Raw genomic sequence first — 131259 nt, forward strand, 5'->3', positions numbered from 1 at the left:
CAATTATAGCTCTAGTGAAAAAGCTAAAACCGTCAGCAGGAAAGTCAGACGCTATGACTATTGATTGGACCTGAAAACGAGCGGCTAGGATTGCGAGATGGTTGATTTTCTAGAAAAGTTAGCCAAAGTTTCGAACTCAAAAAATTCTAGGTTTCTCCAGGGTATGGTAGTCGAAGACCAACATTTTTGGGGGGCATCTGTTGGCCCAAAAATATTTGGCCCAAAGCCACATGGGCCCGTCGAAGAAATGAGTCCAGGAAAATCAGGAAAGATGCTAAGTTAAACAGATGGCACAATTCGACGAAGCTGACGATGGAGGCAGTTGCTATTTGAACGGGCAAAATTGGCAGGTGCACAATAAACACGTTGCAACAGAAACGGTTAGAGGAGCGTGCTTCCATCCACGATGGCCACCCACGATGCAGGCGAACGGTTGAGGTACACCTCTCCCCCACGATGTAAGAAGCTTCTAAAGCAAGTAGGAGATCGTGGATCACTAAGCCCACTAATTCATCCAGCGAGAAGGAAAATCGCCAAGGACATGTGAAGCAATGAAGCACTATAAATAGGAGAAGATCATTCAGAAAAAGGGTTCCCAACTCAACTCCCAAAAATTCACTAAAAAGCTCACATGTCCGCATCAAAGAGACTCAACGAGCCTAACGTGACCATGAAGGAGTATGTTGCAGAACCAGCCATTTAAGATTCCTGCTTTTTATGCTTTCAAGCTTTGTGTTGTGTTTATTTGGTTTCCTGTCGATATTTTCTCACTTGATGTAATTTCCAGCTTTTCGGTTTATTTCGTGTAACTTTCTTTTTAATTAATGAAATTCGACTTTCAGCCCTTTTGATTGTTTGTTTTGATTATTCCAAGTTACTGAACTCACTCTTTGACACTTGGTTGTCGAAAACTCATATTTCACACACAGCACTTTGGCAAGACGTTTTCCCAAAAGAACCCTTAATTCCCACAACTCCTAAACTTTGTCCAATCAAATTCGGAGAATGTTTACCAAATATCACCGTAAACAATGTGCTTAAGCAACTCTCAAGCAATTTTGCTCAACCATGAGTTATTAGTTCTTAGTTCTTACCACTATTCATTTTGTCTCACCAACCACATTATTTATACTTTTTATTTTCATAAAGTAAAAAATAAAACTTATAAAGTAATAAAGTAATTTGGATGAAAGAGAAATAATTAATATTTTATGCTAAGAACTCAAAAAGTAAAACTCCTTATATAAGAACTGAGTTCTTATTTTTAAGAACTAAGAGCTCCATGTTAGCACCTCCAATGGTAAAGTTCTTAGTTCTTAGTTCTTAACTCAAAAATAAGAACCAAGAACCTTGCATTGGAGATGTTCTAAGAGCATCTCTATTAGAGCATCTCCAATGCAGGTTGCTTAACTCAGTTGGAGCATTTAAACAACGTTGCTTATTTTGAACAATTATTAAATTAAAATGACATGACAATTCTTATTGCTTAGCAACGTTGCAAAAATAAGTGATGGTTGCTTATTCTATTTTCACTTGCTTTTGCATTTAAAAAACATACTTTCTCTATCCTTCATCAAAATTCATACAAAAATGGTAATAAAAAATATAAATCTATATGAAGTATAGTGGGACCCAACCAAAAATAAAATAAACATCTGTGGTAGGAGCAAAAACTTCATGGGTATGTGTCAGTTTGGACCCATAAGAATAGTGTTTAAGCAATCCAACTAGCAACTCATGGTTGGAGATGCTCTAAGGTAAATAAGATGAGAAGAGAAGAAAAGATAGGTAAATCAGTGATATGATTTGTGATATAGTAGGAAATGCAGAGAGAGATAAGAAGAAAAAATATGTAGAAATGAGATGGGAGAGAAAGTGAACTGTGTATGTATCATTACTCCAATTTTTATGAGTAGTACTAAATAAACAATGGAAATGAATTATATTATTTCAAAAACCCATAAGTTCAAGGTATTTACATATCACGATATAATTTACTTAATTATTTCGTAATTCTATATAGGCTTAAAATTGTATTGTCACAATTTTCGGGGGTTATGGTAGTGACATTTCTCAAATAAATATGCAACAACTTTTATAAGTAGTTCACAAATGCAGAGATTATATATATATATATATATGTGTGTGTGTGTGTGTGTGTGTGTGGGGTGTGTGTGTGTGTGTGTATTTTTTTCTTTTCAAAGCATTTCCAAATCATTCTATCCATACCCCAACCATAAATGAATATACATCGAGCCTTAACCAAGGCACCCGGAGGTAACAACAGATGAACATAATATATACAACATATCATATGCGGAATACAAAGATCAATGCTAATTTTCAGAGCAGCGTATTCATAAGAGAACATAGATTCAAAGATAAGATGTATGATAACTTGTGGGACCTCGTGTCAAGGAAAGCACTCCAATTGATCGCAAAGGAAAAAGTGAGAATCGATGAATGAAACTGTTCTATCAGAAGAACACACGACCTTCCTTGTGCACAGTGGTGGAGCTTGACCAAAATATATAGGAGGGCCAATGTGACTATTAATTCATAAGTTATATATGTGAATATTATATCATAAATTCAAAATTTAAGTGCAATGTAAACAATATATTGAGCATACTATTAAAGAAATTAACTAAGAGTCACCTTCAATTAAAGTGCTGCTCAGCGCTCCTTCAATGACTTAAATTCATCAATAATTGAATCAGAACTGAAACTTGTTGCAATCTCTCTTTCAATGTGAACTATCATACTATCAGCTAGGAAATCAGCTTCCATCTTGTTTCTCAGCTTAGTCTTGATTATTTTCATTGCTGGAAAAGATCTTTCAGTTGTAGCAGTAGAAACTGGAAGAGTCATGACAAGACGAAGTAATCGGTCAATCAAGTAGTACACTTCTGATTTTTTTGTTGATGCCAAACATGTACACAATTCTTGTATAGTTGATAAATTCTGCAAACTTGATTCCTGACGAGCATCAACAATGAAATGTTGAAGTTGAAATGGCAAAATAATCTTCTTCTGCTCATTGAAATTCATGGGGTAATATTTGTCTACAAGAGTGCAAATGTCATCAATATTAAAAGCTTTGTAAGCATCCTTAGGAACCAAAGCATAGCTTAGAGTTAATAACTCCATTGCTTGCTCATTAAACCTGTTATTCAACTCTTGTAACTGCTTATCAATTGTAACAAAAAATACTTCAACTCTAAAGTAATGCTCAATTGTAATGTCCTCTTTGTGACGAGAGTGTCCATGTCTTGCTACATAAGAAGCATTGAATTGAAGAACCTCAATATCATGTTTTTCACAAAAAGATCTCACACTTTTGAATAAATTATCCCATCCATCTTCTCTCAAGTTATGAATAAGTGCTTTTGTGGAGCGGACTATATGCATAGCATTGAGTATATCTAGAGTTTTTGCTGCAAAGCTCGACAAAGAGCATCTGTTATCCCCATAAGCTCTCTTATCAAATGCAAGATCAATACAAAATCAAATGAGGTCATGCTTTTGTATGCACTATCAGCATCCCCACGTTGAGAATAAGTGGACCCTTCAACAACAATTTTTTTTAGAACAGAACAAGTTGCACCATATAGACTGATCAAACTACAAACAAAATTGAAATGTGAGCTCCAACGAGTATCCCCAGCTCGTTTCAAAGTACCAATTTGATTTGCTCCTCTACCAGTTTCAAGTTCATCAATCTCTAACAAAAGTGCAATTTCTTCTAACTTGACAACTTGTAACTCATCATATCTCTTACAAGAAGAGCAAACAATATTGATAATAAAAGTCAGCTTTGAAAAGAATTGATGAATTGGAATCATTTCCCTTGATGCAGCAACCAAGGCAAGTTGTAATCTATGAGCAAAACAATGAACATAATATGCATAAGGACAATCATTCAAAACTAATGCTTGTAATACATTTCACTCTCCTCTCATGTTGCTAGCACCATCATACCCTTGACCTCGAATGTTGGAAACATCAAGATCATGCCGAGAAATAATAGCACATAGTTCTTGCTTGAGAGTTGCAGCCATAGTGTCTTTAACATGAACAATATGAAAAAATCGTTCTTGTATGAAATCATTTTTATCAACAAATATTAAGACAAGAGCCATTTGTTTCTTTTTTGACTCATCACGAGCTTCATCAACAACAACACAATACTTAGAGTTCCCAATTTCTTCACGGATATGGTTTTTCACCTTACTAGAGAAAATATGCAAGAGCTCTTTTTGAATTTGATGTGAGGTATATTTGGAATTATATGGAGCATTTTTCAACACAACTTTTGCAACTTCATCATTGTATGATGCTAGTAGTTTTACCAACTCAAGAAAATTACCTTTGTTTTTGGATCCACTAGTTTCATCATGGCCCCTAAAAGCACAAGCTTGAAGTGTTAAAAAACGAACTATGTCAATTGAAGTCTTGAGAAGCAATCGATTCTGCATAATTTGATTTGAGCTTTGCACATGAATAACATTCCTAATATGTCCATCCTGATTCAACAAGTCTTGACAAGCACTCATTGCATTGTTGTGTGGTGAGCAAGGATCGGTCCCTATGTGTTTAAGAAAAGCACATCTCTTTCCATCATTAACTTTCTTCCAACTTCTAAAACCTGTGGCAATGAAGACATCTGACCAAGGTCGTCCACTTGTTTTTTTGCTAAAAAGATAGCAAGGTAAGGAATATGCAGCATCTGCCGAAGGTGAATACTCTAACCATGAAGGAAATATGCTAAACCAAGAATATTGAAACCTTCTCTGACGACCAACTTTACCAGAAAAAGGATAGTGTTCAAGATGCATTTGATATGGACCCCATTTCAAATAGACCCTCCGTACTTCATCCATTTGATCTGGTGGATATTGCCAAATTTGAGAGCGCTTTCCTGGATCACGTTCTAAAGAATTTTCAAATTGATCATATGTAACTCTAGGAAACTTGGAAAGTTGCTTCTCTTTTTCTTCAAATGTTGGAGTTTGAGAACTCTCTCCTTGTTCAACAGGCACAGAAGTTGCATTTTGTTCATCTTCCTCACAAACTTTTCTCTTAAAAAAAGAATCAATTCTTCTAGTTTTACTCATTATTTTGTAGAGAATCACCTACATATTAAAATAAAAATATTAAGTTAATAAGCTAATAGAGGAAAATGCTAAACAAATGAAGCATCAAATTTCAAAACATCCAATTAGAAAAAAAATTAAGTAATAGAAGCAGCAGTAATGTCAATTTAGAATGAATGTTACCATTAAACATTACAAAATTTATGACCTCAAAACAAGTTTACATTAAAGATTCAATTTGGGAAAATTAACTTATACAGAGCAAATTAATATCAAGATACTAGGAAGATCTAAGTCATAAGACATGTAGGTAAGTCGTAAGTGGTAAGCTGTAAGCACAAATGAAAATCACAATGATTTAATGATGCAATTAAAAAAGCTTTACAAAAATAGAAAACATTCTTAGAAATTAACTTCTTAACCTTTTGATCAGAATCTTTGATTATAACTTCAGACAAGAAAAAAATGAGGAAGCTTTAGACTTAGAGCTGCATCTGCACATTAAAAATGTGGTTAGAGCAAGAAAATGGAAGTAAAACAACTTTAGTTTAGAGTTAAGAGTTGTTGTATAATTTTTACTAACAAAAGTTGGGAACAAATACTCTTCATCCTTCACCTTCTGTTTTTTTTAACTGAACTGATAATAGTAAAGGAGGGGACACAAATAGGTGCCCCAATCCAAGAACTGATACATCAAAGAAAAATAGAAAAGAACATGACAAAATAACCAAAGAAAAGAAATTAAAGGGGACGCATGACTTACTGGATCGAAACGCATCAATAAGCTTGGGCGGCAATAGAATCACCTTCTGATCTGTTTTTGTTTCCGTAGTGCAGGGCAAAAGTTTTGGAAAGAAAGATAACAAGTGTGTCTAATAAGCTTTGGAAATAAAACTAAAATTTCACTTTACTAGTTTATTATTAATATATATTTCTCTATCTATATAGCCATATATAATAATATGTTTGGTACACTAACACACACGATCACTGAATCGCCTACTAGCTATATGTACTTTTTCATGATTTTTTATAGCAGTACTGGTAATTTTTTTTTTAAAACAATAGGGTGGTTGGGCCCTTCCCTAGTCCCTTATAACATCCGCCACTGCTTGTGCATGTGAGATGAGAAGGTGTTCTTCCATTCCACTTCTATCAGTAGATCTACATTGGAGGAGGCTTACAACAACAACTGCACAGGATGAATTCGTACCTGTTTTGGGTTTGAGCATTATGATTGAGATGGAGGTGATATCAAAAAGTTTGAAGAAGCAAATGTTCCAAGAAGGTAGATTATAAAAGAGAAGCTTTGAGAGATTGCTTACCCATCTCAAACCTCCATGTGCCATCCTCCTAATAAACTTAAAACAAAGGAGCAGAACAAAAAAGAACCTAAAGGCTCGACCAAACGTGATCCTTTACATTGGGAGCATGTTGATGCGCTTGTGGAGTCACTACAAGCAAGAAACTCCACCCTTTATCTTAAGTGGCCAAGGGTAAGATCTCTACAGCAGGACAGGGAAAAAGGAAGAGACTGACCCTAACCCCCATTGGATTCGCAACCAAGAAGAAGGGCAAGGTCCCTCTCGGCTGGTTCATGAAGTGCCCAAATTCTACTAGGCCCTTTCCTTCATAAAGTGCCCAAAGTATTCCATGATTATGTGGTTAACATTAGGGATGTTGATGATGATGAGAATTGTGGATATAGGAGTGTTGTTGCCTTGATGGGCATGGGGCAAGAAAACTGGCCTAAAGTGAGGCGAGCAATGATAAATGAGTTCACCACACAAAATTCTACTTATCTAAAAATGTATGACACCAAAAAATTGTACCAACACGTCCTAGAAGCCCTACATGTTGCTCCAAAGGAGATTGCGACAGAGGAGAAGTGGTTAAGCATTCCATATATGGGCCACCTTGTTGCTTCGGCGTATCAGGTTGTGTTGGTGACACTGTCGCGTAAGGGCTTCTCTACATTTTTTCCTCTTACTGGTCCAATGCCACATATCCTAGACCACAAACTTATATGTATACTACATGTCAACAAAAATCATTGGGTACAGGTATAACTTAAGTAATATACACTTTAAAGTATGTTAATTAGTGTGTTATTAACGAAGATTGTATAGTCTTGTAGGTGCACTTAAGGAATGGATTTCCTATGTCAGCTCCTAATCCTCAGTGGAATCATCATTGTACTGAGGACGCTCTACATTGGGAGTTATCATACATAGATCGCATCACTGCATATCAAAAAATCCTCACACAACAAAACTCACTCAAGAGCGAAGAAATAGTAAATCTAACCAATGATTGAGTTTATGCTAGTATAATGTTGTAATATAATGTGTTAAACAACGATAGTGACCTTGTAATGTGTTGTAATATGATATGTTAAACAATTATGATTATGTTCATGTAGTTGTTCTGTTGTATATTTTTTTGTTTCTGTTTCCATTTCTACTTCTTTTTCTGTTTCTTTTTTCGCACTTTAAAGTGTCTCACGCACTTTAAAGTGCGTAGATGACACACTATAAAGTTTCCAAATGTGTTGTCTACGCAGTTTAAAGTACGAGCGAAATTATTTTCAGAAATGTTTTCGAATTTTACATGTTTAACATAGGTGGAACTAGATGTGAGGAGGATGGGAATAACAACTACCCTTTGCTAAAAGGGAACGCGACAATGAATTTCTTAGTTAAGTTGGAAAGTTTTGGTATGACTTTGTTCAGTATGCGTATCATCCTTTGGGTTTGTAAAAATTATCAAAGTGTATTTACTTTTATATAGTAATTTTTAATTTCTTTCCTTTACGGAGTTAACAAAAAGAATATAATTTTGATTAATTCTTTTTTTATGGTAATTAACTAATTATGATTTATTCATGAATTCAAGTAAACAACTTTTTCAAAAAATAAATCCTTTGAAAAATAAATCCAATTTAGTCACAGTTATTATTTTGGATATGCATTTGAATATTTTTTAATTAAATCTAATAATACTTTATATTTATTTGTTAAAGTACAAATTTCATTTTGGTTAAATATGTTTTGAATCTCTGACTTACATATCGGATCTTAAATGGTTCCCGAAATATAAATTTCACTTTTTTCGTCCTTGAAATTTTTTGTTTAATTGAAAATAGTTCTTATGACATCATAAAGTTGACAAGACAATTTTTTTACCCAATCAGCAGTCCACACAGGCTTCCACGTGTATTTTTCACATCTACTTTATTCCCTCAAAACTTTCTTTCGTCAAATTTATTCTTTCACCTTAACTAATATTCAAGTGTTCTTGATCTTTTGATTTTCATCTTCTTCAAGCACTTCAATCCAACCCATAACCTAGACACCATAAAATGAAGAAAACATTAGAGGTAATATAACATAAAAAAAAAATCATTTTCAGTGATGTTTGAAAGAAAAGTCAACACACATATAGCACATAATACAAGAAGGAAATTGAAGTAGAAAACTCACAGTAAAGGAGGAAACTCATGTTCGAGTTGTTGCAAAGGAAGGAGGATACCCAACACAATACAAAAGCTTTAAAAATTTTCACAACCCCACCTGGCCACCTCCAAACAGATTGAAGGAGGAAACAAAGTAGAACAAGTTAATTGACGAAATAAATTACTGAGGGATTAAAATAGATGGTGAAATTTACACGTGGAAGTCCATGTAGACGGTTGAGTGGATAAAAGTTATGCCCCGTAAGTTTTTTTTTTGAAAGCAAAAGGAATATATATATACTAGAATTTTCTGCCCGTGCGTTGCACGGAGAACTTTATTACTGTGTTGATTATATAAGCCAAAAAATTACTTATAATCAAAACAAAAAATTAGAAAAAATCTTAGTCATAATGAAGACTTTAAAAAAACTTCGATTTACACCATTGAAGCAAATATTGAAGGTTTAAGATAGATAACTCAATCTTAAAGAGACTAAAAATAAATCAACATTAACATGCCTAAAAACAACTGATTTTTTTCTAGACAATCGAGCAATGCAAATATTGAGAACTAATTCGATAGTACCTACAAATTAAAATACAATGTATTCATTAAAGTAAAAAAAAATTTAATAACAATGAATATTTGAAATAAATTACATAAAATGCAAAACAAAACCTATTAAAAAATTAGATAAAAAAGATCAACATTTAATAAATGAAAATAGCAAAGAAGAGTCCAATATTCCCCGTAAAAGCTTTTTAGTTTTATCCAGTAATTTATGATTATTTTTATTTAGTTTTATCATAATTTGATTTTAAAAATATAATTATATTTCCATTTAAATGTGGTGATTTTCTGAAGAATAAATGATGTAGTCAATTTTAATTATATATTTTTTCAACCAAAACCCACTTTTGTGAGAATTAAGAGGGAATTTAGAGCAAACGTAATGTGGGGATTTAGTGCTAACGTGCACATGGCAACTGTATTGTTAAAATTTATTTTTTTCTAACTCTTATATATTAGTATTTGTTACTTTCAAAAAAAAAAGTATTTGTTGGATATGACTTAGTCCACATAATTTATCTAGACAGTATTTATGTAACTACTCATTCATAGAAGAAAAAGAACACAACAAATTTTTCTTTTTTTTTTTAAGAAATTCACCTACACCATATATTACAATTATAAATAAATACTTTATTTTATGTATCTTTATTATTAAAACATATATTAAAGATTAGGGAAAATAAAAAAGTTAATATATTAACTGATACGACTAAAAAGGAATTTAAGGACTTCAATAAAAAGCAGTTCAGATTAATATTTGATAAAATTACATTAAAATGCATCATTGATGTCTTTTACATCAAATAACCGCAAGCTAGAAGTTCCATCAAGGCCAAGTAATCACCTAATATCTCCAGATGGATTGAAGAGACGTTTGACCATGAATCTTCTTATCCATAGCCAATGAAACAAACTTGAGAGCGTGCCATAATTTATATCACATGGCGATTCCATATACCCATGCTTCTTCTTCACCTTCCCCATGTTATGAGTTGAATTGTCTTCCTAGTAAACTCCCTTAAGCATTAACTCTTAACCTTCCATTGAAAGTTTTCAATTCCAACTTAAGGGAATCACTGTAAAAGATTCAGTAGAAAGAAAATCACTGTAAGGGAATCACTGTAAAAGATCCAATATTCTAGAGACCATTGCCATAGCCATAGATACAGTAGAAAGAAAATATACTTCATTATATTGGGGTACAAAAATTCTATTAATCAATAATCTAAGCAAACGGCATCAAAAAACTTTAACAAAGATTTTGAAGAAGCTCAAATTGAGAAAAAACATTTTTCCATAACTTATGTACCAAGAAACTTAATCAATACAACTTGTTGAAAATGCTTAAACAAAAACCTAGCCCATACTTGCAACAATACATATTAAGCCCATATACATAGACACAAAGGAATCCATAACATAATAACTGATAAAAAAAATGACTAAAAAATCCATGAATATCTCCAATCTATTTCATAGAGCTTCAATTTCATTGCAACTAAAAAAACAAAAATCCCAAAGGAAACATAATATTGAAATCAAAGAATCCAGCTTAAATAAACTGAGCAATGTTCCATCGTTACCATCAGAAAACACTTCCATTAATTTTAGTTAATTGCTTCTCCTTCTTAGCACCAAACAGAACTATCAATGTAAAATATAAGTGTTGTAACAACAGAAATTACAAAAAGAAAAAGCAAAACAAACAGGAATCAGCCTGAAGCTCAACTGAAGTCATCATTCTATTTTAATATTAGTCATACACAATCTCATAGAACTCATAGAAGAGGAAATAAAATTAAGATGAGTATAAATGAAATACTAATCGTTTCACTCTCTGCTTAACCATATATACACCGGGAAATATAGGCCATCAAGAAAATTTCAGCAGAAGATAGCAGAAGATCCATCTTGTACCCATAGTAAAATCCAGATAGCAGATGATCCAGCTTGTACTTGCCAATTGAGAGCCTCCATCTGTAATCTCTTCCTGAATCAAACAAACAGAGAGTCAAATTTATGACTGCTAATCATAAATAAATAAATAAGAGAAAAAAGAGTAACAGCTTGAAATAGATAACCTCTTTCACAAAAAGAGTTAGATATTCCAATTACTAACTTAGAAATGTAAGAATGTATTCTTGTGAATATGTAGAATAGGGAACCTGTAACAAAAATCTGGGGGATTAACAAAATCTCTTTCTTATTAAACTTAAGAGACACAATTTATGAAATGCGTTTATCTATCTGCAAGGAAATTCATAATTCAAGAGTTTAAGTTGTTACAGGAAACTACCTTAATCATTGTTACAGGAAACTACCTTAATCAAACATTATTTCACTCGCCATGTCAACAGGAAACCGATTCGGCAGCAACAACACCACACCGGCACTTAGAAGGAAAACACCATCCACAACGACATTAAGGAATGGAATCTGTAACAGTAGAATTCTTGTCAAACTGTACAAAAAACCTAAACAGATCAGAAGAGAAAGGAGAAATTAAAATAGAAATCTCTAAATCGTTGGAGCTTTAAAATGAAATAGCGATTATTCATGGATCAACATAGTACAGATTCATATATAATTGCTGCCAGGAAAGTATACATCCATCTTCATACCTGATGGACCTTAACTAGGAGAAGAGGGGTGGGGTGGGGTGGGGGATGGCGCCATCTGTAATTCGAATAAAGGAGCTATCCACATTAATGGTGGTTTATGTTTCCGAAACCTCATCTCTGGTAGAGAGATAGAGGCATGGCTGCAAGGAGTTAAAACGGCAAAATTATAGGGTTTGATTGGGCTGCTGCAGAGGGAAAGAATGGGGAAAATCTACATATATTCGACGGAATTAAATGTGAATGGAATTTTAAGTTCCGTATTCAATAGGGTAGATGGAGAATTATTTTCCGTATTGATACGGAACTTTAAATTCCGTATTTAATAAAGTGGGGTGCAAAGCCTAAGGGGTGGGGCACCAAACTCAATTCCCACTTATCAAATAGGGTAGATGGAGAATTAAGGGGAAAAAGTTAAGGAGATTTTTTTCATAAGGAGTAAAAGAAGGAGATGAAACAGCATAGTGTGGGTAGAGATAAAGGAAAACTCTGGAACATAATAATTATTGTTGTGTGGAAAGTTGGTGTATTAAATTAATTAATTAAAATCTTGAAAATTCAAAATGAGTAATTAAAGGGATTATCGGTTGGAGTAAAAATAGTGGAGTTCAAGGATTGAATTTCAGAAAGGAGATAAGGAAATTTAATGAAACGTATTAGTGGGAGAGAGAGAATGGAAGGGGAAGAGTAATTAAAAAATGGGAAAAAAGGCTGGTAAAGACACGTGTACAGAAATAAGAATAGAGAATTGTGGAATAGACATGTGGAATTCCACTAATTCTAAGAATGCATGAGAGCGTAGAATGCATGAGGAGATGACATCTCAGCATTTGGTCTTTTGAACCTTTGCTCTTTTAATAGTATTATTGATATATATATATATATATATATATATATATATATATATTTTGAATTTTCCTTACTTGTTTGTAAAATGGTTCTATGATCTTGGACCACTCACTACCATATTTCCTCAAGAGATCCAAAATGTGTATCAATGTTTTAGAGAAAAACTAAATTTCCAGAAGGACATCGTTTGATGGCTTTAACAGCAATCCAAGGTATCACATGGATAATGTCTTGGGATTATTATCCCGCACAAGTATTTGAGAATTCAGATCTCTCATACTTGTCAAGATCAATTAATTCTAAGAGGAGTAGTTTATGGTGAGAGATAAGAGGAATTAATTCTAACCATTAGATCTACATATACGATGAGGATAAAATCTCATAAATAACTGCACGTCACTCTCATTTACAACAACTTTCTAATACCACACGCGACTTTAGTCACTCTCCCCACACGCCTCTCTCTTCCTCCCCTTTCTTCGGGAGTTGGGTTTGGGGCCCCCCCTATGGGGCTCCCCGCCCCACTTAAAGTGGGGAAATTACTGGAACGCCCCCCTTTAATAGAATACGGAAGCAACATTTCCGTATTCAATACGGAAGTCTTATATCCGTATTATATTAGTATGTAAACCGGCAAGGGTTTATTCAAACCCATTTCAAACTTCATTCCGTATTTTGCCAAGCTCTTCTCCCCTCTTCAACCTTCGATCTCTGTCGCTCCCCTTGCTTGAACCGTGTACTTGAAAGGTTCCATCATCTCCATCAAAGCTCTTCACAACCCCATTCTCAGAATTGAAACCTAGAGGTAAGGATTTTTGGATTTTCCCCATTTAACTTGAAATTATGTTAATCATTGAACCCTATGGTAGTCGATTGTTGCTTGTGTAGAGGTATTGTTGGCTGAAATGTCTTGAATGTGGTTTGGGTTTAGGGCCGATAGCTCATTGTCGTTAATGGCGTTTCTGGGTAAATACGGATCACAGGTTTCCGTATTGAATATGGAAAATGGTTTTCCGTATTCAGTATGGAACATGGTTTTCCGTATTGAATACGGAAAAACGTTTTCCGTATTCATCTCAGAACCAAACCCAACACTTATAATTGATTCTGGGTTCATAATCAATTATAGAAGGTTTCCAAAGCATTTGTGAGTAGTTTCTAGATGCCATAATTGATTATTAGGAAAATAAAAGTTGATCCAAGCATGCATAATCCACAGAAGATCCGATTATCATCTATGTACTTATAAAATTCTAGGAATTTTCCATTTGCTTGCATCATGTTTCTGTCTATGGCTGAAATGGTATATATAGTGAATGTTTGCTCTGAATATATAGTGAGAATGAAGAACAGAAAGAGGTCTCATGCTTCTAGTGAGGATATCGGGGCTACTGAGGATAGACACCGGCGGTTACATGCTTCTAGCCGGCGTGGCGATCATGCTGCAACCTCTCAGGCGGTGGAGGCTTCAGCTCCAGTTGTTTCTCCGCCGTCTCCCATGATTGAGGTTCCTCTGGTTGATTATCCGCCGTCTCCCACGGTTGAGATACCTACAGTTGTTTCTCCGCCCTCTCCCATGGTTGAGTCATCAGGCGAGGAGTCCTCAGGCGAGGAGTCTTCCGGCGAGGAGTCATCAGGCGAGGCCTCATCCGGCATGGGAGGATCTGACGAGGATAGTATTCCTCCGCCTACTGTTGATGCTGATGTCCTGCCGCCAGAGCAGGGGGAGCAGGGGGCACAGGGTGGCGAGGAGGACCTGATCCAGAGGTTGCCGTCGTTTCCGGGGGGGCCTGTTGAGCTATTGCTCCTCACCCATTATGCTGATCACAAGGCTCCCTGGGCGTGGCATGCACTCCTACGCACAGACGAGCGGTATGTGGACCGTCGACAGTTGAAGGTGGCCACAGCTGGGGAAGGTTTGGAACCTTGCTTGTGATGGTGATTCAGACAGTCACAGGCGGGTTCGAGAGTTGATTGAGCAGACGGGTCTTCATCAGCTACCATATTGCAGCTACCCGGTGACAGATGCAGGCCTTATTTTGGCCCTTGTGGAGCGATGGCATGAGGAGACTAGTAGCTTCCACATGTCGTTCGGGGAGATGACTATCACCTTGGACGACGTGTCGGCTCTTCTCCATCTCCCCATGGGGTCGAGGTTCTATACGCCTGGGAGGGGGGAGAGGGACGAGTGTGCAGCGCTCTGTGCTCAGTTGATGGGAGGATCTGTTGGTATTTATGAGGCTGAGTTTGATACGAATAGGTCCCAGACTATTCGCTTTGGGGTCTTGCAGACCCGGTATGAGGCTGCGTTGGCGGGTATGTCTTAATTATTATTGTATTGTCTTTGTATCTATTATTATTGTATTGTTATAAACTATTAACTTAATTCACTTCATTGTAGAGCACCGATATGAGGACGCTGCACGGATTTGGCTGGTGAACCAGCTAGGCGCCACGCTCTTTGCTAGCAAGAGCGGAGGCTACCATACGACCGTCTACTGGATAGGGATGTTGCAGGATCTTGGTCGAGTGTGCGAGTACGCGTGGGGCGCGATTGCGCTCGCTACGCTATACGACCAGCTTAGTCGAGCGTCCAGGAGGGGGACGGCCCAGATGGGAGGTTTTAGCTCGCTCCTGCTAGGATGGGTCTACGAGTACCTTTCTGACCGCGTCATTATCCGTAGGGCGGATCCGGAGTACTCGTAGGACCAGCCTAGGGCGCGGCGGTGGGCTATGTCCCGGGTCGGGCATGCAGGCCTTGATGAGAGGCGAGTCATGCTCGATGAGCTGACGGTGGATGACGTTATATGGACCCCATTTGAGGACCATCGGGCTCATCGACCACGGGATCCGAGGGCCATGTATTCTGGCTACATCCGGTCGCCATTTGGCCGTGTTGTTCGACGGCATCTACCAGAGAGGGTTCTGCGCCAGTTTGGCTTCATATAGGATGTCCCTCGACACCCCTCTGAGATCCAGACGTCTGGGTCCCTTGCTGAGACCGCAGATGCTGCCTTTGCTGAGTTTGCGCCGCACCTCCGCCCTCAGGGGATCCCCGCTACATATCCGGGAGAGGCTGTGGAGGATTACATGAGGTGGTACAGCGCTGTGTCCCATCGGTTCATCATCCCTGATGATAGGAGGGAGGAGTTCAGTGCAGTGGTAAGTTTGAATTTTATTTTCCATTCAATTGTGATTTTTTGTTCATGATATTTTATTTGTATCTAATGTATCTACATTATTTTTGCAGACTGTTATGCGTCGGGCCGTGGACTTGTTGGAGCAGTCACTCGAGGTGCCAGATGCTCCTGCAGAGGGCACGCATTCCCGATCCCTCACTGAGAGGGCGCTGGATCTTATTAGATCCAATGCCTTCATTGGTACCCAGGGGGTAGCCTTTGCTGCTGTCCGAGGAGCTAGAGCTGCAGGAGGCAGAGGTCGTGGAGACAGAGCGCGTGGAGGCAGAGGCCGTGGAGGCAGAGCCCGTGGAGAGGGTGCTCCTGCAGAGGGTGCTCCTGCAGAGGGTGCGCGTGGAGGCAGAGGCCGTGGAGGCAGAGCCCGTGGACCTAGAGGTCGTAGAGGGGCCGGTAGGGGTCGGGGCGAGTGATTGACTGTATATTTGTATATTTTTTTTGTATTTTTATATTATGACATGTGACTCTTTGTATTAGGACTCTCTTTATATTAATCATGCTTTCTATTTTCACTCATTATATGCCGACTCTTGTATTGAAAAAAACCCGTATAACTACACCGTAAATAATCAAAGGCAGGATAAGTAACATAAATAATTCATGACAAACAGTTTAAAGGGTACACGAAATTATTCAGAAGCAACACGAAAACAAAATTAATCCTCAGTGATATCGATGAAGTCGTGGGGTCCGCTATCCTGTGGAAATACTTTGACTATGTTGGGCAACGTTATATTCAGATAACGAACAGATTTACTCGGTGCAAACACAGCAACCTGCAAGTAAATTGCAAATTTAAAAGATTAATGCGTACTTGTTCAAAGGAAGCAAGATTAATGTTTAGGGTAATAGACCTTTTGGAGAACAAGAACAGATCCAACAGTTATGACATTCCTAAATTCCCCGTCAGTGAAGGCCTTGCGATGGACGCTAGCGTCAACGGTGCCCGTAGGGTCCTAAATCAATGCAATCGTGAGAGAAAATGAGACAACAAATTGACGGTTAAAGAAGCTGGACAAAAGCGAGCAAATACCTTGAGGGTAACTTTGGCATCTCCGAAACCATTGGGAGTGCATGATTTAATAACAGCAACAACACTCTCTACTCTCTCAACATTCGTTGTGATTGTGCCCAGCGGAGTGGCAGATTCCACCAATTGCAGGGCTGTAAGCCAAGCATTTGAATTGAAATCAGGATCGGTTTCGGTTGATCTGTCTTCGAGCGCACGCCTCACAAATTCTTGGGTCGGAATGAGTAGTGTGTTAGGGTTGGATCTACGCCCATACATGGCAGCCTGGACGGCGCCAGCTGGCCCATGAATGAGAGGACGAGAGCTGCTAGAAGTGCTGCCTTGACGTTTGCAACGGCGGACTAATGCATCCCAGTCTTGTTCCATTGTTTTTTTTATCTTCGAAAGCAAGACATGAAGAAAAGGATGAAGAAGAATAAAGAACCCAGAGAGATTTATAGCAGAATGGTCAAAAGATTTATGGTGTTTGGTGGATAATACAAGTGTGGTTGGGGTTGGTTGGTGGTAGATAGTAATGTCAGGTTTCAAGTTCGTCATTTAGTGGATGAAAATGACAAGACTCTGATGATGGGGTGGTTGGAAATGACAGGACTCTGATGATGGGGTGGTTGGAAATGACAGGACTCTGATGATGGGGTGGATGAAAATGACAGGACTCTGATGACAGAGTGGTTGTCTATGTTAATTATCCCTGATGCTGATTCAAAATAATAAGGCCCATCAATATAACAATGACCATCAAATTAATATTATTAAAAGCAACAAATGAACATCATAAAGGCAAGGCCCATCAGATTAATATTACAGAGCGTTTACAAATGAATATCACACAAAAGTGTGGTGTCAATCTGAGGTGATGTCTACATAGCTTTGGTGAATAAGAGGAACACCAAAAGTAACAAGCCAAGCTTCGTATTCTGATGTGAATCTTCCTAAACGTGTACCATATGGGGCGCACCAGCTTACTGATGTAGGATCAACATACCGTTCCCACTGGAGAGCAATTGGCGGCATAGAATGTCCAGGAGTTAGATGGAGCTACATTATAGAGAATAACAATAAAATTAGATAACTTGCAAATACAACAAATCAATTCACCAATTGGATATTAGTGTACTCAATCAAAAAATACCTGTACAAAGTGATTAATCACATGACCAACAGCTATAACAGGATGTACATCCGGTGGACCTTCTCCTCTTAGTGGAAGGTATGACCAACAACCCGTAGAGGAGATGGATATGAAAACCACTTGGAACCTGGTTGCTACAAGGTATCCCATCTCTGGCAGTTGCATCCATTTATCCTCGGTAGCCGGATCACCAGGAGGAAGAGTGAGTCGGGAATGTAAGGCATTAACCACATGTCTGGACCACATTTCATCATACAACCCTCTGTGTCGTTCAAGTTCTTCTATCAACGCTGCCCTAACCCATGACCAACTTTCCTCACCTGATGGTAGTCCGAGTAATGCAGCAACGGCTCTATAGCCACAGTTACCATCATCCTCAACATTCTGAACTGTTTGTATATATGGGTGGAAAAAGGCTGGAAAATGACCCATGAAATAGCTTGTATCAGACTTCTTCACACGCTTCTTCTTCTTTGGTGGTTGTGAAACCTTCTTTGCCTCTCTGATCTCCCTATCAACATGTTCAAAACCTGAAAGATCACGAGTCAAGGATCCTATTGCTTTATTCTTAGGTGGTATTTTCTCATTCGCCTTAAGAGTGCGCTTGGACCTTATCTTAACCGCAGGAGTACAAAGTGAACTGCTTTCAGGACAATAGATCGCTTGAAGCTTCCTCCTTACCATACTCTGCCCTCCAGTATCCAAAGAACTGAAATAATGTGTCAATGCCTCAACTTCTGGTTGCATATCTCCATGGTTCATGCCGCAAATATGGTTGCTGGTAGTATCTGCAACAGGTTCAGGTACATGCTCCCAACTCAGTCTCTTCCAGAATGGATGAATTGACTCATATGGAATTCTTTCATAACCTGCAAGTTCACAAAAGTGTCACTTTCAATAACAAATAGAATTAATTGACAAGAGAGTGGTTGACCGGTGACCTGCAAGTTCACAACCGCAAGGTAGTCCATGAGTCTCTCTCAACAAGCAATCGCATCCGCCGTAGGACTTCATTCTTATATGTTCATCGTCGATGAGCTGTAGGCATTTGTTTGACACAAATCCTCTAATATTTGTGTAAAATGGGAACATGAAAATGTGATCAATTCTGTGAATACTGCGCTCAAACGATGCTAATATTTCAGTATGTCGATTACATGTCAAACTATGCGACGCATCCCATGAAGTGGCCAGGTCACCCTTGCAATCCCGTAACATCTTCTTCAAACTGGCATGTGCACCCTCAGCCCTGCAAACAACAAATAGATATCTTATTAACAACAATCTATCAAATGAACAAACAACGCATAAATTAAGCTCATGTAATTTTTTTACCTGTTACTTGTTGTTGTTCCAAAGTGCATCACATGATTTGTCCATGCCTTGGCGAATTTCTCCTTGTGAACCAACCATGTAGTAGAACAATAGGAGGTAAAGTTGCTGTATTTTGCCTTGCACATATTAAACAATTGCATCCATTTCACTTCAAATTCTTCAACTGTTGCAGCATCCACCACCTCTGCCCACTTCATCATAACCAACTCAGCAAAATCATCTGTGCCAACATAGAGTTTGCACTTTGCCAAAACACACTTGTTGATGTGCCACAAGCATAATAAATGTGTAGTATTAGGAAGGCTTTGCTTAGCAGCACTCAATAAGGCAAGATCCCTGTCAGTAACAATCACCTTAGGCAACATGGCTTGATCAGCTAATAGAGACTTCATACACTCCAGTGCCCAAACGTAGTCATCTGTGCCCTCATTAACAATGTAGCAAAAGGCTATGGAGTATGTCTTATCTGTGGAAGTCAGTCCAACAATCTCAAGCAAGGGAATTGCATATTTGTTTGTCTTGTATGTGCAATCCATAATCACTACATATGGAAATGTGTTGAACAGTTTGATAGCATTTGGATGAGCCCAAAATACATCCCTAATGACTTCCGATCCAAGCTCATGTCTTTCAAAGTGGACATACTTGTCACCTTCCAACTTCTTCAACAAGTGTTGCATTTCTGTCAATCCCCCGCGGAGGGATTTTCTTAACCTCTTGCAAACACCATAAATCTGAGATATGGTAGTCAAGTTTGAAGGATTGTTTTCCTTCAAAGTCAACAACATCTTTCTCGGTGGAACCCAACTCCTTGTCATTTTTCCCACTTGCTCCTTCTCTCCGGGTTTTAGACGACCAACAAAATTGTGCCCAAGTAGTGACCTAGCTGGTTCATGGTTGTGTATACCTTCCATCACCTTTAGCCGCCAATCTCTATCTATGCCATTTTTCCTAGGTCGTCCTTTTAGTCTAAAAGGACAACCTGTCTTTTGTGATCTCGTCCCTTCAACAAGGTCAGGGTCTCTATAAGGAACATATTTACCATGCTTCTCGCACCCCAACATGACATAAGCTTTTCTGCTTCCATTCCCACCATAATCTGACTTTGTGATCAACGTAACATATCCATTTTCAATCGCAATTCCATGAACCCAATTGATAAGATCATCACGGGTAGGGAAAATCTGTTATAATAATAAGAATTGATTACAAGGGTGATCAAGACATAATAAGAATTGATATATTACACTCTCAAAACAATGCAAAAATATGTTCAAAGAATACCTGATCAGTTGCAAATAAATGCGAGACATCTATACTTATACACGGGGGCACAAATGCTGGTGGTGGCACCTCTGTAGTGGCCTCTTCAGGTTGACCATTGTGAAATCCAGCTTCAATCAATTGTGACTCACCAAAGAAAAATGAATCTGTCATCCCTGGAAGAGAATACGGAAAGTTACATTCCATACTCAATACGGAAATATACTTTCCATACCGAATACGGATTGTTACTTTCCATACTGAATACGGAAAGTACCTTTCCATATTCAATACGGAAGATAACAATCCGTATTATATCACGACTCAGAATTCAAAAACCCATCCTTCTAACTACTTAAACTACTTAATCTAACTACTTAAACTACTTAATCTAACTACTTCCACTACTTAATCCTACAAAATAACAACAAATAAACACATAGACTTACCTCTACTACAACACTTGTTGTAGTGGTGGAGAGCTTGGGAAATGAAGGAGTGGATGGTGGTGGAGAGCTTGGGAATGAAAGTGAGGTAGGAGAGGGTGAGAGAGAGGGTGGTCTGGAGGCATTGAGGAGGTTCAGGGGGGCTGGTGAGGGGTTGGTGAAGGTTGGTGAGGGAGGAGTAATGGTGGAAAAAGGGGGAATCCTGTCAGAGTTAAATACGGAAAATACCTTTCCGTAGTCATCAAAATATAATACGGAAAGTACCTTTCCGTATTCAGTTAAATTGAATACGGAAAGTACCTTTCCGTAGGGCACTTTTGGGTTTAAAAAAAAAGGGTGGGGCGCGCAGCCCCATAGGGGAGGCCCCAAACCCAACTCCCCCTTTCTTCCCTCATCCCTGTACGTTCTAATTTTCCTTCAAACCCCCTGCTCCTGATATTTAGTTTTGCTTATTCTAGAATAATTTCAGCTTTATTAATTCATCAATCTCTTCATAGAATGTCATTTTATATGAACTTTCCAAGCTATTCAATTCACTTAACAAAAAATCTCGTTAAATCTTTAAAATTGGATCAGGTGTTTGAAGAAGTCAGAACAAAGAGACACAATCAGCCATGGAGTCCCAAATCCCATAAATCCCCAATTCATATAAGCCATGGACTCCCAAATCCCAGAAATCCCCAATTACGATTACAGAACTTTCGCAACGCAAGGATTAATCATCGCTCGAAAGGAGGGTGGAGAGAAATAGAGCTTTGGTCCACTGGAACGCTGCGAGGATGAAGTGGGCAGAAACGTCGTCGGGGACGCTGGTAGACAGTGAGAAGATTGATTAGAGAAAAAACGACAGAGAAGAGGCAGAGTACGAGAGAGAGGAGAAACAGAGGGAATAGGTCACGTGAGTTGTTAAAAGGGAAGTTTAATCTCAACCATATATTTTAATCCAACAGTTATTAATTATTCCTCTCATCTCTCACCATAAACCATAAACCACTCTTCTTACCTGATATGCCCCCCCCCCCACACACACACATATACTTGGAGAACCAAGCTCAAAAGAGTACATCAGGGGAAAGGATGATTAGAGCGACAAAAAATTAGCACTATAAGCAGCCCCAAATAATAAGAGAACCCAAGGAAAGCCAACAATCGGCACTCAGGCAAAAACAAAAACCAGAAGCAAATGGCCCAAAAACAAACCAAAAGGGACTAACCACTCAACTAAGTCTAAAGCCATGAGACCTAATATTGTCAGCAATGCCTTGTAAGACCTCTTCGCCAGAGCAATCATAAACCAACCCACACCACTTCCCAATGATCAAAGCCACCCTCACCCTCATCAAAAGACCTAGGGGACCCTTAGAAGCTAGAGGCTCAAAAGGCACCAACTGATTACACAAGGGGTCTGAAACATCCTTCCCAAAGCCAGAACAAGACTCCATCTCCATCTCAACAACCTTATTCATCACCTTCTTAGGTCGCCCACGAGGACTGGAAGACATCGCTATAGGACACCGACCTTTAATAATCCCTTCCCCTTCTTTAACAGTAGAACTACAATGACTTCCAACATACTTTTTAGGACGTCCTCGCCGTTAGGAAGACTGGCAGCCCCTTTACCACCAACACTGAGAACCCGATCATTCCCTCCACAAGACAAACCATCAGAAGCATACCCACCTTCAACCACAGAAAAGTCACTTATTCCAAGTGAAGAAGAGGAGAAAGGAAGAGATCCAGCCACCAAGGTCTCTGCAACCTCACGCACTTTATCCCACGAGGACGAGACCTTCAAATTCCAAGAAAAACCAGGGTCAACACGAAAGCTGACGACCCTCATCAGGGGACTCTTATCATATAACCATAAAAAGGAGACCAAGTTCGACTGATCCACCCATCTCAAGGAAGAAGAGAGAATACGAGGCTCCAGAGGGGGAGGCCGCACTGCACGTCCCAGAGAAACCTCTAAATCAGTCTTCCCAACCACAAGCTCAGGGAACATGGTATCATCTTGTAGCCTACTGGTCTCCTTCGTAGTATCCTAGACCTCCAAACCACGCCCTGCATCCACAACTTCAGGGAACAAAGCATCCACCGAAACCCTGTTGGCCGCCTCGACACCTCTCCATAATCTTGTAAAAAGACAATCTTCCGACAACAGCATAAGAAGATCACGCCTTACTCTTGAATTGCCCACCACGATGTCTCGCCACGAGAGAGAACAAGAAGAAGGACCAGCTCCCTTTGCATCCTTCTTCTGAGATACAGAGGTTACCCCTCTTTGAGAAGAAACCCAATCATCCGAATTAGATCTCTGAAGATGTCATAATGATTATTTTAGATTAAATAAAAAAAATTAGGGACGAAAAAAGAAGAAATTATTTTTCAGGGATCATTTTAGATTCTGATAGATAATCCAGTGACTCAAAACATATTTAGCCATTTATTTATGTCATTGGATATTTATAACATAAAATCAAAATTTACTTTTTGGTGTATTAAATTGCTCTCACAAGTTCAACCTAGGTATAAAGGTCAAATGCCTCTCCATTAAATTATAATCTACTTTAAACATCTATTTTAGTTTTAAATTTTGTTTTGGGATGTATAAGCCCAAATACTAGTTATAGATAACTAGTGGAACTCGTGCATATACAAGAGTGACTCTGGGTTTGTTTGGAGAAGAGTTTAATTTTCTGGATGGAACTGTTCTGTTCTTGATGTAGGCAAGATTACAAGCTGATCTCGGATTCTTGTTACGCTTCACGACTGGTTACAGGGAAAGTTTTGTTGTTGGCTCTTCTCTTGGCTCTCTGCTGGCTATCCCCTTCTAGTTTTTCCTCCGTTTTTTTCTTTTGATCCCCCTTTATCCTTTTATGCCTCTGATTGTCTTTCTAGTTGTAGTCTTTATTTTGGTTTTTTTTTTATTTCTTGCATTTACGTTGAGCCTTGCGTGGTTCCAGTTTTCTTTTTTATTTCTGTTTTACTCAATTATGTACTTCAGTTATGTACTGTTTGACTTTTTTCCTTTTTTATATATATTTGGTATTTTCAAAAAAAAAATTAATGCAATGAGAGAGATAGATACATGAAAGTTAGAGGATCCAAAGAAAAAAACTTAGGCTCTCTCTCTTCCTTAACATTATAGGGTAGTAGGGTAGGGGAAAGGGACACGAGGGAAGGACAAAGGGTTTGGGTTCAATTGAAGTTTCAAGGAACATTATACATTAGGGTATATAACCAGTGACTAAAAACATATTTAACCATCTATCTATTTCATTGGATATTTTAATGTAAAATTATATATGAAAATCGTAGTTTACTTTTTCAGTGTATTAAATTGCTTTCACAATTTCAACCGAGTTCTACAAAAGGCTAAAGGTCTGTCCACTAAATTATAATTTACTTTAAACTTCTATTTTAGTTTTAATATTTTAAATTTTTTTTTGTAGATGTATAAGCCCAAATACTAGTTATAGATAATATGATTGAATATATAAAAAATAAATGTGTAAATTCATATGGAAAGAAAAGAAATATAATTTTAGTATGATTTTTTGGGGTAAGACACTACAATTTTAGCTTTACCATAAATGTTATAAATTTTAATTTTTTTACTAAGCGTATCCTCCGCAATGAATTGACATTCAATTGAAACTTTGTGTTTATCCTTCTTACCATAAATATTCAAATAATTCACCTATTTAACAAAATATGATTTTTTTATAAGCAATTTAACAAAATATGATAAAAGAGATAAACGCATAAGAAAACTTTACAAAACACAAAACACAAAACACAAAGCACACAATTGAAAGGAAGAAAATAGTCTTTCTCTATAATGTAATTCTTGTGTACCTGCGAATAATTAGCAAACAAGTTAATAAAAAACCTCTGTGCCTCCACCTTCAAGGTCTCCGCATTCGAGCACCACACGTTCTCGCTAGTAAACATCCCATGAATTTTATTGTGTTTCCTCCTTATAATGGTTTGTGTATGGAAGAATTTGGTGTTCCTGTCTCCAAGCTTCGCCCACTTCTCCTGTGACTTCTAGTACCACATCATGTCCTCTTGCAGAAGTATCTGCTCATACTCCTGACTTTCTCAAGTCGGATGGTTGATTCATGTGCCCACCCTTGAAGCCGTCTCTCCACCCTTTCTTTCTTAGATTAATACTACCAAAAGTCTCCTTGTTAAAGACCAAGGATGCCTCCATGATTCTATGGAGCTTCCCCGCTAGGGAGCTCGGGGGTTGGCCTCACAGTTCCCGAACCAAGGGTTCATAGACCATGCTGCATGAAAGCGGAATGGACGAGGCCCACGATCTCCCAAGTTAGTGGGAAACCTAAGGAGAATCGGACAATGGTCGAAGTAGACATCCAACGCCCTGTCTACTCTCTTTGCCATCACTTGCCTACCGTCCAAGGTTCACTGCCATGTGAATCTTGGCCTTGTGAACCCCAAGTTAATGAACTCACAAGCTTCTAACATGTTTAACATCCTCATGGCTTGCATATCCGAGAATTCGCCTCCCACCACCTCTATTGGCGAACACACTTAATTGAAATCACCTACTGCTACCCAAGGCTCTACAAAGGCAAGACGGAGAGACCTGAGATGAGACTAAAGATCCTCCCTTCGTGTTGAATTAGGACTTGCATACACAATGGGACACAACCATTTCTGGAGACCCTCCTGAATAGACACAGTCACCGCCTGAGTATTGATATCGATGGCTTGAATGACATGAGGTCTAGTAATAGGCACCAAAACCCAAATCCTGTCGTTGTGACCAAACGCCTCAGAAGCACAAATAAGCTCATATCCCACTCCCCTCCAGAAAGCTTCCACCTTCTCAAATTGGCAATGGGTTTCAAAGATTGCAAAAATTGAAGGATGAAAAGACTTGATCAAGTCCTTTACCCTACGCTTTCCACGAGCTCCAACTGCTCCTCTAATGTTCCAAGCTATTACACTCAGGTTTTTGCTATCCATGAAAACAATGGATGCTGTGGTCGAAAGCACAAACTATGTCCTTGGTGCTTCCGGAGGGATGCCACTGTGTTGTCTTGGGTCAAAGGTGGACCCATACTCAATTTCATTCTCCATAAGCAACATATATCTGTTTCCAATATGATACTGCATAGGTACTACACATTGGGTCCCATCCTCTAGATTATATACCTTATGCGACCCTATCATTCGAAATTTGGGTGTTATTGCCAACCCATTAAATCTAGGGCTAGCCACCTCCATTATATTATCAGGTGTTGTTAATTCACGCTCATCATGGGCAGTTGGATCCCGTCTGCTACGTTTTTTTCCCATTTTTAGCGGTTACCTCTTTAATTCCTTGACCAACATTTGTTCTAGCAACAAATACCATTGAAGTCGTCGTCGGTTTTGGAATAAAAGCAGCCTTCACAGGATCCTTTCCATTCTTGACGGGTCCTCGCATTGAATGGGCATTATTGCTGTTACATGTAATTGAATTGGTTTGATTGCTGCTCCCTGAATTCCGCCCCCATCAACGTTCATGTCCCCTTGCGCATTAACTCCCTCTTTACTCGTTGTCTGCCATGTTCCTTCGAACCTTCCTGTGGCCGATTCTATGTAACGCTCGCCGAAGCAGTGACAGCCACCGGCGACGCCTCGGGAGCCACATTCTGCAGAGGGTTCGAGTATTGGCGTGCTAGATGTCCATAACAGCCGCAATGAGAGCAAAGAAGGTGAAGACCCTCATACTCGACGTTATACCATGCACCACGACGACCCACCATGCCAATGACCAGTTGATCAAAGTCAATTTCTACGTAAATCTGAGCGTACTTCCCCTGCTGCATATCCATTGTGTTAGTGTCGACTCTGATTGGTTTGCCCAAGCCTGAAGCTAGCGTCATGAGTTTACTCTCGTCATAAAACTAAAACCCTAGCCTCGAGATACGAATCCATAACATGGTGGTGTTAATCTTTGAATTTGCTGCAACGAAGTCCAAAGTCCATGGCTTAACAGACAGATAGTGGTCAAAGATCATCCATGGCGCTCCTGCCATAGCCTTTGCTCCATATTCATCCATATCAAACTTGACCATAAAATATCCTTGGTGAATATCCTTAACTTCAAATCCCCCCCGCAGGCTTCCACATCGCCAAAAGCTTCTCACACAAAATTCCATAACCAATGCGCTTTCGTAGCAGCTTGATCACCAGGCATTGCTCCCACGGCTTGCATATCTTCATGTACACCGCCTCATATATGAAATTAAAGTTGGGAAAAAGTCTGCTCCCCCCTTACTTGTTCCCGCTTCATGATACCATCCTCGACAAGATTTCGTACTTCCTTAGGTCCCTCAAACGGAGCACCAAGGACTTTCTCTTTAAACGTAGCCTTCCTCGAAGTCTCTTCCGGCGGTTTCCCAGTTGGACAATAACCAGCCACCACCCCTTCCTTACCTTCGCTCTCAACCTCCATGAGTCTCTTTCAAGAGTCAACTCTTAGTTATAGGGCTCATTTGGTACGCCGTATTAGGCATGATGATATAAGCTTATACAATACATTATGGACTTATCCATTGTTTGGTGCTCACATTGTATTGTATAAGCTTATACATCAATCTGCTCTTATACATTAATATGATGAATTATTTAATACACCTTATAGATGATGGATAAGGCATGATAAGAATGTGATGTATAAACTATTTGAATATATTTAATCAACCGCTACCACAACCACCCTCTACCACCACCGGCTACCACCACTGTCGCCACTACCACTGCCATCGCCACCACTTTCGCTGCAATCACCACCACGCTCCACCACTGCCACCGTCGTTGATACCGTCACTATTATTACCACTACTACCACTACCTCCACTACCACCACTGTCACCACAGCCACGCTCCACCACTGCCACCATCGCCGCTACCGCCACTACTACCACCACCACTGCCGTCACCAAATTATATAGTGTATGACCAAACATTGTACAATATTAAATTTTCATTAGGTCTTATCCTATCAGGCTTAATACAATCCGATCTTATACTATCAAGTCTTATACTATACAACGTATTAAACGGGACCATAGATAATATGATTGAATAGATAAAAAATAAATGTGTAAATTATTACGAAAAGAAAAGAAATATAATTTTTTGACTTTTGGGGATAAGACACTACCATTTTAATTTTACCATAAATGTCATAAATTTTAATTTTTTTACTAAGCGGATCCTCCGGAATTAATTGACATTCAATTGAAACTTTGTGCTTATCCTTCTTACCATAAATATTCAAATAATTCACCAATTTAACCAAATATGATAAATGAGATAGACACAAAAACTTTACAAAATACAAAGAATAAAAAACACTAGTCTCTCTCTCACTCTCACTGCCTTTACGTTACAGGGGAGGGGAAAGGGACACGAGGGGTTTTGGGTTCAATTGAATTTTGATTCGATTCGATTTGAGGCATGGCGGAGAGTGACGGTGGCGCTTCGCTACCGTCGGTGGGTAGCGACGCCGTGAAGCGGAGTGTGACCTATTTCTACGAACCCCAAATCGGCGACTACTACTACGGCCAAGGCCACCCAATGAAACCGCACAGAATCCGCATGGCGCACGAGCTCATCATCAACTACTCCCTCTTCCGCCGCATGCAGATCAACCGTCCATACCCCGCCGCCGTCGAGGACATCTGCCGCTTTCACTCCGACGACTACGTCGACTTCCTCGCCTCCGTCTCGCCGGAAATCCTCTCCGAGCCCACCCACTCTCACTACCGCCAGCTCAAGCGCTACAACGTCGGTGAGGACTGTCCTGTTTTCGACGGACTCTTCGATTTCTGCCAGGCTTCCGCCGGTGGATCCATCGGCGCCGCCGTCACGCTCAACCACTCCCTCGCCGACATCGCGATCAACTGGGCCGGTGGCTTGCACCATGCGAAGAAGGCTGAGGCCTCTGGGTTTTGCTACGTCAATGACATCGTCCTGGGAATTCTCGAGCTTCTCAAGGTTCACAGGGTATGCTATTTTATTTTCCCTTCTTTTTGAATTATCTCTCATTTTTTTTATTGTTTTAATTTATAAACATTCGATATCCGGTCCCTTTGAACGTCGTTAGATTCGGGATTTGAATGCCGTCTGATTCGGGATTCCAGAATAAGTTTTATTTTATTTTATTTTCTCGTAAAAGGCTAGTCTTGTTATTTTCCCTTCTTTTTGAATTATCTCTCATATTTTTATATTGTTTTAATTTATAAACATTTGATATCCGGTCCCTTTGAACGCCGTTAGATTCGGGATTTGAATGCCGTCTTATTTGGGATTCCAGAATAAGTTTTATTTTATTTTATTTTCTCGTAAAAGGCTAGTCTTGTTATTTTCCCTTCTTTTTGAATTGTCTCTCATGTTTTTATATTGTTTTAATTTATAAACATTCGATATCCGGTCACCCTTTGAACGCCGTTAGATTCGGGATTTGAATGCTGTATGATTCGAGATTTTAGAATAAGTTTTATTTTATTTTATTTTCTCGTAAAAGGCTAGTCTTGTTTTTTTCTTTTAATCAAATTCTTTTATTCTACTTTAATTTTTTTCGAGTGGAAATGTTAGCGTACGAGGAAGAATAAGTAAATGTAAAACGGAAAAAAAGAAATAGAAAAAAATTAGGGAAAAAGATGTAAAATTACGGAAATTTGGAAATGCTAAATAGTATGAAGACTAGTAACACGAAATTCGTTTATTCGTCAATTTTATAATTCGAGCTATCAATCATTTTCCTATACCCTAATGTATTGTTTCCCTCACGTGTTCCCAAAATTCATGGATACTAGATGACATGGACACTATAATAAGATTATAGGCATGATATGGATAGAATTATAACATATAAAATTAATATAATAGCACAAAATCTTTAATTGAAGGAGAGAATCAAAGTTTTAAAAATTAACATGAGGCATCATGGATAGAGTAAAATCCAATCACTTGGTATTTCCCATTTCCATTGTAAAACGGAATGTAAAGTGTTTGTGAATTTTCTGATACGAATGTAAAGTGTTTGTGAATTTTCATAGTTGTAATCTCAGTGCTTGGTTTGTTATTTAATTATTTATCACATGCCTGTTCACACTATATGTTTATGTTACTGGCCAGCGTGTGCTGTATGTTGATATTGATGTTCACCATGGAGATGGCGTTGAGGAGGCATTCTACACTACTGATAGAGTGATGACAGTGTCATTTCACAAGTTCGGGAATTTTTTCCCAGGAACTGGGCACATCAAGGACACTGGGCTGGGTCCTGGAAAAAACTATGCTATAAACGTCCCGCTAGATGATGGAATGGATGATGTGAATTTCCGTGATCTGTTCCGCCCCATCATTCGAAAAGTCATGGAGGTTTACCAACCTGATGCTGTTGTTCTTCAATGTGGAGCTGATTCATTGTCCGGCGACAGGTTGGGCTGCTTCAACTTGTCTGTGAAGGGTCATGCAGATTGCCTTCGCTTCCTTAGATCTTACAATGTCCCTCTAATGCTCTTGGGTGGGGGAGGATACACGGTCCGGAGCGTTGCTCGATGCTGGTGTTATGAGGTCCCTGGCTTTCTCTGCTTAGGCAGGATTATGATTAGTGCATTTTGGTGATGGTCTGATGTTACTTATTGCTTACAATTTTGCTTTTCTTTGTTTTAGACTGCGGTGGCAGTAGGAGTGGAGCTGAGTAATAAGTTGCCATTCAATCAATATTATGAATTTTTTGGCCCTGAGTATACACTTCATGTCAGCCCTAGAAGCATGGCGAACCTAAACACACCCCAGGATTTGGAACTGATTAGGTGATTTTACATCATTACTTTTTTGTTGAATTACAATTTATGATTCTGAGTTCAATTTTTTAATCATAAACATGGAAAATATTCTGGCCTTGAATCACTATGACTCTGGTTACTCATGTACTATATTTTTTTGCTGCCAGGTTACATTTTGAATTGTCATAAGCTATATAGTATACACTGGGAATTTCCCTTTCCACTATTTGAATTGTGCTGGTTGATAATACATATTGCATTTTTCTAGACATCAAATATCTGAAGCCACCATGGCATGTTAAGTCTGCGAGTTTGTGTGTGTATATTGGGGGATGGGCTACACCGGGAAGTGGGTGCAACTTGCAACCACTTTAGATTGTGAATTGTGATCTATATTCACATTTCCTTTCACCTTAGCCAAAAGAATAATATGGAGCTTTCCAATTTCAGATCACAGTTACATGTAGAGTGTGATCTTATCATTGCCACTGAGCGATAACTCTTGTGGTAACTTGGGTCCACATCAAAGGTGGGGGACTGGATTACCAGCTTCATATCTGCGTTCACCTTGCTAGTAATTGTTATCTCTCTACAGACTAGAAGGATTGCTTTTCTGTTACTTTGAGGTTGAGCCTTTTATGTGTGGTGACAACATGATTTGTTTTAATGACGGAATTTCTATTCTTTCTGATGCTGTAATGTGTTATGCGTATGCTTCTGCTGATAATTGCTCAGATTTTCTTGGAGAAAACATTGGTTTAAAACTTCAAATGGATTCTTTTAATTGATTTCCAGGAATCTGTTGCTTGAGCAAATTTCCAGACTCCCCCATGCTCCCAGCATACCTTTTCAGACAACACCGTCAACCATAGAAGTTCCAGAAGAGGTTTGTACTTCCTAAACTAGTTGCATTTATTGTTCCTCAGCTAAAACATAAGACAAACTTATGTTATTGTCTAGTTGTTCCTCTGCCATTTTCTTTGTTTGATTTTATTTAGTAAATGGATGCAGGAAGAGGAGGACATGGATACAAGACCAAAACGTCGCATATGGAGCAGTGGAGAAGTTGATTCTGACTATGAAGATGAGGCACCTAGTCCACCGAACTCACATTCAACATCCAATATAAGGTGAGGGTTATATATTATTAGAAAGCTGAATAGTAAATTCACTTGGTTTCTCACTCTTTACAGTGTAGGAGTAGGTGTATAATTTTGGGTTTGTCCTTTGACTGTTACCTTAGTGCTCTATGTAGCCTGGAGCCGAGACTCGAGTCTCATTGTTAATGGAAGTATTGTCTTGATATATGATAATGCATGAAAGGTTCTAGATGAGACGAATGAAACAGACTAACATAAACTCATTAGATTCTTTTATTGCAAAGAGCTTTGTGTTGTATGAAAAAGGAGGATACAAGTTAGGAGAAGGGTACTTCTGACATTCTTATGTTTATGATCAATAATTTGATATTAAAAAAGATAGTATTGCTATGGAAAAGTTTATATGAGGGTGTGATATGCTTAAGCTTTATTATGTATATCAGATTGGAAAGTGCAACATGCCTAATATTTTAGGGTGGCAAAGTGGATTTTTGATCTTTAATTAAGATTATTGTTTAATTAGAATTCATGTTAGGAGAACATGCTGATTAGATCTTATGAAATTTGCAAATGAATTTTACTACTATTTGGTTTCTTTGGTTAAAGGCTAAGAAACTCACACTTCATGTCAGCAGGCATCTGGCAGATGAGATGGAAGATGATGACTCGGATGCGACTCCATCACCTTAATACTTCATAGAAGATAGCAAGTTTAGATTAACATGTTTTCGTCAGTGGGAAGCTCTTTGCTGTTTGGACCAATCATACATACATATTTTCGACCTATATGTGTACATTTTTAGGTTTAAAAGTATAGTATGAAGCAGTGTTGCCTGAGTATGGGGCCATTGTGGTGGTGGGTTTTCACCTTTCAGAACATCAATCTGAAAATGTCATAGCCTTGCATGTTTTGCTCTGGTGGAGCATAGGATTTGCATCTATGGCTTCCAACCTAAGTGAACTTGGTGGAGGCAGATGAGAATTTCCAGATCCACCTTCACTTTGTAGGTTCCAAATTTTGGAGGTTATTTGCTGTTTCTACCGTGTAAAATGGCACATACCTAAAAAAGAAATATTACAAACTCATAGTAGTCTGACATTTAATATTACAAACATGGATAAATATATTCCTTTCATTTGATATTAAATAATGTTTAGTTGACATATTAATTTCACTTCCACCTTATGAGATTAGGTAGAAATGAGAGAGAAATGAATGATATGATTTGTGATGTGACAGGAAATGCAGAAAGAGATAAGAAGAAAAATAGGTAGAAATGAGATGGAAGAAAAAGTGAGATGTGTATATATCATTACTCATTTGATTCATTCACACTCTTACTATTTTCCACTTTATTTTCACTTCCTATCTATCTCTTTTTTTTATAGTCATATCACCCGTCACATTTTTTTCTTTCTTTCTTTTCTTCCTATATTTTTCTCTCTCCACTTCTTTTACACTTAAAATAAAGTGTGATCAAAACTTTTTCCAAGTATAATATAAGGTGATGTACATGTAGGAAGACTATTACTATTAGTGGTGTATGTGTTGAAAGCAAACAGGTTTTTGTATAATATTTTGTATGTAGTTAATTTGGAAGTAGTTGATGAGTTTAGGGTGAGAAAACTGGAAACTAGGGGCATGTTTGATAGCTGTTTTAGTTTTCAGTTTTTAAAATAGTTTTCAGAAACAATTCTTAAAAACAGTTTTCAGAAAAAGAAAACAGTTTGAATGACATGTTTTCGAATATTTAGAAAACTGATATCTGAAAACTAAAAACTGAAACTGAAAACATCTTTTACCTGTTTTGGTTTTTTAGTTTTAAAAACTGAAAATGAGAACTGTTTTCAAAAACTGTTTTTGAAAACAGGTCTTACCAAACAAGTTTTCAGTTTTTAAAAACTGAAAACTGTTTTGGAAACAGTTATCAAACAGGCCCTAGAGCTTCACAGTTTGCACACAAGTTTGTCCTCCTAGCTAGTTGTTGATTTCTTTATCTTACTTGTCGTTAGTTCGTCTAGCGCATTTCTTTCGGTTGGGATCCAGCTACAGAAGAATTAGGAACAAATAGTTTTCCCCTCTACTGAACCCGACTCTTTTGTCTTAAGAGTGTTGTTTTTAAGAATGAGTGATTGCCAGCCCTTCTTTCTCTTAATATTAATTGAAAACTTTTTACTTATGTTCACTCTGAGTAAACTTCCACAGCTTCAACATCATCTTGTTATTGATATCAAACTATATCCTTCTTCGATTTTCCACATACTTGGATATCTCACTTATGGTGAGGTTCTTTGATTTGAAAGATAAGTCTAACAGAAAAAAGTTGAAAAGTTATAGTCAAAAGAGAAAATATTGAAGTTGTAAAAAAGGAACATTAACATAAACAAACTTGAGGTCAAGATCTTGCAATGGTCTTCCCTTTCTTCTAAGTCTTGTGTTTTCGATACGTACGTTTTTGTCTTCCTTCCAGTTTTCCTTATCATCGAGTTTTTCAAAAGGCTGTTTACTAATTTCATAGAACATTATATAATTATGAAAGAAAAAAATCAACCATAAAAGGTGAAATGTCCCCTTCCCGAAATTTAGTGAGAATTGAAACAGAAGACTCATGTATTGTAGTTGATAAGGAAATTTGTAAAGGGATAGTTTTATTGAAGTTACTCATTTTCGAGGGGTGGTTATGAAAGAGATTTTCCTTCACTATTAAATACTATCAAATCATTTCAAGACTCAATTGTAGTTTTTTTTTTGATAGGCAAGACTCAAATGTAGTATAATACTGAGTTTTGACGTATCCACAAAAAATTACTAGCAAAAATGTCATTTTGTAGTCAAATAACTCAAGCAAGGTTTCAAATGATTGATTGTTTGTTTAGTAACCAAGTAAACATGTAACATAAACAAAAGCGAGTTAAAAAGATTGAATATCAAGATGAAAAAAACAGTTGGAATTGATTTTCACCGTTCAACTACTTAGCATCTTATGATTCTATATGCAAATTCATTCATATGCATGATTCATCAACACTAGTTCAACCCTACATCATCGATCTCTTGCATGAGTGGATAATTGTAACTCTCTAATCCTAAACATTGATATTTCAAATGAATAGTAAGGCTAAGTTATTTTGAAACTTAGGTGTTTAAGTGACTAGCAAGCCTAATTTCGTCTCTAGACATTAGGTTTATTATATGTTAACCCTATGTCAAAATCAAAATGTTGTAGTTGTCACTCTTACGTCGAATCAAGTAATACGTTCCAGGCGCGCAAACTATAACATATCATTAAGAATAGTAAAAAACCATTGAATCATATGATAGAAACAATATTTTCACATAGTTAAAGGCTACATCAATTCTAACAACGAAAACTTAGTCACCCATAGTCATGGCTTGCAAAGAATGCTTACTAGAGAAAACTAAGATAAAAGTGGCGATCTGTGAGGTCTTAGAACCATCTCCAGCTCTTCGGATGATCGAGATCCGTTTAACTTGAGTTTTCCCTGAGTTCTCTGTGTATTTCTCTCCCTAAATGTGTCAAGAAGATGCTTGCAGCATATGAAATTGGGCTTATAAATGAAACGAGGGAAACATCCTAGGCGCTAAGCACCCTTATAATTTTCCTATAACCACCTTTGTGGCGCTAAGCGCCAGGCTTTCTTCTTCAATGGGTTTTCACTCTGCCAAATTGGCGCTAAGCGCCTAACTCTCATCAAAACTTCATTTTCTTGTTGTAAGCTTCGATCTTCTCCAACTCCTTTCCTATAGTCAAAAATAAAGTTTAACTGTGATTAAAACTATATTTAAGACAAATTACTACTGAAACCAAATTATCTATAAACTTATGCAAATGAGGTATAGTTTGAATCTTAATTTACATATTTAGAAAAAATAAGTGTCAATGATAACAGGTAAATTTAGGATGAATGTGGAAAACATCCATAAGCTCCGATATGAGGAGGAAAAGCTCTGATCTGAAGGGAAAAGTTATAATATGAAGGAGAAAAGCTCTATTCTTGTATGTGGGGAAAAGCTCCGATCTTGCACGAATATGGACTTAATATAAGAGATTCACACAGAAAAAAGGGATTTGTGGGTGAAAGGGGAGGACTTTGTGAGTGAAGAATAATAGAAGTGAGGATGAAGGGGTTCCTAGCCAAAAAAGGAGCGACCGCTGTTGTATTGTGCCACTGCAGGAGAAACGTCGTCGTACCGCTGACGTTGTACACCATTATCACTAGAAAACACTGTTTGGACCATTTTAAAACATTGATCCATTTGAAGCATTTTTTATTCTCTGAATAAATATTTTTAGACGTTGGCAACAATTTAACATATATATATATATATAAATCAATAAAGTATATGCATAAAGTATTGTGAGACCGACAAAAAGTAAAGTAAGATGCTACCATTAGAGTAAACTGTGCATCGATACCTTATATCATGTGTCATTTCAGGCTCACAAAAGGAGTGATAAGATTCTAAGTACATTAGTTGGTATCTTATCACTTTTTATGGGCTCGAAATGCTTGTATTAGAGCAGTAGTTGTATAATTTAGTATCCATTCAGATGTTGCGACGGGTCAGAACGCCTCGTGTAATCTTACTTACATCAGCTCATTCATGACATCTCGCAAGACAAAATTCCAACTGCAAACCGTGCACTAGGTAGGTTTCCAGGAAAGAGAGGTGAGTCACAACGAACACGCTTAAATACCAAGTCTTTCCTAGCCAAAACCGTTCTAAACAACACCTTCACAATATCATATTTCTTGAACACATTCATAATATCAAAAAAAAATCGGGTGTGGAAGATCAAACACTACTGCAACTACAAAACATACGAAGAATGTGATATCTCATCGAATCAGAAGCTTTATACCACTTTTGGGAAAAAGCACAACCAAAGAAATAAAATAAGCAGGAGAACAATCAACAACACAAGAATATTACATTGAAAACTCCAAAGCCGAAGTAAAATCACGACCTGTCAAAACCAACAACCAAAGAATAAGTTTTGTGTGAAAATTATTACAACACATAGACTTCACTGTCAACTATTCCATGACTCCAATACACCTACACTCTCCAAAGTAAATATTTAAACTACATCTTCTCACAATAATCTAAAACAAGACCATAAGAGAAAAAGTAAATATAAATATAAGCTTAAAGTGTTTTTTGGTGTGTTGAAACATGAAGTTTGAGATCTTTATTTATAGCCTTAGAATCCTCCACTCTTCATCACGTTAGGAACGTGAGACTTCTCCAAGATGCTTTCTTTAATCCCTTTCTTCCTTTATCAACATTAGCAATGTTGGACTTGGAGTAATTCTAAGAAGTTGGAGTAATTTGATCCATTTCCAAAACACCATATGCATTATTTAACATAGAAAATAGAATCAATATATTTATTCTTTAATAATTTAGAGAAAATGATCGTTAGTAGATTATTAATATTTTTAATTTTAGAGATTAATTTCTATGCACTGGTAGTGTAAAAAAATTTCACCATCATTTAATCACAACCTTCCATTTTCTATTTTAAAAAGAGCAGTGCTATATGACACGACTGATTTCTGTCATGTCATGCACGAAATGCATTTTCTGGCGGTTTCAAACCGCCATAAACGCATAAGTGCCACAAATTGCGAAAACCCAACTCGCAATTTCTAGCTGTTTTAACACTACAAGCGGCTTATAACCGCCACAAATTGACTTCGTGCATTACACGAGAAATCTGTCTCGTGCACAATGGCATTTTCCTTTTAAAAATTATTAAAGAGAAGGTCTCAGTTTACTCCAAGAGTAACTCTAAAGACTTACTCCCCATCCCCACCCTCCTTTATATTAAAAATCAACCGCTGAGATTAATTGTTAATTAACTCTCACGTGACTATTTTTTACTTAGAAACTTCTCATGCTTCTCGCACTTTCTCTCGGCTTCCCCTGTTTGTCGATCAATATTGTAACTGCTGTGAAGGGTATCGTTTTAGGAGAAAAATTGACGTGCTTAGACTCATTGAAAAACCCAGATTATACCAAGATAGAGGGCGTACACATTCACCCTGTAATCTTTCTCACGTCACCTTCCCCTTCTCAATCACATTCTCACATGAAATCCTAATTTTATAATTTATCCCTTCCCACCTTCATATTCAACATACGAAGAATGTGATATCTCATCGAATCAGAAGCTTTATACCACTTTTGGGAAAATGCACAACCAAAGAAATAAAATAAGCAGGAGAACAATCAACAACACAAGAATATTACATTGAAAACTCCAAAGCCGAAGTAAAATCACGACCTGTCAAAACCAACAACCAAAGAATAAGTTTTGTGTAAAAATTATTACAATACATAGACTTCACTGTCAACCATCTCATGACTCCAATACACCTACACTCTCCAAAGTAAATATTTAAACTACATCTTCTCACAATAATCTAAAACAAGACCATAAGAGAAAAAGTAAATATAAATATAAGCTTAAAGTGTTTTTTGGTGTGTTGAAACACGAAGTTTGAGATCTTTATATATAGCCTTAGAATCCTCCACTCTTCATCACGTTAGGAACGTGAGACTTCTCCAAGATGCTTTCTTTAATCCCTTTCTTCCTTTATCAACATTAGCAATGTTGGACTTGGAGTAATTCTAAGAAGTTGGAGTAATTTGATCCATTTCCAAAACACCATATGCATTATTTAACATAGAAAATAGAATCAATATATTTATTCTTTAATAATTTAGAGAAAATGATCGTTAGTTGATTATTAATATTTTTAATTTTAGAGATTAATTTCTATGCACTAGTAGTGTAAAAAAAATTCACCATCATTTAATCACAACCTTCCATTTTTTTATTTTAAAAATTATTAAAGAGGAGGTCTCAGTTTACTCCAAGAGTAAATCTAAAGACTTACTCCCCATCCCCACCCTCCTTTATATTAAAAATCAACCGCTGAGATTAATTGCTAATTAACTCTCACGTGACTATTTTTTACTTAGAAACTTCTCATGCTTCTCGCACTTTCTCTCGGCTTCCCCTGTTTGTCGATCAATATTGTAACTACTGTGAAGGGTATCGTTTTAGGAGAAAAATTGACGTGCTTAGACTCATTGAAAAACCCAGATTATATCAAGATAGAGGGCGTACACATTCACCCTGCAATCTTTCTCACATCACCTTCCCCTTCTCAATCACATTCTCACATGAAATCCTAATTTTATAATTTATCCCTTCCCACCTTCATATTCAATGTTCCATCAACCAGATTTAATCGGACATGTTACTTCCATGAGATGGGGACAAACACTACCCATGAAAAATTAGAACAATTGCAAGAATAACAATATGATGAAGAGAAGGTAGAAGGATGATATGCAACCGTCAAATTGATCAGCGACGATATAACATTTTTTTTTCAGAATCTCCAATCACTAAAGCACAAGAAGAATTAGAAGCACAAGAAGAATTGAATTGCTGCACTAGGGTGGAGACCTTCTCATTATTAAATTCAAAATTAATTATGAGTTAGTAAAATGAAGGATTGTGGTTGAATGATTGTCTAAAACTTATTTACACTGTCAGTATATAAAAATCAATCTCTTAATTTAATACCTTAAATAGCCTAAAATATATTAAATTAAAATAACTTTTAGTAATTTTAGTATACTTTTTTGCTGTGACGGATCTAGAAGTTTAATGTTGTGAGGGCAATATGTACATATAAATTTGTAACAAAAAAAATTAACACATACTATTAGAAGTTATGAATTTTTTTACCAAAGCGGACACAAGTGAAATCTTTTTTTACCAAAGGGTCATAAAAAACCATACTTTTACTAATCAAGTGAGGGCATTTAACAATGTGCATAGGCGGGCGGATTTACCGCCTGGCTTGCCTGGCCTATGCCCAGGCTCTCAGGAAAAAAAAAAATTTATTTCTTTAGATCAAGTAAGGTTTTGGGGGGAAAAAAAGAAAGAAAGAAAGGGCAAAATTGTGAAGAATGTCCTATGTTCATCGATTGTGTGGGAAGATGGTTGTGTTGTGTTGCTGTGGGTGAGGCCTGAGGGAGTGAGAAATTTACAGAAAGAGAGCAATGGAGTGGATAATCCAGTAGCAGAGCCATGGTCGACCGTAAATACATAACTAATTTCAGAATAACAGAAATTGCAAAGATATCTCAAATCAAAAACAGAGAAAAAGTGTGCGTGAGAGAGACTCTGCGTGTTTACTGTTTATCACTTTGAAGCTCCAAATTGCAAAGAGAACTAGAGAAGTGAGATATTGGAGGAGGAGATGGAGAATGAAGAGATGTGTGAGAGAGAGGAGAGAGGGACTGACATGAGGGATTGGGCGTTGGGAGGAATGGTGGCTTAGAGATAAGATGGGAAGAGAAACATGCATGTGGCAGAGGTAAATTTTAGAAGAAGAACAAAATGGAAAAAAAAAAAAAAAAAGAGGAACGTGGCACACGATGAGAAAGAAAAAAAAAAAAAAAAGAGGCTCACACACGTCAGTGCCTCACCCTTTTCATTTTGTTAATTTCATTTTTAATAGGAAAAAAATGGAGAACAAATAGTTAATGAAATTACTCATCTTCACATAATTCAAACAACTTTAAAATTACCTCATTTTCCACTTATATTCTTCTTATTTTCACCTCTACATCCTAGCAGAGTGACATTACTCATCATTAATTAAATTATGTTAATGGAAAATGGCTATAGAAACTTGATCATGATGATGAAGGTGTCAAAATTTTACTTATGTCATGGTAAAATGCATAGTTAACTTTTAAGAAGTTACTGCCTGAAGTTATAGAAATCTGATCTTAATTATGGGAGTGTCTAAAGATATTGACTATACTTAAGGAATTTTTAGTGTACACGATATTATGCTTGAAACCGCGCATAATATGTACTTCAAACTGTAGCACAAAACTAGTCTGGTTGTATACTCATTTTAACAATAGTAATTTGGTGATTGTTGTTGGTTTACAATTTGGACGTGTGACTTAGTTTTGCCCAGGCTCAACCAAATTCCTGGCTCCGCCACTGACAATGTGAGATACAAATGAGGGCATTTTTTACCATAAAAAACCACATATTTTTACTACTCAATTTTTTTCTAATGATATTTTTTAAATTCAAGTGAGGGCACTTGCCCTCATGTTGTTCAACATGTATCCGTCCTTGCTTTTTTGAGAAATAGTTTAATTTAATCAATTTTAGCTAATTTAAGATATTAAATTATACCTCACAATAGAGATATTTAAATAAGTCATAAATTTATTTCTAAATACTTTTTTTATCGAAAGTACGCTTTCAAAAACTTGAAATAGAGAATACATCCTCTAATATATGACATGTTTAAATATATAAATAATATAAAGTATATAATTTTAGTATAATATGACAAAAATATAATTTAGTTATAATAAAAAAAAATATTTATTTAAATAGGTCGGTCTGTTAGACTTAAAATATTTTTTAAATCATTTTAACTAACTCTGTTTTTGAAATTGCGTTGACCTTATCTATTTATTAATTTAATTTAGGAAGTCTTAGGTTTGATGTATGCTAGGTTATGAGTTCTTGCGAACGCCATGACCTATTTTCGCAGGCATCAGCCTAAATTTTGACGAAAAAATGACCTTATACCTCGACTATGTAATGATGTATCCTATTTTTCGGTTCAAGTACAATTTTATTTTGGTACAGTGATTTGTATTTTTAGCCGATGAATTTTTTTGGTTACAAAAATTTAGAGTAAGAGAATGATGCACCAATCTAAAGTAGAGAAAATTGTCATGCTAAAAAAACCTTACATTTGTTTCATCCCTAGGGAATTACTTGCAATTATCAGGAAAAAAAAAGTGTAAACCGAAAAATAGTGGAATATAATTCGTGCAAGCTAATTTTATAAAGCTAAAAAACAAAGTATGAATCGAAAAATGAATGATTTTAATGTCATCTTTATAGCTTAAAAAAATCATGCTTATAAATATTCATGTCATCTCTTTCCACAATATTATTGTGTAAAATGTATAATTTGTTTACTGCATTTATAAGTGCCGGGTGTAATTTATTTCTACATTAAAATTGTGAGAAAACTAGAGATAACATTAAAATCAAATCCCCCAATGGAAAATGTTCCCTCGTTCTACCTTGACAAGAATCCACAACAAGAGCAGTGGTTTGGTTTCTGAGAGAGTCAGACTCTGTATTTTGTTCATAAACTGATGATGATTATCAGTTGCAGCTTCGCCTCCTTGGTTGTTGTTCTTGTTGCCTGCATCATCAAACCACACAACAGCAAGTTTCCATTCTTTTCTCAATGTTGACTCAGATTCAATGGCTCCATTCCGAACTGAGCAACGTTTGCAAGTCCCTTTTGAGAGCCAAACAGTTACATGCTTGCCTTTTGAAGACCCATCTCTCACAAGACCCCTTTTATGCAACTAAACTTGTAAGACTCTATGCAGCTACCAATGACATCAACTCTGCCTACCATGTGTTCGACAAAATGTCCACTCGAAGTGTCTACCTTTGGAATTCCATGATTCGAGCTTTCGCGTTGTCTCAAAGATTTGACAATGCAGTTTCTCTATTCAGAACCATGCTTGGTGCTGACATAAAACCTGACAATTACACTTTTGCTTGTGTTATACGTGCTTGCGCTGATAACTTTGATTTAGGTATGCTTAGACTTGTTCATGGAGGTGCTGTAGCTTCTGGGTTAGGACTGGACGCTATTTGTTGCAGTGCACTTGTGAGTGCTTATTCAAAACTAGGCCTTGTTCATGAAGCTAATAGAGTGTTCAATGGGATTGCTGAACCGGATTTGGTTTTGTGGAACTCACTGATTTCTGGTTATGGGTGTTCCGCTGCGTGGGATGTGGGAATGCAAATGTTTAGCTCAATGAGACTTGTTGGAACCAGGCCTGATGGGTATACCCTGGCTGGGTTGCTTGGGGGCATTGCAGATCCTAGCTTGCTTTGCATTGGCCAAGGATTACATGGTTTGAGTCATAAGAGTGGTCTTGATTCTGATTCTCATGTGGGTAGTTTACTGGTGAGTATGTACTCGAGATGTAAGTGCATGGATTCAGCATATAGAGTATTTTGCAGTATTTCCAATCCTGATTTGGTCACATGGTCTGCTCTTATATCTGGGTATTCTCAGTGTGGGGAGCACGAGAAGGTACTGCTCTTTTTCAGAAAATTAATCATGGAGAGAAAGAAGCTAGATTCTATTTTGGTTGCCACTGTATTGGCTTCTATAGCTCAGACAGCGAATGTAAGACCGGGATGTGAGATACATGGCTATGTAATTCGGCATGGATTGGAATCAGATGTCAAGGTCTCCTCTGCTCTCATAGATATGTATTCAAAGTGTGGTTTTTTGCACTTTGGAATTTGTGTGTTCAGGCTAATGCCAGAACGGAATATAATTTCTTATAATTCAGTCATTTCGGGGCTTGGATTGCATGGATGTGCTTCAGAGGCTTTCCGGATGTTTGACAGGATTCTGGAGAAAGGATTGGCACCAGATGCAGCCACATTCTCTGCTCTCCTTGGTGCTTGTTGTCATGCTGGCCTTGTCAATGAAGGCCGCGAGATTTTCCAGAGAATGAAAGATGAATTTAACATCAAAGCTAGGCCTGAGCACTATGTTTACATGGTGAAGCTTCTTGGAAGTGCTGGGGAGTTAGAAGAGGCTTACAATCTCACTCAGTCCTTACCAGAACCAGTAGACAAGGCCATCCTGGGAGCCTTGTTATCATGCTGTAATTCCTGTGGAAATTCTGAGCTAGCAGAAACTGTAGCTCAGAAGCTTTTTCAAAATAATCCTGCTGATAATGCTTTCAAGGTTATGCTTTCTAATATATATGCTGGTGATGGGAGGTGGGATGATGTGAAGAATTTGAGGGATAAAATGACAGGAGGACTGAGAAAAATGCCCGGGCTAAGCTGGATTGAAGGAAGTTATTGCTAATTCTGAAAATTTCGTTAGATGCTGCAAATTTGAGACTGTAACTTCTGTCAGCTACATAACAGCCTCTCAGAAAGGTATTATAACATGAAACATAATTCTCTACATTTTTTTGACTTCTGGGAATAGGATCCAAAAAATTGTTCTGGAGAATTGGCTTACAGCAGAGCAATAATCTCTGATGTATAAAATCATATTAATATATTTGGGAGAATATCACCTTAAGTCTACATCACATAATAGAGTCGAATGTAATCTATACATTAACCAATCCATTTATATACAGGCTAGTGTATACCCATGCCTGAGTTGCTTTTGTTAAATACTCCCAAATATAAAAGTTTAGGGCATGCGGATTTTGTTCTATTCAAAAGTGCCGCAACATTGTTGGGAGAGATGTTTGAACTTGCATAATATAGCACATCCTTGCCATGTTGTGCTTCTGAACTTGAATTTGCTATTTCTTTCTAATAACTACTCTGAATATGATACTTTTCTTCCTCAAGATGAAATAAAATAAAGGGTTTATTTTGAATGCATAATCACACGTGAATACTTAAGTTGTTTTATTTACCTTTCTGATTGACCAATATGAACTATGTTATCATGTGCAACAAATGGATTAACTATTCAATCCCATAATACTACCATGGGTAACCTGGTATTGTAAAGCTTCTGCAATGTCAGGGTCTAGGGAAGGGTTGGACCAGTTGTGGATCTATTATAGGGAGTCTAACCTTGCATTTGTCGACAACTCGAACCTGTGACCTTCAATATAAAGCAGCAACTTCAAACATTGCACCACGATTTTCCTTCCTCATAATCCTACTAGTTAAAATTTTGTTTATCTCTATTGAGAGATAGTGTTTATATTCCTATCATCTAGGGTTGGTCGTAGTATCACTCAAATGATAAATCTTCTATGTTTCTCCGCAAGATGACATATATTTTATCTGATATCTTCTTGAATGCGTTTAAATAGTATTCCTCCTGCTATGAATTTATGATCAACCTTTTTCTTAGGTATTGTTTCTTCATGAAGAGTAGAGAATTTGTTAAAATATCTAAAACCTAGCGAAGTTTCTTTTTTTATATGCTTTGTGCTTATTAGGAGGAACACTTCATATCTAATTTATGTTTCTCCCAGCCTCATCTCACATGTTGCTGAATACCCTTTGAGAGAAAGCCATGTACCTGCAAGCTATAGAAATTCTTTGGACCAGGTAAGCTTCTAAACCTTAGTCATTTAATGATTTCCTGTAATTTCTGTGGTTATTGATTTTCGTCATTAATATTGGGCAATTAATATTGGGCAATTAATATTGACACAAGTTAAACATTAAGTATATGACTGATTTTATCAGCTCAGAATTAGATTCTCACACTATTGTGATCCATACTATTATCTGTAGTCAATGCATAGCAATAGCGGAATAGTTTCTTTCTAATTTTTTGTATTGGGTACATCTTGTACTGTTGTACTCATTTATTCGTTATCAATAAAATTTGTTGGCTTATAAAAAAAAGCCCTTGTAAATTGTAATGGATTTAACTCCACTGTTGCAACTTGCAAGTCTTTAAAGCTCTGTATGCATAAATGTAACTTCTTGATATATGTTATCCCAGCTTGTTTCTTTGAATATAATAAATTGATATGCTAAATCTTACAAAACATTCTGAAAGTCATGTCTTAACTGCTTCATTTTGTACTTCCTGGTTCCTGCATCATATTGTTCTTCCTGCATCATATTGTTCTTTGTTATGGCATTTTTATCGAGTGGTACTGCTATACATGCTTGTTTGAAAGTTGAAAGACGGTGTTTCAGCCTTCAGTGATTGACAAATTTCCTGGGATGCTTTAAAAAAGAAGAGCAAGTTACCAAAATGTATCGATGATATTTGACTTGATATACTAAAGGACTAATGGGATGCAGGAGAGAAGATAAAAGAGCCAATGAAAGGGAGATATAGCAGTTTGACTAGGGAGATGGAATAAGATGGTTAAAACTTTTAGGTAGTTAGATGGTTGAAAAATTAGTTAAAGGGGCTTAGCTTTAAACTGGGAGAAAGGGCAGTAAATATGAGATTCTAAGTTGTTATCTTATAGTATTTTGTTTCAAGAAGAGCTTGAAAGGCACGTGAAAAGTTGTTATCTTATTTCATCTTGAACACAGTGATATCTTTCACCCACCTCCAGCTTTGGGTGTGGGGTGGGGGGGGGGGGGGGTCTGAAGCAGCATAAATCCACTAGCAATGACGTGTTGCAATCAAAGTAAACTCACAGCAGTGATAACACATAGCCACATAGGAATGATAGTTAGAATTAGATTACCTAGAATAGCTGGGAATTATTTTATGCACAAGGCTAAATTTGTTACTGTTCCAGTTGTGTATACAGCTTTTCCCTCAGGATCATATGTTTGCTTACGAATGATTGTTTTCTCCATGCTCAATAATTGGAGTCCTATGATTCCATTGTTAACAGTCTTGACTCTTGACTAGTGCTCCTAATGTTGCTGGTCTGAGCTGTGTGCATGTCCTTATTATCCCTTTAGTTTCACGGACTTGCATTTTTTTGCTTGGCCCAGTGGCCCACCCACGTTTTTTGTACGTGTTTTTACCCCACGATTTGAAGGAATGAAAGCATATGAATAGAGAAATGTACATGGTAATAAAGTTTGTTATAGGTAATTAAATAAATGTTGATGAGCAAGTGAACTAAAACAGACTTGGACAATAGTACTAGTACAATATCTTCATAAAATCTAATTCAATTTAAAACGTTTGTGATTGGACTGGTTATCGTGTTGGCTTGTATATGTTTATGATCATGTAAAATTGACAGTGTGTATATTAGTTCTTGTGAAAATTGATTCATTTTTAGTCCCTTAAAAAAATAAATTTCATGTGATTTTAGTCTCATGAGGACTAAATCACATGACTTGTATTTTTATTTAAAGTAAAATGATTATATATCATCATTAAAACTTAGGAGTGTAATCAAGGATAAGAAAGGAGGCACCCAACAAAAAGAGGGGCTCAATACCTCAATAGAGTAAAAAAACGACCCATCAATGCTATACTCGACATGTGTCCTAAGAAAAAATAATCTGTAAAAACGTAAAAAACTGCAATTTTTTTTCTTTCTAAAGTCAGGAAATAAGCAACCAAAACCAACACCTTTAGGATGCTAAGAGAACATTGTCATAAGTTTTTCCTCCAACCCACGGATAGTTTGGAGGTCACTGTCTATGTACTCCAGACCTAAAACTCTCTCAAGAAGTCTTGACTTTTTAACTCTAGTAAAATATCTTTTAGCAGAAACAGCATATGAGAATGCAAGCTCTAGCACATCTAATGCGCTCCCAACACCAAACTTTGATGAGATATTCTCTATTCATTTTCTACAATAAAAAAGTAGATACATGTTGAGTATCTTATAAATATATATATGAAAATTTTGAATACGGTGATAAATTTGAGTAAAAATATATACTTCTATATAATTTTTTTTAACTATACTTCTATATAATTTTTTTTGAAACAACTATACTTCTATATAATTTTTGAACTCAACAACCAATAATATTAAATCAAATAGAATCCGACATAGAAGTCAATACATCAGCCCTCAAAAAACTAGACAACCCCGGCGGCCCCTCCTCTATCCAGACAACATCTGAAAAAGAAGAAGCGTTCCAAAAGCTTTCTTCCAAGCCTGTTGCAGGAGCAAACAATCAGTCTCAAACTGCACTCGTCGGAAGCCAAGTTGAATAGACAAATCCATAGCCCACCATAAGCTAAGAGCCTCCGCCACCGTTGGGGAAAGCACAACCGTTGGGTATTTGGGAGTAGCTGCAAGAACTTCTCCAGCGTTGTCCCTTGCAACAAACCCAAAGCCTACCCATCTCTCCTTCCTCACATCCGCGTCCACATTAACCTTTTCTGTGTTCTCCGGCGACCTCCGCCCCTTCCACTAGCCTTCCCTCCCATCTGTTGCAGCCAGCATGAAAGACGAAGATGACGGGGGCACCATGTCGGAAGCTCGGTCCAACACCGCTGCTACGCTCAGGGCCTGGTCCTCGAAAATGAGTTTAATCCTGGCCTCCCAAATAGCACACAACAGCCGCTGCACGTTGGCCACCACCTCCAGGTCCATATCGCGAGTCACCATGGACATGAAATCCGCCATCTACGAGCTCAGATCCACTCGAATACCCAGGTTGCTCGCAAACCAGCACCCTCTCGTGACATTACAACCAAGGAATAGATGGTCTACCGATTCATCCTCCACGCCACACAATGGACAACAAGAGTCAACATCGACACCTCTCTGACGAAGCTTCATTTTGACCGGAATAGCACCTGTACACACACGCCACGCCACTTCACGGACCCTAGGCAAGCTAGGAGCTTTCCAAAAGCGCTTCCAAAGTGTTGGTTCAAGCCCCACTGATGTAGAAGAAGAAGAATTCTGGACAACCACCTCTTGAAGAAATTCATATCCTAATTTTGTTGTATAAATCCCATCCACGGTCCCTAGCCAAAAAAGACGATCAAAATCTGGTTGGCGAGGGAGAGGGACAGGCATAATTCGGGAAGCTGTAGCTGGACATAAAGTCCACTCAATTACTCGGAAGCATAAGGTCAGCGACCTTAACAAGCCCATGCTCATCCACCACATCTTGCCTGAAATTGACGGGAGGTCCATTAGTAAGCCAATTATCCTCCCAAATCCGAACCTTGGAACCAACCCCAATCCTCCAACAACTCCCCTTCTGGATCATTGACAAAGTTTTCAATATGCTACTCCATGCATAACTCGGCCTGTAACCTCTCTTAGCGCTCTCCATACTTCCGGAGGAGAAATAGACAGCTTCGAACACCCTTCCTAAAAGAGAATCAGGATAATTATGAATTCGCCACCAATTCTTCGATACAAGGGCCAAATTAAAGGATTTGAAATCCCTAAAGCCAAGACCCCCAACTTGTTTGGGTTGGCACACAGTTTTCCATTTGACCCAATGAATACCTCGACGAGAGACATCACCACCCCAATAGAAACGAGAAATCATACTCTCAATCTCATCACATAACCCATCAGGTAAAACAAAACATGACATTACATACGATGGTATTGCTTGGGCCACAACTTTAATTACCACTTTTATATAATTAAGTTTGAACGAATTGGGTTTCAAATATATAAAACTTTTCCGCTAAGAGACCTAACCCTACTATCATGTAAATCTATCTAGCTTATAAAAAAAAATCATGTAAATCTATCTAATTCAAACATGATAGATTGAGGATAATTGTATTAAAAAAAAGGATAACTAAAAATTATGAACAAATAAGAGTATTATCAATTTATCATTTATTTATTCTTCTATAGTTCCAAGGGCCTTGTTTGTTTGTGAGAGATTTATGACTCAACTTACTTTTTTATATTTTATTTTATGCGGTGACTGTTATTGTGGGCAAGGCGGCGAATGTGCCTCAAATGATTCTGTTGTGAAGTAGAATACTAGAATCAGCCTCTGTTTTTGGGCGACTTAATGTCTATATATAAGCAATCAAAAGGTTCAACATATATAAAGATAATAATAAAAAATTTAAAAACTCATCAGATTAAATTAATGTGATGCTAAACATTTATTTATCTTTAACCGACCATGTAAGAATTATTCCCTTGTTAAATGGACACTCCTGAGCTGGGCTAGCTAAAAGACCTTCTATTTATGGGAGCACCCTCTTATTATTCTGATGCACTATCTTTCGGAAAGCAAGATTTTATAGCCAATGTTTATATATGCCCTCTAATCATTAAGGCCAATTTTGATCAATCATAGGCATTTCCAATCATTTTAGTGATCACATTCACACTTGCATTGGATCGCACACAGACATGGACCTTGTGACCAAACATCAAACAAGCTGAGGCTCCACCAGTCCACTCCCAATAAAAATAAAAGAAAATCTTTGTTTTTCTCTTTTGTCTCGGGCCAATCATAGAAGAAAATTGCTGGAATGATGAGAAGCCCGGGATAAGGATACAAGGGGAAAAATGTGTTTGACCAAGTTAAAAAATGGAAAAAATTGTGCTGAATTTCTTTTTGTTAGAAACTTGTATAAAGATTCTGCAAGAAGTTCTCAATATTGGGGTATGGGGACAAAGAGTAAGAGCCCTTTAGGTTAGGGCAATGATGGATGGAGGTTTAAGACTATTAGGGGATGTGCCCTCACTTGATTTTGAAAAAAATCATTAAAAGTATGTGGTTTTTTATGGCTCCTCTGGTAAGTATTTGTGTCTGACATTGCTAAATGCCCTCACTTGAGTAGTAAAAGTATGTGGTTTTTTCTGGTCCCTTTGGTAAAATATGCCCTCACTTGTGTTCCTTTTGGTAAAAAATACCCTTACTTCCAATAGTACATGTTAATTTTTTTTTGTTACAAATTTATATGTATATATTGCTCTCACAACATCAAATTTCTAGATCCGTCCCTGGGTTAGAGTATGTGTTCATGTATGGCTCAATCCTATTCCATTGCGAGTTATAGCCATGGTTCTCCTCTCTGATCACTTATAGTGAACTTGGAGTTTGGGAAAAGTTTCATGTGATCCCACAATGAGTGCTACTTTTGAACAAGCTAGGTCAAAACACACTCCTTCGGTTGGCCTAGAGTAAAAAGACGAGCATGATTTATTTTGGCCGAGCAATTTGTGATATAACTCTAGGACTATAGTTACATACTTACATCATTAACTAATCACGAATACAAGTAATCACAGTCATACAAGAAGGATGGCTGAATTGTGTATGAAAAAACTTTTTGATGGTTGACAATTTTTAATTTTTCTGATTTAAAGTTATTCTTCTAATGTTCTATCAGACGATGGTGCAACTGATAAACGTTGTGAGTTAGACGGTTAGAATTGTTAGAAGCTATGTACACTCAGATTGTATCATGGTTCACCCAAACTCAGGCTACATCCGATCCTTGGCCTTTCACCAAGACTTCCCATTAAGTATTAATAAAGGACTTCTCCTACGAGTATTAATCAAGGACTCCTCCTACAAATATTCTTTCCCAAGCCTCTCTAGACTCAATGAGTTTGTTTGCCAGGGACTCCTCCACAAGTATTCTTTGTCCCTGATCTGCCTCTTGAGGCACTACGAGTATTATTTTCCGAATCCAAAAGTTAATATGATTGATTATGCTATATATGGCCATTGTCAACTACCTTGGGGTAGTTCATATTTTTAGAGAAGCGAATTGCTTGGTAGATTATTTGGCAAAGCACACTTGTAATAGGAGTTGGGCTGGAAGATGACGACTTGGTCCTGCAGAAGCGGATCAAGGTGAACTAGTTTGAAGACACGCTTCACCTTCATGCTACAGGTTCGATGTCTTGTGGACTGGTCATGAGCGATCAAACCACTCTTGGGTGGCTCTGGCACTACCTTGTGAGCGACCTCACTATTTAGCGGGTGAGTCCTATCTAGTGAACCATCTCACATACGACGAGTCATCAATCATGACTCATTCATCATATGGGCAATTTCTTCCACATGTGAGCGGTCCCGCGTCATTTATGTATTTCTCACGTTATGTTGACGATTTATTATGCTTTATATACTTTATAAGCATAGGTGACATCACCCCCTTTTGGGCGGGTTATGCTTATAGGTTTATTTTATACCTAGGCTCATATCCATGTATACAGGTTTAATTAAGCTACTCTATATAAGGAGGAAGAACCACTTGTAATGGAGGTTCACTAGAATACTAAAAGTGGCTATGCTATTAACGTTCCTACCTGCGTTAGGGTTTTCGACTTATAACTTGTTTCTTTTGCTCACTAGACACGAGTGAAACCGTTTGGGTTGCCTTTGATCACCGTTGCTTGAGAAAGGTTGTTCTTAAAACTCTTTATCCTTAATGATTTTTTAAAAAAAAAAAAGTAATAATCTCAACTTTTAAATACATGATCATAAGCGACGATTCTAATAACAAATGTGGTTCTAGCATGTTTTTTCAATTTTTTTTTGAGAGCAAAAAGGAGATTATTCATTAATAATGAAAAGAAGGTACAACCCAATGAGAATGGATAAAGCAAAATCACAAAGCCACCCAAAGACAAAAAAACAAACACCCAAGAGAGGAAGCGCAAAGATCCTAATAAATAGAAGGAAAATTTTCTTTAAGTTCCACGGTCAACCCTTGAATGACATCTTCATCACTACCCGGAAAAGTCATTATTGACGCGTAAATAATTAATTTTATTAAAATGAATTCATTCAAAATTAATTATAATATTACTAATTCAAAACACAGTGGACGATGAACACATTACAAATGTAAAATTAACTTTTCAGGATTTGTTAGAATATCTATTAGTATTATTTTTTATGCATTGGATCAATGCCAAATTTTGAATCTCAAGGCACAAAACGTGATTGTATAGTAAGAAGTTGACTCTCTTTTCACCACTGTTCCAAACATACAAATATAATGTTTATATATGCAGAGTCATCATAAATCCTTCCCAGGAATGTATTGAAAAGAAAGATCAGTAACGACATCTTGAAAATGTTCATCGAAGAGTCATATAATCTTTCTCTGGAATATATATGAGGAAATTAAGGTAAGTGCAGTAACGACATGTCTCGTCATGCAATCTCATCACGCCACAAACCAAATTAATCAAATCAAAACCCAATTGCTATACAGGTACAGGGTTTTTCATTCCCTAGCTCCTCATACGAAAATAGTACTTCACTCATGTTGATCATTTGATGATAAAATAATTGAATAATAGTATGTGTTTCTTTCGGGCAAAGAATTAAATAATGCATTTGCAGCAACTAGCTAGCGCATATCACAAGTGTCTGTGTAGCAGGGCATTGTCAAAATCAAGTTGCAGAAGTAGAAATTGGTCTTAGCTTCTGTAACACATGGGGTCCTAACATCAGGGAGTAACTTTGGATTGTGGTTGGGGGGAGAAATGAGGACTGAAAATGATGTTAAGAAAGTGATAAGGACTAAGTGCAGCTGCATGCAGCAGCTACAGTGTGGACCACTTCTTCGTCACTACTCGTACTCACTCATTTCTTCTTCTCTCTTTTCAAGGGTGACTGTCTTTGTGATTTTGTAAAAAGTAGCTAGGGATAAATATTGTCAATAAATAATGAAATATTAATTTCAGAAATCAATTGTTTATTTGAGAATAGTATCTGAGAAATAAATTTAGAAAATGAATTTATTTTAAGGATTAAGTGTTTTCCAATCCAAAATTAAAAACTGGTTTTCCAAAAATTAGTAACGTACATTACAAGAAAGGCTGGGGTAGTGGAAAATTTAGCGTTGGCCTTAACGCATGTAGAAACTAATTTTCACCATTTAACGTCGGCCAACCCAACATAAAGCGTTAAATGAAAATTTAATTAAAGTTAAGTGCAAAATCAAATCGACAAATGCTACTTAGTGTCAGCTACTGAGGACGTTAAAACCAGCAGCAAACTTAGCGTCCGCCCAACATCAATTAGCTGCGTTTCACAATTGACCCTAAGTTGGACTCAGTTCGGCCTATTTCGTAGGTCTATGACTTTGGTCGACGCTAAGCTTTGATTGTTTCTCCACCTCAATGACCTTATAAGCCCTCTTCCTCCTGAAACCACATTCACTTCCCCAATTCTCCCTAACCCTCACCTCTCGCATTGTCGTTCCCTCTCCTCCCTGTCCTTTATCTTTCCCCGCCCCCACATCTCCTCCACACTTACAAACCGTCACCTTCTCATCTCCCATTACCTAGAGACAAAGAAGTTGATGTTAGTTTTTTTCCAACTACCTATTGGAAGGGCATATGATACTGGATGTAAATAAGCAACATATAATACCATTATTATTTTATTTATTACTTTCACTGTTTAGACTGAACCAACCGGTCTGATTAGGAATCGGTAGGGTGATCTGTTCAGTTTCGTGGAGAAATCAATGTTTTTGAAACTAGATTCGAGACCAATAAAGAGCAAGTGTTGAAAATCAGGTTGAACCGACGACCAACATTTTTTTTTGTTTTATTATTTAAAAAAATATTTTCAACCATTTATTATTTATTTTTAGCATATAAATTATAACATGGACAATTCAAAATATTTTATATTTTAATTAGTCTAATTTTTTTTAATAACCGATCGGGAAGAGATTAAGCAACACTGTCATATAATATTTATTGTATATAGCAAAAACTCAAACTTTGATTATGAATGTGATCAGGGAGGAACTTAAACAAAGAAATAATTGTAACCGAACTGCGCCTTTTACTAATCATTGAATCACTGATCACGGCATGCAATCAACTCATTCTATAACCTAGCCGTTAGATTCCATTCTCAAGCTTAACTAATACTATAATTGAGCCATAACTGTTATACATATATAAGGCAGTCATGATGATGGTCAATGTGGGTGGGTGAGGAACTCTGCTTTTGCTATCAGCTAATGTAATTATTTTTGGGTACATATGAGCTAATAAGCTTATCCAAGAAAACATATATGAGCTAATAAAATATACTAATATTGAGTCATTATCACCATGTCAATTCTAATTTCTACTACTACTTTTATCATGGAGTCCAGTGGGCAGTGGTGAGTGATACTACAATTGTTGGATGGTTCACACACACATACAGTGACACACACACACACACACATATATTATTTTTTAATAAAAGAATGTTATGTTATCAACCCCACCACAATTTTTTTTTTTGCACCAGTTCAAAGTGTAGTCATAGACACAAAAAAATGTTCCTTAAATTTTATACAACAATTTTCGATGGTCTTATTTTCCATCGTTGCATATTTCCTTTGGTAAAAGTTTCTCACACTCTACCGTAACACTGTGAGAAAATGAGGATTAAGTTGTAAAGTACAAGATAGTTGTAAATGAGTTTCCCAAATGCTGCTGCGCTAGGGTTTGTAACCCTCTGCCCCTTGGGGTGGTGGCGGCGGCCGCTTGGGCCCGAGTTTCCCGCTCTTCTTGCCTTCGGTCTCTCCTTTCCTTTTGTGAGCCTTCCTGTGTTTCTCGCACGCGGTGTCTGTTATTCTCACGTTTGTTCTTGGTTTTCGTTTTGAGGTGGCATAAGCTTTTTTCGAGTCTCTCCGCTGCACAACTCCTTAAGCTCCTCCTTGCTGCCCTCAATCTCGTTTCCTCCTTGTTCCAACCGTCGGTGCAGCTCTATTTATGTTCTCCTTTCCAAGTGCTTCTCTGTTCGCTGCTCCTTCTCCGTCTTTGCTCGCCGCTTCTGCTACGTTTCAGTTTCGCCAGATTTCTTCTTCTGCAATAGTTTTGCATCCTCTTCTTGCTTACAATTGATGGCTGTTGGACCGTCCACTAGAACCAATAAGTCCTCTAGGGTGTGGTGTTGAATGAAGGGGCTCACAGCGATGAAGATGACGACGACAAATCACATCCCTAAACCCTCATCGTTGACAGGATTGTTGATTCTGTGGGCTATCACAATGTTAAGGGTTTATTTGCGAAGCTTGTGAAAGTCTTCGTTTAGAGGTCCAAGAAGATGGGGAGAAGATTCTGGTTCGGATTTGTTCAATTTTCACCTTGGAATCATGCCACGACGACCATCAATGCCTTGGATGGTATCCTAGTTGAAGGTGCTTCGCTTTCCGTCCATCTAGCCCGCTTCCCCCGATTTCATGATGTTGGGAAACTCGTTGTGAAGGCATCGAATTTGAAGGGTTCGCTTAATCCCTTTGGTGCTGGTGGCAAGGTTAGATTGGGGTTGAGGAAGGATCTTCAACCAATCCCTTTCTTAGATGATGAGGAAATGATGGTTCTGGCCTCTTCATCCATTTTGGTGGCGGGTGGGTGCCCTGTTGCTGGGCTGTTTTCTGAAATCATGGCTTCAAGCTATGGTTTTCGAGGTTGTATGGAAAAAGTTGTCATGGGTGGAATTTTGTAAGTGGACGACGAGAAATTTTTCTTACTACCTATTGATACCTCAAGGGACGCTGATGATCTTCTTAATTCAATGATCATTCATTTTTCTGGAGAGTTTCTTGATGGGATGGTCCTCTCGCTTATTAATACCCTTTTCCAAGAGATGGTGCTTGTTTCGATCTCTTTCTAAGATCCTTCGGATGATGCAAGTGTAGAGGATGAGCCTTCGAGAGTTGTTTAGAGGGTGGTGCGCCGGGGGAGAGGCTGACCAAAGAAATTTTTTCAAAAGGCAATCATAAGAAGGTTGTTGGAGCTTTTACCGATTTGAACTCGGGGACCTCGGTTCCTGAGGTACTTGCATTGGAGTCGTCGCTAATTCTTCCCGAGGTGTTGGGGCCAGTTGGCATTATGACGAGAGCCAAGAGGGATTTAATAATTTCTAAGCAAGTTGGAGTTGTTTTTAATGGGACGGATGATGAAGTTCTTCTAAGCTACGTACACGGATCATCTGGTAGCTAACCATTCGAGGTTATATGGAGGTTCTTAGGGGTTTTGGTGCTTTGTCTTGGGTTCTTGGTTCTTCGGTTAGATCTTGCTTGTGGATTCGGGGGGGTTTTGGGGCCTAGGTTTTTTTTTTAAAATATTTTTTGGGCTTTGTTGTTGTATAGGGTGGTTTTTGCCCGAGCAGTTAGGGTCGTTTTCTTTGGTCTGTTGGAGCCTTTTTGGTATTGGTCTTTTTGTTGATTTGCTCTTTTTTCTGTAGCAGATCAACCGCGTTCGACTTTTCAATTCGAGAGGCATGCTCTCTGACCTTGATTTATTAATATATATTTTCACTTTTAAAAAAATGCTGTGAGAAAATGTAACATGTTGTGCGAAAAAGGCAACAATTATCACTTAATAATTGTTCTCTATTATTAGATACATAATATTTATGTAGTGTTGTAAAAAAACCTGTTGCCTAAAATGAGTCCCCTATGACAACTAGGGGTGTTCATCGGATTGGATCGGTCCGATGAAACCGATGAACCGAACCAAACCAAAGCAATTGGATCGGTTTTTTTTGTTATTCGGTTTAAAACCGATCCGAACCGATAAAAACCAATGAAGATTGGTTCGGTTCACGGTTTGAAAAATTAAAAACCAATGAACCAATGAACCGAACCGATGATAAATATTATTTATAAAATATGTATATATATTAGACTTATTATGTTTTGCTTTCTATTATTAATTTGGGAATGTTTTTTGTTTACAACAAAAGCACCCTCTTATTGATTGAAAACTTTGATTAATTTGTAATTGTACTAATATTAAACACTATTTTAAGCATTTCTACATTGTTAAGTACTTAAGTTGTTGATTATGGATTTGTGATTAAACTATGATTGAGTTACTGATTTTCCGTTTTTATGCATTTTTAAGTTGTGAATCATATGTGATTACAATATATTTAAAGTTGTGGTATTGATATTGACATAAAAAGGGAAGTTGTGAAACTGATGAACCGAATCGATCCAAACCGTTCATCATTGATTCGGTTCGGCTTTGGAATTTTTTTTCTAACAATGGATAGAAACCGAACCAATGAATTTTGATTGAATCGGTTTTTGGTTTCACTTAAAACCGATCCAAACCGAACAGCGAACATCCCTAATGACAACAGTCACAAAGTGATTCCTGACGCACTTTAAGGCAATACTTTTTGCGTGTTGCTTAAATCAGTGTTACTAAAAGTAAAAAGTAGTGTAGTGCCCGTTGAAAATTAAAACTTTATTATGGGGTCCTGTTTATTTAGTTTATTTAAAGGATAGATGACATACATTTCATTCAGTAAATTGGTAGCAAAGTATTTCTCGTCTCTATGACTATCTGGCCGTTAGTGACATGTTTTTCTATACAAAAAATAAAAAATTGTTTACTCACAATTTTTTCTGTGGGTAAATTGGTTGCGAGGTATTTTTTGGAGAGAGCAGCTTCACCAATGCTACTAACAATACAGACTATCCATTTCTGTAGATGATGACTTTCTCCTCCTCCTCCTCCTGTAGCGAATGTGAAATGCAGGCTTTTCATTCTTATATAAGCTTCAAGGGTTGACTTGTAGGTACTCTCTCCAATGAATTTAGGAAAAATAAGAATCACTTTTCATACTGAGACATGTGTCACATATGTTGTGGTTTGTACTATGTCTGGTAGACGATATTAGACAACAAATAATGTCATTTCCGGTTAGATGATGTCTTCATTTTGTGACAAACTTTGGCTTTGAAGTTAACAAACAATTTCATCTTTAATTGTAGACAATATCCTCAAGTCTTGGTAGACGATGCCCTATTTTGTTCAACCCTCAAGTCATTGTTTTGAAAATTTTAAAGATCAATTTTTAGTACATGACCATTGGTGACCTATATATATCATTCGACAAGAAGTCTCATTCACGCCTCTTCTTATACCTACTTGTTCTCATATGTTTTTTTTTTCCTTGTTAAGCTTTGAGTTCTTATAGTTTGAGGGATACTAGTTGCATAAGGTTGTTGTTGTGCTAAAAAACACATGAGAGAAAGTAAATTTTATTGCTTAAGTAATATAAGATTGTAATTTTCAGTTATTAACTCAAGGGATCAGGTGGACAAAATGGTTATAAGGGGGATTTCATAGTTCAATAAAATCAATAGTTGAAAAGATAATAATGGTGTAATCATGCAAACAAAATCAAGAATAAGAAGGCCTTGAGATTGCAATGCTATATATTGGATCATCTCCCTCGATTTCATTTATGTTATCGTAATTAACTATTGTGCCAACCAATTCCTCTTAAGGAAGGAATTATGCTACCTTTAAGTTATTGTTAATTGCCTTACTCAAATTCACCACTTACACAAGAACCCATCATTGTAAGGTGATTAATCAAAATAGATGTGAAATACATAGAGGAAACCTAAGAGATACTTACTATTAATCAAAGGTAGTTGGATGTAGAAAAGAACTAATCCTAATACTCCGTCATAAGCACGTAAAAAATAACTCCCTCCACTCATTCCCCTTTATTTAATCCGTAGATTAATTTTCTCCGCAAGGAGCTCATTAACTACTAACGATATAGTTAATCATGCCATACCAAAGTAAGCACAGGGAAACATAATTATAAAATTTAATTGAAACTCACATATATAAAATAATGAGGTTCAAATCAAATACTACATCGCAGCCTCGAGAGAGGAGATTTAACTACTCATATTACAATCATAAAGTAAGAGTTTTCCATCGGTTTTCATAAATATGCTTTATTTTGTTCTAAATTGAACGTATAACTTAAAGGTTTGTTATCATAAAAAATGACAGATTAAAGGTTTGTTATCATAAAAAATGACAGATTGTGAAGTCTAAATGTAAATACCTAAAAATCCCTTAAGTATGTTTTGATGATAACAATGCATAACTTAATCATAGGGATTTAAAATTTCAAGTACTAGTTAAAGGAATCAAGAAGCTTCATTTAATGATGCTGTGTGGGATTGTGAAAATGAGAAATGCCCTAGACCAGATGAGTATAATTTCAAGTTTATTAAGGGTTTTTGGGAGCTGATTAAAGATGATTTCAAGAAGGTAGCTGATGACTTTCACTGGAGTGGCAAATGGGCAAAGGGTTCGAATTGCTCCTTCATTGCTCTTATCCCGAACTTAGACAGCCCCCAAAATCTTAATGACTTTCATCCTATCTCCTTCGTGGGTTGTTTGTATAAGGTCATATCTAAGATTCTCGCCAAAAGGATCAAAGGTGTGCTGTCTAAAGTGATTAGTGATTGTCAATCTTCCTTTGTTGGGGGTAGAATCCTCCTTGACAGTGTTCTTGTCGCGAACGAGGTTGTACATGATGCGAGTAAAAGAAGGATACCCACTTTTGTTATGAAGGTTGACTTCGAAAAGGCTTACGATTCTGTAAAGTGGTCTTTTCTGTTTTATATGTTAAGGAGGATGAACTTTGGGGATAAGTGGATAAGGTGGGTGAAGGGTTGCTTAGAATCCTCCTCTGTCTTAGTGTTGATAAATGGAAGTCCCACTTCAAAATTCTTGATGGAGAAAGGAATTAGGCAAGGGGATCCCATCGCCCCCTTCCTATTCCTTGTAGTGGCTGAGGGCTTGAGTGGTCTGGTCAACCAAGCGGTGGTGACGAATAAATTTACCCCTTACATTTTTTATTCTGTTTTGCAGGTTCAGGTGGCCCTCTTACAGTTTCCTGATGACACGATTATCATGGGTGAGGCATCACCATCTAATGCTTTCATCGTCAAAAGAATCCACAGAAGTTTCGATTTGGCATCCGGATTGAAGATTAATTTTGCTAAAAGTAAACTGGCGGGCATCTGTGTCGAGGATAGAAGACTTCGTAGTCTGGCCGCCATTCTTAATTGTCGCATCATGAAAATACCCTTTGTTTATTTGGGTCTTCCAATCGGTGGCAATCCGCGAAGGTTATCTTTCTGGACTCCAATTTTATGTAAATTGCAGAAGCGTTTGTCAAAGTGGAAACAAAAATCTCTCTCATTTGGCGGTAATCTGTGCCTTATCAAATCAGTTTTGTCATCCTTACCGCTGCATTTCCTATCATTTTTTAAGATGTTACCTGGAATAATTAAGAGATGCAATATCATTATGTTAAGCTTCCTTTGGGGTGGACCAGATGGGGCCAGAAGAACAGCTTGGGTTAGTTGGGATAAAATATGCCGTCCAAAGTCAGAAGGGGGACTAGGTGTGAAGAATTGGCGACTGTTTAATGTGGCTTTATTGGCAAAATGGAAATGGAGACTGATGACCGAGGCTTATGGTGTCGCGTGCTAAAATCTAAATATGATGGAAGATATCATGAGAATGCTTCAACCTGGTGGAAGGACCTGTTTTCGATTTGTTACGAAAGTGGAAGCAGCGATTGGTTTGATAATTCAATTCGTCGGAAGATGGGAGATGGAAACAGAACACATTTTTGGTCTGTTGACTGGAGTGGTCATGGTGCGCTAAAGGAGAGGTTCCCTAGGTTATTCAACTTATTAAATCAACAACAAGCTCGAGTAAGCGAAGTTGGTTTGTGGGAGGATGGTGTTTGGCAGTGGAAATTGGAATGGAGAAGACCTCTGTTTGGAAGGGAACTGGGAATGTATGATCATTTGATTCCTTGGCTACCTGGTTTCACTCCCTGTGCAGGACAACCAGATAGGTGGGCATGGGTGAAGGAAAATTCTGGCGTTTTCACAGTCAGTTCTGCCTATGATATCCTCCGTAGAGAGTTTGAAGACTTAGAAGGTAAGGAGGTGTATACCAACCTTTAGGCGACCAAGGCTCCATCTAATCTTATCGCATTGGCATGGAAGGTCCTTCTCAATCGGGTTCAAACGAAGGTAAATCTCCGAAGAAGGAATGCATTACCTCCCTCTGTTCCTACTACTTGCGTGTTGTGTCTTCAGCAGGAGGAATCCTCTTCCCACCTTTTCTTTTCGTGCCCGCTGTCCTCAAAACTGTGGAAGCAAGTTTATGGGTGGTTTGGTCTTTGTACAGTTCTGCCGGATAATGGAGAGGACCATTTTTCCCAGCATGTGATTGGTAACAAAAAGATGGACAATATTTACAGGATGATTTGGGTGGCAACTGTGGCTTCAATTTGGTCTCTTAGAAACAGAATTGTTTTCAAGGACGGGATAGCAAACATTGAAGGGATTCTTGAGTCAATTCAGTATCAAACCTGGTTGTGGTGTAAAGTTAAGGTTGGTGGCTTTTACTACTCTATCTTTGAATGGACAATGAATCCTCTGGTCTGTCTGAATTCTATTAACTCCTAATGGAAGTATCCTATTGTAACGAGGGGTTGGTGTTGTCTTGTTGGTTATAATTTCTATCACCATTGCAACACTTTAATAAGTTGGGCCTATTGTGACGAATTGCTGTCAGTATTGCTTTTTATGTTGGTCCCTTTAAAAGGATTTGATCCTTTCCTTTTTTTAGGTAGTTTGGCCTGCCAGATATTTGATGATTATTCAGAAGTATAGCATTAAGTGGGTTTTGATCTTCATCCAGACGTGTTATTGAAGGAGAGGGTGGAATGTCAAATGAGATTGTGGAGGACAACTTTGCTGGTGTGGAGTAGTGACTTTTATTACTGTAATATTAGTGGAAGGATTTCAAGCTGGGGCAATCTTGTGATGCTTTTAGATTTAGCTTTAGACTTATATATATTTTTATTTTATTTTTGTATATATCTACTTGTATTGGGTTGAAGTACCCCTTGTACTTCACTTCAATATATATTACATTGCTTATCAAAAAAAATGAAGACTATCTCACTTTTGAACATACATCGTCGTACATCTTGAAGTGAAGACTTAGTCTAAAGGTATGAAGCATGTTTCGCTTGATAAGAAATACACTTCTTTTAAGGCCGCTTCATACGATCAAGCATACTGAAGACCTAGACCAAGTACAAGTTAGAGACAAATGGTGACATCTATCTTGTAATGATGTCATGCCTTAGAAGGTTGGTAGATGGAGTCACAGTCAAAGTAAGAGAAAATGGAAGGTTGGATGCCCACCATTGTAATCGGGATCTGACGCGACAAGGACATCCTGACTCTATGTGTACCATATATAATGGGAAATTGTTGGGAGGAGGAGCTCGACCCCTTCTTGATTGCTTGTTTTCAAGCAAGTCTTCAGAGCCAAGACCAATTACGCTTTAGGGCAGCCAGAGAGGGAAGATTTCTTTCTTCATTTTCTTTTAATCCATCTTTGGATTCTTCCGGCTAAATCCACCAAGCTTTGCTCAACCCTTTCCTTGGTGCTCGTTTCCTAGTTGAGTCTTTGATACTATGACTACCTTTTGATGACTTGCAAAGGTCAAGGAGTTTCGAGCTTGACGAACACTTTACAACGAGCTTCCATGGTCACACTCACAGACTACGGTCACACTTTTATTTGAATCCACTTAAACAGAGCAAGAGGAGTGAGTTCCAAGTCCATACCACCAAGAGAATCTGATAAAAAATTGTAGAAGATGATGACAAATTTTATAATTTAAACTTATTTCAAGGGCTTATTTGTTTTTTAGTTAAATATGTTTAGGGTCCCTATAATAAACACAGGGTTGCTTATAAATTGGTCCTTAAAATATTTTTATAGCTAAAACCCCTCAAAAGAATTTAGATGACTTTTTTATTTTCAGTCCTCCAACCCATCTGGTGGACTTAGTCTGCTAAAGAGTATTCACGTAGACTTTTTAAATCATTTTTAAACCTCTAATTTTTTTTTATCACTTTTGGTCATCTCTTATTTTCGGCCCTTCTTCCTCTCACAACATGTGTTTTTTTTATGGGTAAACCATTAATTAAATAAATAGGCACAAGGGTTTTTTTTTGATAAGCCATAATGATATCATAAAAAGGCACAAGGGTGCCACTTGTGTTTAATATTATGAGTTCAGTCTTGGTTTTATTTGGTCGGTGTTCTTCATTCATCTACCGAAGGGGGTTTCTCTCATGTACTTTAATATTGAAAAATATTTCTTGTATATTATTTTTTAATTTTATTTATTGCACATATTTTCTCTTCTATCTCAGCTACTAATTCTTTTTATTTATTTATATATTTTATAGAGTTTAATGGATATGCACTGTCGGTGAAAACAGTTTTACACATACATTCAATCACAACAAGTCACGTAAGAGGAATAATAACTTTTATTTTAAATTTTAATTAAAACAAATATATATTTTGTGATGTGGCGGAATTCAATTGAATGACTGTGTAAAATTCATTTACACTGACAGTGCATATCCCTTAAATTCTATTTTATATCATAATACATATTATATTTTCATTCTCTCTTATGTTCCTAAAATTGAAGCTGTTGCGCTGCAATTAACATTTGACCTCTTACTTTTGACCGCATAAAGTGCAAAGCCAAAATGTCATATGGATGGGCAGTTTTTCAAGAACAGAGAATAATTCAACGAAAGAAAAATTAATTTTTACTATAAGCTTTTTTTTCCAATGAAGAATGAGAATGATTGTCGGGAATCTATTAAAAAAAGTTAAGGTTGTGCTGTCAAAAATAATTTTGTGTGACATAACGTTACTCCTTTTAACTGTAGTACAGTTATTTTTACATGAATCTACAAATGACTTATCTCTCAATAAAGAGTAAGAAAAATCCCTCCGCAGTAATTAATTTTCTCTTTTGTATCACGGGGTGCGCACTTAACAGTAAATGATTAACCATAAAATATGTTTCAATTTCATGTGTGAGATGACTTATAATATACTAGGTCAATGTGGGATGACTTAAAACAATTAAAAATAACCATACTATGTTCTTAAATAATTACATGGTGAGGGTCAGTTGAATACTTAATCACCACTAATTATATCATGCTGATCTTCAACAATACAACATTAAGTAGTATTATCATTGGTTAGAGTTGAAGCTGAATAATGATCATTTGATTTACATATAATGGTTCAACTATCCCAACCTCAAATGGAAAAGAGATAACCGGTACATGCACACGACATATTATATGTTTTAAGCCGTTTTACTGAGCTTCTCCATACAAAACATTTTTTTTTTGAAACTAACTTTATGTAATATAAATTGAATTTAATGGTAATACACTGTCAATGTAAACATGTTTTACACAGACATCCAATAGTAGGTTGTCAAGTCATAAAATAATCTTTTAATTTAATTAAAATAAAAATGATCATAAATGCAATTGAATACGTGACATTCAATTATTGGACGTCTGTATAAAAATGTTTACACTGACCGTGCACAACCATTAAACTCATATAAATTATTCATAACTTAATAAATTAAGTTTTATAAAAATTAAGTTTTATAAGATAATATATTTTTTATACGAAATGATCTTGAGGAATATGGGAGAAAGTAACTAACCGGTCTCCGTTTATCATCTCTCAAATTCTGACCATTTTCTCTCAACCAATTTCAATGAAGATCTTTAGGTATCATTGAGAACATCAACAACGACTTCCTTGTAGTCAGACTAACAGATAACATTACAATACCCTTCCTATATTTGCAACATTGTTAATGGTCCATTTGCTTAGTGACCATGTGTTTAAAGGTAATGATAACTATTGCTTTTACTTTGACAATTTAAAATAAAAAATCTGATTTAAGTTCTTAGCAGTAAAGCATACAATATATTTTGTAAATATTTTTCTATTATTTAACAAGTGTCTTAAAGCATCACTCCTTAGCAAGACCCGTGATTAAATATCAGGTATATGATAAAATTTGGAAATTGATTGTAGAAATCTGTATATTACATATACTCAACAAATATTCAGAGGGAAAAATAAACAGAATAGAAAACAAAGTAATGTATGTGATATACGATGAATGTGATAAGAAAGTAAAAATACAAAGAAAAATTATGTGTGTGAGAGATATCTACAATGTATAAGTATTATTTACTGTAAAATTTAGTTTGAGTGCTTGAGATAGAGAGGGAATGAGAATAGGAGACATCCCCACATTCCTGATAATATTATTAGATGGAAGGTCGTAGTCATTCTTTTCCTTTCTAGTGTACCTCCATTCATTACCTTTGTCTTTTGCATCCATTCCCTTCTCCATCCATTCAATGCTCTTTGCCTTCCCCTCACAACCTTTTGCCATTTAATTATCAGCTTCCCTTCTCTATCTCTTTATCTATCTCCCTTTCCTTCTCTCTTGCAATTAGGGTTTCCTCTTTAAGGGTGCTCCTCCTTTAACAAATCTGCACTTATATCTCTCATTGGCTAACACTATTTTGTCTTGTGAGGGTAAAAGAGCAGCTCCTAAAGGTCCTCAGGTCCTCTCCCACAAGGGAAAGAAAGGTACTTCCCTTTTAGTTCATCTGATCACACAAACATATTCATACATCACAAACAGGTAATATCATGTTCATGTAGCTAGCTTCCCTCTCTTGGCTTCTTTTCTTTATGCACACATAAATAGTTCTTTTCTCTCTTTCATGCTCTTTTTAGTAAAGTACCTGGTTTGTAAAACAACACATGGATGCTCTTGAAAAGCCATTATTTAGGGCTTTCCCGTTTTATTCTTTTTTGATGTAGCCATGAATATAATCATGGCTTCTTGCAGAAACCAGATCTCTGGTTAAATTGAATTAATTTAGCAATGAAATCATAACTCTTTACTTGGTCATGCAGCCGAGTTCCAGATGAAGAAGACACATATATGAAGTTCTCTTGTCTAAGCAAGTGTGCGTGTGTTTCTGAAAAATAAATGAAGAAGATAAAACCAACCCAGAAACTGAAATTATGGAGGGGAGGGTATTAGGAAACACTACGGAATTTCGAGTTTAAAATTATAAATTCTTCTTATATTTTTTTCTTCTTCTCATGAATTGAAAAAAGAAGAGAGAAAGGAAAGGTGAAATATCTATTTTCTAAAATGAATAAAAGAGTTTGTGAAAGAAAAAAAAAAGGTAAAAGATAATCATGTATATAAGAAAGTCACAACTAGCTATAGCCCTGAAAGCAAAGTCTTGAGTACGTATGTATGTGTCGGAGAAGGGACTCAAAGGGATATTAGGAGGGTTTTGATAATATAATTTCTTAAAGCATGTTTGAATGAACTTCTTTTTTCTCCTTTTCAACTAAATGTCATTCACACAAGTTTTTTAAATTGATTTTAGTTTTAGAATCAATTGTAGAAAAATTTCCAGACATTCGTTTAAAGATTGGACTACTATCACCCAAAAAATTATATATATGTTTGACAAATATTTTGTGTCACTATGAAACCAAACAAACAAATCCCAAAGAGAAAAAAATTAAGAGATGTAAGAGAAATCAATAGCATCTGACTACATTTTGAACCAGACTTTTCTTCATTCACACAAAACCAGCTTGTTTGGGAATTGATTTAATGGTGATGGATTTTTGTGGCGCAGGGAAGAAGAAGAAGAAGAAAAAGAAATGGCATCATCAAGCGCTTACAATTCACCTTGCGCAGCCTGCAAATTCCTGAGGAGGAAGTGCATGCCAGGGTGCATCTTTGCACCATACTTTCCACCGGAAGAGCCACAGAAATTCGCCAACGTGCACAAGATCTTTGGTGCGAGCAACGTTACCAAGCTTCTCAATGAGCTCCTCCCTCATCAGAGGGAGGACGCAGTAAACTCCCTCGCCTACGAAGCTGAGGCCCGTGTGAGGGACCCCGTCTACGGCTGCGTGGGAGCCATCTCTTACCTTCAGAGACAAGTCCAAAGGCTCCAAAAAGAACTCGATTCTGCTAACGCTGATCTTCTCCGCTTTGCCTACAATGAACTTCCTCAAGTAACTCTTCCTCCTGTGCCACCAACAATCACCACAATTCAACAAATGGTACCTTCTCAGAGGCAATATGGTGGGAGGTTTGGGAATTTTGAAGGGACTGGGTTTTATCGCCAATCTGCTACCACTTTCTCTTTTCCTTATGCTCTTCCATGGACTGATATTTCATCAGGAGGAGAAGGAGGAATAGGAGGTGAAGGAGGAGGTAATTTATGAAATGTGACAACTTTATCAATGCCTCATTTAGGGTTTATGTCCTGCAATAATGTTATGTGATGGCATGGTGGTAGGTTGGTATTATTGTCTAGGTTGCTATATATGTAGCATCACTTGGACTCTTGTGGTTAGGTGCAGTGAAGGTCTACTGTTTTTGTGTTAGTTTAATTTGAACTTTGAATTGAAGGCTTTTTTTTTCATTTTCTAGATCATGATGAACATGTGTTGGGGTTGGAGTTGTAGTAGTACTAGTTAGTAGTAGTCTTTTCCAATAAGTTTGTAGGGCATGCATGGTATGATGTATGGCTATCTACAAGACCCTCCTATTGTGTATTCAGTGCAACTCTAGGCATGTGCAATAGTGTTCAATTGTGCATGCGCTTGGAGTTGACATTCTCAGTCATTGTTTATGATTAAGAATAAATGAGCATATCTTAGTTGTTTCTAAAGCCTATACTTACCCTATATATATTCCTTGCCTTTAATTTCTTATCCATTGATCATGTTTATGGACCACCGTTTTACTTTCTCTTTGTTATTTTAAACCCCTTGTTACCTTTGTTTGTTCTAGATAACTGGTTCAGAACCATTGATTTGAATTAATAGAGCTTTCCGTTATTGTTTACTTAAGTTTTGGTAAGTCATCCATTAAGTTAGTTTACTTGTTCATTAACCGTTCCAAAGTTCCCTAATTGAAATATTTTTATAATAATTAACAGTGAGATTGGTTTAATTTACCGTTAGAATGTATGAAAATGAAAAATAACATGTGAGAAGCACTTCTCTTATTCTTACTTCAACGAAAAGTGCATCTAAATATGTTATTTTCTTATTTTCATAATTTTGAACTGTAAATCGAATGGACTTTAATTCTTAACCTAAAATCAGGTTAGATTATAAATTCTGCGTGTAGTTTTGGCATGCTTGAATTGAATTAGAGTGCATGTTTTGAAACATTTCTATGAAATTTTTGTAATTAATTTAGGGTTTAAGAATTGTGTCTGAAAGGGAAGGTCAATGCAAACATTGTTAGATATGAAAGAGACACTCATGTAAAAGAGTAAGTTTTGGGTTGGTAATTTCCCTAAAATAAAGGTGGCAGAAGTGAAGTCAGTGACTGGGGGAAATTGAGTTAATGAATGGCGAAATGTCACAATCAAAGACACTGAAACAAGATATTACTCTTGAGTTCAAAGCACTCACAAGTCTCAATCACATATGAAGTTAATTGTAAAAGCCTTTTCATGACATCTTCATTATAGTGCTATAGCTGTTCCATGCTATTGTTGGAAAACACTGATGAACTCATCAACATAGCAGGAAAACCAGCAGTGTCTTCTGAGCTTGTGTCTCTCTCTGCTGCAATTAATCCAAACTTGTTTTGAAATGTAGCTTTCATCTTGTACTCAGAAAAAGGTTGGATGATGAATCTCTTGCTTTGAGAAAGCTTAATTGGTCTCTAGTCTCTTCCCGTGAGACTCTGAATCTTCACCCTCTCATTTTTCTTGAATAAAAAATTCATATGAAATAGTGAGCCACAGTCGTTGTCATGAACCAACATAAAAAGTAGCAGAACCTCATGCTTAGGGTTTTTTTCCAGCTTTTTTTCTTCTTCATTCTTTCTTGCTAACTAGTGGAATTATCCTCTTGCAAAAATGCAAGGTAATGCTACATATATTAGATTGCCAAGTTGATTCGTGTTGAGAATTCAAATATTAGTTATAGAGTTTTATATTAGTTAAATATGTGTGAGGTGAAGACCTCGTAAGAGATGTAATTGTGATTCATATACCCCAAACCTTAAAGTTATGACTTACAAGTTAGGATATGCGTCGCATTCTCTTAATGTCTTGTTTCTTTGGCCATAGGCTTCTCTGTCTTTCCAACAATCAATCCGGCCCCTCCTAAGGCTTCTCGCCCATAGTGGAAGCTTTATAACATCATATTTAATTTTGTACCCTTTAATTTGTCTCTCTTCCAAGAAGTACCCCAGCAGCTACACCCCTTCAAAACTGTTGCTATCAACCACCAACACTCACCCCCAGACAATTGCAGTGAAACAGTGACACCTCTTTCTTTCTTGAACTGCAGCTACATTGACACCAACTTGCATGCATGCGCATAACTATCATTAGCTATACATTTTTGTTTGTTTTCATGGTGATTTTATAAATGTTCTGTAGCTTCATTAATCAAACAGCATGAACTTGTTCATTTCTGGACAAATAATGTAAAATCATAAACCGATATACTGGCATGTATAACATCAGAATTCTAGACCTAGCAACAATAAACTTTCCCAAATCCAAGAACATAATAAACAGTGAAATTACCTTGGATCTTTAAAAAGAAAAGCAAGCCGTCATTTGATTCTATATATAAAAATCTATCTACCTATCAACAAGTTGTTATGAATCTTCAAGCTAAACTGTTAAACTGTAAACGAACAAGAGATCCTCTCCTGAAATCATGAAATTAACCTTATTTTCTACGATGACGATTTCTTTCTCTCTCTCTGTTTCTGTTTATCACTGTTATTTATGAATGTTCATCATGTGTGTATTTGTTTGCAATGGCAGTGAATACAGAGCTAAATGCTCACAGCCTCTTCTCTTCTGTTTCTTGTCAGTCACTTTTATCCCTCTAGCAGCAGCCACACAGCACAATCAATTAGCACTGTTACACACATGAGAATCCAGACATATAAATTATATCTCATTAATTTATTAACCTCCTTACTCCCTCTCGAATACACACAAAGAAATTATGTGATGAGAGAACCATGACCAGGAGGGTGTGGCAGAGAGGGTCTCAATATCTCATCATCTTGTTAGCTTAAATATTATAGAAGTGAGTGTCAAGATGTCCATAGTCATCAATTCAGGATCTCTCTCTGACCTTTCTTTCCTCCTCGAGATCACCAAAAGCCTCGACTTTTTCTTTCTTGGAATTTTTGGTGAACCAAATCTAATCCCTCATCATCTTTCCCTCAGAATATCTACCTTATACCCGTCAAGTCCCTTTTAATTGCTAAGATATATATTGCATTATAGTATTCGACATTTGGCATTGGGAAAATCAATTTGTTTTTATTATAAATAACTTTATGCCATCCCAACTCTGCCTTTCTATTCCATAGCTCAAGTGGTAAGAGTTGGGGACATATGAGTTAGGTGAGAGAGGTTCAGAAATCGATTCCTAGAGAATGCAATTTATCTTTCAGATGTAAAAAAAAAAAAAAAACTCATAATTTCTCTCATAATTGAATCATAAATGGTTATTTTGTGTGATAAATTAGAATGAGTCAATTTTGGCTAGCAAACAGCTAGCTAACCGAGCTCGTCGACGAGTTAACATTGGGTAGGTCAAAATCCAGTTCGTGGCTTCGTGCATATCTTAGGTTAGATTGTCCGACTCATTTAGCTTACGAATTAAATGTGTTCACATCGAATTGCAATAATATTATGATCTTGAGAGTTGAATTAGCTCGGTGCAATATTTAAATTTTTCTATTTCATTTTTTGGTGGTATTGGATTTTGGTTCTTTGGGTGGCTTTTGTATTTGATGTTTCCTTTATTCTCTTTTTGTCAATCTCTTTATAGATTATGGTTATTTCTTATCATCAATAATTTCTTTTGTTGCTGAATTTTTTTTTCAATAGTTGGTAGGTAGTTGAACCTCTTAAGCATTTTGTCGAGAGTTTGTTCTCCGAGTGGTGTGTACAAAAAATGATGTTATTGGAGAGGTCTACTCAGTTAATATGATCTTCGAACCTCAAGAATAAGGGTGGAAGTAGTTAGGCAGCCCATCAAGGGCCAACGACTTGATGTCAGTCTCAACCAAATTTGTTTAGTCTGATAGGTCGGTCTGTTTTCATAATATTATTTTTTAATAATATAAGTAAATGAAAATGCAATAATTTATAAAACTGCTTATTCGTCTAAAGTCCATTAGCCTAGCCTACAACATTAGAATGAATCCTTACAATTTGCCCTCCAACATACTAGGCTTGAGCCACAAAATTAGAATGATTGTCAGGTTTGGATGATAGAAAACATGGCATGGCCTAGACTAACTTACTTTCATTCCTAATCGAGATCATTAGTCTTATAACTACTAAATGTGGGGAATTAACCTTGGTAATACAAAAGAAATACTTCTAATTTTTTCATTCTTTTTTTCATTTTTAGATTTCTTTCTAAAAAACTGTGAGCTGATCCACCATCCCGCAGTAGTTCGAGCCGGATTAACTCTTTTATGCCTCGTCGAAAATGTGTCGGAATGTCTCAACCCAAATCCCTAGCAACTTGTGTCAAGCGAGACCGGATGGCCGGGTTAGCCCTCTAAAATCAGAGAGTTTACTAAAAAACTACCCAAAATTAATTGCAAATGATGAAAGGAAAGCGATTGTTATAAGCACTGTTACGGGTCAGTAAAAAGTGAGTATGGCTTTCTGAACTTCTTGTTCTCTCTGAATGAATGCTATAGTTATAATTTCAGAATCCATCAATCTTCCTCCCTCTGCACAAAGACGTGGAAAAGAAGCAAAGAGCAGGTGAAAAATGGCAGGGTGAGGTTATTAGAAAGGACAAACATGTTGTGGAAGAGGGTGGGGGTCCTCTCTCTATTTAAGCCCCCACAAATAAATTCTTTATGTCCTCGTGGACCTCAGAAATGGCCTCAATGGGTCCAGAACTTGTATCTCTCTCTTTTCTCTCTGTATCGATGGTCTCAAATACCCAAATGAGTACTAATGTACTTACGTTACTCGTCTTAATGCAGTCAACAGAGACAAACTAGTCCATTGTCATGCTAATAGCATTTACAGACAGTCATTGAGACAAGCATACGTGTTCATGTGATGTGTCAACTTCAATTGAGTGTACCAAAAATATTCCAAGTTTGAAAATCCAAAGACCCAATTGCTAATAAAATTGGGCATAGTGGGTGAACTGTAAGTCTTGACAATTACATCTCATGGCCAGGTTTTATTTCTCTTACCAGGCCACCATTTCTGTCTTCGCATTGGTTTATCTCATGTTCATATGGCTCACTTCAAACATGATGAGCAGTTGTTGTATGAGTACTAGTGTTCGTAAACACAATAAATAAATAAAAATGATCAGAAAAATTGTGCTAAAGCTCTATTTTAATATTAATTGTTCTCCTCAGCCTAAATGATCATAAAGCTCAACATTATCATGGACAACCCAAACCCACTATAGCAAAAAGCGGACGCTATAGCTGATTTAACGTCAGTTTAGCATCAATGTCAAAATTGTCGGTAAACAGATAGAAGCTAATGTGTGATGTCGGCCATGTAGTCGATGCTAAGAGTTAGCTTCGATTAAATTGGTTCTAAGTCGACGCTACACACTTGATAAGACGGTTGATGCTATCGTCCTTCCATTAGCATCGGTCGTACATATAGGTCGACTATAAGGTTAATACACTAATAAAAGAAATTGGTAAAGAAAATCAAATAACCCTACCACCTAATGGGAAACTAATAAATTGAACCCAATTGAGTTTAGGGTATCAATATCACATTTTTCGAGCTTCACACATTCCCCATTAATATATTCAGACCTAGGGTGAGTCACAAACTTCCCTCCATGAAAAATATTTACAGGTAAGTACCTAGAATCCAACAACCACAGTAAAGACCTTCAATAAATTAACACCACCAACATATTCTATGTAGAAAACGACAAAGAAAATGCCATAAAGGTACCTCGGTGGAGTGACCTGGTGGACCACAGCTGGAGCAACAGGGAGCGTTTGCCTTGGATTCCCTGCGACAGAAGATCCTCCCCGTCCACGACCTCTCCCTCTCCATGCCACGCGCACCATCTTTGGTTGAGCACCGTTGGATTCGAAGCTTGAAGAAAACCAGGAACTTCAGGGGTTGAAGCCGCACAATCTCTCTTCTCTCTTGCTAAATTAGGATGAATGGAATTAGGGTAAAAAATTGGGGGTATCGTGTTTCTGGATTGAGGGGAAATTTCTGGGTAAAAAAAAAGTTAAAATGAAAATGAAAATCCACGTCATCGCCTCCGTTTGGTTAACTAACGGAACTTAACAGAAGGACTTCAAACGCACGTTTCTGAAACGTTGGGGTGGCTGACCGCTACGTTTAAACACGGGGGGCCCCAATCGCTCAATTTTGAAACATCAGGGGCCCAAAATGGAATTAAGCCTAAATTGAAATACATACTGATATTTTCTTATCCCTTACACACTAGTATAAATAAAGCCTTCCTCCTCTCATTTTTCCATACCACTCACCAAGCTTCTCTTGCTCTTTGGTCGTGGGTTCTCTCCCTCCCTCTCTTGTTCATTTTTGTTTTCTTTCTTGCTTTCTTCTTTGATTAGAGGAGACTCTTCACTTTGGTCATTCTCATTGTGCTCTCTGGTCGCAGTGAATACTGATCTTCCACATCTAGAAGAGAATGATCATTTGATCTAATAATCAAGGAAAAATTTGTAGAAATAGTGTTTTCTTCAAAGTGTTCTTCAAGTGTTCTTATGATCTTCAATAAGTTGTTTTAGAAAAGAAGCTTTGATCTTATAAAAGAGAAAATTTTGATTTTTCAAGGTTTTTCTAAAGGAATTTCGTGATCAATAAAGGCACATGCTTATGATCGATCCAAATGTTCGATTAGATTAGTAACATTACTTTGTCCGTTCATTGATAGGACATTTTCGAGTGTAGACCAAGCTTCAAGGAGCAACCCGAGAATATGAACATGCTAGTGAGTGAGATGCAAGTAAATAACACAAGAATGGGGGGGGGGGGTTTGAATTGTGTACTTTTAAAACACTTTTTAAAACTTGGTTTTCGAAAAGAATATTAGTTCTTGAATACTTTTCATAAACGGTTTAGTGCAGTGGAATAATAAACAAAGTTTAGCAAACGATCAGCACACACAGATTTATACTGGTTCACCCTTAAACGATTGGGCTACGTCCAGTACTTGACCACCACCAAGATTTCCACTACCAAGTTTCAAGGACTTCTCCAATACAAGCATTCTCAAGGACTTCTCCAATACAAGTATTTTCAAGGACTTCTCCAAGTATTCTACAAGACTTCTCCTACAAGTATTGTACAGGACTTCTCCTACAATGTTTTCAAGATCGTTTAACTCTACAAGGTTTCTCTTCTTACGAGAGTAATGGTAGAGAATTTATGGCACTGGAACTCTAAGTGTTTTGATACAGATTTGACTTTGGATCACTCAAGAGTTCTAAATCTAAGAGAGAATTAAATGAAGAGATTCGACTCTTTAAGGTTGTTGGTTCTCTCTTTCACTTTGCAGAAATGGTGGGTAAGTTTGACACTTAGGAATGTTTCTGCTTTGAGCTTTTGGAGCTTTGAATGCTTTGAAGAATGTCGAATTGAATGCTTTGAGTTGTTGTTGTTTCAGCGTTGATTCTCTCTTTACTTCATTCTTCACCTTTTCCTTAAATACTCACTTGCTTGGGTTGTAGCAGTTGTGAAACAAATCCAACCGTTGTTCTAGCCATTGAGAGATGAAATCTGTCTATTGATTCAAATGGCTTCGGTTGGTAGATGCATTAAATGCATGCTACTATTCAAGTATATCCTTTAGCTTAAAATATGATGTTTGTCAGCTAGTAGGTGGCAATAGACTTGGGCTACTTTTCAGAAATGAGACAAAATGGAAGTTGGATGTTGACGCGTTGTTCTTTTCCGTCGTTGGTCAGCGCACTTTAAAAAAAGAGAAAATCTTCACGTGATCTCTTTTTGAATCCTTAATAAATGGTTGAGTTCTGACTATATCTTTGGCGCCTAGAATTTTGCCTTCAACCTTTCTGAATGATAAGCTGGCATTGGACGGTCAGGAGCAAATGTACCTTGACTTGAGTTGTAAGTGTGCTAGATGGTCTTGCGAATTCCGAATCTTTTTCCTTTAAAAGTGATTTGACGTTGAAGTACTTTGTTCAAAAGAATATATCCTGGAATTCAAATTTAATGAGAAGCTTAGTTTTCATTAAAATGCTTCTAGATAAAAATTGTTATTCATCAACATTACAACATAAATAAACTAGTCATCAGTGTAAGGCCCAGGTTTTTAAACTTATGTCAAGTAAATAGAATCCTATACACGATTAGGGTTGATGTATCGTGAAGGGAAACCTGAACAAGAGTTTACCGAATGAAATAAATTTATGAAGGAGAAAGTTCAGGAAAAGTCCAAGGATTGCATCATGATCGATAAAAGTTATAGCACGATCGTTATACGCTTAAACCTAGGTCAGAAACCCTAGTATATAGCTAGTTTTCACTTATAGGCACGATGGAAGTTAATTCCAAAAAAATCTTCAGAGAAATGTTAGAACTTCTCTTTTTCCATATATCACAATCGTTTCAAGGCGAAACTTTAGGATCTACGAACATCCGATTCCAATCATCGGAAGTTTGCCGAAACCGAAACCCTGGTATTCCAAAACCCTAGAATCACCCGACAATGAAGACTTTTTCTATTCAGAGCTTCGAATGAAGATTCCACACGCATACACCCATTTCTCTTGATGATCTCAATCTTTCTTCAGAAGGAAGTTTTCTATTCCGACATCCGATGCAAAAAGCAACTTATCGGGTAAAATAGTTTTATACCGATTATGCATTAGTCGCCAAAAATACAAGGAGACCTTTTTATAGTTTTGGATTTCTTTTGCCAAAACCTATCTTATAATTCACGGAGAATGAAGCCAGAAAAATCCGATTCGCGAAACTTTCATTTTCCCGCGTTTTGCCAACCTCTATATATAGCCAAGAAATGAGAAAAAAACACAAAACCATACCCATTTTCTCTCCCAAAGCCGCGAGTTTCACAAGGGAAGGAGGAGGAGAGATTTTCTTCATTTCTTGCTTGTTTCGAGGTATAGACGCTAATCCTTACCTCTGATCGCTTTTTCCATAGCTTTTCTGTAGACTTTTCTGAGCTGATAGTTTTGAGGTTTTTGCAAAACTATCCTGAATATTTCATTTTTGATTCTAAACATCTTCCTTAGATGCCCAAGATCACTTCTGCCGGATTAGATTTTCCGTAATGTCGCCGAATTTCCGCCGGAATCAATTTATGCCTTAAATACCCATTTTTGGAGTAAAGCTTCAACCTTTAGGCTGAAAACTATCGCCTTAGCTTAGTGCTAGTAGGATTAGTTGTCATAAACGTCGTTAGTAACGTCCCTGTCAAATTTGCTTTTTGGGATTTCAGTTTTGAAATTCTTAGTTAAAAATCATGACCAAAATACCCCTGCGACAGTTTTTGATCCGATAATTTTTCCGAGTTTAGAATACCCTTAGTTACGGCTAATGATAGCATAGCAACCAAGTTTGATCGAAGAAAAATCGAATCCCACAATTGTGAAAAGTGGCCGAGCCCTATAGGGGAAGAGGAGGAAAATTCCTTTTTCGAAAACTTGTCCTTTCGCGCTAGATTATCGTACCTCGGAGTATGTATTACTTCGTGTAGCCTTAGTGAGTATCGATAGCTTAGTTTCCGATAGATTCTGATAGTATTTCTGTGGTTTTGCTCTAAAGGTGATTTTGAGGAATTCCCAGAGGAGCAAGGCTTTGCTTGTGAAGGAGCGTTAGAATATCACTCTGGAGAACCTACATGTGAGGGCTTCTCACTGAATCTCTAGTTAATGCTTAGGGTCGATGCTTTCGACATTGATTTACTGTTTATGCACTTGTTTGTGTTTGATTGGAAAAATGTTTTCTGAGGCTTCGGCTGACAATGTGGATGATTCATCTACTGAATGTTTTTGAGATTGACTTACATGCTATGTGCTATGTGGGTAATCTAGGATGTGTGGTGCATGCCTTATATGCTAAGTGCTACGTGTTTATTCTGAGATGTATTGATATATGACATGTTTGTTGACTGTGATGAATTAATTATGCTTCTGCAATGAAATCTGAGTTTCTGATTAGTGAGAATAGCGGGCAGGTCATGCCGATTTTATTTTGAGAGTTTTGAGAAAGTTGATAGGACGAATGAGATTCGGACCTTGTTATGGTGTTTCATGGATCGAGACATTCTCTGGTGTTATTTGGGGATTAGGAGATCCTGAGAACTTATAAGATTTTGCGATAAGACTAAAAGGATATTATTTTGAAAAGAAAACTCATAAGACATTAAACAACCTCTAAATCTTCAATTAATGATAATAAACTCGAAAGGAAGCTTCGGATGCAAATCTTAGTTTTTTTTTGGAAAACGAGAAGTGTCGTCGGATCCAATCATTGAGGAAGTTGAGAAGTGTTGAGTATGTCGATGTTCTTGTGCTGTTGGAGCAGCTGTGTTGAGTATGTTGATGCTCTTGTGCTGTTGGAGCAGCTATGTGTTGTTGGGCTATCCTGGGGATAAGTCCGGGAAACCGTTAGTTTCCGAGAGTGTGATACTCTGTGCTCGTTGAGCAGTTGTGACCATCGGATTAAGATGAGTCGGATGATTTGGAGATCATCATGAGTTATGTGTTGTTGTGAAGATGTGTCTTTTGTCGCAGAATCGACTTTTACCTTAGGGTAAGTTTTTAGAGACTTTAATTTACCTAGAACACGTGGCGACGTGTCGAGTGAGATTCGGAGACGTTGTTTGACTAATCATTCTACATTCATGCTGATCTGACTACGTGTGGTTGTTGGAGTAAGAGGCACGCGGGCCGAAATGGTCCCACCGTGGCTGGTGTTAGGGCTGATCCGTTTGATGTCCATCCGTTTCCGGAATGCATGTGGTTAACTGGGTTAACCGTCATTTGCATATCATGCAACATGCATACTAATTTAGTTGTTGAGTGTGATTGGTAATTGTTAATCCTATTTGGAACATGCTATCTGCTATTATTGCGTTTATGTTATTGTGGAACATGCAACCCTAGGAATGATATCTCTAGCTATAAGCCTAAGTGGCTATCTATTATTTGTACCTATTGGGTTTATTATCTACATAGTTCTTTAGAGTTGTCCCTCGTGTCTTCTGTGTGTGTTTTGGCGGACAACGCCTTTTGTCAGATGTCCATTGCGGACTGGTTCACAATGGTCCACCCTTCGGGGGGGATCAGATATGAGATGATTGACCAGGATGACCCCGGTTCGTGGGTGGTAGACCCCGCTAGCCATCGCGCGACGTACTCCGGGAGGATCATGGAGGACCATGTAGATAGTGGAGGACTCTTGAGGTCAGGAGTGCTGCGGAGATGCTCTGTCAGCTTCAACTTGCCACCGGGCGTTCACTGTGGACCAGGATTTGGAGGAGCACCGCCGCCACCGTCATCTTCAGAGGACGAGGATCCCTCAGAGGAGGAGCCAGTGGGAGTGCCTTCGGCAGAGTCCAGTACACCCAGTGTTGCGATCATTGATGATCAGGGTTCGGGCCCTAAGCCCGTGAGTCCAGCATCGGAGCGTATTGCGGTTGCGAGGGGAGGACGGATAGGGTTGGTAGACTTAGTCGTTCTAGATTCTGATTCAGACGACGATCATGCTAGCACGTAGGTTTAGTGCTGGTGTGAGCTCCTCGAGTTAGGATTAGTGTAGGAGTAGAGTTTTAGCTCTGACAGTCGTTGCTTCATTTGTTTCTTTGGGGACAGGGTAGTTCCGCCTATAGCTTTTTGTGTGGTTTCTTTACCGGAATCACAGAGAGTTGGTTGGACTTAGGAGGTCTTATTTTCAGACCATTGGGTCAGCTTATTCTCAGTTTTGAGGGATGGTGTTGCGGACACTTCACCCTTTTCATTTGGTTTGTACATATTGCCTACGGGCGCTACTCTTTTCTTTCCGTCACTGGAGGTTACTCGTGACGAGGTTGCTACTTACAGCGGGGGCTGTTATATATATTGTATATTAGTTTTATTGCTTTTCGCATTTGGGTTTTATTTAATTCAGTCTTGTCTATATTATTATCGAAAAAAAATATTCACGTTTTTCCGCATTAAGTTTACTTTTGGTTACTAAAGTGACGCCACCGAAATCGGGGTGTTACATTGTGGTATTAGAGCACGGTCGAGTCTTTCGGGAGTTGTTGGGGAATAGGTCTTCTGTGCTAGGTTGTGTGACTCTGCAAAGAGTGAAAATTGATTGTCTGACAGCGATTTTTCGCTTAGAATTGATTGAAGTTATTGCTTAATCATATTGTATAGTGATGCTAGATGCTATCTTATGATGAATACTGACTGTTTGCTTCCTTTAACAGAACATGGTTAATACCCATCAGTTAGCTGAGATGATGGCCACTATGGCCCAAGCCGTGACCGCACAAGCGAATGACAATGCTATGAGGCGTGCTGCTGAAGAAGCACGTGAACAACATCAACGCCAGAGGGAAGTAACTCTGGACCAAAACAAAGGCCTCAATGATTTCAGGAGGCAAAACCCACCAAAGTTCTCTGGTGGTACTGACCCAGACGCAGCGGATCTCTGGATCCAGGAAATCGAGAAGATTTTCGGCGTTCTGCAGACTGTTGAGGGTGCCAAAGTGGGCATGGCGACTTATCTACTGCTCGGTGATGCTGAGTACTGGTGGAAGGGCACCAGGGGGATCATGGAAGCTAACCATGAAGAGATCAACTGGAACTCTTTCCGGACCGCATTCTTGGAAAAGTATTTTCCAACAAGTGCCCGGGATGAGAGGGAGGCGCAGTTTCTGACACTCCGTCAGGGAGGTATGTCTGTACCGGAATTTGCTTCGAAGCTGGAGTCTTTGGCGAAGCATTTTCAATTCTTTAATGATCATGTTGACGAGCGCTACATGTGCAAGCGTTTCGTTAATGGACTGAGGCCCGATATTGAGGACTCAGTGAGGCCGCTGGGAATCATGCGATTCCAATCATTGGTGGAGAAAGCCACGGAAGTGGAGCTGATGAAGAACCGGAGGTTGAACCGGGCTGGAACTGGAGGGCCGATGAGGTCGGGCTCTCAGAATGTTCAGAGCAGAGGGAGGTTTCAAAACAGGAGGCCGTATCAGCGTCCTGCTGGTAGAGGGTTTGCATCAGGATCATACAGGCCCATGGTGGGTGCTGCTGGTGGTTCTGGGGATCAGACTCAGAACAGGGAGTTGACTTGCTTCAAGTGTGGGAAGGCAGGGCATTACGCTCGTGCTTGTCCCGACACAAGACCCCAATGCTACAACTGTAACAAATTGGGGCATACTGCTGCACAGTGCAGTCTACCAAAGGCGGAACCAACCGTCAACACTGCTCGAGGGAAGCGCCCTGCTGCAAAGGCGAGAGTCTACACCATGGATGGTGAAGATGCTGAGGGGGTCGATGGACTGATTAGAGGCGACTGCGAGATTGACGGTAATCTCCTATCCGTACTTTTTGATTCGGGTGCAACGCATTCATTTATCTCTAAAGAATGTGCGATCAAATTAAGACTTCCTATTACTGCTTTAAGCTTCGATCTTATAGTTACTACTCCTGCCAAGACTCTACTTGCTAATACAGCATGTATGTACTGTTCGGTAACCTATAACAATAGAGCCTACCATGCTAACCTAGTATGCCTAACTCTTAAGAACCTAGATGTTATCCTAGGAATGGATTGGTTGTCCCGCTATCATTGTCTTTTGGACTGCAACCGAAATAGAGTGGTATTTCCTGATTCGGATCTTTCCGAGTATCTATCTGCCAATCACATCAGCGTCTCTTTGAACGAGGGATCTCAAGAGTATTCTGTTTTGCTGAGCTTGGAGAGTAAAGGGAATCCGGAGGTTGACAGTATTCCGGTGGTGAAGGAATTCACGGATGTTTTTCCTGGCGATGTACCTGGATTGCCGCCTGTACGCGACATTGAGTTTGCTATAGACATCGTACCGGGAACAGGGCCGATTTCGATTGCACCATATCGTATGGCACCTGCGGAGCTAGTGGAACTGAAGTCACAACTAGAAGATCTTTTACCGAAGGGATTCATCCGACCAAGTGTTTCACCTTGGGGAGCGCCAGTCTTATTGGTGAAGAAGAAGGACGGAAAATCAAGATTATGTGTCGACTACCGGCAATTGAACAAAGTAACCGTCAAGAATAGGTATCCGCTACCTAGAATTGATGATTTGATGGATCAACTGCGAGGAGCTGCAATATTCTCGAAGATCGACCTGAAGTCGGGTTATCATCAAATCAGAGTCAAGACCGAGGATATCCAGAAGACGGCATTCAGAACCCGTTATGGACACTATGAGTACTTAGTGATGCCATTTGGGGTGACAAATGCACCGGCAATATTCATGGCTTACATGAATATGACTTTCCATACATTCTTGGATCGATTCGTCGTGGTGTTTATCGACGATATTCTAATCTACTCAAAGAATGCTGAGGACCATGAGGAGCACTTGCGACAAGTTTTACAAGTGCTGAGGGAGAAGGAGTTGTACGCCAATCCTTCTAAGTGCGAATTTTGGCTCGAAGAGGTAAAATTCTTAGGCCATGTGATCTCTAAGGAGGGTATAGCTGTGGACCCAGCAAAGGTAGAGACCGTATTATCTTGGGAACGGCCAAAGACAGTGACTGAGATCAGGAGTTTTGTCGGTTTAGCGGTATACTATCGTCGTTTCATCGAGAATTTCGCGAAGATTGTTGGACCTTTGACTCAACTGACGAGGAAGGATCAACCTTTTGCATGGACTGAAGCGTGCGAAACTAGTTTTCAGACGATGAAGGAACGTTTGACGACGTCACCTGTACTCGTTCTACCGCAACCAGAGGAACCTTATGAGGTATACTGTGATGCTTCGCATCAAGGTTTGGGATGTGTGCTGATGCAACATCGGAAGGTAGTTGCTTATGCTTCAAGACAACTGAAGGTTCATGAGAAGAATTATCCAACTCATGACTTGGAACTAGCTGCGATCGTATTTGCGCTGAAGATTTGGAGACATCACTTATATGGATGCAATTTCACCATATTCAGTGATCATAAGAGCTTGAAGTACTTGTTTGAGCAGAAGGAGCTGAACATGAGACAAAGACTGTGGATGGAATTTCTCAAAGATTACGAGTTCACCCTGCAATATCATCCTGGAAAGGCGAATGTTGTTGCTGATGCCTTGAGCAGGAAGATGCACATCTCGTCGATGATGGTGAAAGAGCTGCAATTGCTGGAGCAATTTCGAGACTTGAGCTTAGATGTGAGATTGTCCAAAGGAGAACTGAAGTTCGGAATGATCAGAATCACTAATGGATTGATGGAAGAAATCCGAGACCAACAGTTACAAGATGAGTTTCTGCTCGGGAAAAGGAATTTGGTAAGTCAAGGTAAAGACCCAGAATTCAAGGTAGGAAGTGACAATATCCTACGGTGCAAGGATAGGGTTTGTGTGCCTAACAACCCTGACTTGAGAAGATTGATTATGGATGAGGGTCACAAGAGCAAGTTAAGCATTCATCCTGGAATGAAAAAGATGTATCAGGATTTGAAGGTGAATTTTTGGTGGCCAAGAATGAAAAGACAAGTGGCCGAGTATGTAGCTGCATGTTTGACATGTCAGAAAGCAAAGGTGGAGCATCAGAAGTCTTCAGGTATGCTAAAAAACTTGGATGTGCCAGAATGGAAATGGGATAGCATATCGATGGATTTCGTCGTGGCTTTGCCAAGAACTCAGAAGGGATACGATTCTATTTGGGTAATAGTGGATCGATTGACTAAGTCGGCTCATTTCGTACCTGTGAGGACTACGTACAACGTGGAAAAACTATCAGAGATTTATATAGCTGAGATTGTACGACTTCATGGAGTGCCGACAAGTATTGTTTCCGATCGAGACCCGAAGTTTACATCACATTTTTGGGGAGCTCTTCAAGAGGCTTTGGGAACGAGGCTGAGACTAAGTTCTGCTTATCATCCGCAGACTGATGGACAGACTGAGAGAACAATCCAGTCATTGGAGGATTTGCTACGAGCTTGCGTGTTAGACAACCAGGGCAGTTGGGATAACCTATTGCCATTGATTGAGTTCACATACAACAACAGTTTTCATACGAGCATAGGTATGGCACCGTATGAGGCTTTGTATGGCCGCAAGTGTAGAACACCTCTATGTTGGTATCAAAATGGAGAAAATCTGTTAGTAGGACCGGAACTTCTGCAACAGACGACTGAGAAGATCAAGCAGATCAGAGAGAAGATGAAGACTTCTCAGAGTAGACAGAAGAGTTATGCAGATCAAAGACGCAGAACTCTGGAATTCGAAGAGGGAGATCATGTGTTTCTGCGAGTTACTCAGACGACGGGAGTTGGTCGAGCAATCAAGTCAAAGAAGCTTACGCCGAAGTTTATTGGACCTTATCAGATTACTCGTCGAATAGGACCAGTCGCTTATCAGATTTCACTACCTCCATTTCTATCGAACATTCATGACGTATTCCACGTGTCACAACTGAGGAAATATATTGCGGATCCGACACATGTTATCGAGCTGGATGACATTGAGTTGAAGGATAATCTGTCTTTCGAGACACCGCCAATTAGCATTGGTGACACCAGGATAAAACAGTTGAGAGGGAAAGAGATCGAGTTAGTGAAGGTCATTTGGAACAAAGACACCGGTGATGCGACATGGGAGCTGAAGGAGAAAATTCAAGAACAGTATCCAGAACTTTTTACTAACCCTTAAGTTTCGAGGTCGAAACTTTCTTTTTGGAGGGTAGTAATGTAAGGCCCAAGTTTTTAAACTTATGCCAAGTAAATAGAATCCTATACACGATTAGGGTTGATGTATCGTGAAGGGAAACCTGAACAAGAGTTTACCGAATGAAATAAATTTATGAAGGAGAAAGTTCAGGAAAAGTCCAAGGATTGCATCATGATCGATAAAAGTTATAGCACGATCGTTATACGCTTAAACCTAGGTCAGAAACCCTAGTATATAGCTAGTTTTCACTTATAGGCACGATGGAAGTTAATTCCAAAAAAATCTTCAGAGAAATGTTAGAACTTCTCTTTTTCCATATATCACAATCGTTTCAAGGCGAAACTCTAGGATCTACGAACATCCGATTCCAATCATCGGAAGTTTGCCGAAACCGAAACCCTGGTATTCCAAAACCCTAGAATCACCCGACAATGAAGACTTTTTCTATTCAGAGCTTCGAATGAAGATTCCACACGCGTACACCCATTTCTCTTGATGATCTCAATCTTTCTTCAGAAGGAAGTTTTCTATTCCGACATCCGATGCAAAAAGCAACTTATCGGGTAAAATAGTTTTATACCGATTATGCATTAGTCGCCAAAAATACAAGGAGACCTTTTTATAGTTTTGGATTTCTTTTGCCAAAACCTATCTTATAATTCACGGAGAATGAAGCCAGAAAAATCCGATTCGCGAAACTTTCATTTTCCCGCGTTTTGCCAACCTCTATATATAGCCAAGAAATGAGAAAAAAACACAAAACCATACCCATTTTCTCTCCCAAAGCCGCGAGTTTCACAAGGGAAGGAGGAGGAGAGATTTTCTTCATTTCTTGCTTGATCGTCGATCAATCAGTTGCTACTTCAAGGTTTCGAGGTATAGTCGCTAATCCTTACCTCTAATCGCTTTTTCCATAGCTTTTCTGTAGACTTTTCTGAGCTGATAGTTTTGAAGTTTCTGCAAAACTATCCTGAATATTTCATTTTTGATTCTAAACATCTTCCTTATGTGCCCAAGATCACTTCTGCCGGATTAGATTTTCCGTTATGCCGCCGGATTTCCGCCGGAATCAATTTTAGCCTTAAATACCCATTTTTGGAGTAAAGCTTCAACCTTTAGGCTGAAAACTATCGCCTTAGCTTTGTGCTAGTAGGATTAGTTGTCATAAACGTCGTTAGTAACGTCCCTGTCAAATTTGCTTTTTGGGATTTCAGTTTTGAAATTCTAAGTTAAAAATCATGACCAAAATACCCCTGCGACAGTTTTTGATCCGATAATTTTTCCGAGTTTAGAATACCCTTAGTTACGGCTAATGAAAGCATAGGAACCAAGTTTGATCGAAGAAAAATCGAATCCCACAATTGTGAAAAGTGGCCGAGCCCTATAGGGGAGGAGGAGGAAAATTCCTTTTTCGAAAACTTGTCCTTTCGCGCTAGATTATCGTACCTCGGAGTATGTATTACTTCGTGTAGCCTTAGTGAGTATCGATAGCTTAGTTTCCGATAGATTCTGATAGTATTTCTGTGGTTTTGCTCTAAAGGTGATTTTGAGGAATTCCCAGAGAAGCAAGGCTTTGCTTGTGAAGGAGCGTTAGAAGATCACTCTGGAGAACCTACATGTGAGGGCTTCTCACTGAATCTCTAGTTAATGCTTAGGGTCGATGCTTTCGACATTGATTTACTGTTTATGCACTTGTTTGTGTTTGATTGGAAAAATGTTTTCTGAGGCTTCGGCTGACAATGTGGATGATTCATCTACTGAATGTTTTTGAGATTGACTTACATGCTATGTGCTATGTGGGTAATCTAGGATGTGTGGTGCATGCCTTATATGCTAAGTGCTACGTGTTTATTCTGAGATGTATTGATATATGACATGTTTGTTGACTGTGATGAATTAATTATGCTTCTGCAATGAAATCTGAGTTTCTGATTAGTGAGAATAGCGGGCAGGTCATGCCGATTTTATTTTGAGAGTTTTGAGAAAGTTGATAGGACGAATGAGATTCGGACCTTGTTATGGTGTTTCATGGATCGAGACATTCTCTGGTGTTATTTGGGGATTAGGAGATCCCGAGAACTTATAAGATTTTGCGATAAGACTAAAAGGATATTATTTTGAAAAGAAAACTCATAAGACATTAAACAACCTCTAAATCTTCAATTAATGATAATAAACTCGAAAGGAAGCTTCGGATGCAAATCTTAGTTTTTTTTTGGAAAACGAGAAGTGTCGTCGGATCCAATCATTGAGGAAGTTGAGGAGTGTTGAGTATGTCGATGTTCTTGTGCTGTTGGAGCAGCTGTGTTGAGTATGTTGATGCTCTTGTGCTATTGGAGCAGCTATGTGTTGTTGGGCTATCCTGGGGATAAGTCCGGGAAACCGTTAGTTTCCGAGAGTGTGATACTCTGTGCTCGTTGAGCAGTTGTGACCATCGGATTGAGATGAGTCGGATGATTTGGAGATCATCATGAGTTATGTGTTGTTGTGAAGATGTGTCTTTTGTCGCAGAATCGACTTTTACCTTAGGGTAAGTTTTTAGAGACTTTAATTTACCTAGAACACGTGGCGACGTGTCGAGTGAGATTCGGAGACGTTGTTTGACTAATCATTCTACATTCATGCAACATTAATGAGGTATTAACACAGGACGTACTCTGGACCTCGTCGGTTTCCAAAATGGTCATAAGACCCGGAATGCCGTGTAAGAGCGTTTGTAGACGTCTCTTGTAGCAGACCGAAATGGCAGACCTACGGGTTTACTGCTGATCTGACTACGTGTGGTTGTTGGAGTAAGAGGCACGCGGGCCGAAATGGTCCCACCGTGGCTGGTGTTAGGGCTGATCCGTTTGATGTCCATCCGTTTCCGGAATGCATGTGGTTAACTGGGTTAACCGTCATTTGCATATCATGCAACATGCAACATGCATACTAATTTAGTTGTTGAGTGTGATTGGTAATTGTTAATCCTATTTGGAACATGCTATCTGCTATTATTGCGTTTATGTTATTGTGGAACATGCAACCCTAGGAATGATATCTCTAGCTATAAGCCTAAGTGGCTATCTATTATTTGTACCTATTGGGTTTATTATCTACATAATTCTTTAGAGTTGACCCTCGCGTCTTCTGTGTGTGTTTTGGCGGACAACGCCTTTTGTCAGTTGTCCATTGCGGACTGGTTCACAATGGTCCACCCTTCGGGGGGGATCAGATATGAGATGATTGACCAGGATGACCCCGGTTCGTGGGTGGTAGACCCCGCTAGCCATCGCGCGACGTACTCCGGGAGGATCATGGAGGACCATGTAGATAGTGGAGGACTCTTGAGGTCAGGAGTGCTGCGGAGATGCTCTGTCAGCTTCAACTTGCCACCGGGCGTTCACTGTGGACCAGGATTTGGAGGAGCACCGCCGCCACCGTCATCTTCAGAGGACGAGGATCCCTCAGAGGAGGAGCCAGTGGGAGTCCCTTCGGCAGAGTCCAGTACACCCAGTGTTGCGATCATTGATGATCAGGGTTCGGGCCCTAAGCCCGTGAGTCCAGCATCGGAGCGTATTGCGGTTGCGAGGGGAGGACGGATAGGGTTGGTAGACTTAGTCGTTCTGGATTCTGATTCAGACGACGATCATGCTAGCACGTAGGTTTAGTGCTGGTGTGAGCTCCTCGAGTTAGGATTAGTGTAGGAGTAGAGTTTTAGCTCTGACAGTCGTTGCTTCATTTGTTTCTTTGGGGACAGGGTAGTTCCGCCTATAGCTTTTTGTGTGGTTTCTTTACCGGAATCACAGAGAGTTGGTTGGACTTAGGAGGTCTTATTTTCAGACCATTGGGTCAGCTTATTCTCAGTTTTGAGGGATGGTGTTGTGGACACTTCACCCTTTTCATTTGGTTTGTACATATTGCCTACGGGCGCTACTCTTTTCTTTCCGTCACTGGAGGTTACTCGTGACGAGGTTGCTACTTACAGCGGGGGCTGTTATATATATTGTATATTAGTTTTATTGCTTTTCGCATTTGGGTTTTATTTAATTCAGTCTTGTCTATATTATTATCGAAAAAAAATATTCACATTTTTCCGCATTAAGTTTACTTTTGGTTACTAAAGTGACGCCACCGAAATCGGGGTGTTACAATCAGCGAGATCTAGGATTTCATCGCTCCGCGATTTAGGTATGTTCGCCACAAATCTGGCCATGCGATCCAAGTATGATCACTCCCAACCACGAGCTTCAACGGTACAATGATAGCGCCATTGTGGATTAATCACCGGCAAAGGAAAGTCACTTGACATATGCGCCTACAAAATGATGATTTATATTGTTAATTATCTTATAATGTTATGTAATGTGAATGTATACTAAATATAATAATGAAAAGTACCTTCACCCAATGGTTGTTGTTGACAAGGAGCAACATACAATCTGGTGCTCTGACGGATGTGGCACTGGACTGGTGAGAGGAAGGTATGTGGAGCACCCCTTTGCTGACAAGGCCATGAACATAATCTAGTACATCGTAGCAACAATGTGGCCCATATCAGGCATGCTTAACCACTTGTCCATTGTTGCAATCTCCCTCGGAGCAAGATGCAAGGCTTGCAGTGCCTGATTGTAATGTGTGTTTGTGGTATACAAATCAAGGTAAACTGCCTTTCGTGATGTAAGCTCCTTTATCATTTCGTGCCGTACTTCATGCCAGTTATTTTCCCACTACAAAAAATTCGGGTTTTAGCGGCGGTTTATTAGTGGCGGTTGGTGTAGCCGCCACTAACGTTTAAAACTAGGATTCAGGAGCGTGGTTTAGCGGCGGCTGTAACCGCTGCTAAGTGTTATAGTAACAAATTCAGGAAAAAAATCGCGTTTTGCACAAGAGCACGATTCATTGCCTACTCTAATTAACTTCCCACTTTTTCCTGCTTACCCTAAAAAACTTCCCACCATTTCCTCTCCAAGTGAAAACATGTATGAAAACCCTAAACCTCGGTACGTTTCACCCGCCTCAATCTTCATCACTTCACCTGTGGCGTCCCCTTCCTTAAGTGACGAGTTCTCCCTAACTCCATTACTCAGGAGTGAGCACGCTACGTGAAATAGTGAAACCCTTTTTTTTTTCTACTTAGGGTTTCCTCATTAGGTCGGGATCGCAAGAGTAAAGAGTACTCGAGCGTTTCCCTTAACATCCCCAGGCATTTCGACCTCCTAACTTAAGACTACGGGAATAACGATATAAACCACACAAATCATACATAGCATGCATAGTTGGTGGACAGATCCCCCGCATAAGTCTACAGATAAGAAGATAACACATAAAGAGGACACAGTGCCCTCAAACACATAGTCTGGTACAGGTAATCAGAATACAGAAACAGAAACATAAATCATCATCATCATCATCATCAGAAACTTGGACCATATGGCTTCATCCCCTCGGATCTTCCTCCTCCGGATTTTCCTCACTGACTCCCGCGCTGGCTGCTGGCACTGACCCTGGCTCTGCTGTCGGACCCTGCTCTAACTCCCTGACTTCGGACGCCTCGCCTCTCCGAAATCTGCGACGGTAAATCCTGGCATCTCGGGAGAATCTAGGGGATCTCACTCGCTTGCGGGCTGTGACCCGAAAGCAAGACAAGTTCCTCCGGGGTGGAGGAGATCCCATAGACTCCTGGGTCTGCGGAACTCTCTGATCTGGGGATCTCGGTGGGCTCACCACGGTGACTGGTACTGCTGGGATAGGCTCTCCGGTCTCCATAGTCTCGCCTGCCTGTGGATATGGCACCTGTGGACTGCCTGGACTCCGCGGACCAACGTGCTCAGCGTGGGTCGGCAGGAAGAATGAGAACAGCATCGGGAGTGTCACTGGGAAACCGATGTGTCCTGCTCTTGGATCCCTGCACCACAAAATTGTGAGTCCCTGATAAAAGCAGTATCCGGTAACTGGGTCAACATGCCAGCCAGCACGGGACGGGAAATCAGCGTGGATCGCGAGGACTTGAGGGAAGCTCATTGTCACACCTGTTATCTGCTTTTATAAAAATAAGTGCAAGGGTGAGTCATACGCGACTTGCACCATAATACACATCAGATAAGATAAGCGTTAAAACATAAGCCAACATATCATTAGTCACACACATGTTAACAGACACAAGTAATAATGCAGTATGACTAAATCAACCTTATTCCTCCGTCCTTCGAATTGACTTCTCTCACTACTTCGTATGAAATGGTGAGTTCATCGCCAACCTTTTTATTATTTTATTTATCATGTGATGAGTATAATTTAAGGGCCCGAAGCTATTGCTTCGTTATCTTCGGAAAGTCGTCTCGGGAACATGGACACTCCTTACAGTCCACTCTTTACCGGACAATGATCGCTCAGTAGCTCACAGACAGAAGTACACGACTATGCGGTCCTTGTTACATCACATCAGGTCGGCCTTTTCGGGACCCTGCCGGTAGCTGATGGAAAGGTAGGGCCATCGCGTAAATCCCGGGTCAATTCATCTCTGAACATGACCACCTTTGGCGTCTCTGTATTCCCACTCTCTTAGTGGTAGTGACAGTACTTTCCTACTCCTTATTGCTCCTTAAGTGTATTTTCAAATATCAATCATCTCCCCCTTATACTTCCATTAAGTTTCTAATAAATTAGAAACAAGCATCTGCTGCCTTACTTAAAGTAAGTACACCATAGTAATTATAGAGGTGGGATCTTTGATAAGATCAAGTAGTTCTAGGAATGTAAGCGGGAGTTCTAATCCACCGTTAATGGTTATGTACTTTTAATTGCTTAGAGAAAAGGGCTCACTTACTTATTCTACTATCATTATTCATTTTATTATTCTACCTATCCTACGGTTAATCCTAAGGTGTTATAGGTGGTTTAATTTTCAAAAGCAAGTATCAATAACACATTAAATCGGGGATTATCTTTTCCCTCTTCCCACTACCTCAGATGCTTAGCGTATCAGGAACAATCCTAATACCATGTCACTTATAATCCTAAGTACCACTATATCCTATAGTGTACTATCATCCCTTTCTACTGTGCATCACTTCAATCATGGATCACAGTCACAGCAATTCAGCACAATAATTCATTCAACATTCACTCTTCAAGCACATCATCCAATCATGCATCCAATAACATATAAGCAAGTAATAATATGCTTTCTACCGTAATAACGTTCAACTTATGAGTTGTGTACCAAGACAAGGTCTTGTATAACCCCTTTACCTTTAACCTTTACCAATAGAGGATCGTGTGTGTCTGAGATAGCTCCCTCTGCATCATTGATTATGCTTCGGTCAAGATAAGCTAATCGAGGCATTAAATCGTTCGTTACTATTATTATTATTATTATTATTATTATTATTATTATTATTATTATTATTATTATTATTATTATTCCTTTTTGCTATCAAACTAGCGTCATTCTAACTTAGCCTTGATCTCAACTAACTAGGGTGTAACCTATATTTTGCATGTCCATTAATCAGACCTAATTAGTTTTAAGTCACTAAATCATCCACTTAGGTTAATTACTAATTTAACAACAACTTAATCATCTAGTTATATTATGCAAACTAATTCCATTTTCTAATAGCTAATTCCTATAATTCTTTCCATGTTACCATTTCTGTCCTCATGTCCTATACATCCTCATAATCTGATTTCATTATTTCTAAGTCATTAATCTAATAATCTAACTTAAGCTAAAATAATATTTCTACTTAATTATTTCTAATTACTTAAGCCATATTATGTAAATTAATTCTATGACAAGTTACAATTCCTAAGTCTTTACCTGGTTATTATCCTTCGGGTTTCAGGTTCTATTAAGCTCATTTTACTGTTCTCAGCTTAAACTCAGGTTCAGAATCACTTATTTTAAGCACTTAATTCAAAGTCTACTTGCAAACTAAGAAATCTATAAACTGAGCCTAATGTTAACATCTAATAGTCTATTCCTATAGTTTTCTACCTTCTGAGTTCAATGGAATCATCAATTTCAACTTCTAGACACTCTAACAGTGCCAATTCACGATTTCAGGGGCTGCCTACAAGGTGAAATTGGGGCTTTCCTCTTCAGGGCTCTAACACTACAATTAACTATCCTAAAAGCTCCTATGACGTTCCAGAAGCATAAACGAATCCAATTTGCAGGCCAATTCACTCTCAAAAGCTCAAACCGATAGCTTCTTTGAGCTCCAAAGACCTTGGATCGGTTCTCATTGATTCCTAACGATTCATGGCTCTAAACTAGTCTAAAGCTTCCTATCTATGTCCTAACATGCTCAGGGGATCAATTTGGATCGAAAACAAGCTAAAATTGTTGAGTTTCAGAAGCTACCTCGCCGGAAGTTGCAGAACTCGCCGGAGAAGACGATCGGGGGATCCTAGATTGTCACCGCCGTGCTACTCCGAGTACTGGAACTTGATCTACAGGTCGTGGGGAGTTGAATGGTACTCGTGGGTGTGGCTGAAGTGCTCGGTGATGAGAGAAAAGGTGCGTTACAGGTTGAGGGGTCGCCGAAGCTTTGCCGGAGATGGTGAAAGCTTCGTTTCTCGACCAAAACTTGACCACGAATAGTCAATCCTCTTCCTCTCCTCTCCAGGAGCACAATGGGACAAGAATCAGGGTCTAACTCTCTCTGGTTTGAGAGATTCGAAGAGAAGAAGTTTCTGAACTTCCTCTCGGTTTTCTCTTCTCTCAAGCTCTCTGGGCACTCTCTGAGGGTTTCAAGGGAGTGTGGTCGCGTGGAGTCGAATGGTACTCCTTATATAGGCTGAAAAGTGATTAAATGGCTAATCCAAGCTTAGGCATTTTCAAGGTTGCACCACCAATAGGTTTTCATGCATGGTGATTAACCTAGGGCTTCTGGTTGCGTGGGAGGAGTTTGGAAAGCTTCAGAAGCCATCAGAGGTGATGAAGGAAGGGTGTCATGGCTGATTGCATGCTTGAGTCAGCGGCACACAAATCCTAGGGTTCCGACTGGTCGATTTCTTTATTATTTTCCATGTCGGGACAAAACTGATGCAATATTATACTGGTTCAGGTTTGTTAGTGCTAAATTAGAGTGTATTTCCCCTCTCAAGGTTCAATATCATCTCCTTAGAGTGGTTAAAGTATCACTCTTTTAGCTTGGTTCGAGTTTCAATCACTCTGAGACAATGCATTTATCATTGTCAAGAGATGTGATCAGATCATCTATTTAGCCTGTCCTACCTCTATCTCAAGTTCATCCTCTTTTTGGGGTTATTGTGACCATGTCTTTGGTACTTTTATTGCCGGGTCGATTTAAAGTCGATTGACCGACGTCTCGGTTTACGTGCAAACAAGCAATATAGTAAAATATTCACACATACATGCATACACACACACATATTATATATATATATATATATATATTATATATATATATATTATATAGTATAGTTAGATTGTTAGTGCGTATTTGCCTATTCCGACTTTCTAGGGTTTTGTATTTCCTATGAGGTCGTTACCTGGTTGGTGGGATGTTACATCACCCAGATTTGTCTTCCCCTCATTTGCACCGCTTCACCCACCCTCTTCACTCCCTCTACTGTAACCGTCTTCCCATGACCTTGGTGCTGCGCCCTAGCTTTGCTTTGCATTTGTTCCATCGAACTGTCGTCGTCCTTGGAACTGGGCTCCACCATTAAACAGCCAAATGGTGATATTAGAGTCTATAAACTTAGCAAACTGGTAAAACAAGAAAGGTTACCTGTTTGAAGAAGTTTAAGTTTGAATCTTAGAACCTTTATGAATTCACACTATCTGCACTATCTATCTCTTCACTGCTTGTGTGCTTCCCCTATTTCCTTGGTGTTAGGGGCTGCAAATATGCTCTAATTTTCTTATGTTTGAAGCAAATAAAATAGTGCTTTAAATTCATTAATAAAAACTAAAAAACCTGAATGAATGTGCATTGTGCTGACATATTATGCTAGTCTTAAGTCTCTGACATATTATAACAACTACCAGCTACACCATGTCAAGTGCTCATGTTGTAAGAAAATAAGTTGTGCTCAAGTTTCAAGTTTTATTAGGCATGTATGGACTGATTTGTATCTAACTTCATTGTAGTGGTTTAGGTTGTTGATGGAGTGTTTGAAGTGTTGTCTACTTCCGATGATACATACTTAGGTGGTGATGGCTTCGATTAGGTCTTGTTTCCTTTTTAGTGTTGTAAACTATAAAAGTTATACTTCAGTGTATGCCATGATCAACATTTGTTTGCTAACTTTCTTATAATTTCTATTGGCTGTACACAATTGTTGATTGACTGGCTGCAAGCTTCAAGAGAGATAAGGTATTTTGACTTTTTAAGAGACAACAAGCTCTTTAGCTTCTTGATAGTGATAGCATTTTGCTTTCCCATTGGTGCACTTTGATAGTGATACCATTTTGCTTCTCTCTATTTCCATACTAATAATTAAGTACATCAGTCATTCTCATTTCTCTATCCAGTGGGTTGATAAATAGCTGCTAAATTCATACTAGCTTAATTTTTATTTTGGCATAAATAACATATTTTGTGTGCTTGTTGTGTTTGCTGCCAAGAAACTATGCTTGCTTTATAGACTGTTAGCCCTTAAAAATATTGTTGCCATCAATTTGCATTTGATAGCCTTTATCTATCAGTTTATTTTGCTTACACGAAACTATGCTTACTGTAAAACTTTCAGCTCTTAAAAATGCTTGCTATGAATTTCCGTTATCTAATATTTATTGACCTCACAACTTTAGTGACCCATAAACTTCACAGAAATAGTTATGGGTAGAAAAATAAAACTGGAATTGCATACAAAATATAGCGGCGGTATAACCCGCCTCAAAAATTTAAATTGAAGTTAGGCTAATTAGCGGCAGCTAAAGCCGCCACCAAACGACAAAAACAAAAAAACATTGCTCAATATATGGCGGCGGTTAAAACCGACGCCAAACAGCCAACGAACATATAGCGGCAGTTGTAACCGACGCCAATGAAACCGCAGCCAAATATTTAGCGTCGCCAAACTTGGCGTCACTTTATAGCCAACGCTAAGTGTTTTATCGGCTTTTAGCGGTGGTTGTAACCGCCGCTAAAGGAAAAAATAACCGCCGCTAAATCCCGGTTTTTTTTTTTGTAGTGTCCCCCTTGCACATCAAGGAAGCAATGCATCTATATCCACAATTCTCATCATCATGAACATTCGCAATGTCAATTACATGTTGACAGAGGAATTCGGGCACTTCTTGAATGTAGTTGACCGAGTAAACTTTGGGTTTAGGGGCTGGTGGGGGGGGATCCCAGGTGAGTTGCTTGACATCCCCTTGCCTTTCTTCTTTGGTGCAGATTGTTTCGGTGTTAAGCTCTTCCGGTTTGTTGAGCGGGTTTTAAGAACCTTACTGTTAGGAAGCCCACGTGAGTTGCTAGCTTGTAGTGACTGTACTATTCTATCAACATTCTCCCACTTTGAAAGAAGACGTCTGGTTGAACCCTTAAGTTCACCAGGCCGGCCCTTTGTAGGCAACTTGTTTGGAGGAGGACACAAAGAAGTCTGATATGAGTATGCAATCTCCTGAAGCCTCTCTTTGATAGCTTGTCTCCTCATAACATTAGCCTCTTCAAAAATCTTCTCTATGACCTCCAACTCTGTTCTAATGCTCAATCTCATAACAAGTTGGGATTCATTATGTGCAGCTGTTGTTGTAAGCCTCCTCCAAGGTTGGTCCACTACCGTCAATGGAATAGAAGTCATGATCGCAAGTTGACATGAACAAGGGAGGTCGTGCGTCCTCCTGATAGTACAACCGCACCCACACGCGCTTTCTCCTTTGCGATCAGCATAAGTGCATATCTTGACACTAGACCACGCAAGTTGTCATACAACTTCTTCTTGAATGTATGCTCCCTGATGAATATACTTGCCTGAAAAGCAACATTAATCTTTGTATGTTGGAGAAGCGTGCACCTATGTATGGCTGCTCAAGCCGCACACATGTCACTTTTGCTATCTTTGATGCACGCTTTGAGTTTTGCATGTGCACCTTCCACCATGTGTAAAGGAATAACATTAATACATACTTAATGAACAGTAGGAAATGAAATGTCAGTGTATAAGAATGTACCTGTTTGTAGTTGTGTTACCTATGTGCATATAACAGTCAATAGCATACTTCACAAACTTATGCTTAACTGGAAACCAAGTATCATTCACGTATTGCATGAACTCAGAGTTCTCCCCAGTTAGCGCACGCAAGAAGTGCATACTAGCATTAAACTCCTCTGCTGATTTAGAATACATGACTTTATTCCATGCGTCCCCAACATCATCCCACATCTCCTTCGGTTGGATAGTAAGCTTACACTTTGCCTTCAAACACTTAGAAATATGGAATTGGCATAGCAAGTGAGTAGTTGTATGGAATGTGGCTTCAACTGCGTTCATCAAAGCAGTATCTCTGTCAGTAATGATGACTTGAGACATATCCTCCTCTCAAAGTATCAACCCCCTCAGCTTTTGAAGCCTCCATGTAAATTTAGGTTCATGCTCATTGCACATGTAGCCAAACCCGATGGTGTGTGTGAATCCAACTGAAGTCATACCAACCATCTCCAACAATTGTACCTTATACTTCTTTGTCTTGTACGTGCTATCAAGCAAGACAACAATAGGGAATTGGTTGAACAGCTGGATGGAAACTAGATGTGCCCAGAATAAGGAGCAGATCACAGTGGAACCCTCTTCAGATCTAGACCAGTGCGTGTACCTGTCTTCCTCCAACAACCTCATCAAGTGTTGGATCTTTTTCAACGCTCCCCTCTTGGCCCTCATGTGTGCCATCCGCTCATTGTACACTTGTCGTATGGTAGTCAGATTTTGAGGTTGGCACTCTTCAATGCAAGCAACATGTTACCTAGCTTGACTTTGTTGTCAACCATTTTCTCCACCATCTCATTTTCTTCACTTGTAAGGCGACCGACATATGCATGACCATGCAGATTCTCAGTTGACTTATGGTTGTGGTCTCCACGTACAACAGTCAACCTCCACAAACCATCTTCTGCTGACAATCCCATTTCTTGGTTCCTTTCCCCTTTCGCTTCAACTCAGGCTTGTACGGTTTGTACTTGCCACCCATCTCGCACCCCAATATAGCCAACTGTCTACTTTTACTCCCACGACCCTTGCTCCAGCAATCAGACCTTCTTATAATGATCACAAAGCCTAATAGCTTTCCTACAACTTCAACCCAATCCATAAGCTCACCCCGAGAAGCAAAAACCTGCATACATTCAGACATATAGGTATCACGTATAAATTCAGGACAATTCAACTATACTCATGAGTGAAGGTATATGAAAATACTCTGTCTGTGGAAAATTGCTCAGTGTAGTCCACGGAAATTGACACATCATCGCTAACATTTACCTTGGCTAACTGTCTTTCTTCCACATTCTTTTCAGGCACCTTTTCTCCAGGCATATCCACTTCATATGATTCAGGGAGACTCATTCTGAAATGAACAGATACACAAACATTTTACTGGTTCTGAACTGCAAATAATCGCACTATGAACATACGTCTACGTCGCCCCATAAGCGTGCGACGTAAACGTTGTTTGATGGTGCGTCAATTCAATAAAACAAAAAAATCAACGGCACAGCGCAGTTACAAACTGTGTTGGAGACAATCTTAAAGAGGTCGTTTATGAGACACTCAACAAGGGCGTTACAAACGCACTTGTAATGAGTGTTTGTAACGCACGTTTAAGACGCGACAAATCTGAATTGGGAAATGCAGCAGTTACCTTTACAGACGACGACGAACAGTAGCAGAGAAGAGATAGCAGTGTGGGCGGACGGTGACGACGAACACAGTGGTGTCTATGGTGGTGGCCGGCGGTAGAAGAGGTTGATGGGTTTGGAGGTTGCTATAATGAGTTTGGAAGTTTGTAGTGGGGGGGGGGGGGTTGGGGTTAGAAGAAGCCAAGAGAAAGAAAGTGGGGAGGGAGGGAGGGGTATTTTGATTTCTTTTCTGCTTGTGTCATCTTTCCTGTCTTTAGACGATATTTCTTCATTGTTCTTCTATTCTTCATACGATGTTTATGGCTTCATTCATTCTTCATGTTGGTCACTAGGAGTTTAGAGATAGTCTTTGACCAATCATTTGAAGCTTCTCTTATGGAGATGGATTGTCTTGAAGTGTGTTTCCTGGATGAGTAGATGATAGTAGGCAAAGACAATAATCTACATTCCATTTCTCCATTTCTTGTATGAGAGAGAAAGAGGAAACTTAATATGTTATCGTTGTGCATGTTTCCTTGATCAACGTGCTTCATAGTGTACACCTTGATTTCTTGCACTTGACTTTCTCCTCTAGATTGTCAGAGATGTATTTAAAATTCCTTTGGCGTTCATTCTCTTGACATTGCTTCGTTTGTTCAGTCCTTGAGATAGACAATGTATGTAGACGTTGGGTGCAGTCTTCTCAGGCGATCTGATAACTTTGCTTGATCTGTATGAATTGACTTGAAGCTTTAACTTCTTCTGCTTAAGACGGTTTTGATGCTTTGACTAAAAATGTGTAGACTATCTTGTGTCTTGATCATTCTTTTCTTCACTATCTCAACGATGTGCCATGGTTGACTTTCTTTGCTTCATTTGGTTGTATCGTCTGCCCTTGTTGCTTTGATGTTTGTTCTCTTTTGCTTTGAATGTCTTCTTGCATACTCTTATGCTTTGAATATAAGACGATAAGGTATGAGGGGCATAAGTGTGATTTTCTGAAATACAATTCATATGATATATTTATCTCTTCAATTTACTCTTGAAAATTGTTATCATTCAAAATATGATAGACGATGTATTCAACGTTTGACCTTAACAGTGTTTGGTGCCCAGGCACCGTATGGATGCATGTTTGGAGTTTCTGAGAACCTGCAGGCAGCTTGGGTCAACATTGTGGTCAAGGCATATCTTCTCTTCTCATATTTTGGTGCATACATAATTGGAAATCTACCTCTACCAACCAACTGGCTAATCGATGATTAAAATAAGTGACGTGGAACCATATAAAACAAACAAAGCCTTACCCAACACATTTTAATCAAGATACTTCTTAAAAGAGTTCAGAGATCAAAGGTTCAGAAGGATCGATGATGCCTCCAAAGTCAATGGGTTTGGAGATAAAAAATTTAAGTCAGAAGAAGTCGATGCTACCTTGCATAGATTTATCCACCCATACTTCCTAATAAGTCGGTCTCTGCAAGTCTTTTCCTTATTCATCTCTTCTTTCTCCGCCCCTCTCTTGTTCGCCACCTTGCACTACCCTTCTCCTGTAGTCACCCTCCTGCTCCGCCACTCATCCTTGTCCGCCCATTATTCTTGTCACTCTCCTTCACCGTTATGTGCCACCCTCGTCTCTTCCCCACTGTCACCCTCTCTCACTCTCGGGAGAAGCTACTTGTTCCACCCCTCTGCCCGTCCTTATCTACCACCATTACCCTCTCCCTTAATCACCAGATTTGACTTTTTCGGCATCTCCCTCTCTGACCGCATCGCTCCCATCACCTAATTGTTGCGTTGTCGCCGCACCCTGCCAACCATTTTGTGCCATTCTCGATCCACTCTCGTTGCACCATTCTGCTTCGTCGTTTCCCTACTCCTGTCACCCACCGCTCCGCCGTTACACTATCCGCCCAAGACTGGATTTTAATTTAGGGTTAAGCGTCATATTGGTCCCTGTCTTTGTCTCGTCGTCTGATCTAGGTCCCTTCCCGGAAAATTTATTGTTTTGGGTCCTTGTCTTTGAAATGTTTTTGGGGCAGATCCTCGCCGGAGGTCAGAGCTCCGGCGAGTGCTTAAATGGCAAGCTGACTGTGTTAATGGCGCTGATGTGGAAATAAAAATATAAATAAAATACACCTCAGAAATTTTAATTTGATTAACAAAATAAAAACTAGTTAACAAATCTAACCCAAAAAATAATTAACAAAATCAATTTCCCCCAAATTAACCCCAAATCATCTTCATCAAAACCAAACCCAACTCATCTTCATCAAAACCAAACTCATGTTTATCTTCATCAATTTCCCATGAAAATCCCTACCAGAAATTTTCCCCAAATCCCTACCAAACCCAAATCCTCACCACACCCTTTTTTCCCAAATCCCTACCAGACCTAGAAATTGCATTTGCAGGCAAGCAACCCACGTTTCTCACAAGTCACCCAAAACCCAACAAAGCCATAGCCTAATTAACCCTTCGTGCGAGGTCCCTCGACCTCCGCACAACCACCGCAACTCCATGTCTGATTTCGAAGATAAACCACAGGACCCACCACCGGCGTTCCTCCTCCACCACAAACCCAATTCGTCTGCGAACCCAGAACCAACCAAGAAGAACCACCACCACCAACATCAACAGAGGGTGAAGTTCAAAGTGGAGGAAGTTCCAATCGTGTCTCTGATCACCTCCTTCTCCACTCCTCTTCTCAAGGCACACTCCTCCTTCTCTCTCCTTCTTCCACCACCCTCAAATCCAAAATCAACTTCAACCTCAAAACCCTGACGGTGGAGAATGGGTTGGAAATCTGAGGACATCGAGATCTTACAGTGGAGAATGGGTTGGAAATTGCTGGAAATTGCAGGTGGGTGAGGGTGAGGGTGAGGGTGAGGTAATGGTGAGGTTGCAGGTTTAGGGATTTGGATTAATTGGTGGGGGTTGATGGTAGAAGAAGAAGATGATGATGATATTAGGTTTCTGAAGTTCTTCTGAGAAGGGAAATTTCTCAAGAACAATCAGGTTTCTGAGAATTAGGGGAAATTGGGGTTTATTTTGGGGGATTTTGATAATTAAATCAGGGTTAGATTTATTAATTAGTGTAAGATTTGTTAATTGGATATATTTATGTTAATTGGTTTTAAATTTCTGATGTGTAGTTTAAGTTTTTAATTTTTTAAATCCACGTCAGCATCATTAATCCACTCAGCATGTCATTTCATCACTCGCCGGAGCTCTGAGCTCCGGCGAGGATCCGCTCCAAATAATTTCCAAACATAAGGAACATTTACAATAATTTTTCCAGCGAGGGACCTAGATCAGACGGCGACACAAAGACAGGGACTAATATGATGTTTAACCCTTTAATTTATCTGTCAAGATGATTAAATAAAGAAAACATTTAAACATGTATCTAAATGAAAAAGATAAGTCAAACAAATTCTTGATAAAGTTCAAATTAATTATGCATTTTCCACTCAATCTTTTGATCATTCTGAATTTAATGGGACAAGAGAATACACAAGTGCGCTGCATCTGAGAATCATGCAACCAGACGCCTGTTAGTGCAACGAATCTTACATAGAATGAGATTAACTTAAAGTGTTTTGTTTTGGAACCATATGCACCAAGCAATAATTTGGACGCTGCATGCAAAATCATTATTGCCCATATCTTGTGAGTTTTATTCATTCTAACTATATATATAATCAATATAAATATATATATTAAAAAAGAACAGCTTCTAGCATGACGTGTCAGCACCAGATTAATTCTTAGTGACGTGTCATTCTCATAAAAAAAATTCCACGTGTCATTCTCAGGTATTTTTAGAGTATTAATTAATTTTTATGGTATTTTTATTGAATTTTCGGAACTTCATTTTTTCCTGGCCAACAAAGAGTAAACGTGTTTTGATTCAGGTTCGATGTGGAAATTTTTGAAATTGCTATGTTCGCACAGATCCTTCTCAAGGATGACCTTCAAGTTGTATGTTTCAGAGACCGTGAATGAGGAATAAATTGATTGAAGAGGTAAGCTAACATAGAAATAGAAACCGTTTTGTGTTTTATGTTTTTGATATGTTATTTGAATTGTGATCATTGTTATTGCTCACCTTTCTTTTCTTGGATTTGCCTCCTCTATATTGTGGACTGCACTCTAGAATTTAACAACTTCAGTATTTGTTACTGTATACATATGCATGTAGTTTTGTTGTTTAATCAACAGTGATATAGTTCTCTGACATAGTGTCATATAAAGTTGCATACTTCACTTTGTTATTCCTGACCCTATTTTATTAGTCATAGCATCGTATTGAATGTTGTTTTTAGTAAAATATATACAAATTGAATAATTCTAAATAGTTAGCGTATATTTTTAAAAAAAAAATTGTATATTGGAAAACACAAAAAGCTGTTTGAATTAATTTTTTGAATAGGTAACTGGATTTAAATTTAAGGCATTTATAAAAAAAAATCACATGTTGACCAAAAATATGAAGAAAAATCCAACAAGTTATCCAAGCACATGTTGACCTTTTTAAATTTTAGATTTGATTAGGATTTAAGTTGTTTATTTCTTGATTTTTTCTTGGGTATTTTATTTTATTTTGAGAGTATTAATTAGTTTTTATCGTATTTTTATTGAATTTTCGGATTTTTATTTAATTCAGGATTTTATGAGTTTTTATTGTGATTTGCTAGATTTTGGTAGTTTTTATCTATCTTTAGTTAGTACCTTTTTAAATTTTAGATTTGATTTGGATTTAGGTTGTTTATTTCTTGATTATATCTTGGATCTTTTATTTTATTTTTGATTTATTTTGAGGTTATTAATTAATTTTTATGGTGTCTTTATTGAATTTTCGGATTTTTATTTAATTTATGATTTTATAAGTTTTTATTGTGATTTGCTAGATTTTGATAGTTTTTATCTATCTTTAATTAGTACCTTTTTAAATTTTTGATTTGATTAGGATTTAGGTTGTTTATTTCTTGATTTTTTCATAATTTGTCTTATTTATATATCTCTCATTAAGTATGTCCTTTAGTATCTGAAAATATTGCTAAAGTATGGTATTGAACATGTCTTAAGCACAAGAGAAAGTTCTTCGTGCAACACATAGATAAAAAGTGATTGTTTGAACTTATAGGTCGAAATCTAATTCCTATGAGTGGTAAATAAAAAATCAATATGATGTCATTACTTTTTTCATAACTTTTTGAAAATTTTAAAAATAAATAAAAATGAAGGCATGATAATTTGATGATTAAAATGTGTCGTGCGAAGATTAGAAAACATTAATACATATATAGTGTATTTTTGTTTAAGTTGAACTATAGGGTTAAGAGTTCCCACGGGGATGAACATTTTACATGAAAATTCATGTAAAATTAACAGAAAAAGCTCCTACGGGGCAAAAAGCTAGAAATAAACATGCCTCAAACACAAGAGCAAATTTCACCGTAAAAACACTAGAAATATTTGTTATGGAGATGCACACAATGTTCTACTGCTTATCTTTCTGAAACCTAAAAGCGGCTATTGTTTGTATTTGCGTATAATTTTCAATTGATATGTTTTAATTTTAAACTACTATAATGCTACCTACGTGAGATTTTATTTTATATAAAAAATATCATTATACTTTTTTATACAATCATTATATTCTAAATTAATTGATTGGTATTATTTTAATAGAAAATTTAATATAATTAATTTTAGTATTGTTTTCAAAATTTTAAGAGTGTATATTTATATATGTTTATAACTATAATAATTGGATAGTAAGAAAAGTACGAGAAATAAAAAAATATTAATACATATGTACTATAAAATTATGATCTAAATTTATTAGTGCTAACAAATTAGAGTTACGAGATCTCACGGGGAGGAACATTTTATATGTAAAATGAAAATTTGTAGGAGTTAAAAAAAAATTCGTTTTTTCTATAACTTAAGTGTATTTTTAATAATTTAAACAATAATTATATATTTATGTATTATTACATATCTAAAACACAAAAGCATTACCCTTTATACAATACGAGTACATCTTCACAAACAAAATTCAGTTATACCTCACATATGCAAAACTTAAAGCTTTTGGCTTATTAACTTCTGTGTTTTTCAAAATCTTTATATTAGTTAATGAAGTGTATGCTTACAAAACACTAAAATTGAGTGTCTGAATTTATTTTCTTTAAATATCTACATCTTTATTATGATTGTTCTTACATTCTTAGCATCTTAAATATTTTATAATTTAAAATATTAATCAATGTATCAAATACAATAAACAAATTCTTCGTGCAACGCGCGGGTAAAAAACACTAGTATGAATAACAATTCAGTCTAGCACTGCTGGTAGATAATTGAGCTCCTTCAATATATAATTTAGGATTTGATCTTTAGGGTTGTGTATGAAGAATACTTTATTAGAAAAATCTATCAACTTAATTTAATCTTCAAACCTTAATTAATACGATTCAATTAAGTTGATGGGAAGATACATTGAGGAAAAAGAAAAAAAAAACAATTCTTCAAGATTTTGAGAAAGATCTATAGCATGCGTCACATACATTCTCTGGTATTTGTTCGGCATATTTATAAAATATTCCGTTCACCTATAGGTGATGGATATGGCAAGGATCACAATTATATATGCTAAATTACCACAGGCACGAGCTCTAGAAAAGGTTTATGTGTCCGAAGACCACTACTTGTTTAATTTATCGACTACTTCGTTCTTCTTTATGACCCTTAATTCAATTATATTCTATGCTAAAAGTTGTTCGTCTATAAGATTTCCGATGATGATGGCCATGATGGCTGCCACTGATCTGTTCTAGACAAACCTATAATTAAGGGTCAAACAGATGCCCTAATTTCATATTCTTTCCTTTCCCTTTCCCTTTTATCTTATAATAATGAATAATACCTATGCTTTTCATTTATCACTCTTGTTTTTCCTTTTCAAAGGTGTATATATATATATATAGAGGACGTATCTTATGAGAATGAAGTTTTTATGTGAGAAAATGAGAATAAATCACGACCGTTAGATCTAATTATGAATGGTTTAGATTAAAAGATTTAAATAGTCATGTGATAGGAACATGCTATATATATATATATATATATATATATATATATATATATATATATATATATTCTATATACATTTTATATTCAAGCTCTCAACGCAGTCATTTAAAGGGCATGCAAATTGACAAATTCTTATCTATCTATAATCTATAATATATATAAAAGCAAATTTTTTGCAACCATGGGGTAAAACTGTAATTTAATACTTTAATACACATGGGTTGAAATTTTTCCATTGTCATATTCGTAAATTTATGAGTAATTCAATATGAAATCAATCCTAGCCATTCATTGCTTCTAATCCTAACCGTTGATCATTTTCTTATGAAACTCTTTGTACAATCTTTTCATATTCTTGGCCGTTTTATTTGTTGCTTTTGTAACTCCTGATTATGGATTATGGTTACAAAATCACCAAGAGTTTCTTCCTTCATCTCCCATATATAAAACATTTTTCCATTCCCCTTTCAACTTATTTTCATCTCTCTCATTTTAACCTTCAACATCTTCATTCATGTGCAGGTCATATCTCTTCGATTTGGATTCTCCAACAGCATCATTCCAGCACAAGAAGATCTTCCATCAGGTTAGAAAATTTTCTTTTGCATCTTTTCTTCTCCATCAGTCACTTCTTCTTCATCAATTTTCATTCTCAGGCACTGAAGTTTTTCTCCATCATCATCATCCATCCGGTAAGAGCTCTTCTTTTTTCGCCTTATTTATCCTTTTTGATTTATCTGTTATGATTTTGCCATTTCTTTTTCTTCAGATTTTCTTCTCATGCTACGTTCTTCCCAAACGGTCTTATTTTTTCTCATTCGTTCTTCTCATTCTTCATCTTCCACTCCTGTAAGATTCAGTCTTTATTCGCAATATGCACGTTATTATCGCTTATTAAATAGATGAAAGTTACAAATTTTATCTTACTTTTGTAATTTATGCATGTTTTGTTCTTTGCTGTTGATTATCAATATTATTATGATCTATTTGTAACTTCTATTTAATTTCAGAAATATTTTATCTTCATAAACTATGAAAGTCATCTCCTTGATTATTTCTCTAATTGTGTTTCTTTATTTTTCTTGCACAATTTTATGATGTTTACTTCCATTTCTTTGACAGTTTAATCTTCAACCAATGTAAGTTTTTTGCTTTCTTTTAATTTTGATTAATTTATTATCAACTTAGTTGACCAAATGATAATAGTTTCTTCTAATCCGGTACAATGAAGCATCTTTTTATCTTTTACATTTCATTGATTTAGTTTAAATTTGTTTCTTTTTTCAGATTTTCTCATTGTTGTTTTCCATTCTTCCAATGTTACATCTTGAAAACATGTAAACTTCTTGCATTTTTCGTAATTTTTATTGTTTCATTATGAACTTAGTCGACTAAATGAGAGTCACCTTTATTTTATTTCATAACTTGGTGTTGTCATCTTCATCGTCTACCTTAAGCTTTATTCAATTTATGTCATTTTTAGGTGATATTTACACTATGAATGTCGTCACTAATTTTACATTATTTTTTCAGTTTTCGGTTTTATTTTTCCTTCTTATTTATTTTTTCTATCAACTCTATTTGGTGAGTTTTGTTTCATTTTTGTTTATTTTTCTATTGAAAGTAAATCCTTGATTTAAAAAAAGGTTTCATATATTTGTTTTTACCTATGAGATTTTAAGTAATTAATCATACATATTATTTCATATGTGATTTTTCAGAACCCGTTCGATATTCAGCAGACTTTAAATTTCAGTCGTTTGATATTCCCCTTGAACTTCCTCCATCAATGTTAGTATATAACTTTCAACTATTAAGGTCAAAATTATTTTAAATGAAATTATTATTATTTAATTTATATGAGTTATGGAATGTCTTAGGTCAACATTAATATTAAATATGATATTAGTTTATGAATTTCATAAGACGCATATCATTAGTTTAGGTTTGTTGAAGTATTAATCAATTAATATTTAATATTAATAATAAATCTTAAAAGTTAAAGGTTACTAAATAAAAAAAACCCTACCTCTTCCTCTTGAGCTTACTTCATCAATGTCATTCTATATACTTCTACTATTATTTGAAATAAATAAATTTATTATTATTTATTTCATATGATTTATGAAATTTAAAAACAAATTTATATTTATTTATATATTGAGAAGTTTAGTAACCTCGAGGGTAAAATAGTCTATCAATATACAATGTTTCATATATTTATTTTTATCTATGAGCTTTTAAGTAATTATACGTATTATTTCATATGTGATTTTTTAGAACCGTTCGATATACAGCAGACTTTTAACTTCAGCCGTTCGATATTCCCCTTCAATCTTCTCCATCAATGTTAGTTTATAACTTTCTACTATTAAGCTCAAAATTATTTTAAATAAATTTATTATTATTTAATTTATGAGTTATGGAATGTCATAGGTCAAAATTGATATTAAATATTATATTAGTTATGAATTCTATAAGACACATATTATTAGTTTAGGTTTGTTGAAGTATTAATCAACTAATAATTAATATTAATAATAAACCTTAAAAGTTAAAGGTCACTTAATAAAAAAAACTCCACTATCTCTTCCTCTTGAACTTCCTTCATCAATGTCATTCTAGACATCTACTATTAATTGAAAATTACTTTAAAACAATTTATTATTATTTATTTCATATGAGTTATGAAATTCAAAAAAGTATGCTTAATACTAAATAAGATCTTACCAAAAAAAAAGAAAAAAAAGACTATCACCAACCCTTTTCCCTACAACTATATAAATTAATAAGTGTTAATACTCATTCAACATGTGCACTTTACATAAGTTTTGTTGAAGCATTTGCTTTTGTTTTTTCAAAGGCTCAAGCTTCAAGAAATTTTTCCAGGTACATATACCCAACAGTTAACTATTGATGTACTAGCCTAGAATGTTAACACGTATTCTAACATTCTTTTTATTTCATTATGATCTTCAACTTGATTTCATTATCTAAAATTGAAACACCTAAAGAATTAATTTCTCATTAATTTGCTCAACTTTTGTTATGTAGGATGACTCAAACAGTTTGTATGTTCCATGTGTGTGAAACAAGAGATTTCAAAACACCTCAAATTGTTAATAGTATTGAAGTGCTCTTAATTGTTGAAAATGTATACAATTTCTTTGTTATCCTCACTTTCATGGTACCTAATTCAAACTATTTATTGTTACCTTAGCAAAGTGAATTTTTAAAATTGTAGTTTTTCAAATGCCACAGTTTATTGACACACTATGTGCAGGACAAGTTTATGCGATTCAGAATTTTATGGTTCAAGCACCTGCTAGAAAATATAGAGTCACAAAGCGCAAATACATGATTACTTGAATGAGCATCTCAAGAACTGAAGAGGCTACAAGTGACACTACTTCTGAAGCAAAATATAATTTTGTACAATTTAATATAGTTGACATCATTTTCATGTAATCGGTCATCTCTGAAGAAGCCAAGGTTTATAGGGCTAATTTGTTTTATAAAAGAAAGGACATATAATACCACATGGAAAATAATTGCATCTTCTAAACTACAATAATCCATATGGCTTAATCTCTAACATTGCTTCCTTAAATGAATGACCCTAATACTATGTTGTTTCTTACCTTTCTTTTTTCATTCTTCATTACTTTACTCTGCATTGCATCGTTCTCCTCAATAGCCACTAATTATTACTCAATTTCCCCAAAATGCATATTGCATATATACAAAACTTCTTAGGATATAACTTTCAAATGTCCATGTTCACAAATAAGTATTCGTTGCTTACTACTTCTCTTATTTTTTTCTTGAAAAAATGAGAAGGTCCAAATTTACTTAGATTGTGGAAATTTTATCTAGACGGATTTAACTTGATTTCATCCTACTTTATATTTGGTTTAATATGAACAAACTATGAATTATTTGTAACTAGATAAAAGACAATGAATTATTTATTTTTTACATATTTATTACTTTCAAGTTTATATATCAACGTTAATATAATTATAATTTTTACCGATACTTAATTTTTAAATAACGAATAGCAAAACCTAATATTAACAAATTACAATTTTTTATTTAAGCACATATATTGTTGAATTCGTATGAGTTATGAAATTTCATAGGAAAAAATTTACATTAAAACTTAGGGAATTTCATAAGACACACATTATTTAATGTTAATTAGTCTATAGTTTTCTAATAATTAATATTAACAATAAAATTTAAAAGTTAAAGATCATTCAATAAAAAAACCATATTCATTTCATTTTGGACTTCATTATTTAATGTTAATTAGTCTATAGTTTTCTACTATTAATCTCAAAATTATTTTAAATTAATTTATTGTTATTTAATTCATATGAGTTATGGAATGTCATAGGGGTGAAATTAATATTAAATATGATATCACTAAAAAAACATACATAATAAATAACAAAAAAAAAAAACAAACATGTGATGCCAAAAAAATCTCCCCTTGAACTTCCTCCATTAATGATATCCTATACTCGCTTTCTACTACTAACCTCAAAATTATTTTAAATGAATTTATTATTATTTATTTTGTATGATTTATGGAATGTCATAGAGTACACTTAATATTAAATATGATATAACCCAAAAATATTATACATAAATACCAAAATAATATCACAATATCACAAATATGTGATGCAAAAGAAAAAATTGACTAATGTCAATAAAAACCTCATTTCTACCTCTTTCCCCTTGAATGTCCTCCCTCAATGTTAGTTTTTAACTTTCAACTAATTTATTATTATTTAGTGTATATGATTTATGGAATACCATAGCGTAAACTTAGTATTAAATATGATATCACTAAAAAAATATACAAAACTACCAAAATAAATATCACAAACATGTGATGTAAAAAGAAAAGGAAAACCATCTCTATCTCTTTACTTCCTTCATCGATGTTAGTCTTATAACTTTCTACTATTAACCTCAAAATTGTTTTAAATGGTTTTATTATTATTTAATTCATTTGAGTTATGGAAGGTCATAGGACAAAATTAATATTAAATATGATATCACTAAAAAAATATATATAGGGAATTTCATAAGACAAGTTTAGATTTGTTGAAATATTAATCAACTAATAATTAATATAAATAAAAAATCTTAAAATTTAAGGTCATTCAATAAAAAACTCCCCTAACCCTTCCTTTTGATCTTCCTTTATCAATGTCATTCTATGAACTTATACTATTAACTTCAAATTGCTCACAAAAAAAACTATTAACTTCAAATTATTATAAATAAATTTATTATTATTTGTTTCAAGGGTTATAAACCTCGAAAAGACAAACTTAATATTAAATAAGATCTTAAAAAAAATACTACTTCTATCTGTAAAGTACAATAAAATTGTTATATCAAAAGAATAAATCCAAAACATCAATTAGATAAACAAGGACAAACAAAAAAAATAAAAAGACACTTACACTCATAAAAAAACCTACGACAAAAAAACACAATTTTAAAAACATATATTAACACTTCGAAAAAAAACCTAACTATCACAAAAATATTGTTTTTTCTCTTTTTCATATGAATAAATAATTTAAAAAAACATAAAAAACACAATACAAAATTAAAAAAAATGTCCCCGTGCAACGCACGGGTAAAGAGTACTAGTACATAGATATTGTAAAAGATTAAATCAAGAACCGAATATAATTTAAAGAGTTGTTCGAAGAAAAATGCATATAACATAATAAAGGGTGTTTTTTTTTTTTTGGATTACATACCATTTAGGTTTATCCATGTAAAACATTTATTTTAACATTTCAACGCAGTCATTTAAAGGGTGTTGTAATCCATATATATATATAAGCCTAAATGCTATATTCCTCATAGAAGGTGTAATATATATATATATATATATATATATATATATATATATATATATATATATATATATCTGAGAATCTTTAGGGCCTTCCAATTACTATTGCCAAATTTCGAAGGAGCCAGTTGCAGGGCTTTGGGATTTAAAACTGCTGCTCTTTATCAGAAGCTATACAGTGATCGAATTTGGAAAATGTGGGTTCTTTTTCCCTGTAAAGTAGTAATCTGCATGTACAATAGTACACATGGGCCAATGTTTCAGATCAATTGCGCAGAAATTAAAGACCACCAAGGTCATCACACAATTACTATGGGTAATCCAAAATATATACTTTGAAGGTCACTTATAAAATTTAAGCTCAAATAAAATTTAAGAACTCTATATGTGATTTTGGTTTCTTAATTATTTACAAGCTAATTAAGGAACTGTTTGGATTACAATTACGTTTAGCTGGATGTTAACCATCCCCACCCTTCTTTACAAGTTTTGTTTCTTGAATGGCGAGTTTTAGCATTCCAAAGCAATATTATCAGACAGATGTTGTTGTAATGATTGTTTAATATTGAATTTTTATTTTAATGTTTTTTTGAGTCAAGACATTTTTTTTTCTTTTTTGTTAGCAATGTTAGTAATGTGAGGTTTCATGAAATTTAAAGTTAAGTATACATTAATTTAATATATAGAGCTCATATTTTGGGATCACTAAGCATTTTCCTTTCATAGTCGCATACTACCGAATATGCTTCTTCTTTTTTCAAGTAACACACAAAACAAAAACACTATCACTGAGTCGGGCCCAGGCCCTATTAACCTAGAGGCCCAGGAATTTTTTTTGGTCTCGGGTCCCAATACCAAGACTTATTTGAACCGTACGCTTCCCTAGGGAAATGCTATTTTTGACAAGTCGCACGGAAATACATACCCAAGATATTACACATATATTTATAATACTTAATTTTACTTTTAATCGTTCAATTTTATTTATTTTTTACTTTTAATCTCATCATTTCAGGTTTGAGTGATTTTGACAATCTAATTATTTTGCTCACATTTAGTCCACACATTTTTTAAATTGAACAAAAATATCTTACCATTAATTTGACATATAATAAATACTCTCTTCGTCCCCTATTATAAGTCACTTTTTTTAGATTTTTTTGTCATAATATAAGTCACTTTATAATTTCTATGAAGCATTGATTAGTTATTTTCATATCTACCCCTATGCTTAATGCTTAACATTAAAAGAACTTTTCCACATTCTAAAATTTTCTTTGTTTTTGACCATTATCATCTAGAGATGGTGGAATATTAATGAAAGAGAATTTTTATTGAGGGTAGTTCAGAAAAATTATTAAAAAGAATTACAAATTTATCCTACTAACTACTTTTAACTATTTTTCTTAATCTAGGAGAATTAGGTAAAAATAACTTATAATAGGGGACAGAGGGAGTAATGCGTAAGCTGATGTAGCTAACACTAATACTCCCTCCGTTCCCTATTATAAGTCACTTTTTTTGAAAAAAAATTGTCCAAAATATAAGTTACTTTCTAAAATCTATGAAGCATTAAATAAAATTTTTCAAGTTCATCATCATATTTAATATAAAAGAAATGATGAACTTTAGAAATATTAACTTGGAAAGAGAAAAGCATAGGAGAGTAAATAAGGGTAATTTAGAAAAGTTAATCATTTTTTTTACAAATTTATTACTAATAACTACTTTTCTTCATCTAAGAAAATTATGACTTTTATATATATATATATATATATATATATATATATATATATATATATATATATATATATATAGAAACAGATGAAGTATAACGTCTAATTCCAAAAAAAAAAAACTGAATTTATTCAATTTAAAAATTATAACCCACGTGAATGTGAAATTTAATTATAAAACCCACGTAAATGTGAAACTCATTTCTTTTCTTCATGCGACATCAAGAGTTTCATATAAAACAAAATGTTAAAAAACATAGGAAGAGAGATGGTTGGATGATTATGGTGAAGATGGTGTGCGGTGCAGAACAAAAAGCGTTTCATGCTCGAAGAAAGAAAAATGAAATGGGGTAGGGATGTCAAGCGGTACGGGTAGGCATGGGTAGTATATATTCACTAGGGTGTCAATCGACCTTTACAGTCGATTTCAGGCTGCCGTCGTCATTTTCGTCGGATGAAAATCACCCAAATCTCAGGCTCGCCATTGTCCGTTCAAAGGTTACAGTTTCATCGAGTTCGGTTTTTCCGGGTAACAGACTGAATCAGACAGTTAACAAGTTGTTAATCCATAAAATAAAAAATAAAATAAAATCTGAGAGATAAGACAATTTTAGAAAAATACAATCAAATCAAAACAAAGATAAATTTTATGCATCCATTACAACTATTCACAGAAGAAAAAAAAAGGTGGAAGAAAGTCAGAAACAACATAATACAAAAAATCTTGTTCAAGAGAAGGGATGAGCGATAGATCTGGCTTCAGGAGTGATGAATCTGGCTTTATGAGTGATAGATCTGGCTTCAGAAGTAGCAGATCCTCTCATTGAAGATGGTGGTGGTACAGAAAGAGGTGATGGCAGAAGTGGTGGATCAGGCTTCAGAAGAAGGGAGGAGTGACGTCGGTGATGGCTTTAAGGTGCGATGGCAGTTGTGACTAGTGCGAGTAAGACGAAGATGGGAAGAGCAACTTGCAAAGAGGATTTGGAGATGGTGTTGGTTTCGGAAAGAGGCGATGGCTGAGGCGCAGCTCTAACAGTTGGGGTTGAGAGGAATAGGTGGCGGCGCTGGGTTGGCTAGTGCCTAGGGTTTGTGGGTTGAAGTCTTGAAGAGAGGTGGGAAGGGGAGAAGAGAAGAGAAAGAGGGTCGAAGGTGTGTGTGTGTGTGTGTGTGACGGCTAGAAATAGTGAGAGTAAGGTTTGAAAATTAAAACCTAGGGTTTCCATATGCCTCTTAAGAACTGGACTGGGCCTGAAATCAGTTTTTTATATAGTTACTTCGGTCGAGCTCGAGCCCAAACCGAGACAGATCAAACCAACTCGCATAAAACCGACTTTTTTGATCTGATAACCTGTGGTCTGGCCCGTTTGGACAAAAAAGGCCTCAATTTTGTCAGACCCGGTTTGGGCCGGTTGAACATGGGCATGCCTAATATCCACCACCTGCTCCACAAGTAAGAAATCATACTCGTATCCGCTCCATACACACATGGCTCTCCATTAGTGGGTTTTAACCGGATGTTAAAATATTCGTGGATATCCATGGATACCATGAACATATATAGATTCACATATATTTATTCAAATGAAAATAATATAAAAATAAATTTAAGATTAGACCTCACAGTTGAAGCGAAAAGGAAAATACTTCTTTTCTTCCCAATTTTTTGGGTCTAAACTAATAGCTTCTTTTTACTATTACCATTGTACAAGTTTACTTGAATGGGAACTATAACCCAAAAAACAAATTCATTAGATATTAGACTTAATACACATCTCTTGCTAGATTATATTTTCATGTGTGTGGTATTTTAGTATTATATATATTAAATGAGTATTAATTGATATGGATACATCAATATCCGTACCAGCCCGATTAATAAATGGATAGTCAAAATATACATGAAATAAATATGTGGATACTCGTGGGTACATATATTTTACTCATATTGGATTTTTATCTGCGAGTATTTGCAGATGTGGGTAATTTTGACATCCCTAGATGGAGATGTCGAGGTGGTTCACAGTGGTACAACATCATGTGGAAGTGATTTTTTTTTTTCTGTAACGAAGGATAGAAAATACTATATGAAAATCAATGAATTGAATTATATGGAATTCTAGTGTCTGCATTAGTTTTGTTGCTTGGTAAGCTCTGGCTGAAATAAAACGCAACACATAAAAGAGTGGGTTGGATTGTGTCTAAAACAATATTTCACAAACTTGAACAAAATATTAAAATCTATTTGAAAATCTTTTCAATAAATTAAAACCTTATTTTAGTTGCAGTGAAAATAAAAACAAGTAAATAATGAGTTAAAAATTGAGAGAAAGGATAAAATAGATTTATCTTGATTCATCTTTAAGACATAGGCTACCTCCAGTTCTTGGTCACCATAAAATTTTACCAAGCCTTTTCAAGCTCAACAACATTTACAAAGAGTAAGGAGGGGAATCTCCTTAAGAGATGATAGTAGGCTAAGAAAGATCTACGATTCTCCTTCATGTACTTTTTGGAGGTACAAACAACCCATCGTTGAGCATTTAATGCATTTTCTCCTTTGTGTACTATGATATCTTCAAAAACAACTTTACATGATCTTTTCCAAAAATTGTGGAGGAGATAGTATCCTTTGGTGAAGGTGTAGTACGATCCTTTTCATTTTTGTGCAAGCCTGTGGTTGACCTAGGTAGTAGTCTCATCGTCCAATGTTAGATAGAATATGTTAAAAATCACTTTTCAGACTGTGATAGAGATCATCGTCATTCGCTGACACGTATTGGGTGTGGTGTGCAATAGTACTATGTTTGATGTTTCCGACCTTAGACGATGGGGTACTTCATGAGATGATGAACACCAAGTGCTTTGTATTCACAATAAGACGTCGAAAGATGTAATCAAGAGTTAGGCGGTGTATTCCTCTTTGAACTGTGATGTATCTCTTGAAGAGGGTTCTTGAAATTTCAAGACATAATGTTTTATTGCTAGCTTACTTCAAGCTACTCACAATGAAAAGAGTAAACTACTAAGAATTCTCTTTAAGAGACAAATGAGTAGACATTGTGTGCACTATAGCTCTCTTATGATTTTCTAAGTATACAAGATATAAACTCGCAGAGAAATTATAAATATTTACAACTTAAAAATGTTCACTTGAAAGATTGAATGAAATCATAAGCGCCGACTCAGTAGTATGTTATCTTCAAGTATCTTCTTCTTCGCCTTATAAAGTCTCTTCAGAGAATCCTTTGGATTAAGGTCAGGGATTCATCTCAAAAGGGATATTTCCTTCACTAAATGCCAAGAGCTCCTTGTGTACTCTCTGAATCTTCATAACAACTTAATCTTGATCTTTGCCAAAATTTGATAGACATAGTGTGAACTTCACAAAAGATGTTGTACAAGCTTTCCCATTAAGAGGTTGGCTTGAATTGACGTTGTAGTTCATTACACAATGCGTTTAGTAATATAATGCTAAAACAATATCTAATAAACCAAGACAAAGATTAACAGATAAACACACACAAATACTAATTAAACATAAGGTCATATTATACAAGTGTCAATTATAACATAGTCATAAATATCTTGCACAGAAAAGAGAATAAAATCGGCCCCACAAGTCAGTTATGATGAGCTGATTAAGGAGCTAACATCCTTATTTATCTACAGGCTATTAACAACTAGCTACATACTAGGCGCCACACGTATTCACAACACACGATAGCTGCTCCTGCTAATAGCTACTCAACTTGTCCATCTTTGTGCACGCAATCCTCATCATTCTTTCTTCACGTCTCCCTGGTCAGCCACTATAGGCAAAGAGAAGGAAACAAACACATATAGCAGAGGGGTGAGAAGCAATTCAACACAATCATATCAGGGAATAACAAAATATAAATGAGCTTCATGAAATGTAAAAATAGAACACAAGAAATGAGAGTTTGAATTGTGTTGTTTTAAAATTTTGGTTTTTCAAACAATTATTTGTTTTAGAAATCTTTTCACAAAACGTTTAGTGCAGCGGATATATGTAAAGTAATAAACGTTAGAAACATAACAATATATCCTGGTTCACCCACAAATGATGGGGCTACGTCCCTTCCTTGGCTAAACCAATATTTCCACTATCCAAGTATAAAATACTTCTCCTACACCAAGTATTCTCCGGACTTCTCCTTACAAGTATTATACAGGACTTATGCCAACCAAGTATTCTGCAGGACTTCTCCTAACCAAGTGTTAGACAGGACTTCTCCCAACCAAGTATTCTAAGGACTCCTCCTTTACAAAGTATTGTTCATGACTTCTCCTAAGATATTTTTCAAAATCATTTGGCTCTACAAGGTTTTCTTCTCATAAGAGGGATACATGAAAATGCTATGCATAGGAACTACAAAGTGTTTGAGAGGATTTGACTCTGATGTGTACTTTGAGTTCTGAAGCTTAGAGAGATTTCAGTATGAAAATTTGATTCTTAGGTGTTTCTCTCAGACGATGTAAAGGATTTGACTCTTAGACTTTTTCTGGATTTCCGACTTCTTGCTTACTTGATCTTTTTGGATATACAATGAAGATTAGATCGTTGATTGCAAAAATGTTCAAGTCTTTCTTATACACTTCTTAATCTTATGTGAGAGAGATTGTAGTCGTTGAAGCTTGTTCTTCACGAAGATTCTAACCATTGGATCAAATGGTGCATTTGTGTATTTGATGTCAGCTGCATTAAATCAATGGCACTGTTTGATGAAGATGTTTTACCCAAAAGGTGTATTCTGTCAGCTGGTAGGTGGCATAGGTATGTGCTTATATCCGTTGAAAAGAAAAAATGACAATTTGATGGTGACAATGTTGTACTTCAACTTTGACCATTGGGCTTTGTCAGATCACGTGCTCTTTCAGCAAGACTTATTCTCCAAGTTTGTCTATTGTAAGACCCAAATTTCAGACTTGGATTTAAATAATTATTTTTAATTATTTTTCCAACCCAAGAGTAGAACCGATTTAACCGCAAAATGACCTTGTAAAGGATAATGCTGTTTTGGACGACTTGATGAAGAATAACGTTCAGGAAATTGCTTGAGGATAATATTGTGTTCAGTATAAGAGTTAGCACGAGCCATTTCCACACCCGACTAAGGTCGAGAGTGTCCGAAAAAGACTATTTCCGCTCTTAAAGCACTGTTTAATCGAAATTCAAAATCCTTGGAAAAATAAGAAGTTCTCTTTATTTTTCCCTCGACCAACGTTTCATTTCAGAACTTTAGACTGTACGCACGATAGGTTTCACTTCTCGGAAGTCCAACGACGCTAAATTCTATTCTCTCAAGACTTTAAATTTCAACACTGAATGAAGACTTTTTCTATTCGGAGCTTCTAACGAAGTTTCCATTCGCGCTACCAGATTTCTTTCGACGTTTCCAACCTTTCTTCATAAGGAAGTTTTGTCTTCCGACTTTCACAGCAAAAAGTAGTTTTTCGGAGTATTTTAACTCACACCGCTTTTGGATCGTTTTCTTCAAATTCAAGAGACTTGTTTTGAGTTCTGGAATTATGTCGGCAGAATCTTGCTTAGAATTCACAGATGAACGTACTACAAAAATCGGAATCGCGAAATATTCATTTTCCCGCGATTTCTCTCTCCTATAAATGGAAAAAAAAAACAAAAAAACTTGTCGTTTCCCAAGTGTGTGGCCGCGAGCAAGGAGGAAGAGAGGGAGAGGGAGAACTTCGCCGTTTCTTCACGGCACAGAGGTATTCTATTCACTTCTTACCTCTGATCATTCTTTTTATCGCGTTTCTTTATCTCTTTCTAAGCTCCTAGTTTTGAGCTTTTTGTAAAATTGTCCGATTTCCCGATTTTTCTTTTGAACTACCTTCTATGACTACCCAACAAGCTAAATCTCTCGCCGATGCGCGCCGATTTCGATCGAGCCGCCGTAGATCTGAAAAACGGTATAAAAACTCATTTACTCACATATTGAAACTTTTTTATTAAAAAGCCGCAATCCGACTTAGTGCCCTTAGGATTAGTTGCTATAAATGTCGTTGTGAACGACCCCATCAATTTTGTTTTTCAAAGTTTCAACTTTGAGTTTTTGAACCTTAGTTTTGGACCAAAGTGCCCCTAACTAGTCGTAATTCGACCCGTTCGTTCTAAAAATTTTTCGACAGTTTCCTTGCCCTAGTTTTACCCTAAAACTACCTAGAAATTAAATTAGATCGAAGAAAAAGCGCCGAAACGCTAAATTGGAGAGTGGTCGAGACCTATTTGTGTTAGGACAGTGAGGTTGGCCTTATGCTTACTGTAGCCCTTCGAGTCGCCGAAAGTTTGGCTTTGGTTACGTGTCATTTCGAGTTCTGTAGCTCGAGTTATGCGCATTTTAGTGAGCAAAGGTAAATATTAGAATTTCTGTTTAGTTTCACAAGTCAAAACTCACCCATTCGGGGAAACTCTTCCTTTCGCGTTAGAATGTTGTACACAGAAGCTTCTTGATCTTTGTCGAACGTTAGTTTGTATTGTTTCGATGGTATCGACTTGTTTTGATTGGTTATTACTTTGTTTGTTCCAAGGTTTGGTTGTGGAAACTTTGGGTTTGACTGAGCAAGCTTGTGAGCGAGACCTGCATCGCGAGACAAGAACAACTCGAGGTAAGGGCAACTTACTTACTAGTTATTGATTTATAGGCGTCGATAAATTCGACTTGAATATTGCTTGATATTGAATATTGCTTGGATATTGTTTATCGCTTTGAACTGGGAAATGTTTTCTGGAGGCTTCGGCCGGGTGAACTTATATGAGACGTGGGTCTCCGTTTTCTGAGAGGCTTCGGCCGTTTACTGGTTTCTGTCTCATGCTTTCCGCACAGAATTATTGTCGTATTGCTTCTTATAGCTTGAGATATTGATATTGTTGTCGAATCGTGCGCTTTGACGCAATTGCGGAGTGTAGGACATTTGAATTGATTCTCTTTGATCATTCGGGTTGAAAGAATAACCCTAGGCAGGTCCTGACCTGAGGTATAAGGTCTAGCCCTCTTTGAACACTTAGACTTTTCCCGGGGATTATATTTGGGGGATTTGGAAAACTTTGAATAGTTAGAATTTGGAACTCGGGAACTTATGGAACTTGGATTTCGATAATAAACCTCATAACTTGATTAACTCATCTTGAAATGCTTTGATTAATTAACGAGACCTTTAGGGAAACTTAAGAGTTGGAAATGATTGTGAAAAACGGGAAATAGTCGAAAAGCCTTGAACCTGAGATGATTTGATGGTCGCCACAGGGGTGAACCATAGTGACCGGGGAAATGTCACTGAGTGCTTTATGTACTCCGGCTTTTCCCAGCCTAGTCGCAAGACGACTTTGACCTTCGGGTAATTTTGAATCGAAATTGTAGTTAAACACGTACATGCGAGGATGATTCGATGTTTGACTAACCATATTGCATCATGCATACGTTCGGGATTTGGGACGATCGAAAGATCGGGCCTCGGTGAAGTTGGGACGGCTTCGGTCGGCTTCACGATGGTTGGGACGGTCGAAAGACTAGGCCTTCACGAAGAACACCAAGAGTGTATCTTCGAAATAGCGGGCGCGAATCTGTGTGTTTAACCCGACGGGTTGGACCGATTCGGCAATAGTTGTTTGACACGCGCGAGTCCGTATATTCAATCTGATGGATTGGATCGGTTCGGCGGTAGTCTCAGGCACGCGTGAGTCCGTACATTCAATCCGATGGATTGGATCGATTCAGCGATCGCCATTTAAACTCGCGTGAATTCGTATGTTCAATCCGATGGATTGGATCGATTCAGCGATAACCTTTCGACACGCGCGGATCCGTATATTCAATCGAATGGATTGGATCGATTCGGCGATAGTAATTGGACGCGCGCAGCGTCCGTATGTTCGACTCTATTGAGTGAACTGACTTGGCGTTGTCATTTGTTGCGTGTGCGAGTCCGTATGTTCAACCCAATGGATTGGATCGACTTGACAGGCCTATTTATTGGGATCATCTTTTGAATTGATATTGCATGCATACATGCACCCTAACTTGAATTGTTGAGATATTACTTATTGAATTGTTGAGCCATTGTTTATTGAACTGTCGAGATAGCATATATTGAATTGTTGATTAGATCCTTGATAACATGCTAAGTATATACCTTAGGATAGGCAACTGAGAACCTATATAAGTATATACCCCCTTTATCGCATGTTGGTTGTATATCTATTGTATTCTGTAAGTTGACCCTAGCGCCTTGGCTTTGTTTGTATGTCTGTGTTTGGGCAGTCGGCCTGCTGCCAGACGTTCGACAGCTGGTTCGTGATGATTCGTCACTCGGGGAGGACCAGAAGCGTAATGACCATTACTAAAGTTTCGTCGAGGACTTGGACTGAATGCATGACCAGATGAGGTTCGAGGATGGAAGTATAGGGTATGGGTGTTTAGAGCCTACTAAGGTTGGGTGTTAGTGTCATAGCTCTGATTGTCATTTCTCTTTTTGGGGCAGGATAGGTCCCCGACTATTAGCTTTTTGTGTGGTTCTCTTCCATGAGGATCACAGGGAGTTTGTCGGACGTAAGAGGTCTTTTGGAAGCCGTCCTGGGCTAACTTACTTTCTTGGAGGACTGTATTTATAAAACTTATGACTCTGGCTATGGGTCGCACTTGTTTGCCTGCGGCACTACTTTCAGTTACTTGACGTTACTTTCCGTCACTTAAGGACACTCGTGACGATGATTTTGGTTGCAGCGAGGGCAATGCTTTTATTGTATATTAGTCGCTGTTAATCGAGAATGAGTTGAGTCTTTATTTCGACAAGTCTTTTTATTTAAAAAGAAAACGATAAAAAAAATACCTGCTTTTCCGCTTTATTTTATTTTTGAGTTACTAAAGTGACACCCGAAAATCGGGGTGTTACATCTATGATCTTTTTGAGATCAAAAGATGACACTTCTTTCTTCATACGATCTTCTCTTCCCAAGGCTTGAACTGTCGTTTAGTGTTGGCTAGTCGAACTTGGACAGAACATTATAGGCATAGACGATAAATCAAAAGTGTTCCTGAAATATGAAATTTGTAGTGTTCCTTTTATGCCCTTAAAATTATTATCATCCAAAACATCATAAATGGTATGATTAAACGTTTGAAATTAATACTTCACACCACAGAAAAACATCATATGCAATGCACGAACTATTATGCATGTGGGTCCATGCGAGGAACAACTCATCCCGTCACTTCGAAAATTCGTCGGTAATAAAGTTCGGAACTCCTCATCGATTTCTTGTTGACCGACCATGATGGTGATCAGGGGGCTGCGGAATGACTAGGTTCGCGATGAGATAATCCTCAAAGACCACATACCGCACGCCCGGTACCCATAGATCTCTCAGCTTCGCCCAATGGAACAGTCTGGCCTAGACAGTCTAAGTTGAGATCCACGGGCTTTCTGACCAACCCCTCGTTCATCTGATTGAGGTCATTGAAAATGATTCATGTTCACATTACACAGGAATACCCCACCCTTGGTAATATCTAGAACTTGTTGAAAGAATTTTTACCTAACCACTTTCGAATCTTTCAAGACTCAATTGTAGTATAGTAAACGGTTTTGTCGTATCCGCAAGAGGTTTCTAATACAAATGTCGTTCTTTAGTAAAAATTACTTAAGCAATGACTTCACCAAAGATTGTTTGACTGGTTTGTCAAACGTTGCAAAATTAAAGGAAAGCGGTAATAAAAATGTGTTGTGAACAAGTTGAGAAAACGGTTGGACTTGGATTTCGCCGATTAACTCTTTAGTATCCTTATGATTTCACATATAAAACACTTCTTATGATTTCGCCGATTAACTCTTCAGTATCCTTATTTCATGTTGGATTTTATCACATCATTTCTTATTCCTTTCACTTTCATAGTTCCATCATAAAAGGATCATTCAACTCACTTTCTAACCATCAATCTCTTGAGTAATTTAGAAAACAAGTTGCCTTAAGCTTAGATGTTTCTTGACTAATGAATTTCAATTTCATTCCTAAAAGTGAAACTGACTAGGTGATCTTATCTATTTCAAAATCAAAGGAATCGTTTCCACCACTCAATCAAATCCAAAATCAAGCTCTAGTTAATCTATCTAAAACTAGCATGAACAAGATAAGATCATTGAAATCAACACATAGGAATAGAAATTTATAATTGAGAACAAGATGGATACATTCAAGATAGAAGACTACATCCAATCCCAACACAAATAAGTTTAGTTATCCATTACCATGGAAGCTGTAAAGCTTGCAAGAGATATAGAGAAGATATGGATGATATGTTCAGTCTACGGCGTGTTCCTAGCTCGACGGAAGGTAACAAAGCTCCCAATCTCTCTATCCCTCTTTCTTTCCTTGAGTTTTCTCTTATCTTTCAAGTGCTGCCATGTTTTTGTGGCTTAAATCGAGTTTTATAAAGTTTCAGATCTGGACAGGGTGCTTAGCACCCTGTTTCTTCATGTTGAGGAATTGTCCACCGCCTTAGAGCGCTTAGCGCCCTGTTTCTTCAAAATGAAGAATTCTTCAACTAACTTAGTGCTTAGCACTCCAAGACCCATGCTAAGCGTGATTTTGGCAGCAAGCACAATTTCTTGATACTTTAAAGTTCTTAAGTGAGATTCTTCAAGGGCTGAGTGGATTGCATCATTTCTAAGATTCCTTGTCATCCAAATTATGCATTTTTCTCTAAAAATCTTCAACCTACAACTCAAATTGAGATTGGATTCATGTATCAACGCATTCTAACTTAGATAACACATTTCTACCTATTCTAATTAAAAGAGAGTTAACTTACGAGAAATTTCTCATAATTACAATAGATAAGTGCCTAAACAATGATAGAAAACATGGTGAATTTGACACTTATTAGGACTCCATCCCGAACAACAACATTTGAGGCTCCACCTAAGTCTTCATTTAGCAAGCAACAAGATACCCCATTTAAAGTGTTCAACCTTCGAATCATTTTATAAATCATTTTTTATAAGAGTCATGCAACCATTTTTGAAACAAATCATATTTAATAATCATTTTCCAAACATAAACCCAGAATCATTTTAAGAAAGCTTTTCATAAAATCTTTTCGTAGTATATTCAAAACAACTCATTTTCTTCAAATGGAGTTCTTCAGCCATTACCATTATGGGTATTCCTCATCAACACGTCATCAAAATGAGAGGACATCAGCAAAGCACAGTTTAATTATCAACATAAGGTTAACAAGCATACCCCTTATCAATATTCGTACATCATCAACCACTGTCAATCATCACAACTTCACATGCATCTTCACAAAGCACATATATTATCAATATCATCTCAAGCCATCATCATCAACAAACATCAAGAATTAACACAATAAGCATATAAAGCCAATCAACAAACAAGGGCCTAAGGAGGATCCAATACCCATTTATTCATACTACTCCTCTATCCTGAGTTGAGTTTCTCTCTCCTCTTACCTGATATCCTTGCTACATGTTTACCTTGATCGATTCTCGAGAGTCTTCCTGCATAAATTTATAGTTACAACTTTACTTAGTTTAAAATTCCATGAATTAATCATGCTTTCAATCTAATTCCTTTCCATTGATTAAGTTATTTAACTTAATGTATTATAATTCAATTCATGTTACTTAGACTACATCACTTAACCTTGCATGAGTAAGAATAAGAGTTCTAGTTAATTAAATACTTGGCTTAATTCCACTTTTCGTTCCTGATCTATTACGATTGTGCGGTTTTGGTCCCACTATTTTAAAACGAGAAATTTACGTCCCCCTTGTTTGTGCCGTCAACAATTTTAGCCCATCCATTAATGTTTCGTCTAAATTTGATGATATGGCTTTTATTAATTGACATGGCATCCAAAAACTAAATCTAGATAGATAACTATTATCTAAATCATTTATTTATTTCAAACAATATATTAAAACAAACAAAAAAACTCCCAATTGGTATTCTTCTTCTTCTCACCAATCACTCAAAACCCCATAGCCAAAAGCTTAAACCTAGAAAAAACTGTTTGCAGACCAAGAATACAACCCACCATCTGCAGCTCTTCGACATAAAAAAAAAAGTATACTCCACAGCTAAAACTGAAAAGTTCACCTCGACCCATTGATCAAAACAAGGGTATGGAGCCATCTACACCAATCATTCTAACACCAATCACCTCTTCGAAAGAAAATGTAAGAAGGCAAGGAAAAGCAAGGTTCTTTGTATTAAAGATATTGATGTCTCTGCTGATTCCTTGGAACACTAGCTTTTAATGTCAACTTCAATTGTTTGTTCCATCTTCCGACAAACCAAAAATTTGAGAAAGAGTGAGAGAGAGAGAGAGGGAGACAAAAAGCAAGATGATGGGGAATTCGTAACCGATTGGGACAAACCTTGAGGGATTAGGGCCACCACCGATCTCAACTCCTCTTCTCAGCCAACAAATCCGCCCCCGCTCCAGTCTCTGAAAACCCCATTTTACAATGAACTTCACATTGATTTCCCCTGAACCTTGTATCGAGCACAACCATTCTTTCCCTTTCCATTGACGTTGCCGAGGAAAGGTCTTTTCTTTGAGGGAAATCGTGGTGGGGGAGCAGATCTGGTAGATAATTGAGGCGAAATTTGTCTATGTTTGCATAGAGTGGAGGGAGATGAGGGTTTATTTTCCTGATTTGGAGTCGCATCTTGGTCATGGCGTCGAAGAAGATGAAAGCGTGAGAGAGAGAGAGCGAGAGAGAGAGAGAGAGAGAGAGAGAGAGAGAGAGAGAGAAGTTGGAAACGTGACTGAGGGAGATTGGGGGAAATTGAGGGTTTTTCTTTTTTAGTTAAATTTTATTATTTTTTTGTAAATTAAATTAAGTTTCTAAGTTAATTATGTGGATGCTTTGTTGGGTGCCAACTCATTTAATGATGGCCACATCACCCACTTCCGTTACATTTTAGACGAATGGACTAAAACTGTTGACGGCACAAACCTGGGGGATTCAAATCGTTCGTTTTAAAATAATGGGACCAAAATTGCACAATCGCAATAGATCAGAGACGAAAAGTGGAATTAAACCAATACCTAAGGCTAATTATTCAATAAAAAATCTATTTTATAATAGGTTAATAATAACTTCAATTTACTTAGATTAATCCTCCCTTAAGTTCCACATTACACTATTAGTCTAATTAACTTAGATCATCATTTTATCATCAGGGTTAATTAAGAATTATCCATTTAATTAGGAATAATAATCACAAATAATCCCATTATTCCAAATTAATAACAATTATCAAAAACTCAACAAGTTCTTCCTTTATTTTGCCTCAGTTCAAACCTGTCCAGATTGAGAAATCATATTGAACATAATTCCAAGTTATGATAATCATGAAAATCGCAATTTTTAGGTCATTTAAGCTTTAATTCCAACTATCCATGAAAAGCTCAAGAACTTAGTTAGTTCTTTCTTATTTTAAAGTTAAATTCATGCTTGATTCATCTTAAAATAAAATTCCAGCAGAGGCAGGGCATAGGGAAGCAAGTTCCTCCATATTCAATGATGTTAGCCATGGTGTCCATGAGAGGGGAAACTTGATTCCCTCTGCTCTGGCTTTTTCCTTCTTGTTCAGACTTGTTCTTCATCACCTAAACATAATGGAAATAGTTACAGCAGCCCAAAAACACTTCAGTTCTATCCTAGGCGTTCAAAATCTTCGTTTATGTTCATAACTTAATTTAATTCGAAATTCATGAATTAAGGGTTGTAAGACATGTTTTTCACGCTTAACATCATTAATATAAGCTTAAAAATAAGTTAAGGAAGTGCAAGAACCTCAAAATTACAAATATGGAATATTTCCAGAAACTGTCTCGCCGAAAAAAATGAAGATGCGGCGGCGGCGGAGTTTCTCACCGGAGATGAATGGAGCATGGAGTGAGTCGCGTCTTCCATCTAGAAGAACAACGGTGGTGGCATTGTCGTAATCGGAGGTCGGGCGAGGGAGAAAAACACGTTTTAAGTTGATGATTCTCGCCGGAAAACTATGCTGCCCGGTAGCTGTGATGAACACGACAAACAGTAGCCCAGATTTTATGAATTCCCGCCCAGAATCCAACCAAACGCCCTAGATTTGATCCTTACACGCCCCGAAACATAATGGAAGGGTTTTTGGAGAGAATTGAAGTAGTTTTCGTGAAGAACAAAGAAAAGAAAGGAAAGACCGAGTTGAATACTTCGAGAAGAAATTGGAAGCTTCTCTTACTAGCTCTGAGGCTCAGGTTGGGACTGAGTTGTGGCTTGATCATCAAGGTTGCTGAATGCTCTAATTTATATGTCAAGAGGTGAAGAAATTGAAGGACAACTGGCCATGGAAGTGTCATGCATGAAGACATGTGTCATGAAGTAGCATGCATGAAGACAAGCGTCCATGAGAGGGTCATCCATGAAGACAAGTGGCAAGGGAGTTTCATGGATGAAGATAAGTGTCCATGAGAGTGTCATGCATGAAGACAAGTGTCATCACACTTGTCCCTCCACCATGAAGACATGTGGCCTGCCCCATGCACTAAACCACCATCTAATTAGGCTTAATTAATCAAATCAATGAATTATCCAAGTAGTATTTTATTTTATAATAATACACACATAAACACCAACACAAGATAATAATAATAATTCAGAAATTTGCAGAGCAAAATAGAATTGAAGAAGAATCGTATTGAACAAGATTGTAAGTCTAAGGATTTACAATGTACAACACTTATTTATACTAGCTATAATAGAGAACACCATAACTATTCTGATACTCTACTACACCCTATTCTATTCCCAATTCAGTTAGTCATAACTGCCTCTTGCTGAGTTGGCTTACTTAGCTGTCAGATTTGTTATAACAGAATTGATGAGCTGTCCACAACTTGTATCAACCCTGCTAGGAATCACTTCAGAGTTTGTAACTTGTGTGAGCTTGTTTTCTTCATTGCTTGGTACCATAGAATTTTCCTGATGTTCATTCAATAGCCTCCCACAAGCTGAACCATGGTAGATATCTAACATGTTGAGCTTGCTTAATAGGAAAGAAAATGGTCCTACTGAAAGAGCCTTTGTGAAGAAATCTGTCACTTGAAATTTTGAAGAAATAGGCAATAACCTCATTAAACCAGCTTCTGATTTCTCCCTTACTATGTGGCAATTGATGAAAGGATATTTAATGAAGAGGTTTTCCTCCACTAACTACTATCAAATCCCTTTCAAGACTCAATCGTAGTATAGTATCAGGTTTTGTCGTCTCCACAGGGATTGTGTTGCTAGGTATAAATCTCACTAACTAGATGTTGGATGAATGGTTTAAAAAGTAAAATGTGGGTTTATTTAAATAAAGGAAAAACTATAATTAAAGCGATAAAAGAAGTTCACGGAGACAAACAAAGATGAAAGTGTATTTGGAAAATGATTCACTCGATTTACAACTTATTCTCAACCAATATACTTTTATAAGACGAAGTTAACATTTAAGATGCCTATAAGAGCTATTCACCTACTAATTCCTTAGCTAAGTGAATCTGCCAATTAAGAACCTAGCCTTAATTCCTTAGGCCCTAGTGATCATAAAAGGAGCATTATAGCACATACCTACTCGATAAGACATTCCCAAGCTCTGTTCCTAACCCAAGAAGTTCATGTCCTAGTAGATAGAATCTCTGACTGTCACTCAAGAAATCCTAATAGTTCCTACTAGATAATCCTATCCTAGAGAGGTGAGTATCCTGACTTGTCACTCGGTATAGATCTATTTCCCAACTCATGATATTCATACCTAAGAGTTAATGTCTCCTATTGTCACCTAGAAAACCTAAACCCTACCTAAGACATGCCTTTCTTAAGATGACCGATGCAATGGTGGTTTCTCTCATTAACTAAATTCACACCAACTTCTCAATTGTCATGCAAATCCTAAACAACATCATATTGGCAAAAGATACATGAACGCGCAAAGAGAATTAATAACCTAAGACATAGGAATTTTCCCCCTTTATATGAACTAAGTCTATATTAAATCATATCAATTTCCCAATCTATTTTCGAATTAATATAGACCCTTAAATTATCAATCGACCAATAGAAGCATTAAACATAGAGAGAAACACCAAATAATAAAAACTCATACTTATAATTGCATAATAGTATATTGAATAAGAGACAAATCAAGTTATATCATCTCAAATACTAAAAGAGAGTCAACACAAAAATAGGAAAAGAGAAAAGCAAAACCCAAAATAGAACGGAGTCATGGACATCCGGAGAAGCTGTCACCTCCTCCATGGCCCTAACACCGGCTCTCAAGGGTCTAGCCTTCCTCTCCCCCAAGAAATTGCCTCAAAGTCTCCCAAAATTATTTATTAGGTTTTGGAGAAAAGAAAGATGAAAAAGATTGTCAAAAACTAGGTTAAAAACTGATTTTATAATGATTTTTCGTAGCCTGTGCGTTTTTGTCTTTTTCTGATGCAGCAGATGATCATGTGCGTTCAGGTACACCGTAACACGGTGCACCCTCAGGAGCATGGACGTTGATATCAGGGTCTGATACGTGGCGAGATCTGATGCGCTGGTACACGGTAAGATCCTGAACGCGCGGCACACTGGAACAGAGCCCATTAAAAGCTGCGAAATTTTTTTCTTTTTCCTTTTTTTCCTGATTTTCTCTCTCTTCTCATATCTTCTCCTAAAATAACAATAAAATAAAATAAAGAGAAGATAAAAATAAGATAGTAATTTAAAATAAACTTATATAATCCTAAATTAAAGTAAAATCATAATAATAATTAAATAGAAGATAAAACTAATTCAAATCCTAATAAAATCTAGAAAAATAATATAAAATGTAGAAAAATACTAAAACCAAATAAAAACATTAAAATGCATGAAATAAGCCTAAAGTGTCCTTAAATGACTAAAACATCTTAAATAATATATTAAAATGCATGCAAATAAACTAGGAAAATAGCCTTAAATCCCGAGTCATCAGCATTCAATCTCTAAATGCTTAGTTCTTTCATGAAAAACAGGATTAGCAGCTATATGAAGGGCACTTTGGTTATCACAGTAAATGACTGAAGGTTTTACAGGTTCAATCTGAAGATCCTTTAGCAGATAAGTAAGTCGTTATAGCTCACAAGTGGCTGAAGCTAGGGCTCTATACACTGCTTCTGAAGATGACTTAGATATTGTCTGTTGTTTCTTTGATCTCCAACAAATTAATGAATTTCCAATGAAGAAACAATAACTAGTCACTGATCTTCTAGTGTCTACACAACCCCCCAATCTACATCACTAAACCCCAACAATTGTACTGCAGAACTCCTTGGGAAAAATAACCCTTTTCTTGGACTCCCTTTCAGATACTTTAGAATTCTATGAGCTGCAGCATAATGAGTCACAGTAGGATTGGAGAGGAACTGACTTAGCTGCTGAACTGCAAAGGTTATATCAGACCTGGTTGTAGTAAGATAAAACAGTCTTCCTATGAGTCTTCTGTATGAAGAAACATCCTCATAGGGTTGCCCCCCCCCCCCATCTTGAGATAATCTAGAAGATGGATCAAGAGGAGTACTCACTGGTTTGCTGCCCAAGACTCCTGAATCATGAACCAAATCAAGACAATATTTCCTTTGACACAAAGAAATACCTTTGGCAGAATGAGAAACTTCTAAACCCAGAAAATACTTTAAGACTCCCAAATCCTTGATCTTAAAAGCATTATCCAAGGCTGCTTTGATCCGTGTAAACTCATCCAAAAAATTTCCAGCTAAGATAATGTCATCCACATAGATAAGCAAGATAGTAAAACTCTGGCCTTGAGTTTTACTAAACAATGAATGATCAGAATGTGCTTGCTTATAGCCACAAGTAACTAACAAACTAGTGAACTTTGCATACCATTGCCTACTAGCTTGCTTAAGTCCATATGAAGACTTATGAAGCTTGCAGACTTTTCCAGAATCAACACAAGAAACCCCTTCTGGTACCTTCATATACACATCCTCATATAGATCTCCAAGAAGGAAAGCATTATTGACATCTAGTTGATGCAAATGCCAATTGTTCACAGATGCAAGGGCTAAGACCATTCTGACAATAGTAAGTTTAGCTGTTGGTGAGAATGTGTCAAAATAATATATCCCTTCAATCTGATTATAACCTTAAGCTACTAAGCGAGCTTTGTACCTCTCTACTGTACCATTTGCCCTCCTTTTGATTTTATAAACCCATTTATTATCAATAGGTACAACATTAGGAGGTAGTGGCACTAGGCTCCATGTTCCATTAGCCTCTAAAGCAGAGATCTCTAAATTCATTGCATCTACCCAGCATTTGTGTTTGGAAGCCTCAGCATAAGTGTGTGGTTCAGAATCAAGAGACAGGGACATGGCATATGCATGATGTGGAATAGACAAATTAGAGTAGGACATATAGTTAGAGATAGGATATTTGATACCTGAAGATGTTTGGCTAGCTTTACAAGAAGATGAGACTGTATGAAGAACATAGTTTCTGAGATGTGATGGTTGATGTCTAGG

General features: G+C 37.2%; 7 protein-coding genes, 2 long non-coding RNA genes and 1 pseudogene across 14 annotated transcripts; 5 read left to right on the plus strand and 5 right to left on the minus strand.

Moving 5' to 3' along the window:
• Positions 1 to 2676: 2676 nt before the first annotated feature.
• LOC130733580 (uncharacterized) lies at positions 2677 to 6445 on the minus strand (annotated as a pseudogene).
• Positions 6446 to 10703: 4258 nt separating this feature from the next.
• Positions 10704 to 12154, minus strand: LOC130734476 (uncharacterized). 4 transcript variants are annotated; one of them, XR_009017962.1, is made up of 3 exons: positions 11746 to 12154; positions 11446 to 11598; positions 10704 to 11114 (listed from the first exon to the last, which is right to left on the minus strand). It is a non-coding gene; the product is annotated as an uncharacterized LOC130734476 (long non-coding RNA). The 4 variants fall into 4 exon arrangements; XR_009017961.1 differs by having other exon boundaries at positions 11446 to 11585; positions 11746 to 12151; XR_009017959.1 differs by having other exon boundaries at positions 11421 to 11560; positions 11746 to 12143.
• Positions 12155 to 14507: 2353 nt separating this feature from the next.
• LOC130734477 (uncharacterized) lies at positions 14508 to 16304 on the plus strand. Its single transcript, XM_057586918.1, has 3 exons — positions 14508 to 14907; positions 14993 to 15753; positions 15842 to 16304. The coding sequence occupies exons 2-3, from the start codon at positions 15682 to 15684 to the stop codon at positions 16196 to 16198; spliced, it is 429 nt and encodes a 142-aa protein (XP_057442901.1). The 5' UTR covers positions 14508 to 14907; positions 14993 to 15681; the 3' UTR covers positions 16199 to 16304.
• Positions 16305 to 16401: 97 nt separating this feature from the next.
• LOC130734479 (uncharacterized) lies at positions 16402 to 19568 on the minus strand. Its single transcript, XM_057586919.1, has 5 exons — positions 19283 to 19568; positions 18889 to 19196; positions 17948 to 18816; positions 16640 to 17853; positions 16402 to 16561 (listed from the first exon to the last, which is right to left on the minus strand). The coding sequence occupies exons 1-4, from the start codon at positions 19480 to 19482 to the stop codon at positions 17659 to 17661; spliced, it is 1572 nt and encodes a 523-aa protein (XP_057442902.1). The 5' UTR covers positions 19483 to 19568; the 3' UTR covers positions 16402 to 16561; positions 16640 to 17658.
• Positions 19569 to 28345: 8777 nt separating this feature from the next.
• On the plus strand, positions 28346 to 33060 carry LOC130734480 (histone deacetylase 6-like). 2 transcript variants are annotated; one of them, XM_057586920.1, is made up of 6 exons: positions 28346 to 29019; positions 30154 to 30594; positions 30694 to 30836; positions 31605 to 31695; positions 31821 to 31939; positions 32542 to 33060. In XM_057586920.1, exons 1-6 carry the CDS (start codon positions 28471 to 28473, stop codon positions 32597 to 32599), a joined length of 1401 nt encoding a protein of 466 aa, XP_057442903.1. In that variant the 5' UTR covers positions 28346 to 28470; the 3' UTR covers positions 32600 to 33060. The 2 variants fall into 2 exon arrangements, with proteins under 2 accessions (XP_057442903.1, XP_057442904.1); XM_057586921.1 differs by having other exon boundaries at positions 28348 to 29019; positions 32545 to 33060.
• Positions 33061 to 35215: 2155 nt separating this feature from the next.
• On the minus strand, positions 35216 to 36049 carry LOC130731807 (uncharacterized). The gene is made up of 2 exons (XR_009016832.1): positions 35789 to 36049; positions 35216 to 35672 (listed from the first exon to the last, which is right to left on the minus strand). It is a non-coding gene; the product is annotated as an uncharacterized LOC130731807 (long non-coding RNA).
• Positions 36050 to 41987: 5938 nt separating this feature from the next.
• LOC130734481 (putative pentatricopeptide repeat-containing protein At1g64310) lies at positions 41988 to 46110 on the plus strand. 2 transcript variants are annotated; one of them, XM_057586924.1, is made up of 3 exons: positions 41988 to 43995; positions 45066 to 45141; positions 45853 to 46110. In XM_057586924.1, exon 1 carries the CDS (start codon positions 42260 to 42262, stop codon positions 43919 to 43921), a length of 1662 nt encoding a protein of 553 aa, XP_057442907.1. In that variant the 5' UTR covers positions 41988 to 42259; the 3' UTR covers positions 43922 to 43995; positions 45066 to 45141; positions 45853 to 46110. The 2 variants fall into 2 exon arrangements, with proteins under 2 accessions (XP_057442907.1, XP_057442905.1); XM_057586922.1 differs by lacking the exon at positions 45853 to 46110 and having other exon boundaries at positions 45066 to 45531.
• A 2433-nt stretch (positions 46111 to 48543) lies between these two features.
• LOC130733588 (uncharacterized mitochondrial protein AtMg00310-like) lies at positions 48544 to 49041 on the minus strand. Its single transcript, XM_057585812.1, has one exon. The coding sequence runs from the start codon at positions 49039 to 49041 to the stop codon at positions 48544 to 48546; it is 498 nt and encodes a 165-aa protein (XP_057441795.1).
• An 11638-nt stretch (positions 49042 to 60679) lies between these two features.
• LOC130733596 (uncharacterized) lies at positions 60680 to 61717 on the plus strand. The gene is made up of 2 exons (XM_057585824.1): positions 60680 to 61184; positions 61437 to 61717. The coding sequence occupies exons 1-2, from the start codon at positions 60680 to 60682 to the stop codon at positions 61715 to 61717; spliced, it is 786 nt and encodes a 261-aa protein (XP_057441807.1).
• Positions 61718 to 65529: 3812 nt separating this feature from the next.
• On the plus strand, positions 65530 to 67920 carry LOC130731808 (protein LATERAL ORGAN BOUNDARIES-like). Its single transcript, XM_057584023.1, has 2 exons — positions 65530 to 65774; positions 66854 to 67920. Exon 2 carries the CDS (start codon positions 66879 to 66881, stop codon positions 67449 to 67451), a length of 573 nt encoding a protein of 190 aa, XP_057440006.1. The 5' UTR covers positions 65530 to 65774; positions 66854 to 66878; the 3' UTR covers positions 67452 to 67920.
• Positions 67921 to 131259: the final 63339 nt, after the last annotated feature.

This window comes from Lotus japonicus, chromosome 1, assembly GCF_012489685.1.
Source record: "Lotus japonicus ecotype B-129 chromosome 1, LjGifu_v1.2".
In the NCBI taxonomy this organism is placed as follows: Eukaryota; Viridiplantae; Streptophyta; class Magnoliopsida; order Fabales; family Fabaceae; genus Lotus; species Lotus japonicus.

Excerpts from the sequence above, each read along its gene's own strand:
- LOC130734481 (XM_057586924.1), top strand. The coding sequence starts at position 42,260 with ATGTTGACTCAGATTCAATGGCTCCATTCCGAACTGAGCAACGTTTGC.
- LOC130734477 (XM_057586918.1), top strand. The coding sequence starts at position 15,682 with ATGAGGTGGTACAGCGCTGTGTCCCATCGGTTCATCATCCCTGATGAT. Across the intron at positions 15,754-15,841 it reads GGGAGGAGTTCAGTGCAGTG|ACTGTTATGCGTCGGGCCGT; the intron begins GTAAGTTTGAAT and ends TTATTTTTGCAG.
- LOC130731808 (XM_057584023.1), top strand. The coding sequence starts at position 66,879 with ATGGCATCATCAAGCGCTTACAATTCACCTTGCGCAGCCTGCAAATTC.
- LOC130733596 (XM_057585824.1), top strand. The coding sequence starts at position 60,680 with ATGGAAATGGAGACTGATGACCGAGGCTTATGGTGTCGCGTGCTAAAA. Across the intron at positions 61,185-61,436 it reads AGAGTTTGAAGACTTAGAAG|TTCTGCCGGATAATGGAGAG; the intron begins GTAAGGAGGTGT and ends GTCTTTGTACAG.
- LOC130733588 (XM_057585812.1), bottom strand. The coding sequence starts at position 49,041 with ATGTCATGTTTTGTTTTACCTGATGGGTTATGTGATGAGATTGAGAGT.
- LOC130734480 (XM_057586920.1), top strand. The coding sequence starts at position 28,471 with ATGGCGGAGAGTGACGGTGGCGCTTCGCTACCGTCGGTGGGTAGCGAC. Across the intron at positions 30,837-31,604 it reads CAGGATTTGGAACTGATTAG|GAATCTGTTGCTTGAGCAAA; the intron begins GTGATTTTACAT and ends ATTGATTTCCAG. Across the intron at positions 31,696-31,820 it reads CCATAGAAGTTCCAGAAGAG|GAAGAGGAGGACATGGATAC; the intron begins GTTTGTACTTCC and ends AAATGGATGCAG.
- LOC130734479 (XM_057586919.1), bottom strand. The coding sequence starts at position 19,482 with ATGATGAAGTGGGCAGAGGTGGTGGATGCTGCAACAGTTGAAGAATTT. Across the intron at positions 18,817-18,888 it reads TTGCGGTTGTGAACTTGCAG|GTTATGAAAGAATTCCATAT; the intron begins GTCACCGGTCAA and ends GTGAACTTGCAG. Across the intron at positions 17,854-17,947 it reads TGATTAATCACTTTGTACAG|CTCCATCTAACTCCTGGACA; the intron begins GTATTTTTTGAT and ends TCTATAATGTAG.